General features: G+C 43.5%; 2 protein-coding genes across 6 annotated transcripts in view; both read left to right on the forward strand.

The window, feature by feature from the left end:
* PHB1 (prohibitin 1) overlaps window positions 1-2,690 on the forward strand; it is a 10,648-nt gene extending 7,958 nt beyond the window's left edge. For all 3 annotated transcript variants that reach the window (XM_061391443.1, XM_061391444.1, XM_061391445.1), the window contains 2 exons: window positions 911-1,006; window positions 2,344-2,690. In XM_061391443.1, the coding sequence (XP_061247427.1) occupies window positions 911-1,006; window positions 2,344-2,556 (309 nt within the window). In that variant the 3' untranslated portion in view covers window positions 2,557-2,690. The remainder of the gene's footprint in view (window positions 1-910; window positions 1,007-2,343) is intronic.
* Window positions 2,691-35,795: 33,105 nt separating this feature from the next.
* Window positions 35,796-102,117, forward strand: ZNF652 (zinc finger protein 652). 3 transcript variants are annotated; one of them, XM_061391449.1, is made up of 7 exons: window positions 35,862-35,981; window positions 76,635-76,729; window positions 80,148-81,314; window positions 84,475-84,622; window positions 84,966-85,081; window positions 85,558-85,702; window positions 93,041-102,117. In XM_061391449.1, exons 3-7 carry the CDS (start codon window positions 80,409-80,411, stop codon window positions 93,550-93,552), a joined length of 1,827 nt encoding a protein of 608 aa, XP_061247433.1. In that variant the 5' UTR covers window positions 35,862-35,981; window positions 76,635-76,729; window positions 80,148-80,408; the 3' UTR covers window positions 93,553-102,117. The 3 variants fall into 3 exon arrangements, with proteins under 3 accessions (XP_061247430.1, XP_061247433.1, XP_061247431.1); XM_061391446.1 differs by lacking the exon at window positions 76,635-76,729 and having other exon boundaries at window positions 35,796-35,981; XM_061391447.1 differs by lacking the exons at window positions 35,862-35,981; window positions 76,635-76,729 and adding an exon at window positions 36,033-36,928.
* Window positions 102,118-127,341: the final 25,224 nt, after the last annotated feature.

A 127,341-nucleotide genomic window follows, 5' to 3' on the forward strand; every position in this document is an offset into this window, starting at 1 on the left:
TAAGAGTTAGGAGTGTTGAAAGTCCTGAAAAGACAATGGACTGCAATTTACTCTCCAGAAGAGGGTTTGAGCTGCTTATTTTTTTTTAAAGCAGAGATTGGGAGTGTGGGGGTGGAATGAAACAAGTAGAATTTGATAGCAAAACTCATACTCTTCTCCCCTTTATTCTTCCCGTTTAATAAAAAGTTAGATAAATAAATTCGGCTTTAGGAGTGCTGAGCTCTGTTCCCATTATTTGCACTTGGTCACTTATGTTACTAGGGAAGACCTATGCATAATCAGAATTTTAAACCTTCACCCTAAGCAATAATCTTTACCTGCTTTCTCTTTCTTTTAAACCCTTTACCAGAAGGACTTGCTCATAAGGAATACTGTGATTTGCAAAATCATGATTTGGAAGTCTCACTCCTCTTCTTCCTGTTTTGTGATGGAGATGCTGTGAGAAAGCAGTGGACTGGTTAATCTATAAGCGGAGAGCTCACACTCTTGAATCCCTGAGAACCAGCTGTGTGGTTCTCACTCTCAGGGGCTCAGTTTTCCATCTGGTCTCTCTGGGGGCTTTGAGCAGGCATCAAAGGGCCTTGGAAGAGTACTTGTCGGTGCTGGGGGTCCTGGAAGCCACCGTTCTCCTCCCCTGGGGAGGTGGTCACTTGAGCACACACCTTCTGGTCCCCATGGCTGTTTCCTACCTGAGGACAGTGATGAACAGGAGCACTTGGGGCAGCTGAGGATTCTGGGCTGTGAACTCAGTTTGGACACGGATGTGGAGGTGGAAGGGTGTTCTGGCCTCATGTTATCTCCAGCTGTTAGAGCCATTCCTGGCCTCTTCCTCCAGCCACCATGGGGGCTCTGCAGCAGCCCTGTCAAAGCAATTACAATGCCTCATCTTGCTCTCACTCTCTCCCCTTAGACGCATCTGACCTTTGGGAAGGAGTTCACAGAAGCGGTGGAAGCCAAACAGGTGGCTCAGCAGGAAGCAGAGAGGGCCAGATTTGTGGTGGAAAAGGTGAGTGCTCAACCAGATGGCAGGAGCCTCTCTCCCCTTTCTCCTGTGCTCAGCCGCCCCGTTTGCTGGGTGGCCTGGAAATTCATCATCTGTCATCTCTTCTTCCGGGATCGTCGGAAGGGGATTGAAAAGACTGTACTCCTGCAATTGGTTCCAGAGTCTTTAGGGTCTAGTCAGAGACATGTGAGGTTATGTTCCTAAATCATTGAAGAGTAATTTCTTTTCCACGTCCCTAAGATCAAAACTCTCCCACAAATAAAAATGTTTCTTCTGGAATATTTTCAGCTTCACTGAGAAGTTGTTTTTAGCCTTGGTCACACAGTGAAAGCTGACAGCCTAAAGGATCAAACGTTGCACCAGATACACTATTGTCGCTGGATTGTTTTCAAGCACTAAATCCATCCAGATGTGTCAGTGTGCTGGCGTGCAGTGGATTTGCACAGGGCCTGGTCTTTCAGTCTTTGCGAAGGTGTATTTATTTCATGTATCTCCTTCTCCCCACCATTAACACACTTGGATTTTTATTCCTAATCAAGATGCCTTAGTCCTTAGAATCAAACAAAGAAAGATATATGGGTAGACGTTTAACTTTAGAGAATATAGACTCCAAGCGGGTGGAGTTGTTTTTTCTTTTTTCTTCCTCTCTCCAGCATCTAGAACATATCAAAACCATGCCTAAGGTAGATACTAGGTATCCGTAAACATTTGTTGAGTGAACAGCCCCAGAGCCTCAGTTGAGCAGCTGTGTGTTAACCTCAGGGAGGCCCTGCACCGCGCTCTCCTCCCACCTTTCTGCAGGTCATGCATTGTAGATAGACGTCTTCCTGTTGATACGAGCTGGGAGAGCCAGGAGGTCTTGTACTGTCTGCCCAAGTTCCTGGTTGGGAACCCCTTCAGCCCACAGTCCAAGGAGCATCCTGTGCCTGGTGCTCCTACTTGGCGGCACTGGTTTTGATGAAAGTCACTTTGACTTGGGCCTGGAGGGAAAGATGAAGGTTGAGTCTACCTTCCTTTCTCTCTTGCTTTCCTTGGCCTGGGATCCTCCAGGCTCAGAGTAGGTGGCTGGCCTCAGTTGCTGTTAATGTTATTGAGGACTTTGAAATAAGACAGCTGTCTATACAGCCAACAGAAATGTGTCTCTATAGTAGTGAGCAGTGGGCATGATGGGGGCAAGGAGGATTGAGTGAACAGTGTTTGTTGAGCCCTTTTGAAGGGAGCGGTGAAATCCCAGAGCTCATTCAGGACCCAGAGAGGGTGCCTAACACAGGGCTGTTGAGGCTGTAACCCGCCATCCACGCCCCAGAGTGTCATCTTGGTCTCTGCCTCCACCCTTGCAGGCTGAGCAGCAGAAGAAGGCAGCCATCATCTCCGCAGAGGGCGACTCCAAGGCGGCGGAGTTAATTGCCAACTCGCTCGCCACTGCAGGCGACGGCCTGATCGAGCTGCGCAAGCTGGAGGCCGCGGAAGACATCGCGTACCAGCTGTCGCGCTCACGGAACATCACCTACCTGCCCGCCGGGCAGTCGGTGCTCCTCCAGCTGCCCCAGTGAGGCCCACACCTCCTGGGCCAGCTGGACCACAGCCCCGAAGTTGCTCAGCACCACCTTCCTTCTCCTGCCCCAGAAATCACTGTGAAACTTCATGATTGGCTTAAAGTGAAGGAAATAAAAGTAAAATCACTTCAGATCTCTTATTTACTCAATCAGATGAAGCTCTTTGATTCTTCTCATTTCCATCCCCCTTTTTTTTAATTTACCTTCCTACCCAAAATTGCTAAGTGCCTACACAGACAGCTTGGCTCCTGTCTTTGGGGCTGGCTGGCACTCCTGCCCAGGCACTGACAATTGGCAGAAGAAAGGCCGGGCCTTGTGTGTAATGAGCTGGGAGTCAGTGGGAGGCCTGAGTAAACTTGTAGCCTCCAACCAACCCTTCATTCAGGATTTGAGGAAGATGGCACACGCAGATGAATGGTGAACACAGGCCTCGGGTTTCTCCAATGGTTTCTGCACAGACCCAGCTGAAGAGAGGTGCTGGGGTGGGTCAGAGGAAGTGATCCATCTCTTACCATAAAGCTGATGCTCTTTAACTGCGGGACCAGCAGAAGCAGGTGTGTACAAATGGCACGGATTGAAGAATCTGCCTCCGTGAAGGTGGGTGGGCCTGATTTGATTTGCTCTCCCCCCGCCCCAGAGTCCTGGAATGGATTTGAATAGAGAGAGCAGGCCTGGCCCGAGATGAGAGTCCTGTGGCCTTCCTCTCCGCCTCCCACCTTCGTGTCTCAAATACCCGGCGGATTTCCAGCTTGAAGGATTGCATCCGGCCAGAGCTGTACGGGCCTGCCAAAGACGTGTGCATCCAGTGTTCTGGCTCCCTGGTTCAGAGACTGCCCTTCTAGAGGGCTCTGTGCCTATGCCTTGAAGGAAATGACCATGGGAAGACAAATGTGTGTAAACTATTATCAATAAATAACACCCAGACCTTCCAGCTCAGTTGTGTGGGTTTGTTTTGTTTGTTTGTTTGTGGGAGCCATGGGCTCAGGACAGAACATTCCCGCAGTCTGTGTGCACATTTGTATCACCAGAGAGGACAGACTCTCCAGCAGAGCAGGAAATGCTTTGGTTTCAGAAAATGGTTGCCGTGTGCCAGATCCATCTCCAGCCTGAAATTCATCAGTGGTGTCAAGTGAGGGTTATCATGACATGGGTACTCAGGAGGTGAGGTTGGATGGAGCCTTGTTAACTTCCTTTGTTATCTTTGAGTTGGGAGTTGCAGGCGCATTCACCGAAAGAGGGATTGACATAAAATACAGTGTGCCAAGCCCTCGGTGCGCTCTGGTTGGACTGACACAGTAGGTGGCTTCAGGTGCCTTGCCTGGCATGGGACTGTATTGCTTATTCTGCTTTACTCTGCTGTGGAAAGGCCTTGGTCTTTGAAGGGCAGGGGGAGAGGGGACAGGATTGAGAAACGAGCTGTGCTGGTCACCCACCTCATCCTTTCGGGAACAGAATGGGAACAACAGTGCAGTCAGCACCCACACTGACTGTGCTTTAACCTCTGCTCTCGGTTTAATCCCAGGCTCACCACCTGGCCAAGGAGAGCGGCCTCTTAAGAGGACTCTGCAGGCTGGTCTGTGACCTGGATTCTGCATTTCCTCTCCCGGAGTGATAGGGCCAGCTGTCAGCTGGGAAAGGGGACAGATGCACCGATTCGGGGTGGGCTGGGGACTGAGTTCTCCCGGCACTACACCCCGCTCCCCTTCCAGGGCCCCTCCGTGGGGATCACATCCCTTCCCACCACTGTGAGCGTGCAGACAGGAGTGTGATGGGCCCGTGACCCTCAGCCGAACTTCCCACCAAAACTTCATTCTGATGCTGAGCGAGCCTCGTTCAGCCCATCACCTCACCACCTCCCTGGCATCAGTTATCTCGGAATAACTCTTCCTACTTGTGTTTTTTTTGCCGTAAGAGTAGCGAGGCCTGCAAGTGGTGAGGTGCCTGAACTCAAAACACGTGGAAGACTGGAGCAGAAAGAGCTTGACTGCTAAATAGGTTCCAGACCTGCTTCCACTCAGCGGCCTTCCTCCTTTCCTGCTGTTTATTGCTCCGACACCCTTGGGGGGGGGGCGGTGCAGGAGGCGCCTCTCTTCCCCAGGCCCTTTTTAAAAGAGCAGCTTGTTTCTTGCATTTGGCAGGAGATTGGATTTCCCACCCAGGTGTGTGAGGGGAGCCCTCCCCAGCTTCTGGGTTCTTTCTGCCTCCAGGTCAGCCCTTCAGCAGCAGGCAGGCCAGTTCCTGCTGATTTTGTCTGTAGCCTCCCTGCCATGGACGGTGCCAGTGGTAACCCGGGGCCTCATTCTGCCTTGACTTCCGCCAAGTAATTCTTTTCACAAATGTTCAAGGGCTGTTAACTGACTGCTTAGCCCCAGCATCCCCTGAAGGCCTCCGGGTTTCTCCAGACACTGCCACAATGGGCTTTTATCAGCTCGGGATTCTCTTGGCCTTGGATCAAAAGCCTTGTCCTGTCCTGTCCAGGGAGGGGGCCAAGCAGGGAGTGTCTTCATCCCTGTCTCCTTTGGTCAGGCTGAATAGTTCCCTTGTTTGGGCCCTGAACTGGGGGAACCAGGAAAGAAGACCCTCAAAGGTTGCTGCATTTTATACAAGTTCTGCTGGTGTAGACCAAAGTGGGAGGAGCTGTGCTGCGCCTCCCATCCCCAGGTGGGTCAATTTGAAAGAGAGACAATAGAATATTGTCCAAGCCTGGTGTAGCAAATGCTCTTCTAATGAGCCAGTGGTCCAGCCATCAGCAGGGAAGAGTGTTTAGGCCCTCCCTGGACCTTTGCCATCTGCTAATACTGTGGGCAAAGCAGCCCGTCGTGACTGAAAATAACCTGGGTGAGACAGTCACAGGAAGCTGTAATTGATGTCCCTGCCTTTCCTGGGCCTCCTGTTCATCCTGCACACTGTTCCAAGCTTCATTTCTCGTTACTAATTTTTATTGGAGTGTAGTCGCTTTACAGTGTTGTAGTCGTTTCTGCTGTATAGCAAAATGAATCAGCTCTATGTGTGCACATCCCAGGTGGCGCTAGTGGTCAAGAACCCTCCTGCAAGGCAGGAGACATAATGAGACAGGGGTTCAATCCCTGGGTTGGGAAGATCCCTGGAGGAGGGCCTGGCAACCCACTCCAGTATTCTTGCTTGGAGAATCCTATGGACAGAGGAACCTGGTGGGCTACAGTCCATACGGTCACAAACAGTCGAACATGACTGAAATGACTTAGCATGCATACATATATATATATATATGTCCTTTCTTTTTTGGATTTCCTTCCCGTTTTGGTCACCACAGAGCATTGAATAGAGTTCCCTGTGCTATACTGTAGGTTCTCATCAGTTTTCTATTTTATGTGCAGTAATGAGTATATGTCAACAAACTTCATTTTTCTAAGTAGGTCTCGTCCCCTTTCTCCTGAAAAACCTTCAGCAGCTACTCCTCCCTTGATTGAAGTGAAGTGAAAGTTGCTCAGTCGTGTCCGACTCTTTGCAACCCATGGACTACACAGTCCATGGAATTCTCTAGGCCAGAATACTGAAATGGGTAGCCTTTCCCTTCTCCAGGGGATCTTCCCAACCCAGGGATCGAACCTAGGTCTCCCACATTGCAGGCAGATTCTTTACCAGCTGAGCCACAAGGGAAGCCCAAGAATACTGGAGTGGGTAGCCTATCCCTTCTCCAGTGGATCTTCCTGACCCAGGAATCAAACCAGATCTCCTGCATTGCAGGTGGATTCTTTTACCAGAAGAGCTACGAGGGAAGCCTCCCTTGGTTAATAAAGTGCAAATACCTTGTTCTGGCATTCAAGGCCCTTGCTGCCTTTCTAGTCCAACATACTTGACTGCTTACTGTCGCATGCCCACCTAGTGGCTCCCATGGGATGGGGAGTGCTGTTTGAAATTGCAAGTGGAGAGGGGCAGCTGCTACTAGCTTTAGGTGGTGGCGAGTGGAGGTGGCGGGGACACTATGAGGCCTACCTCGTATGGGACAGACTCACACGACAAAAGTCCCAAATGTAATGCCAGTGAAACCCCTCTTTGAAAACACACCAAACTGAGTTCCTTGCTCCTGTCTGCATACCCCCCACTTTCACTGCACCCCTCTGCTCACAGCGTCACTTCCTCCAGTCAGCCCTTCCCCCACATTTCACAAGTCCAGATGTCCCCCATCTGTTGTAGCCACGTGTTTGGGAAACAAACTCACTCCAAAGGACAATGCAGATAGTGGAGTGCAGTTTATTATACCGGCGGGCTCAAGGCAGTCTCCTCTTAGCCAAGGACCCTGACCACTTTTTGTGAAAACCTTATATACCCTAAGTGTACATGCCCAAACCCACCTCCCCAGATTCCCTGAAACTGGCCTGAACAAAGGAAAAGAAAGATACAATCAAAGTTAACCTGTGATTCATATGCCTTAAGCCTAGGTAGTTAACAGTGGACAATTATTAATAGGCCTATGGTCATACCCCAATGAGCACAAGATAATTTATGATTCTATTCGGTTACACAGATAATTAGGGTATTCTTTCAGGCTATGGAGAGTCTAGGTACAAACCCTGGGGCTCTTCCATCCGGGGGGGTCTGGTTTTCCAGTTGGTATGTCGTTTCCATAGATGCTGGGCATATAGCTCCAAGCCCAGAGTCCGGCCCAAGATGGAATCCTGCTTTCAAGATGGAGCCTGTTCTGTTTCCTCCTTCACATCCTCTGAGTGCTAGCTCAGCTTCTTTCTCTAACACACACAAAACTTACCCGATCCACAGTCCCGGGAGGCACTCGTGCTCATTTGGGCTGCAGGTGCGTGTGCGTTTAAGGAGGGCAGGCCCCTTATGTGAGTCAACATTTCCCCTTCCTCTTCTTTCCCCCAACCCCCGTGACCTTTTCCCCCCAAGTTAAACATTCCTGGCTCTTGGTGGGAGTTCCTGAATGTCAGTCAGATGAGATGAAGAATAGACATACAGGACTGAAGTTAGAGGTGAGGTGAGGGTTTTTCCCTAGGTCGCCTCAGGCTGCTCTGAAGCAGGGCTCACAGTCCTGCAGACGGACCCACCCACAAAGGTCCCACCACCCTCTCACTTCCTGCGGCCTGCGTGTGCGGACTCTGCTCTTGCTCTCCTCTGCCCTCCGTTGCTTCTCTCTGGAGCACCTCTTTTCTCTCACCTCCCTCTTTCAATCCCGGTCCCTTTTTGTCTCAAGCCCAATTTAAAATCCTTCTTCTCCAGGAATTTGCCTGTGGCTGACCTCTTCCCACCTTTCTTTACACAGAAGGTCTCTTTTTATTCAAAAGACTTTAGCTCTGGAACTCTGGCAACAGAGGGGTTGAGGATTGAACAAAAAAAGGAGTGAAGAGGCCTGTCCCAGCCGGTAGAGGCTGGGATGCTTTGGCAAGGCCCAGACGCACATGGCTGGAAGAGAGAATGGAAATGTACCGGCCTGGGGAAGCTAGTTTAGATTTGAAAGAGGACGATTTTGCCCAGGACGCTGTGTGGAGGAGGAGGAGGGTATATTTCCAGCGTCCTCCAATCAAGCTACTTTGGAAGAGAGAGTACAGCTAACAGGGCAAGGCTACTTTGAAGGAACTGGAAGCTGTTGTCATCCAGGGAAGATCAGACAAACCACCTGGATTAGTCAGAAAAGCCTTTTATTGATGACAGGCTTGGACCATCTAAATTTGCCTGAATGAGCTGCAAACATTTGGGTCAGGGGCTGGCAAAGTCTGGCATGCAGGCCACATGCAGCCCACTGCTTGTTTTTGTACAGCTCCTGAGCTAACAGTGGTTTTCACTGGTTTTCAATGGTTGGAAAAAATCAAAAGAATACTATTTTGTGAAACACGAAAAAGATATGAAAATCAAGCTTCAGTGTTCATAAGTAGAGTTTCATTGGGAAATAACTATGCACGTTTGCACTAGAGCAGCAGACTTGAATACTTATAACCGAGATTATATGGCCTGCAAAGCCTGAAGTATTTACTGTCTGTCCCTTTATAGGAAATGTTTGCTGACCTCTGACTTAAGGAGATTAAATAGCCTTAAAGATGGGGTGAAGCCTGAAATTTGGAAGTCTCAGGCCTGAGGGCTTTATGTCAGATACAATGTGATTGTCACCCGAGTCCTCGACTGTGTCCGAGGCTACAGTGAACTGGGAAGCAAAGTAACACGGAGGCCCTAGCACACAGACTTGCAACACCAGCGTCTCCGTGGCTGCACGTGGTTCTGGAATAGGCAGAATGGGAATGGGGAAGGAGACAGATGGGAATTAGGTGACCTCATAGTCACCGAGGGGTCTGAGGATCTCCAGGCCTGGGGTAAAACCACTTCTTTTCCATTTGTCTACCCTCCAGGAGGGTTTGCTGCTGGACTGTCCTTTCCAAGCCAGGCGAGGCCACAGCCAAGGAAGGGAGCCTGGTGCAGCAATGACTTCAGAGATGCGGCCTCTGGGACATTTAGCCGCTGGGTGGGAGAGTCTCTTGGTTAAGATGGTGTCTATCCTGGACAATCAGAGACCCCAAAAGAACCCACAGATGTTCCTCACTGTAGATTGTGCCAACCCTGTTCTCCACCAAACATTCAAGAGCAGAGGAGCTTGCCGTCTCTGGCTAATGGCTTCTTTATCTTACTTGCCTCCGCCGGCCTCTCAGTGGGAAATGCTATTTCCCTCTCCCACGTCCACAACCCTCCAGCTCACTTACCTCCTTCGGGAATTTCCACTGCAGTCACAACAGCACAGAATTGAGCAGAAGGTTTTCAGGGCCTCAGGAACAACCCTTCATTTGGGGGAGGAGGGGAGGAGACTTGCCCAGCATCCCACAGGATGCAGGTGGTAAGGCCAAGGGTGGAATCTGGCGTCCACCCTCCATTTAGTACTGTTTCCATCCCATCTCTCAGCTTCCAGGATTCTATACCGAGGAGCCCCTGTCCTATAAATCCCTGGCACTCATGGGTGTGCAAGTGCGTGTGGGGTCCTCTTTCCCTTTGTGGCCGCACTCCCATCCCCAGCTAGACCACAGCACTTAGGAGGCAGAGACAGCACTTACGCCTTCTAAGGCCCTCATGCCAGGGCACTATATTCAGCCTTGCTGACACTGAAACTCTGAGCTGGCCTGGAAGTCCCAGGTTTCTCACCCCAGAAGACAGCTAAGTTTGTAAAAGAATATGGGTTCTAGAATCAGAAAGATTCGTGTTGGGATTCTGACTCTGCCACTTGCTAGTATGGGAGACCTTGGGTAAATTACTCAACAACTTTAACCATCCTTTTTGTCTCATTAAAACTAAGGACACAAATATCCACATTGCAGGGTTATTGAAGAATAAGTGAGATGACAGATGTGAAAATGCTCAGCACAGGGCTCAGCACACAGGAGATGCCCCAAATCTCCTCGTTCCTATCCCCATTTGTATTCGAAAGTGCTGCCTGCCTCTCCCTAACATCAGATATCAAAAAACTTTTTTGGGCATCTACAGGCCCCTGATTCAAGGCCAGTTATTGAAGAGAGGGCATAGGGACCATCATGGGTCTGCCCCTGGATTGATTCAAACAAGAAGATGTTGGAGGAGTTGAGTTCCAGGCTCCTCCTCCCCAGAGCCCAGATGTCTTGAGGTAGGAGGCTTGATCTAGCACTCAGAAAGCTGCATTCAGACCTTCCTTTTTTGAGATTGGGGGTACAAGTTGGCTGCACATATTCCAAAATGTGTTTCATACAAAGGATTTGCACAAATCTCGTTATATCTCCAAGTCTCCATTTTCCCATCCTTGCAATGAGTGAGTAAACAGCTGTTTGCCCACTGAGCTCAGGGGAGTGTGGAACGTGTTCCCTGGGGCTCCGAGTCCCTCCTTCCCCTGCTACAGCCACAGCAGTGTTGAGTTCAGCAGTCTTACAGGAAGGCCTCAGTCACTTAGTGGTCTTAAAGGAAGAGATCCATGGCTACAAAATTTTGAAATCCACTGTCCTGTGGAAGCTGTTTGAAATGGCAACCCACTCCAGTACTCTTGCCTAGAAAATCCAATGGACGGAGGAGCCTGGTGTCCATGGGGTCGCAAAGAGTCGGACTGAGCAACATCACTCACTTCCATCTCTCAAGTCTGTTTCAGGCCCAGCCTGGCAAGGCTGTGGCCTCTCTTCTCCACCAGGTGGCAGCAACCTGCCTGCTGCTGCAGGTGCCAGGCTGTGTTGACAAGTACAAGATGTTCAGAAAAAGAGCCCAGGGAAAGGACCAGGAGGATGTTAGCACCAGCTAACATTACCCTTAACTAGAGGGTAAGTAAATAGATAGAGGTGACCCTCTGCAGTCAACTTCCTGATATAGAACCCCCTGGGCAACTGTGACTGTAAATATACCAAATGTTCTGCCCAAACCACCAGCCAAACTGGTGCTACCCCTCTCTTTGCCAGGTGGGAGATCGCCACTCGTTCAGCTTTAACTCTTTCTAAAACCAGACAGGCTCTTACTGTGTTGGATACTCAGGCTTTGGCAGCCTGAGGTCAGTTTGGGGGAATTAACCAGTTTTTAATGAATTAGTGAGACACAGAGGAGACATCACATTCTCCTTCTGAGACCCCAAGAGTTTCCTTCCAACTCCCCAAACACTCATGAGGAAAAGCAAAATCAAATCTGATAGTCTTAGGGGTAGTTTGGACTTCCACTGCGTGGATGCTCTGTGAATGAATAGACCTGAAAAGGATAAGTGTCATATGCACAAGCTGGTCCATTTACTCATCCAACGATGATTACTGAGTGCCTACTGGGTGCAGTCCTGGGCTAGATGCTTCGGGGGACCAGAAGATGAGTCAAACACAGATCTTTTGTAAAGAAGTGAGTACAACTTAAGTCAAATGACAGGTGATCGGGTTGTGTGTATTGAAGTCATATTGTGTATCTTCTTCTCCCTTCAGATTTCTGTTTCTTATTGTTTGGTTCAGGTCAAAAGTTAAATGATGAGGGCATGAAATGGGAGGAGAAACAGGGAAATGGAATGGTTAAAAGGAAAACAGAGACAGTTCAAACATTTGCCATAGGAATCCATAAAGTGGAACATTGAATTGGCTCCACTCTTACCAATGTGTACAGATCTTAAAGCAAAGCATTCTCCCCATCTCCTCTGGTCAATTTTTCTGAAGAATATGTGATCCTAGCTCTACCCTGTTTAATCTTGCAAATGCACGCTGCCTGACTCCTTAAATTGGCTTAAAAATAATACTTATTGCTTTGATATTTTAATTTCATTTGTTTATTTTTTTGGCTACACAGAATGTGGGATCTTCCCCCATCAGGGGTCAAACAGCAGGTGCCCCGTAGTGGAATCACAGAGTCCTAACCACTGGGCTACCAGGGAAGCCTAATATTTTTTATTGTAAATGATACAGAGAAGTACAAAGAATTAAACAGAGTAAACCACAATCCCAGTGCCTATGGTAGTGTTTTTTAAATATTATATTTAATATCGTATATATATCACTTAAAAATGAAAAAAGCACAGGAAAATAAATAGTGAACAGTGAATACCTTTCCACCACTTTTCTCCCACGGTTGCTTTTCCCAAAATAATCACTGTTAGGTCACTTAAATTTCCTTTCAGAAAACAAAAAGTCAAGCATTCAGGAGCACATCCATCTCTAAGCCTATATGAACATGTCCTCTGTGGTTATTTACAGAAAAGGGATCATGCTCTTCCGTATCTGACTGCTTTCATTTACTGAACTTATCTTGGACATCTCACCGCAGTAGCACAAACAAATCCACCCCATTCTTTTGAATGGCTGCAGCATTTCCCCTGAATCTATCATATTTTGTTGCCACCAATTGGCTTTTGTATGACTTGGTGGTGGTTTTTCATGTATTTTGGTGTTGCAAACAAAACCACAATGCACACATCTCCATTTTTCAAAGGGTCCAATGATTTCTGCACAAGGTTTCCCCCTAGGGCAAAAGAGATGTGCCCAGGGTCCTAGGAAATAATCTTTGGGGTGGGGGGATAGTATTACTTGAGCCCTTTGAGCTGCCCAGAAGCTTCATTTTGTGAGTGTGTGACTCTAACTTCTTTGGAGAAGTCATTACTCCACCTCCTGTCCCTGCCAAGCTGGCATGGCTGCTACCAGGCTGGCCATCCAAGCACGGCTGCCCTGGACAGGTCCCTGCTCTTGAGTCCCAGCTGGCTGAGGGCTTGCTGGATTGGTTGGCGAGCTCCCCAGAGCTCTTGGCTCAGGCTGGGGTTGCTCTGCTTGCTGAGGTTCATGGCTCCATGGTGCTGCTCTGAGATTTACAAACAAACAGGAAGCCAGGCCACTTCCTCCTTGCTGGGGCTGGTCCCCCGTCCTTATCACCCAGTTGGCCCAGGGGGGAAGGGGCAGCCCAGGATTCACAAGGCAGCTGCTGGGCAGAGGTGGTGGGGAATTTTGGTTCCACTCCCAGATGAGCTCCGCAGCCCTGTGCATCTACTCGCCCAGCTGGGACGGCCCTACTGAGAACCAAAGTTAGACTCCAGCCTCTCCCTTTCAAGAAGACTTTTCTGATAAAGCCTTCCCCGTTTGACGCCCCCTTCTTCTTTGATTGTGAGACAGAGTTCTTGTGAACTTCAGTAAGCAGCTCTCTGGGTGTTTGTGGTGGCAGAGCTTTCCCCTTGAAGGCGGCACCAACCTCTTCTGTCTCTTCCCAGCACCTACCCAGCATGGCACTCTGCTCATGGGGGATGCCCGATAAGTGTCTGTAGACTGAATGACTGACCAAGTCCAAAAGGGGTGCCAGGGAGCAGGGGAGGCAGGACAGGGTTGTAGTCCCAGCTCACGGTGGAGCCTGAAGGCATCGCTGCTTCAGAGCAGACCGTGGGGCAGCTGACCAGCGGGAGTGGTGGGTCAATTAAGAGAATGCGAAGCAGAGAGGTGGTTGGGGCCGAGGCCAGGGATGAGGGCTGCACTCTGTCAGGTTTACAAGGCCCAAAAGCCTATTTCCAATCAGTAGTCAGCCAGTTACTATATAGGTTATACGGGGGGAGGGGAGCTGGAGTGCCTGTTTTTTAAGGAATTCAACTTTTTAAAGCACAGTCAACATAAAAACAGGCTTCCCAAGTGGTGCTAGTGGTAAAAAAAGAAAATCCGCCTGCCAATGCAGGAGACATAAAGAGACGCAGATTTGATCCCTGGGTCAGGAAGGGCCCCTGGAGGAGGGCATGGCAACCCACTCCAGTATTCTGGCCTGGAGAATGCCATAGACAGAAGAGCCTGCCGGGCTACAGTCTATAGTGTTGCAAAGAGTCGGACACAACTAAAAGCGACTCAGCACGCACACACGCACAACATAAAAACAATGCTGAATATACTTTTAATCCTTCGTGGTGACTCAGAGGGCGCAGTGGGATACTGCGCTGCCCGGGGCGGTCCTTACGCCTATCAATTATTTAGAGAACATTAGCCGTGGGCCCAGCAGCCTGCAGTGAGTCACCGTCAGTTGCTTAAAAGAGAATCTCAGCTATCAACTCATTTAGTTGCCACTATTCTCTTATTTAAGAAAGCAGAAACCAAACTTAAAAATAAACAATAACTGGGAAACTCTGAAAGCCCAGTTATCTTCCCTTTGCAGTTGTTTGGTTTTCAAATAAAAGTTTCTCTTTTAAGCACTGGCAGGGCTGGGAAGCCTGAGCAGGGGGTTGGTTGGAGGCTGGTGAGGACAGAGCGATGGGGGACCAGCCTGGGGCTGAGGCGGAAGGTGAAGCAGGAAGCGTTGCCAGGAGGCAGAGACGTCGGCGGACAGCATGGGAGGGGAGAGAGGGGGTCAGAGCCGCCTCTCCGAAAATGCAAAAATGCGCAGACAACACAGACCAGGGACCAGCAGCCCCCGACGCTTCCTAATGAGGGTCACACAGGTGGACCGAGAGCTGAACTTGGAGGCCTGGTGAGGCTCCAATGTGAGTGATCCTCACCTGGTTCCACAGCAGCCTCCCAGCATTGCAGGAGGTGGGGGGAGTCAGCTCCCTACCTTACCTGCACAATTTCCAAAGCTTCAGTGAACAGCCCATTTAGGGTGTTTCCTCTATAAGTGGAAAAGGGAGAGCTTAGGGAGATGGCTAAGGGTGAGGGCTGAAGCTGGGCTCAGCAGGGAGGCCACAGACTGTAACCCCCATGGTTGGCAAACCATGCCAGCAGCCCCACCTAGTCCCAACCGGACAGTAAGAGGTGAGTGGAAACCTCAGGTTAAAAATACCCAGTCTTCTTGTAAAGAGAAAGAAGAACAGGAAGGAAGTGTGGGGAAGCAAGGCATAATAGAAAAAAAAGCCCCAGAGAAGGAGAATGAGATGTTAGTAATGCCAGAAGTTGATCAGGTAAAAGAGGTAGGGAAAGCCCCCCAGGTGCCCAAGGGGCCCGTGGGCAGGGTTCAGGCAGACATTCCCAGAGAAATGATTTGGATCCACTGAGACCAGGGCTCTAATCCCCTGCAAAGAGCCTTGGCCCAGGAAATCAGTGCCCCCAGGGACAGTGGGGCAGGGGTGACCAGCGGGAGACTGTCGTGTCTGTCCTTTCCTCTGGGGGGAGAGAGCCAGCTGAGCCACCAGACCCTCAGTCTCTCCCCTGGACAGGGTGGAAGGGGGTTCAACTGGCCTTGGGAACAGCACCCACTCTTCTGGAGGGAAGGGAGAAGAGTGAGAGGGCTGAGTGAGGTGGCACGGCACTGACCAGAGGTGACCATCAGCCCCTGTACCTGGGATCCTGAGTCTGACTCCTGACTCAGCCGCCTACTAGCCCCACCATGTGGGACTGACAAATAACTTTTCTGTGCTTCAGCTTCCTTGTCGGTAAATGGAGATGCCAAAAAGGACAACCTCATGGTGTTGGGGGGAGGATTAAGTGAGCTAGTTTGCCCAAGGCTTCTAGAACAGTACCTGGTACCAAGTATTGCTTTTCAGCATTAGCCACTGGGGCCTGCAGTAGGAGACAGTGCGGGTGATGGGTGGGAAGGAGTTCCCAATGCCCCATGTCCAGGGGACAGCGCTTTGCAGAGAGCCTGCACCACCCCAGGCTAGGCAGGAAGAGGAGGAAGGAGGGGATAGAACTAAGATAGATGTTGCCTAAGCATTCAGGAACCAAGAGGATACAGACAGCCAATCACATTTCAGCATTAAACAAAAGCATTTCGTACCAAGTGCTAGAGTGCATGAAGATGGAGTAACTTCCCTGCTTTCAGTGTTTGGAAGGTGCTGGGTACACTGGTCTTAGAGGTCAAGTAGAGTAAGTCAGCAGGCTGAGAAGGGAGCGTGGTATTCAAGCTGTGGCTCCTGGGTGAATGCCTGGGGGTCGGGAGCAGAGAGAGTAGCTGGGACTGACCAGCTTAGAAGGGTCAGCGGGGCCCAGCCATACAATCCTTTGCTGAGAGGTAGAACTTCATCCTTTAAGTCTGAGGCATGTGCAGAGGCTAGGAAGGGAGAGACCCAAATCAGACTCATGTATTTGAAAGAATTCTCTGGCAGAAATGTGGAGGGGAAATTAGAGGGACCAGAACAGTGGCAGGGAGGCCAATTGGTTTATTGGCCCAGCAATGGTAAGGGCCAGAGACACCAAAAAGAGGACCCTTACAAAGTGGACTAATGCAGGGAGGGATAAATTAGGAGTTTGGGATTAACACATACACACTACTATACACAAAATAAAGAAACAACAAGGACCTACTGTAGAGCACAGGGAACTCTACTCAATACTCTGTAATATATGGGAAAAGAATATGGAAAAGAATGGATATATGCATATATATAACTGAATCACATTGCTGTACACCTGAAACTAACACATTGTAAATCAACTATATTCCAATATAAAATAATAAATGTAAAAAAATTGGAAAATAAAAAATAATACAGCATGGGGAATACAGCCAATATTTTATAATAACTATGAATGGAGTATAGCCTTTAGAAACTGCAACTCACTATATTGTACACCTATAACATACAAGGAGGTCAAACCAGTCAATCCTAAAGGAAATCAATCCTAAATATTCATTGGAAGGACTGATGTTGAAGCTGAAGCTCCAATACTTTGGCCACCTGATGTAGAGCTGACTCATTAGAAAAGACCTTGATGCTGGGAAAGATTGAAGGCAGGAGGAGAAGGGGACGACAGAGGATGAAATGGTTGGATCATCATCGACTCAGCGGATGTGAATTTGAGCAAGCTCCAGGAGATGGTAAAGGACAGGGAATCCTGGCGTGCTACAGTCCATGGAGTCGCAGAGAGTCAGACATGATTAACTAATTAAACAGCAACATACTAGGTAATATGTTATGGAAAGACCTGAACAAACTTTTGGGCCAACCCAATATAATATTGTACAGCAACTATACAATTAAAATAATACTAAAAATACTGCTCAAGAAAACAAAAGAAAGTGGACTAGTTTGGAAGGATGGCAAGGAGGAAAGAGAAGAAATGCCCGTGTAGTTTCTAGTCTGAGTGTTTAGTGGTGTCCTTATCAGAGATGGGGAAGAAAGTTAACACAGTAGGCTTGACAGAGGAGGTTTAGGAAGGGTGAGCTTCAGGGAATTGCCTGGCAGCCCAAGGGTTAGGACTCAGCGCTTTCACTGCAGAGGCCCCAGGTTCAATCCTTGTTCTGGGAACTAAGATCCTGAAAGCTCCATGGGACGGTCAAAAAAAAGAAAGAGAGAGAGAAAGAGTGAGCCTTCCCTGGTGGTCCAGTGATTAAGAATCTTCCTGCCAATGCAGAGGACACAGGTTCAATTCCTAGTCTGTGCAGATGCCACAAACTGTGGAGCAGCTAAGACTGTGTGCCGCAACTACTGAGCCCACAAGCTACAAGTAGAAAGTGTCCGCCTGAAGCAATAAAGACCGAGGGCAGCCAAAAATAAATAACTAAAATTTTTTTAAAAAGGAAAAGAAAAGGGTGAGCGTGAGGTGCCTGAGATAGCCAGGAGGGGCTTGGAGATGGAAGAAATGGTAGTTCAGTGATGGAAATGAGGTGCAGTTGCAGAAGACTCGCTTTAGACTGAATCAAGCAAGTTGGGACATGAAGCCAGAGGCCATGGTAGACACCAGGGGGCTGCTGGGAGAGGCATGGAGGCATGTCAGAGGGACTGACACCAGAGGGGTTGACACCAGAGGGGCTGACACCAGAGGGGTTGACACCAGAGAGGCTGATACCAGAAGGCTGATACCAGAGGGATCTACACCAGAGGGGTTGACACCAGAGAAGCTGATACCAGAGGGGCTGATACCAGAGGGGTCTACACCAGAGGGGTGATACCAGAGGAGCTGACACCAGAGGGGCTGATATCAGAGGGGCTGATACCAGAGGGGTTTACACCAGAGGGCTGATACCAGAGGGGTTTATACCAGAGGCGCTGATACCAGAGGGGTCTACACCAGAGGGGTGATACCAGAGGAGCTAATACCAGACGGGCTGATATCAGAGGGGTTGACACCAGAGGGGATGATACCAGAGGGGTTGACACAGAGGGGCTGATACCAGAGGGCTGACACCAGGGGGGTCTACACCAGACGGGTGATACCAGAGGGGTTTACACCAGAGGGGCTGATACCAGAGGAGCCCATACCAGAGGGGCTGATACCGGAGGGACTGACACCAGTGGGCTGACACCAGAGGGGCTGATACTAGAGGGTCTGACACCAGAGGACCTGACACCAGAGGGGTGATACCAGAGGAGCTGATACCGGAGGGGCTGATATCAGAGGGGCTGGTACCAGAGGGGATGACACCAGCGGGCTGACACCAGAGGGGTTGACACCAGAAGAGCTAATACCAGAGGGGGTGACAAAAGAGGGGCTGACAGGGCTCCCCGAATCCTTAGCTCATAGCTCAGTTCAGTTCAGTTCAATTGCTCAGTCGTGTCCAACTCTTTGTGACCCATGAATCGCAGCACTCCAGGTCTCCCTGTCCATCACCAACTCCTGGAGTTCACTCAAACTCATGTCCATCGAGTTGGTGATGCCATCCAGCCATCTCATCCTCTGTCGTCCCCTTCTTCTCCTGCCCCCAATCCCTTCCAGCATCAGAGTCTTTTCCAATGAGTCAGCTCTTCGCATGAGGTGGCCAAAGTATCGGAGCTTCAGCTTCAACATCAGTCCTTCCAATGAACACCCAGGACTGATCTCCTTCAGAATGGACTGCTTGGATCTCCTTGCAGTCCAAGGGACTCTCAAGAGTCTTCTCCAACACCACAGTTCAAAAGCATCAATTCTTCAGCACTCAGCTTTCTTCACAGTCCAACTCTCACATCCATACATGACCACTGGAAAAACCATAGCCTTGACTAGACAGACCTTTGTTGGCAAAGTAATGTCTCTGCTTTTGAATATGCTATCTAGGTTGGTCATAACTTTCCTTCCAAGGAGTAAGCGTCTTTTAATTTCATGGCTGCAGTCACCATCTGCAGTGATTTTGGAGCCCCCAGAAATAAAGTCTGACACTGTCTCCACTGTTTCCCCATCTATTTGCCATGAAGTGATGGGACCAGATGCCATGATCTTAGTTTTCTGAAAGTTGAGCTTTAAGCCAACTTTTTCACTCTCCTCTTTCACTTTCATCAAGAGGCTAGAAAACCACAGAGTATTAATATCACAGTTTCCATTGCCTGGTTAAATGATGTTATGGATTATATTATCCAACTTGAACTAAATCAACTTCACAAAGTGGACATGGGAATTAAAATAATTCCCGCAAGGGAGCTGCAGGTTAAAGATCTCTGTAACTCAGCAGCGCTAGCACAACAGAAAGCAGCAGCACGGGTGCTCCTCACAGGAGCTCCTGGTCAGCCCCATCGGGAAGGTAACACAGGGACAAGCTGATCAGGTCTAACACAATGACGGCCAGCGAACTTGCTTTATAATTTGTCATTATCAAGGTCACTGTTTGAAATGTGAATTACACTTCCTACCATTGTTAAAAACAGACCTCACCCAAGTGTATTTTGTGTGTTGAAATAGAATGATAGTGGGTCATGTGTATGATTTGTCAGTGACTGAACTTATGTCAAGCGTGCATTCTCAGACTTTATTACTGATGAGATGCACCTTCTCAGTGTGAGAGCTGTCATCTCACACAGGCTTTGATTTGGGGGGAAATTCTTAAGTCATAAGTTCCAGGTCCCAGGACATGAGCAGGTTTCCTACTTTACCAGTTCCACACATCTGCAATGCTACGTATTGCATTTACCTCTTAGAACAAAGGATGCTTGTACTCAAAGTGTGGCCCCAATGGTTCACTTTTTCATTGTCTTGGTCCTTCTCTTCCTTCTGGAGATGAGGGAAAGATTAGTTGAGCTCCCTAGAGAAAAGCATTAAGTAAATACAAGGCGTTGCCGAAGTTACGTTACTGTTAATACTATTCGCAACACTAAACAGGCAGCAGCAGTGAACGCTGCTCCAAGGTGTTCTCATAAGGATCCAGCTGAGAGGGTTCTAAACACATCCAACCACTCATCTCTTTACAACACTTGCATCTAGAGGTCCTGCTGGTGTGAGTCCCATGGGGCATGGAGGCTGCTAGGGTTTAGAAGCCCCAAAGGGATGGGACTGCTATTCTCTGAGGAAGGAAGCGCTCATCTCCTTTGAGCCGGAATCCAAGACCAGACTGGACCAGACTGGCTGAGGAAAGCCTTCCACCTAGTAGCCCAACGCCAGGGAGCTAATGCCGTCCCCTGCCGCTTGAGTACCTGCATCCCACTGCCCCCGAGGAAACTGGGGAGAACACACATGCATACAATTTTATGTTAAAATAACTACTTTTACTTTTTCAAAGCACGTTTGTGTGGGGAAATTAATAGGATGGGGATGATTATTTCCCACAATTTATGCCCAACACACTCATCGAGCATGTGCTGTATATGCAGGGTGCTATACGAGGCACCAGGAGGACCCAGAGATGGAGACTCCAGCGCACTGATGATTCAGTGAGCGACCTGAGATCTGCACATACCATGGTACAGGCCAGACCCAGGGGCTTGAGGCTCAGACAAAGAGGAACAAGCGTTCTAAGGTGGGTGGGGAGTCACGGAGGTGATGACCCTGGCTTGGACCTCAAAGGCTAGGAAGGTCTGACAAGGTAGAAACAGAGCAAATGACATTCACAAAGAAGGACAAAAGTTCTGGAATGGGAAGGCATGGGATATGCATGGCCAGCAGTGAGGAGTCACTTTCGGCTGGCATCTAGAGAATGAACAGTGGGGTTGGAAAAGTGATTTAAAACCAGATTCAACAGCCACATGCTGGACTACAAGATTCAGAGTTTATCTGCAGTGAGCAAGGGGCAGGTGAGGTAGTAGACACAAAATGTCGAAATCAAAACAAAAGTCACCCAGGGTCCTATGGTGAGTTAATCTGTGGCCCAGCCAGGACTTGAATGCAGATTTATATTGACACAGGCAAAGCTCCTAGACCTGACGCTAACCCAACAGAAATGGGTCTGTGGGAAAGTGCTTCAGGCCAGGGATGGCCAGATGCTTCTCTGGGAAACCCAGGAGCCTGAGTCTCCAAGGAGCCGGGCGTCCTACCTTGGACAAATGGGTCTTGTCGAGCTCACTCTTCCCATGGGGCTTGAGTGAGCAGGTAGCTGGACTGCAGTCGTTGGGAACCCAAATAGGTTGGGCTGGGAATGGCTGAGTGTGGGATCACTGCAATAAAATGGAGAGGAGCCCTCGGAGTGTCTCGGGGTGTGGGGAGCACAGGGCGTGGGCCTCACATTCCCGGGTGGTTGAGACGCCACAGCTGATGATTATCATTATTATTCCTGCTCTGGCTTCTCTGAGCTTTCATCCTGCAGGACCCTGCCTTGCTGGCCGGGAGTCACCAACTAGCAAGGCGTCACTAACTAGCAAAGCCTCCTGGGGCAGGGCGGGGCGGGCAGGTCTTGGCTGCAAGGAAACACAACACTAGTTTGGGTTTCTTCCCCAGTGAGACCAGGGAATTAACTTCCTAACCCTGGAACCAGGAGCCGACTTTCTCAGGGGGGAAACTGAGGCACGGAGCCAGGGAATGATTTGACCAAGATCCTGGGGGTCCTCACTATCCTGGCCCTGCTCACCAGACCAGGCTTATCCTTCCCCAGACGGGGCAGGTCCTGTCGGCCTGGAGGGGAGCCAGGGAAGGTGAAGGTGTGGATGCTAGAAGAGAGAACTGGGTCTGGGCCAGGACAGCAGAGCTGGCACCCTCCTTGCCAGGTGCTGCGGGCGTCATGAGGTCAGACTCCTGGTTTGGCGTCTCTCTGGAAGGTCCCTCCTTATGGGTGGATCGACCCAAGCCCCTGAGGGAGGCCAAGGCCACAGATGCAGACCTGCGAAATGCCCTGTTCTCTCGAATCAGACACTACATTCAGCACCTGGAGAGGAAGAGCCAGAGTCTCATAAAGACGGGCCAGGCCAGGGGCGGAGGGCCAGACGAGGCCCTGAGACAGGGAGGGGGGCGTGTGTGCATGCACACACGCGTTCGCTAAGGCCAGGCTTCTAGCAGTGGCATGTCCCTGCCTGCCCAGAGGAGATCGAAGAGCAGAAGATGTGAACACCAATCTGATGGCTGGGTGGGGGGCTGAGGGGGATCTTATCGGCAGTGGGAACCCCCAGGAGAAGGGAGGGAATGGCCTGATCAGCTGAGGCTGAGACCCAGCTGGTGCTGTCCACCGAGAGAGCAGTGAGCTTTGGGAACGTCTTCTGGCTTAATGCAGAGGTGGGACCACGGAGGGCAGGCCGAGAAGGATGAAGAGAGAGGATAGTAGACACAGCTGCGGAGGCCTCCACAAGCTCTCGCGTTCTCAGCGAGTCCCAGAGCCAGCCAACTACCCAATCATTCATTGCGTGCTCGGTCTCGTCTGCCTCTTTGCGGGGCTTCTCTGTCCAAGGGATTCTCCAAGCAAGGTACTGGTATGGGTTGCCATGCCCTTCTTCAGGGGACCTTCCCGACCTGGGGATTGAACCCGCGTCTCCTGTGGGTTGGCATGCAGATTCTTTACCACTTGAGCCACCTAGGAAGCCCGATTCATTCACTACCAAGCATGTGTTAAGCAGCTATGATATGTCAGGTGCTCTGCTCTGAGCCGTGGCTTTGATTCTTAAGACATGGCCTCTGTCTTCAGAATAAAGACAAATCTTCCTACTTGGTTTCGTCCCCCCTCCTCCATGTAGTGCAATACCAGGATCCTGGGCTGAGTCCCGAGGCATCTTCCTCTTTGGCCATTTTTGACCATGACTGCACTTGCTTGCTTCTGTTCCCACCGCCAGCTCTGAGTTCACTTAGGAGCAAGGCTCACTAGAATTCCTACCACTTTCTTGACACTTACCTAGCTAAAATAGTCACCCTTCAGTCACAAAAGTCATCTCTGTAGCTTGCAACTGTGATTAGACTTCTTCAAGAAGATGTACTTGTTCTTCAGGTGATCCTACCCTCTTCCAGATCAAATACAGCTTGCAAAGTCCCCACTCCCAGGGGTCACCTACGGTTGGGCAAGATTGAGGGCAGAAGAAGAAGAGGGTGTCAGAGGATGAGATGGCTGGATGGCATCACTGATGCAATGGACATGAACTTGGGTAAACTTCAGGAGATGGTAAGGGACAGGGAGGCTTGGCGTGCTACAGTCCATGGGGCTGCAAAGAGTCAGGCACGACTGGGCGACTGAACAACAACAATAACACAGCCCCCACCGGCTCGCCATCTCCTGTTGGTGACCTAAAGAAGTCGCAGAGGTTCCCTGTTGCTTAGTAGATACAACTGGAACACTTAGGAGCCCTCCCACACATTTCTAACTCCTTTTATTATAACCCAAAGGTGTCCCTTCTCACCACCAGCACACTCGTCTTGTAACTCAGTAGCTGAGAAAGAGCAAAGAGCTCTTTAAGAGAACCACTTCCACATTCATAGTTGATTTATTCAACAAATATTTACTAACAGCCACTCTGTACCAGGCACTGTGACGTATTAAGATGGCTCTGATGGTGACTAGGGCAGATATGCCTCCTGTCCTGGGGGAGCCCATGAACAGACAGGACGGACACTAATAATGAAAACAGAATGGGATGTGTGATCAGACTGGATGGCCATCTGGGGTTCCTGAGAGGCCGGGCATTTCCACTGTGGCTGCACAGATCTCTTTTACTTCCTGCCTGGATTCTTCACAGAGCAGAGCATGCTTTGCTGGGGAGGAGTGGAGAATGTGCCAACAGGATGTCTACATGGTAAGAGCCCAAAGGCATCAGTCCCCATTCTGTTCTCCCCCCGCCCCTGGGGAGGAGGTCCCGCCCTCCTTGAATTCAGTCTCCTAGGGAAGTGACACAGGAAGCAGGGACGGAATTAAGAGCTTAAGAATTCCATGTCCAAACAAACCATGAAAGTGAGAAGGGCTGCAAAAGGCACTTCCCAATTTCACCGTGCTGGGAAATACCAGATCCTGCCACTTCTCCAGAAAGCAGCCACTTTGTTAAAGGTGAAATTCACTCTCTTCTGTTCTCTGACTACATCGCCCATGAGAGGTGGTGACGCTGTTTCATTTTGAAACTTGTCCATGAACGAAGGCTCTAAGAAGCTCTTATGCAGTTGTTGGATGTTGAGTCAGTGCTTAACCACTATAATTTGCAGAAAAGTCCTCCAACAATCTAACCAAGACGAGACACTACATATTCCACTCGACTTGCTTGTCCACTGCTCTCTGTGGAATGGGGAAAATAAGGAAAAGTTATGAAGTATCCCCTACTCCTAATGTTTTCAGAAAACATCTATAAAACTGACAAAAATAAAAGGGTTTCAAAGCTGACGACCCTTTCTCTGTAAGGGTCAGGATCCTGTGCAGAAACTTTTTTAGAGGACGTGATGGTGGGGTAAGAGGGTGGGGGCAGAGAGCTCCCATATTCTTGAATGTAAGCCTGCTGGGTGCTTCCCCGGGGCCTTCTCGTGGGTGGGGGTCTCTCCCCATTTGGGGCCTCTATCATCTGGTTGTGGAACTGGAGTGGGCCTAAGAATGTTGTGGAGGTGGTGGGTGGGGTGGGGCTGGCCTGCGCAAGGCAGCAAGGCAGCAGTCGAGTGTTCCTTTTTAGATGCTCCTGGCAGAAGTGAAAGTGGCGTGAGCGCTAAAACAAGAAAAGCATCAGAAGAAAACTTTCAAAGGCCACTGCCCTAAGTCGCTGGGGGTTTCCTAAACCAACAGGCAAATCCCTACACTAGAAAGTTTCTTTCCCTCCATCTTTCCTGTCTCCCCCTGCTTCTTTATTTCCATCCTTCCTTTTGTTTCTCTTTCAATGGAAACACCTTCTTCCTCTCTTCCAGCCTCAATTCTACCATCTTTCCAGGTCAAGCTAAAGGCTAACCTCTTTCACACACCTTTCCCATCTAATCAATCTCCGGCTGTCCACTCCTTTCTCTGAATCGCTTGGTATGACTACACAGTGTCTGATGCTCCCCAGCTGTTTTGTGTACAAGTCTTCTTTCTCCAACTAGGTTGAAAACGTTTAGAGGGCAGGGGCCATTCCTTACATTTTAGAGTCCCTCAGCCCAGAGCTGGGTATCTAATAGGCCTTTATTGAGACCTCCACTTGCCCTTTACTTCTCATTAAACATCAGAGAATTCACACAGGAAAATAAAAATAATAAAAGTGAATAAGCCTTCCTTTGGGTGGAGTTGTCAACCATTTTATACATCAGAGAATTCCTACTGGAGAGAAGCCCCATATCTGATGTGTCTGTGGGAGAGCCCTCGGGTGAGTCTGGAGGCTTGGAAGGCTCATCTGACTCAGTGTTCTGGAACTCAGTTACATAGAACTTGATGTGGGGAAACCTTCGCTTAAGAGACCCAACACTGGCGTGCACATTAGAGAGAAGTGATGAATCCGAAGAATGTGGACAAACCTCCCTCGGGACCTTTACCAACCAACATCAGAGGATTCACCCGAGTCAAGAGCAGGGGAGATGCGGGGAATACAATAGGATGCAAAGGGGCCACAGCTCCTGTCTCTGTACAGCTCGTCTCTGATCCATTTCTCAGCTGAAAAAATTGAGACTTGGACAGGAAGCATTTTCTACCGTAGGTACAGCTGGAATATCACAAAACTTTGATTAGTGCTATTAAAAAACAAAACAAAACAAAAAAAACTTGAAACACTTCCATGTCTGATTTTCTTTGTCATTATTTCTCAACAGGGAAGGGAAGGGATGATGTCCTGGAACGCTTGTTACTGATGGTGAAATGGGGTTAGAGGGCCTGCATCACAGGTCAGGATAAGAGTTCTGTTCTCTGGGGACCTTTCTTTGATGTGCTGGGGGCCATGCTAGGTGCTAAAGGAGATCAGAGCTGAAAAGAGAGGTCCTTGCCCTCAAACAACTCATAACCCAGGAAGGGAACAGACAGGTTCTTACAATCTGCTTTAACGGGAGTGAACATGAAAAACAGCAGAGGCATGAGATACAGGAAAGGAGTCCCACGTTCCTTTGGGGGAAGTAGGATAAGCCTCACAGAGGAGGTATTGTTTTATAATAGCTGAGACATAAAGGATGAGGAGTTTGCCAGACAAACAAGTGAGGAGAGGGTGTTCCAGGCAAAGGCACTGACATGAGAAAGGGTATGGCTGTTGAGGATCGTGAAGCAATTCAATCTGTAAAGAACGGTGAGGGTGGCACAGGGGTGGGGTGGGCATAAGCTAGCCAGGCAGTTAGACGAGGGGAAGATAACACGAGGCCCCTGAATGTCCTGCAAAGCAGTTCAGATTTCCCTTTAAGCAATGGAAGCTGAATTAGTTTCCTACTGCTGCTGTAACAAATTGCCACAAACGTGGTAGCATAAAACCACACAGATTTATTATCTAACAGTTCTGGAGGTCAAGAGCTTCACTGGGCCAAAGTCAAGGTGTCAGCAGACTGTGTTCTTCTGGGGGCTCCAGGAGAGAGTCAGCTCTTTGCTTATTCCAGTTTCTAGAAGCTGCCGACATTCCTTGGCACCTGTCCCTCTCCCATCTTCAAAGCTAGCAGTCACACCATTCTGACCTCCGCTTCCTGGTCACTTCTCCTCTGACCCTAATGTTCTTGCCTCTCTCTTCTAAGGATCTTTGTGATTAGATTGGATCCACTGGATAATGGGGCTTCCCTGGCAGACTAATGAGTCTACCTGCAATGCGGGAGCCCAGGTTCAACCCCTGGGTCGGGAAGATCCCCTGGAGAAGGAAATGGCAACCCACTCGAGTATTCTTGCCTGGGAAATCCCATGGGGTCACAGAGTCAGACACAACTGGGTGACTTCACTTTCTTTCTTTCTTTCACTGGATTATCCAAGTTAAGGTCCGCATTTCAAGATCCTTAACTTAATCCCATCTGCAAAATCCCTTTCACCAACATAAGGTAATATATTCACAGCTTCCGGGTTTAGGATGTGGACATATTTAGAAGGCTATTATTCGGCTTATCACAGGAGCCGTGCCAGAATTCTGAGCAGGAGCGTGGGGGCAATTGGAGTATTGGGTAGTACAGCATCGTGGTTCAAAGAGCAGCTGTAGGAGTCTGACCTCCTGGATCCAATCCTGACTCCATCATGTAAGACTTATGTGACCTTCTATCACTTCCTACTTCACTTCTCTCTGTTTCCTCATCTGTGAAATGAGAATATCTACCTCAAAAGACAGTCGGAAGGATTCTGCAGACTAACAGAGGTGCAACACTTAGGAGAGTGGAAAGGACTCAAGCTGGGGACATCTTGGTGCTCAGTACATGCTAAGAACAGCAATCTGGCCAGGAAAAAGACTGCAGTCAACGCCATGCAGAGCAGAACATAGCTTCTAGGGGACCCATTTCCACAGGACCATCAACACGATAGGAAGGAGGTCTCCAAGCGGCAGGGGATTCTATGGCACAGAGGAATCATGCAGGCCCTCTGACTGGCACCACGTTGCTCAGCGGAGCTCTCACCTTCTTCCTTTCTGCTGGCAAAATGAAATGAGAGAAAGAATTTGCACCAATCTGTTCCTATCCTCAGGTGGGGTTCTGTCTGTGTTGGATAATATTAGAGTGTTCAGTTCAGTTCAGTCGCTCAGCCGTGTCCGACTCTTTGAGACCCCATGAATCACAGCACGCCAGGCCTCCCTGTCCATCACAAACTCCCGGAGTTCACCCAGACTCACGTCCATCGAGTCAGTGATGCCATCCAGCCATCTCATCCTCTGTCATCCCCTTCTCCTCCTGCCCCCAACGGCCCCCAGCATCAGAGTCTTTTCCAATGAGTCAGCTCTTCACATGAGGTGGCCAAAGTATTGGAGTTTCAGCTTTAGCATCATTCCTTCCAAAGAAATCCCAGGGCTGATCTCCTTCAGAATGGACTGGTTGGATCTCCTTGCAGTCCAAGGGACTCTCAAGAGTCTTCTCCAACACCACAGTTCAAAAGCATTAATTCTTTGGCGCTCAGCCTTCTTCACAGTACGACTCTGACATCGATACATGACCACAGGAAAAACCATAGCCTTGACTAGACGGACCTTTGTTGGCAAAGTAATGTCTCTGCTTTTGAATATGCTATCTAGGTTGGTCATAACTTTCCTTCCAAGGAGTAAGCGTCTTTTAATTTCATGGCTGCAGTAGGTGATGCTTTGTCTTAAGCTCTTCCCTGAGATCCCTGGAACAAGTGTTTGCTTTGACACAGGGCCAGTGAAAGACCTGGCAACATCTCAGCCACATACCCAGTGTGACCATGAGTGTGCTTCTGAGTTGATGGACAACTGGTTTGGGGCCTCTTCTTCCCTATCTTCTCTGTCCCTATTTTCTGGTACCAATGAACCTGAAGCTATCAAAGAAAATCTCTTCTTTCTGTTGTTTTTTTTCTCTGCTTCTGCTGCTGCTAAGTCACTTCAGTCGTGTCCACTCTGTGGGACCCCGTAGACGGCCTCCCACCAAGGCTCCCCCATCCCTGGGATTCTCCAGGCAAGAACATTGGAGTGGGTTGCCATTTCCTTCTCCAATGCATGAGACTGAAAAGTGAAAGTGAAGTTGCTCAGTCATGTCTGACTCTTAGCGACCTCATGGACTGCAGCCCACCAGGCTCCTCCGTCCATGGGATTTTCCAGGCAAGAGTGCTGGAGTTGGGTGCCATTGCCTTCTCCGTTATTTTTCTCTACAGAACTCTAAAGGAGCAGTTTTGGATTACCTAGAAGTTTACCTGCAAATGGATAAAATACAGGACACCCAGTTAAACCTGAATTTTCAGATAAACAATGAATGATTTTAGTATGTCTCAAATGTTACTATATGTTTAAAGTGAAGTGAAGTTCCTCAGTTGTGTCCGACTCTTAGCAACTCCATGGACTGCAGCCTACCAAGCTCCTCCACCCATGGGATTTCCCAGGCAAGAGTACTGGAGTGGGTTGTCATTGCCTTATGTTTAGTAATACTTTAAAAACCAGATTATTTGATTAACCAGAATACTCTGTTCCCTAAATTCACCATATAATACTTTATGTTCTTTGATGTAATCTACAAGTGAGATTGGTATTCAAGCCCTGAAAGTTCTCGCACCTTCTGCGGGTAGACATTCTCTGTACTAACACAGGGAAAGGAGGGAAGACTGTTTCCAGAGGGATGGTAAGGGTCCAAATAGTGAGGTCTGGTCCCTCTATTTCTCTGATATGAGTGGTGATAGCTGTGATACAATTTCTTCTTCTGCCCAACTCAGAGATTCAGAAAAGCTCAGTTCCTGCTCTGTATCGCGTCTGCCCTCCACATTAATGGGGAGGATCATCGCTGCTGCTCCAGGACCCAAGGATGACCAGGACACCCATTCTGCTTAAGTATATTGAGATTATTTTGTCTACATGGCTGCCTTTGATCTGGACTAGGATAATGATGATGACTCTCACCATCTATGGGATGTAAGTGAAAGTCTGTCTCTGGATTGGGTGTGTATAATTTGCAGTCACTGTTATACGGAACACATAAACAAAAGAACAGCTGAAATCTGCAAGCCTAGTCACTGTTGGCACTAGGTTTGCTCAAGGTTTGGCTCTCAGGCTCCATTCCATGTAACTCCTCCAATCTAGAATGACCCTCCTTTTTTATTCAACTTGAGCCCTCTAAACTTCGGTCCGTGGCGGGGAGTGGGGGGTAAACACCTGAAATCTTCCAACTTGTTTGCAGGCTGAGGCTCAGCCCTGCCGCCAGTTAGGGTTTCAAGCAGATGATCACTTCCAGGTCACTCCCTGGTCATCTGCAGCCACTCTCCACTGCAGCATATTGTTCAGCCTGGTGCTGTTAGGTAGGACTTGAGTTTTCACATCCAAGTTATTTAGACATGTTGTGATGGCTGGTTTCTACATTTCTGTACTCACCCCCATTTCAGCATCATTTCAGAAACTCTAAGTAAATGCAAACGATTATAACAGTTTGTGAAACAGGAAGGAATTTTACCCCCTCTGGATGTGAACTGACCCACCCAGCTGAAGGCAGGAGGCCTAACCACACAGGATTAACTGTGTTCTCTAGCACCTCCATTACTTCTAGAAAAAGTGACCCTGAGGGGCCAGGGGAATTAATGACTTAATGCCTACAAAGCTCTAGGAACAACTTGCTGCAGATAAGGTCTCATTATCGTTAATTGTTGTTATTATTTTTGTTATTGTTGTTCTTAACCCAAGTCCTGTGAAAAGCTGCCACAGCTCTGTTAGTGACCTCAGGTCAGGGGTTTAATGAATACCTCTTCTGAAGCGAGAGGCCCCAGGCACTATGTTCCCGCCCCCACATCCAGGCTCCACCTCCTTGGAGCTCCGTCTTCAGGGTCCTAGCAACCTGGCAGATCTTCCCAGGCCCTGTCTGAGGGACTCCATCGTTCTTCAGTCCTGCAAACACTCCAGCTCCCACTGCTCCCAGCTCCAGAGACCCGCATCCCCTTTGCCACCTCTCCCCCGTGGAATCTCACACACCTCTCTTGACCTTGTCTCCCCTTTTCTGCAGTTTTCTAGCACTCCCAACACATTTCTTTTGACTCCCAAACTGCTCTCCAGAGCCAAGGCTTTTGAGGATCACGAAAGCTAAGAGGGGGTTCCCTGAGCCCTGTCCTTCACCCTTGCATTCCCCATATCCTCCACTGCATCCCAGGTCTCGCATCCCACCTTCGTGAGACCTTCAGGATTGTTCCTCAGGTGGCAAGGCCGGTTGGGTGGGTTTGGTTTAGGGTTACGGAGTTTGGCACTAACTCACAGCCCCGTGCAGCTGCCTTCTTTAATTAATTACTTCCAATTTTTGAAAAATCATCTCTTCATTTGGACCTCAGTGCATGCCTCTGGGGCACATGTCACATCAATTACACACAACAATTAAGTCTGCTGCCTAAAGAAGCTGTGAGCCTCTTAAACAACTCAAACACAGTTCGAGCCTAACTGCCTTAGATCACTCAGCTGTACATGGACCTTGAGGCCGAACCCCCAGGGGAAGAATCGAGCTGCAGCAATCCACTTAGGAATGGAAGATGTTCTCTTGCTGTGGGTGCCTGCCCTGGGCCACCCATGCTCCCTAACCCCAGGGTTCCTCTTGGCCTTTGCTTAAATAGTCAGAAAGCTCAGGTGGTTTCTCTAGGGTAGTAACAATGTCTCTCAAATTCCAAAGCCCGCCTCTCTACTGTCCTAATTGGCCATCTTGCCTGGATAAAGATGAATCTGAGGCCCTCACACAACAGGATGGGGACTAAATTAATCTGTCCTTCCATCCATAGAGATGGTAGACACAGGCTTAACTAATGCTTTCACAGTGGTTTGAATTAGGAAAACAGTCACAGATGTCGCTTGAGGGTAGAGATAATTTCTTAATGGTCCTTGATTCCCACCTTGCATGACAGACACTTGGTAGATATTTCAGGAAGGTTCAGAGAATGCTAAAGACAGAAAGGGGTAAGAGCATGCAGTACATCTACAGTTCTCCACGTGCAAAGCAAGTAGACATATGGGATTGGTTTAAAACCTCAGCCTCATTAACATTGTCCTTTCTACCCAACTGGAATTAAAAAAGCAAACAAACAAACACATTAGTAGGCCACGTAAACATGGCTTTCCTTATCTATTTAACTCATTTCTTTATTGGCATACGTGAGTCACCTGTGAATCTTTTTGTCCGTTTATCTTTGCCAGAATCGTGGCTGGCCATTTGAGTCCAAACTTCCAGACAGCAGAGACCACATGTGTTCCATTTGCTTTGTATGGTGTCCAGCAAAGGGCTGCAGTAGAGTATTACAGACAAGTCCTGGACTTGGACCCTAGAGACCCAGGATTTCATTCTGGTCATGTTACCCTTAAAATCTGAACCTTGTTTTTAATATATTGTTCTAAAAAAATTAGCAGAAACAAACATTTTCTGCCCTTCCTACCTTCCAGTGTTGAAGGAAGAATTAAGTGAAATATTGTAAAAGAAAGATTTGTACAAGTTGTCACATAGAGTGCGTTTTTTAAAAAAATTATATGGAGAAAGAAATGGCAGCCCACTCCAGTATTCTTGCCTGGAAAAGTCCATGGACAGAGGAGCCTGACAGGCTGCAGTTCATGGGATTACATGACTGAGCATGCGTGCATGAGGGTGGAGGGAGATGGGTTGATAGCAATAAACTGGTAGAACTAAAAATAAAAAATTATAAAATGCATTTTGATGATAAGGACACCAGAGTAATTATGACCTAAACTCTGAGATGTTTCAGTTGGAGAAGCTGATGTATAGAGACCACAGCTATATGGAGTTCTGAACCAGATGATGGTCCCAGGCCATGCGGCAGCTAAATCAGCTGAGATCAAAGTGGCCAAGAGCCTCAAGAGCCTCCCTCATCTTTGTCCCCAAAGCAAAAGAGCTCCACTCACATACCTGACCTTTTAGTGCATTCTGGCATTTGTTTTAACTTTTCATTGGAATTTTAGTGGGGGTGGTGCAAGTTGAGATGGTATAGAATGAAAGCGCCCATGGACCACATACACACAAGTGCACACACACAAGCCCCCTGGCAGACAAGCCAAAAGTCCAGCTTTCTGGGTTGTCTCTAAACATTATCACTTGAGAAAAAAGTGGCTACCAAAGGGAAGTCCAGGACAACTTTATCCATTCTGTAAAAGGGGCAGTTTCTTATAGCAAGGGCTTCGAGATGAGAAATTAGATAGTAACTCTTAGGAAAGGAATGGAATTACAAGGTATTAAGGAACACAGTCAACTTTCTAAAGGAGAATCCTAGGTATTACATCTGAAAGGCTCTAAAAGCCATATAATCCCCTCTTCTTACAAAACCTCAAAGGTGGAGTGATTGAACAAAGGTCACAGCACTACAAGTATGAGGGCCTAGGAAACCCCGAACAGAACTCTGGCCCCAAGTCTGGTGCAATACATGGGGTAACATTAGTCAATGGGTAGGCAGGGAGCCACAGCCACTGCCCCTCCACGTGGAAAGAACTAGTATCGACTAGGGCTGCATCCCTGGGAACTTGGGGAGCAAAGAAATGCAGTGAATCGGGAGCTTGTACTAGGCTGTCCAGCTCACCTTATAGGAACCAGATAGCTCTGCTGCTGTTTAAATTAAATCGGTAAGATTTTCAGAGCTGTCAAAATATACAGAACTTTTTACTAAAATTTTTAAATTAAAAAAAAAATGGTGGGAGTTCCCTGGTGGCTCAATGGTTAGGGTTCTGGGCTCTCACTGCCATGGCCCAGGTTCAATCCCTGGGGAACCAAGATTCCACGAGCTACATGGCATGGCCAATAAGAGGGTGGGGGTAAGGGAGTTTTGCTGGTTTTGGCTGATGGCCTTAATGAGATGGTGAAGAATTATCCAGGACCAGGAAACCAGGATGACAGAAGTCTCATTTTCCAGTAAGGCCAGATGTGGGTGCTAAATATTGCCTGTAATGACTGCCAAGCAGAAGAAGGGAGGCACTGAAACTAGCCAAATGATGACAGCACTTCTTCTGGTAGGTTCTCAAGGGGGAAGAGTTAAGGGGGAGCAGAGGAACTAGGATCACCATGCCAGGCCCAAGGCCTTCCAAAGTACCTGTCACCAACACTTCAAATACACTGGTCAAGTCCCAAGTGCCTGGAGAGAGCGAAGAGGAAAAAAACATGAAATAAAGGAGATATGTAAAACTGAATATTAGAACTATTATCCCTCACATGGTGAGGCTACTTGTTTTCACTCCACAGGAAAATGCAGCCATTTTTCCAAGAAGCCCTTTGAGAGGACAGCATGTTGGGAGTCAGAAGACTGAGTCCTGCCCTGCCTCCATTGTTGACTGGGCTGGGTGATTTAGGCTGAGCCAGTAGACACACCTTGGCTTGAATTGCCTTCATTGGGAATAATACCTGTTCTGTTTGCATCATGGGGTTGTTGGAAAATCTGATAATGGATATAACCTGTCTGCAAAAACCGTAAAGCACTCTTCAAGTGGAAGGTGATACTACTACTATTCCAAAGACTAGGAGCCCTTCAGAGGTTTGGCCCATGGGTAGAAACTCCTAGAGACTTGGTTCTTCAGCCCTCACTCTGCATACCCCTCTTCCAAGAGGCAGAGTGGGAGAAGGGATGGAACAAATGTCCAAGAAGGCAAAGTTAGACATCTCAGTGAGATATTCTAGGCTCACTAGCCTCCATGGATGCCAAGGTTTTTCTCACATCGAATCTAGGTTTTTCCTTTTACTACTTATGCTTGTTTCCTCCTGTTTTTCTTGAAGATTTTCTCTCACCTGCTTCAATATGACATTATTTTTAGTGTTTATCCACTGAAGACATTCACTATTGAAGAACTTGACCCAAAGTTGCTAAATTATGATCCCTGGAGTCCAAGTGTAATAAAAACGAAGCATCTGTTTTGAGAAGTAGCCAAGGATAGAGTCAGCCCTGGAACCCTTTAATTTATAAAGTTTCAATCTCTTCCCTTTTCCCAGACTCAGGTCATTTTATTCCCCACAGGAATTTTTGGGGGTGCAATTTTTGGAGAAGTAGCTGCATACGTATTAAAAATGTTGAAAGCTCAGATTTAGTGCAAGAACATTTATTAAGTGTAGTGTAAGAATAATAAAGAATTCCAATTAAGATAAAATTTGGAAAACATCAGAGAACTTTGGTTTATGGTGGGAAAGGTCATGACTTGGTTCTACTCCACTGGAGGCCTTTACTTTGCCTGGTTCATTTCCCCTCCCTGTACTCCAAGCGCTTTCAATTATGGACAGCTTCTCTTGGCGATGAACTTGGATAAATGCTACCTTGTTAGCTAATAGTACCATTAATTATATTAATGATTAATAGCTAATTAGTCATGATGCTGTAATGCTTAAATGGAGGCTTCCTTTCTTTCGGCAGCTCCATATCTCAAGCACAATAGCGCACACGCGCCTGCACACACACACACACACACACACACACACACAAAATCCCCTTCCCTATTTCTGGCCGCAGAACAAGCAGGGTTCTAAATTTGTTTTTCTGACAAGTCTGGGCGATCTCTAAATTTCTCGTTTTTATTAGCTGTCTCATTCATCAGACAAATAACCCACTACTGCTTACATTCCGTCTTTTTTATTTCTGTCTTCTGTCACCCACACAGCCCTTCAGTAACAAGGGGGCCAGAGTCAAGTTGTTTTTTGTTTATTTACCTTATAAACCAAAAAACCTCCTTGACTTCTACTAAATCTCGCTTGGACCTACTTTTCTACTTTGGCCCCCTTTCTGAACTTCACTTTCCCTAATCTTAACCCGCTCTCTACTTCGTGGAACGCTCCCACTCTCCAGCCCAAAGCTCCCTCCGACTCTACATTTTGGCTTCCTTTCAGCAGCCACGCCCCCAGACCCAAGGGGAGCGGTGCGCACGCGCACTCCACGCCTTTACCTGGGCGCTCGGCAGTGGGCGGAGTAGGGGAGGCGGGGGTGGAGCGGGAGTCGGCGGTTGTGTGGGAGGCGAAGCGCTCACAATGTGGCAGCGGGGAGAAAAGGTGCGCCAGGGCCGGCCCCGAGGGCTGCGCATGCGCGCCGCCGCGCCCAGCGGCCGGGATGCCAGGGGGGCGGGCGGAGGGAGGTGTCGGGCTCCCTGTTGGGCGGGCGGGGGGGGGGCCGGCAAGGGAAGGGGCCGCGGGCGCGCGCGCGCTCTCGCCGCTGCTCGCCCTCCCTCTCTCCCTGCCCCCCTCTCTGCACACACAACCACACACGCACACCCCCCCCTCCCCTGCCTCCCTCCCCGCGCACCGCCCGCCCCGCCAGCCCCGCTCGCCCTCGCGCGCTCGGAAGGGAGTCGCGAGACGTCGGAGCGGCGGCCACGTAGCGCTGCGGCGGCGGCGGCGGCGGCGGCCGAGGCCGGGTCTGCGGAGCGGCCCTGAGGACAGACGTTGGGCAGGGGGGAGGGGCCGGCCCGGCCGGCGGTTGTTACTCGAGCGCCGCGGCTACAGGCCCCCCGCCGCAGGGATGGACCGCCGAGGCGGCGGTCGGGGCGGCGGAGGCGGAGGCGGCCGGCCCGGGTGAGTAGGAGCCCCTGCCCCCCACGTACACGCCACAGTCGCGGCTGCGCCCCTGGCAGCAGCCCTTCCTCTCCGCCGCGCTCCGAGCCGACAGGGGCTCTGGGCGCCGGGTTAACCCTTCGCCGAGGCAGCTGCGTGCACTAGGCCGGAGCAGCCCCCATCCGGAGGGGAGGCCCCGGGCGTTGAGCTCTTCTGGCCCGGAGCCTGGTTGGAGGCGCCGGCTTCTGTTCCTTCGCCCCCTCTTTCTCGGACCCGGGCTGGGCTCCAGTTTTGCAGAGTGCGCTCGCCCGAAGGCCCGAGGGGAAGCTGGGGTTGCACGGGGTAGCGGGCCGAGGGGAGGTTTGCACCGGTCCTCCTTCGAGCATTCTCCTGCCCAGCAGCTGGTGGCTTGCACCCACTGCCTCCCCTGCCCTGCGGCTGCGCCCAAACCACCAACCCCCGGGAGTATTGTGCCGCCTGAGATAAAAATGCATCTAAGTGTACACCCGCCCAATACTCACCCAGAGGGTAATGCAGACCTTTCTCCACCCCCACCACAGGCTCCCCTCCAATCAGGCTCTGCTTAAGATTCTTAGATGGGAGCCACTAAAGGTAGTGACACCCCCGTTACATCTGCACAGAACATGTTCATTGTCGAGGAATGTCTCTGCCAGAAATGAAAAATACCCCTGCTTCACCCTGGAACACTGTCTTCACGATTTAAGATCCCGTCTGCTCTTCTTGAAGAGGGCCAGTCTTTGATCCCATCTAGCACATCCCTCCCCCACAACACGCGCCCGCGCGTGCACACACACACACACGTACACACACACACACACTTCCTGATTGCTGAACAGTCCCTGTCATCGCGGATCCATTGTCAGGAATGGCTTGTGCCAATCAAAGGAATGTGCTTTTGCCTTTGGAGAAGGGCGCTTTCCACAACCATGCTCTCAGGATACTGCTGTGTGAGTCTTGTCTTTGATTGTCCTCAGGTTGCCTCTGTGTTCAAGTATCATCTTTCCAGCGTTTCCCCTATATACATTACATCTCCCGTGGATCCCCAGTAATACCTGAGTGATGGAGTTTTTTCCCCCAGTTAATTACGTATGGTGTGTGGGAATTTCATTTTTTTAAAAAATTCGTTTTTTCTGTTGTAATGTTTAACATCTGTGGTCAAGGCATAGTAAATATATAGGGTAATATTTGGGGACGAATTTTTTTTTTTTTTCCTTTCCCAGAGATGGCCTGGTCCGTATTGTTCTGGGAATGGCAAATAGCACATGCTTTGTTGACATGTGTGTGCTTAGGGAATGAAGAGCTGCTGTGGTTGGCGTGTGAGAGTGTGTGCACTGAATGCTGGTTGTGTTCCCATGTAGGGCTGATTTGAGAGTGGTGAGCTGTACCGTGACAGGGCTGGCAGGCATCTGGGATGTTTGTATCAGGACTGTGCACATATATTCAGATAGATACTGCCTTTAGTATAATTTTGTTGAAAATGTACACTGCTGCATTTTCGGGATTCTGAAAATGTCTATTTTAGTGGTTCCTAACCTCTCTTTGGATTCATGGAAGCCTTTAGGACCCTCTTCCAGGGGAAATAGACACTCATAATTTTGTATGCAATTACAGTCATCTTGAGCCTGGTCCTGGGCCCTGAGGTTAAAATCTGTATTGAAAGGACTTTGAGTTTTGTGTTTTGCTTTTTTTCTTGAGGATTGGCATTACTTTGGTCCGGAGCAGTAAGCAACAAACTAGATGAAATATGTATCCTCATGTTTTGTTCTTTGATTACAGTGAGTTAGGTATTTGTAAGGTATCATTTCCCTGTCTTGCAGTAAAGAAATGTATGTGAGAATTTCAGAAAAAGTTAAAACTGGAGTCAGGATAACTTGTTTAAATGTGTCTAAATGTGCCTGGCACTATCTTCTAAGTATAGCAGATTTCAACAGCAGAATCAGTGGTCTGTTTTCTAATGCCTATCTGGAATCAATTTGTGTTGTTTGAGGTTGATCTAATCTCTTAAAAGAAGGCCTTATCTTTCCCCTGGTAGAGTACCTGCTCTGTGAAGATTTTTCAGCTTTATTAAGTGTGATTTCATGTCTTTTTTTCAGAGTGATATTACCAGCAGAATCATCCATTTTTAAATTTCATTTTAATGGAAGGATTTTAATTATAATAAGGAAATAATTCAGTCTCTGTGTTTAAAATCTAGAACTAGGTATGAATGTTGCACCATTCTACAATAAGCAGGGGATAAATATCAACTATTCTTGTTTAAATCACCCTGCCCTCAGTTTTTGCCTTTTGACCATATCTCAGTCAGGAGACAGTGTGTGATAGTGTTATGATGGGCGGTGAGATAAAAGAAACAGGTCCCCAGCGCTCCAGGAGCTTGTAATTCTGATAATGTTTTTCGCTTACAAAATCCTTTAGGACGTTCATATTTTTGATATTTTGGAGTTTCTGAGAGGCTAAGGAATTTATGGTATTAACTGCATTTTGGATGGCAAGGGAGCCTTGGAATCTTGCATAAAATCTGTTTCATTCACCTGAAGAATAGCATTTATTCTAATAATTACGCAGTATATCCTATGAAATTTGAAAGCATGCTGAGATTGCAAATATTGCATTTTTATTATCTAATAAACGTGATTGAGGTGGCTTATATTGCAGGTTATGTTTTCTTTCATGTTGTGCCTAAAGTTTTACTGTCAGAAATTATTTGCCTATCCTAAGCCCAAGGAATTTCAAAATTGCAAATATGTTGCTTTTCTTTCTCAGTGTAGTATATGACAAATCATTAAAATCTCAGGGGACAGTGTGCTTCCTTGATTTAACATCACAGAACCTCTTCTAACCAGTCACTTACCTAGGTAAACACCCACACACCACAAAGCAGCTGATCATATAACTCATATGGCTGTGAGAACAGCATTCTCTCTGCCAAATTCAGAGCTTGGAAGCTGGAAAACAATTGCATAGCAGTGAAACATGGAGTAGTGGTGCCGGCTACTCACTCTCATTAACACAAACAGCTTGCTGTAGTTTTTTCAACGCTCTTCTTCAGACACCCTTCCCTTAGGAGGTTTCAGATCAGCAGCTTCTACTCAAGGGAAACAGCACCTACTTTCTGCAACTGTGGCCTCAAGATCTGATGCGTGACACCCAGAGCTGTTTCCATTTCTGCTCTCAGTATGGGAAGTAATCTTGTAGTGTGGTAAGAAAATACTTTTCAAGTCTGTAGAAAAAAGTTGATTAGTAATGCTGCTGATGTGATTTTGTTTTTGAATGTCTGAAGCCTTTCGAAGAAGCAAACTTGTAAAAGTGAACTGTTTAAAAACAAGTCACCCTTTTCTCAAGAGTTTTGGAAAATTTCACCAAAATGTGAATATACTCTTGAGTTTCATTTCCCTTGTTCTAAAAAGTCAGTTGAGAGACAACCAAAAGCAAAAAAGAACTCAACTGGACTCTCTCGTATTTTGAATCATAGCCTTTGGAACTAAAGGAGGTGACTGCATTTCCTCGCCAGGAATTCCTGAGTCTTATGCTACCGTTTTAGGTATGATGTTTTTCTCATCTATTGTCATCATTTCAGACAGCATTTTGATAAAATGATTTTGATAAGCAGAATTTATTTTAATAAAAGTGAGTTGGTGTTGGAGTTAGTGACTTTAGCTGAGGGAGGATCAGGAAGATGGTTCTTTGGAGCCAGGCAGAACTAGGTTTGAATAAAGCTCCACTGCCTTTACAGCATTGGACTAATCACCTTGACCTCTCTATAGCCTCAGTTTCCTCATCGGAACAATGGGGTTTGTTATGATAGTAGAGATAATATATATGAACTTCTGGAACACAGGCACATATACACATTAAGGACTCAATGGTAGGACAGGAGTGATGGAGTGAAACTGCAGATCATTTTGGCTTACAGGATTTAGAAGTCTGGTGCTGCGATCTGCATACTTTAATTTGTGCTGATTTGAGATGAAAAAATTGCAAATATTTAACTTGGTGCATACCTAAGTCTTGCAGGTGCACTGTGCTTGTTGGAACTTTGATTTGTTGCTCTATGGCTGGCTGAACTTGGTGGAGACAATAAAACTTAGCTCCAAATTCAACAGTGTTACCCACAGGCTGTGCTTGTTTTAAGCCTTTTCAGAGCTTACGTGGTGAAAGGGGTGTTTTAGGACACTAATGTAGCTCAATGAGTTCTGTGTCCAGAGCTGAATCACGTGCAAAGCCTTGTGTAAATTTTCATGGTTAATGCAAGTCATAAAGTGCTTGGTGGAATCAGTGAAGACATCCAATGCTTATTTTAGTTAATCTGTTTGTTTATATAGCATTATCTTCAATATTTGAAAACACTTATGAACATTTTTTTCTTAAAAAATTCTCATTGCTCTTCTGAGGTTTTGATCATAAACTATTATTAGGGCTATAACTTTGAGTGCCTAAGGCATTTTTGCTTTGATGGGTGAAGGAAAGAAAAGTAAGGTCCCTTACCTGTCAAATTTGATCAGCTCTCCACTTTAGACCTATAACTTCAGGTTGTGTATATAGTTCCCAGCATTGTTTTTAGTCAAAAAGGCAAGTTTATGGTAAAATACATTATTTTTTTTTAATGGCAACCCACTCTAGTACTCTTGCCTGGAAAATCCCATGGATGGATGGAGGAGCCTGGTAGGCTACAGTCCATGGGGTCTCAAAGAGTCGGACATGACTGAGCGACTTCACATACATAAACATACTTTAAGAGTCTGATTACTTTGAAAAGTAGATTCAGGGCACATATACAGTTTTATTCAATACACAGAACTTTAAAAATAGGGTTTCTTGAGTTCTATAGAATTAAATTATTCTGTCATTTTTGCAGAATATCACTGTGATAAGTCCATAACCCAAGAGTTAGCTAGAGACTTTTCAGATAATGTAGGCATATCAGTAATGCATTAGGAAATAGCTCAAGGGAATCTGCTAAGCCTTATTTTCTTTTATTATTGAGCCACCTAGGGGCTTGCCCATGAGTGGAATCGGTCACTAGTATTGGATTGCTGATAAAGAAGAGTTGGCAAGTAATGGTCTTAGCCTCACCTTAGACTTTGCAGAACACTTGAAAAAAACTTAGTCTTGGCCAGAATGCATAACAGCAGCATTTATGCTGTGTGAGCCCACTGACTAAACAAGGTTTAGATGATTGAGTTAACGTAGTTTTTTCTCAACTATAATACATTTTGCCAAGTAAACTTTTTTTTGGAAGTGGTGCTATTTTTTTTTTTTTTTCTGTCTAGTTTACTGGAGTCAAATGGCTCAGTAGATGGCTTGTTGCTTTTGTCAGTTTCTTGATAGGCCAGTCAGTGTGTGGTGAGAAGGGATTACTGGAAGAGAATAAGAACGGAAATAATGCAAAGAATGGCTCCTGAGCATGATTTTTGGTCTTTACCATGGATGTAAAGACCATGGTATCAGAGAATTGTGACTCTACCTGGATTTCACCAAGATAGGCAGTGTGGGTGATTCCTTTTGACTTCAGTGCTAATGTAGAATATAATCTTCAACACATTTATACTTTTCAGCTTTGTGATTTAGATTCAGTTTGGGGGATTCAATGGAATATAACTTCTTTTTTTAAATAATCTTTTAAACATTTTTTGTGTATTTTTTGCTTGGTTGCTTGGTCTTGGTTGCTGCTCATGGGCTTTCTCTAGTTGCGTGGAGCAGGGACTGCCCTAGAGTTGTGGTGCGTGGGATTCTCATTGTGGTGATTTCTCTTGGGGAGCAAAGGCTGTAGGCGCAGGGGCTCCAGTAGTGACACACAGGCTTAGTTGCTCCACAACATGTGGGATCTTCCTGGACCAGGGATTAAACTTGTGTCCCCTGCATTGGCAGGCGAATTGTTAACCACTGGACTACCGGGGAAGTCCCAGCATATAACTTCTTAATTATACTGTGTGAGCTATAAAATGAGATTTATAACTAGGCCCTTATAAATTGTTTTTACCCTTTTGAATATATCATTTTAATATATCTAGAATAATATCAGTGGCCTATGAATATTGAAATGTAAAAAATAATACAGTAAAGTACTGTTTTGTTTCTTGAGGGGGTAGCAAGGAGAGCATTTGTGACTTCAGTTTTGTACATAAATCTGTTTTTTTCCCCTGGTTCCTCTTAAAACTATGTCCCAGCTGACCACGGACTTTTCCTATATTAATATACTAAGAGCTGAAGTTTGAACAAAAAAGATCTTAATGACCTGGATAACCACAATGGTGTGATCACTCACCTAGAGCCAGATATTCTGGAGTGTGAAGTCAAGTGGGCCTTTGGAAGCATCACTACAAAGATAGTGGAGGTGATGGAACTCCAGCTGAATTATTTCAAATCCTCAAAGATGATGCTCTTAAAGTGCTGCACTCAATATGCCAGCAAATTTGGAAAACTCAGCAGTGGCCACAGGACTGGAAACGGTCAGTTTTCATTCCAGTCCCAAAGAAGAGCAAGGGCAAAGAATGTTCAAACTACCACAGAATTGCACTCATTTCACATGCTAGAAAAATAATGCTCAAAATCCTTTAAGCTAGACTTCAGCAGTTTGTGAACCAAGAAATTCCAGATGTACAGGCTGGATTTAGAAAAGGCAGAAGAATCAGAGATCAAATTGCCAACATCCATTGGATCATAGAAAAAGCAAGAGAATTCCAGAAAAACATCTTACTTCTGCTTCCTTGACTACACTAAAGCGTTTGACTGTGTAGATCACAACAAACTGGAAAATTCTTAAAGAAATGGGAATACAAGACCACCTTTCTGCCTCCTGAGAAACCTATATGCAGGTCAAGAAGCAACAGTTAGAACCAGACATGGAAAAACAGATAGATTCAAAATTGGGAAAGGAGTATGTCAGGGTATATTACCAACCTGCTTATTTAACTTATATGCAGAGTCAGTTCAGTCAGTCAGTTCAGTCACTCAGTTGTGTCCGACTCTTTGCAACCCCATGAACTGCAGCATGCCAGGCCTCCCTGTCCATCACCAACTCCCAGAGTTCACCCAAACTCATGTCCATCGAGTTGGTGATGCCATCCAGCCATCTCATCCTCTGTCATCCCCTTCTCCTCCTGCTCCCAATCCCCCCCAGCATCAGAGTCTTTTCCAATGAGTCAACTCTTCGCATGAGGTGGCCAAAGTACTGGAATTTCAGCTTTAGCATCAGTCCTTCCAGTGAACACCCAGGACTGATCTCCTTTAGGATGGACTGGTTGGATCTCCTTTCAGTCCAAGGGACTCTCAAGAGTCTTCTCCAACACCACAGTTCAAAAGCATCAATTCTTCGGTGCTCAGCTTTCTTCACAGTCCAACTCTCACATCCATACATGACCACTGGAAAAACCATCGCCTTGACTAGATAGACCTTTGTTGGCAAAGTAATGTCTCTGCTTTTGAATGTGCTATCTAGGTTGCTCATAACTTTCCTTCCAAGGAGTAAACGTCTTTTAATTTCATGGCTGCAATCACCATCTGCAGTGATTTTGGAACCCCCAAAAATAAAGTCTGATACTGTTTCCACTGTTTCCCCATCTATTTCCCATTAAGTGATGGGACCAGATGCCATGATCTTCGTTTTCTGAAAGTTGAGCTTTAAGCCAACTTTTCACTCTCCTCTTTCACTTTTCTCAAGAGGCTTTTTAGTTCCTCTTCACTTTCTGCCATAAGGGTGGTGTCATCTGCATATCTGAGGTTATTAATATTTCTCCCGGCAGTCTTGATTCCAGCTTGTGCTTCTTCCAGCCCAGCGTTTCTCATGATGTACTCTGAATATAAGTTAAACAAGCAGATTGACAATATATAGCCTTGACGTACTCCTTTTCCTGTTTGGAACCAGTCTGTTGTTCCATGTCCAGATCTAACTGTTGCTTCCTGACCTGCATATAGGTTTCTCAAGAGGCAGGTCAGGTGGTCTGGTATTCCCATCTCTTGAAGAATTTTCCACAGTTTATTGTGATCTACACAGTCAAAGGCTTTGGCATAGTCAATAAAGCAGAAATAGATGTTTTTCTGGAACTCTCTTGCTTTTTCCATGATCCAGCAGATATTGACAATTTGATATATGGTTCCTCTGCCTTTTCTAAAACCAGCTTGAACATCTGGAAGTTCATGGCTCACAGACCATGTGAAATGCCTGGCTGAATGAATCATAAGCTGAAATCAGGTTGAGGGGAGAAATATCAATAAGCTCAGATATGCAGATGACGGCACCTTTATGGCAGAAAGAGAAGAGGAATTAAAGAGATTAAAGAGCCTCTTGATGAAGGTGAAAGAGGAGAGTGAAAAAGCTAGCTTAAAACTCAACATTCAAAAAATTAAGATCATGGCATCTGGTCCTATCACTTCATGGCAAATAGATGGGGAAGCAATGGAAACAGTGACAGACTTTATTTTCTGGGCTCCAAAATCACTGCAGATAGTGACTGTAGCCATAAAATTAAAAGCTTCTTGCTCCTTGGAAGAAAAACAGTGACAAACGTAGACAGCATTTACTTTGCCTCTAAAGATCTGTATAGTCAAAGCTATGGTTTTTCCAGTAGTTATGTATGAATGTGAGAGGTGGACCATAAGAAGGCTGAATGCCAAAGAATTTATGCCTTCGAACTGTGGTGTTGGAGAAGACTTTTGAGAGTCCCTTGGACAGCAAGGAGACCAAACCAGTCAATCCTAAAGGAAATCAACCCTGAATATTCATTGGAAGGACTGTTGCTGAAGCTGATGCTCCAGTATTTTGGCCTCTGATTCAAAGAGCCAACCCATTGGAAAAGACCCTAATGATGGGAAAGATTGAAGGTAGGCAGAGAAGGGGACAACAGAAGATGAGATGATTGATTGGCATCACCAACTCAATGGACTTGAGTTTGGGGAAACTCCAGGAGATGGCGAATGACAGGGAAGCCTGGTGTGCTGCAGTCCATGGGGTCGCAAAGAGTCAGACATGAATGAGTGACTGAACAAGAGTTTGAACTTAACCTTGCCTGAAGCATCCTGAGCTCTTCAGTTTTCTTCAGCATACCAGGCATACACACTAAGCATACAAAGTCATTTAAATTAACTCAGTAAGTGTTTAGGAAAATCCTAAATCCTTACAGTAAGAATTGGATAAATAAGTTAATGTATATTCATGCAATTGAGTAAATTTTATATGGCTACAAAAAAGAATGAAGAAGCTATATATTGTGAAAAATCTCTAAGCCATATTTAAGTGTAATACAGTATGTACTCTTTTGAGTATGGCTTATAAGATTCATTCATATTGTATGTAATCATGCTTCATTTATTCTCATATAATATTCATTGTATACATACATTATAATTTATTTCTCCATTCTACCATTAATTGGAGAAGGAAATGGCAACCCACTCCAGTATTCTTGCCTGGAAAATCCCATGGATGGAGGAGCCTGGTACGCTACAGTCCATGGGGTTGCAAAGAGTCAGACACGACTGAGTGACTTCACTGTCACTTTCTATCATTAATGGACATTTGGATTGTTTCTGGTGTAGCTGTCATGAGTAATGCTGCTGTATTCACTGTATTCTCTTCTGTACTTAAATTTTTTGATCCTTGCATATGTATACTAAATAATTTTTCTAATTTAAAAATTATATAGTTTCAAATGGCTAGTTTCCTCCTGTCAGATTGTGGTAAACAACGTACACACTTACGCATCCATTCCAACTCGTCAGGAATTAAAACTGCATCCAAAGGTAGTTTTTTCTGCCTTTCAGAAACTCCTCAACCTTTTCATCACCTCAAATGGAAAGTTAGATTTTTTTTCTTTAAAGATGTCTTGTGTCTCTAAGGTCAGGTGGTACAGAGAGTCCTAAAGACATTCCACAGGAGCTAGCTGTTGCAGGGTTGGACTCTTCTAAATCTAGAACTGGTGTTTATTTAATTCTCTGTAACACTGTTTCTCAAACTTTTGGACCATGATCCACAGAGAGAAGCAGTATATGCTGCCCACGTGTATTCCCTCACATGTGTTCCACCACCTACAATTGAAACAAAGCTCCAGAAACAGTACTTAGCCTTACCATCTGGGAGACAGGCTGTTGTTTTACACTGTTTCATTTGTAAAACTTGGGTTGGGACAGACAGTTTGAAAATCACTGCCCTAAATAGAACTTAACAAAAAGTATTTTCTTGAAGTTGATGCTAAACAAATGCTTACTGGAGTAAATGGGGATGGGGGTAGTGATAAAATGAAAAGCTGTGCTTAATGGTATGAGTTTGAAGTGTTAAGAAACGTGGCATGAAGGAAATCATCATATTTATGACCTAGTTATTGCATTATTGTTGTTTAGTCGCTAAGTTGTGTCTGACTCTTTTGAGACCTCATGGACTATAACCCACAGACAGGCTCCTCTGTCTGTGAGATTTCCCCAGCAAGAATACTGGAGCGGGTTGCCATTTCCTTCTCCAGGGGATCTTCCTGACTCAAGGATTGAACCTGCATCTCCTGCATTGGCAGGAGGATTCTTTACTGCTCAGTCTCACCAGGGAAGCCCAGTTATTGCATAAAGAGAATTAATTCTTAAAGATGAAACTCTGGAAAGGTTAAAATTGGATTCTCATTTTGCCTAACATTTAAACTATGTTCTTCTAAAAGATGGGACACTTACTCTTGCTTAATACACACACACATACAGTCAAACACTGGCTACCTGTTTATTCATTGTTAGGTAGAATTGAGTGGACTAAGAAATATATACAAATACATATAAACATGTACAAATGTAATAAATATATACAGCATAACCTTTAACACAAAATGTGGTTTAAATATCAATTTACTTGTGTAAAATGGTTACAGGATAAAAATACATCAAGGACTCAATAGTGAATTTTTACCTCTGTGTGAAAATCAGACTCTGGGCTTGGACTACCTTTCAGAGATATCTCTGTCAGAAAAGCAATCATCAGAACCTGGTTCAATGGAAGGACAAAACTTAAAAGTTACTTGGCTGGAGTTGTCTTTCATTTCCATACCCAAAGTTATGTATACTGTGACTTTGTCTGTATTTTTCTTTATTTAGCTACCATTTAATCCTCATATAACCCTTTGAGGTAGGTAGTATTATCCCCATTTTTCAACAGGGAAATTAAGACAAAGTGAGGTTATATAACTTGCCAAAGTGAATGTATTCTTAGTGTTGAGATTTTGTAGGAAAAGACCCATCAAATGATTTTATTTTGGTAATTGAAAAATTAGTTTTAAAATTAAATTTTAAAACCCATAAATATTTCTGGCTTTTCGAAGCCAGAGACTATGTAAGTAATTTTGTTAAATTGTTATTTAAAAAGAGAGATTTTGGCCATGCCGTGTAGTGTGCAGGATCCTAGTTCCCCGACCAGGGATCAAATCTGTGCCCCCTACAGTGGAAGCCTGAAGTCCTAACCAGTGGACCACCAGGGGAGTCCCTGTTTTATTTTTAAAATAATGTACAGCAAAATTGATGTTTTGGCATGTGTACAGTTCTCTGTATCAGTACCTGTATAGATTCGTGTGACCACCACCACGTCAGGATATAGAACAAGTCCGTCCCTCAAGACTCTTTCCTGTAATCCCTTTGCACTGGTACTCTCCCCCACCCTCCACTCTGGCAACCATTGATCTGTTGTCCGTCTCTATAGTGTCCTCTTTTGGAAAGTGCTACGTAAATAGGATCAGTCAGTATGTAGCCTTTTGAGACTGTCTTCCTCCACTTTAGCATGATGCTTATGAGATTCATCCAAGTTTTTTGGTTATCAACAGTTTGTTCCTTTTTATCACCAAGTAATATCCCATTGTGTGGGTACACCACAGACTGTTTATTCATTCTTAAAGGGCATTTGGATTGTTTCCAGTTTGGGGTGAATATAAATTCCCATTTCTCTAGAGTAAATACCTAGGAGTGGGATTGCTTGATGATAGGTGTGTGTGTTTAACTTTGTAACAAACTGCCAAACTGTTTTCCAGAGCGAGTGTGCCCTTTTGTATCTCCACCAGTAACGTATGAAAGTCTTGTTTGGTCTACGTCTTTGCTGACCCTTGAAATTGTATTTTTATCTTCACTGTCCTAATGGGCGTGTGTGTGAAAGTGTTAGTCACTCAGTCATGTCCAACTCTTTGTAAACCATGGTCTACAGCCCACCAGGCTCCTCTGTCCAGGGAATTCTCCAGGCAAGGATACTGGAGTGGGTATCCATTCCCTTCTCCAGGGGATCTTTCCAACCCAGTGATTGAACCCGGTTCTGCATTTCAGGCAGATTTTTTTTACTATCTGAGCTACCAAGGAAGCCTGAGTCCTAATGAGTATGTAGAAATAATTCATTTTGACCCTTAGGACCAGAATCTGGGTAATAGACCAAGCTGTGCCATCAACTAGCTGTTGACCTTACAGGAACCATTTAACATTTTAAAGCTTCATTTTTCTTCATCTCTCATATAATAAAGAATACTGAATATGTTGTAAGTTCTTTTGCAGCTCCCCGGTTCATTGGTGTGGAAGCATAAATCCTTGGCAACAGGACAGATCTGTGTTGCTTGTGCAAAAAAAATCTATTGACGGATCTAAGCTAAGGTATAAACACTATAAACAATACGTGTCTATTTGTAAGTAGAATCTATGTGAAATAACTTGATATTTATAACTGTAATTTAGCTCTCAGTTCAGTTCAGTCGCTCAGTCATGTTCGACTCTTGTGACCCCGTGAATCGCAGCGTTCCAGGCCTCCCTATCCATCACCATCTCCCGGAGTTCACTCAGACTCATGTCCATCGAGTCGGTGATGCCATCCAGCCATCTCATCCTCTGTCATCCCCTTTTCCTCCTGCTCCCGACCCCTTCCAGCATCAGAGTCTTTTCCAATGAGTCAACTCTTCGCACGAGGTGGCCAAAGTATTGGAGTTTCAGCTTTAGCATCATTCCTTCCAAAGAAATCCCAGGGCTGATCTCCTTGCAGTCCAAGAGACTGTCAAGAGTCTTCTCCAACACCACAGTTCAAAAGCATCAATTCTTCACGGGTGCTCAGCTTTCTTCACAGTCCAACTCTCACATCCATACATGACCACTGGAAAAACCATAGCCTTGACTAGACAGACCTTTGTTGGCAAAGTAATGTCTCTGCTTTTGAATATGCTATCTAGGTTGGTCATAACTTTCCTTCCAAGGAGTAAGCATCTTTTAATTTCATGGCTGCAGTCACCATCTGTAGTGATTTTGGAGCCCCAAAAAATAAAGTCTGATACTGTTTCCACTGTTTCCCCATCTATTTCCCATGAAGTGATGGGACCAGATGCCATGATCTTCGTTTTCTGAATGTTGAGCTTTAAGCCAACTTTTTCACTCTCCTCTTTCACTTTCCTCAAGAGGCTTTTTAGTTCCTCTTCACTTTCTGCCATAAGGGTGGTGTCATCTGCATATCTGAGGTTATTGATATTTCTCCCGGCAGTCTTGATTCCAGCTTGTGCTTCTTCCAGCCCAGCATTTCTCATGATATACTGTGCATAGAAGTTAAATAAGCAGGGTGACAATATACAGCCTTGATGTACTCCTTTTCCTATTTGGAACCAGTCTTTTGTTCCATGTCCAGATCTAACTGTTGCTTCCTGACCTGCATATAGGTTTCTCAAGAGGCAGGTCAGGTGATCTGGTATTCCCCTCTCTTTCATAATTTTCCACAGTTTATTGTGATCCACACAGTCAAAGGCTTTGGCATAGTCAATAAAGCAGAAATAATACTGAGACGTGTCTGTCATGTCTATAAGCTAAAATTATATAGCTAATGTTGCAGTTAACATTGACAATCAAGAGTCTTTGGCTAATGTTGGATGTTTTCATAATAGAACTATTTCTCAGCTTTCTAGAAAGGCTGTTGTTTACAGTAAGTTCTGTAACAAATATTTTACCATTTTCAGTCATGAAAAGGGGTCATTTTTTAAAAATTACGTATTTGGGTACTTAGTGTCTTACTTGAGCATGAAACGAATTGCTTCTATAATGTTATGAAGAATAGTTTATTATTTTTCTAAAGAATTATACAAGCTTATCCAAAATTATTTAAGGATTACAGAAAAATATGAAGGAACAAAGTATCTCCTTCATCTTTGCCCCTATCCTAGGTATCTCTCAGTATGAGCATACATATGCATAGTTGTATGTGCATAGTTTTATGTAGTGGGATTGCGTGATTCCACTCCCACATGTACTTTACTCTTATTTTTTCTCATGTGGACATATTTCTCTGTCAATTAGTATAAACCTACATCATCATTCGAATGACTGTGTAGTATGCCAGGATCTGTGTGTATCACTATTTATGTTTCAAGTTTTTGTTATATTAAGTAGTGCTATAAAATGAATACCCTTGTATACATATCTTTTTGTACTTGTGTTATTATCTACTAATGAGGAATTCTCGATAAGCTGGGTCCAAAAATATGCACACTTCACACTGAGGAAAATAGTGCTGAGTTGCTCTAATGAAGGTTATTCCATAGTCACATAGCATTCTGGTCTGTATTGGCCAAACCAGCTGATGTCAGAAGTCAGGTTATCTTGGCATTAGCCAGTTTGGGATTTAAGCCATAAAACATATCTATACATGTTTGTAGGTGGATCCTGCTGAAAAAACTCAGTCCATTTGGTAATTGATAGTCTTTACCAAGTAAACCTGAAACTGTTGAAAAATATCAAAGTTAAAGCAGTTTTTTAAGGAATTCCCTAGTGATCCAGTGGTTAGGACTCTGCACTTCCACTGCTGAAGGCCACAGTTCAGTCCCTGGTAGGGGAGCTGAAGTCCTGCAAGCCACGTGGCATGGGAAAAAAAATTTAAAAAGCCCTCACTTTTGAGAAAAACTAATAAAGCAGTTTGTTTTTTTAATTCAAAGAAAATCTTTTCATTGATGTGGTTATATCTCGATTTGTACTACCCCTGTAAGTTCTCTTTTTTAAAATTAAAATTAAATTTTGGAATAATTTTAGATTCACAAAAAAGAGCAAAACGGGTACTCTTTTTTCTTTTTTAATTTATTCTAATTGGAGGCTAATTACTTTACAATATTTTGGTGGTTTTTGCCATGCATTCACATGAATCAGCCATGGGTGTACATGTGTCCCCCATCCTGAACCCCCCTCCCACCTCCCTCCCCATCCCATCCCTCAGGGTCATCCCAGTGCACCAGCCCTAAGCACCCTGTCTCATGCATCGGACCTGGACTGGCAATCTGTTTCACATATGATAATATACATATTTCAATGCTCTTCTCTCAAATCATCCCACCCTTGCCTTCTCCCACAGAATCCAAAAGTCTGTTCTTTACATCTGTGTCTCTTTTGCTGTCTCGCATATAGGGTCATCATTACCATCTTTCTAAATTCCATATGTATGTGTTAATATACTATATTGATGTTTTTCTTTCTGACTTACTTTGCTCTGTATAATAGGCTCCAGTTTCATCCACCTCATTAGAACTGATTCAAATGCATTCTTTTTAATAGCTGAGTAATATTCCATTGTGTATATGTATCACAGCTTTCTTATCCATTCGTCTGCTGATGGACATCTAGGTTGCTTCCATGTCCTGGCTCTGGTAAACAGTGCTGTGATGAGCACTGGGATACACGTGTCTCTTTCAGTTCTGGTTTCCTTGGTGTGTATGCCCAGCAGTGGGATTGCTGGGTCGTATGGCAGCTCTGTTTCCAGTTTTTTAAGGAATCTCCACACTGTTCTCCATAGTGGCTGCACTGCTTTGCATTCCCACCAACAGTGTAAGAGGGCTCCCTTTTCTCCACACCCTCTCCAGCATTTATTGTTTGTAGACTAAAACAAGTACGTGTATATCACCTCATCTAGTTCTCTCTTTTTTCTTAAGATGACTGTATATGCATTTGTTTCTTGGTTATAAAAAGAAAGCCTTTGGTTAAAATATACACTTAAAAATGTTACAGTAACACAGTACAACTAACTCTATAGAAATATTATAAATGCTATTGATAATGTTCAATAACTTTATAGTCTTCTTGTGGTTTATGGAATAATGGTAGAGTTTAAGGTCCAGTACTTTTAAAGGTTTATTTTTGTTTTTTTCTATGGCCGTGTTTCCATTTCCTAACCTGATACTGAGAGTTTTACCTAACAGCCATTAAAATAATATAATTTAGTCTTTCACATTACTCTGAACCAAACCGAAAACAAATTATTACTTAAAAAGCAATTATATATCAGTATTTCTGAGCTTATTACGTATTCTACATAGATTTTAGAAGTTAAGTACTTTATATTAGAGAAATGAATCTGTAATTATTTTTAGCTAAATTCATTGTTCTCTTATAGTTGTTAGAACAGGTAAAATAAAATGGTAAGAACATTAAAGTTGGTATATTTTTATTGTATATTTGGCAAACTATGAAAATTAGCATTTGAAAATTACTTCATTGTGTTGACATTTTGTTCACGTTAAGTTATGATAAAGGTAGAATATGAAAATATTCCAGATGATTATATCTTATGAATAAAGTTGAAAATCATATAAACACAAAGCATAGTAATAATTATAACATTTGTGTAGGGTTTTGGACATGAATTTGAGCTATCTCCAGGAGACAGTGAAGGACAGCAGGGGAACCTGGAGTGCTACGGTCCATGGGGTTGCAAAGAGTCAGACAACTTAGTAACTGAACAACAACAACAAATAGGATTTTGAGATACTTTTCTCATATATTAATTCTTTTTTAAAAATTTTAATTTAACTTTATTTTTGTTGAAGTATAATTGATTTACAGTGTTGTGTTTCAGATATACAGCAAAGTGATTCAGATATTTATCTTTTTTTTCCAGATTATTTTCCCTTATACATTATTACAAAATATTGAGTATGTTTCTCTTCATCTAGTTCTGTTATTATTAAAGTCTTACATACACTAAGAAACCAGCGCTGGTACACTACTATCAGCTTAACTCCAGATTTAGTTCAGATTTCACTAGTTTTTCAACTAATATTCTTTTTCTATTTGGAAACATCCTAAATCAAGCTTTTAAACTCTGTGCTTAAATAAGCTTGAATATCTTTTCATAGATTAATTTTAGTCATACATTGTACATTTGTACCATGTATAATGTATCTGGATCTCTATATTTGTCTAGATAAGTTTAAAGTATCTTTGACGTTATTATCTTTGAAAGTTATCTTTTGATGTTCACAGATGTCTGCCCAAGGCCATATTAGGGTAGGTTTGGAGGTCTTTTTCCCCTACCCTTCTTGTGTCCATGCAGAAGCATAATTTATAATATGAGTAAGTATAGTTCTTGCACACTGATACCCTTTTCAGTCCAGTTATAAGTCTCTATCTCCAGGAGCACATAGCTACCTTTTGTTTTACTAAGAAATTATCTTGTGCTGGATGGTTGCACTGTCTGGCTCTGAGAGAATATAAATATTAAGCAGTTCTTGAAAGAGAAAATGGTGCTGGTTTTGCAGCAGAATACCATTATAGGTCAGTTTTCATTTCCAATCCCCAAAAAAGGCAATGCTAAAGAATGTTCAGACTACCACACAAATGCACTCATTTCACATGCTAGAAAAGTAATGCTCAAAATTCTCCAAGCTAGGCTTCAATAGTACGTGAACTTCCAGATGTTCAAGCTGGATTTAGAAAAGGCAGAGGAATCAGAGATCAAATTGCCAACATCTGTTGGATCATAGAAAAAGCAAGAGAATTCCAGAAAAACATCTGCTTCATTGACTACTCTAAAGCCTTTAACTATGTAAATCACAACAAACTGGAAAATTCTTAAAGAGATGGGAATACCAGACCACCTTACCTGCCTCCTGAGAAATCTGTATGCAGGTCAAGAAGCAACAGTTAGAACCGAACGTAGAACAATGGACTGGTTCCACATTGGGAAAGGAATACATCAAGTCTGTATAGTGTCATCCTGCTTATTTAACTTATGTGCAGAGTACATCATGAGAAATGCTGGACTGGATGAAGCACAAGCTGGAATCAGGATTGCCAGGAGAAATATCGATAAGCTCAGATATGCAGATGATACCACCCTTATGGCAGAAAGAGAAGAACAACTAAAGAGCCTCTTGATGAAAATGAGAGGAGAGTGAAAAAGCTGGCTTAAAACTCAACATTCAAAAAATGAAGATCATGGCATCTCGTCCCATCATTTCATGGCAAATAGATGGGGAAACAGTGGAAACAGTGACAGACATTATTTTCTTGGGATCCAAAGTCACTGGGGAACCGTGACTGCAGTCATCAAATTAAAAGCCACTTGCTTCTTGGAAGAAAAGCTATGACCAACCTAGACAGCATATTAAAAAGCAGAGACATTACTTTGCTGACCAAGGTCCATATAGTCAAAGCTGTGGTTTTTCCAGTGGTCATGTATGGATGTGAGAGTTGGACCATAAAGAAAGCTGAGCACTGAACTGATGCTTTTGAGCTGTGGTTGGAGAAGACTCTTGAGAGTCCCTTGGAGTGCAAGGAGATCAAACCAGTCAATCCTAAAGGAAATCAACCCTGAATATTCATTGGAAGAACTGATGCTGAAGCTGAAGCTCCAATACTTTGGCCACCTGATGCAAAGAACTGACTCATTGGAAAAGACCCTAATGCTGGGAAAGATTGAAGGCAGGAGGAGAAGGGGACAACAGAGGATGAGATGGTTGGATGGCATCACCAACTCTATGCACATGAGTTTGAGCCAGTTCCAGGAGTTGGTGATGGACAGGGAAGCCTGGCATGCTGCAGTCCATCAGGTCACAAAGAGTCAGACATGACTGAGTGACTGCACTGAACTGAACCATTATAGAGGGGGTACTTACTTGGCTATCTTTCACTCTTCACTTGCTAATGCAGAGAATCCCTCCTGCGGCAAACTGTGGCATCCAAACTCACTATATTTAAATGACTTATTGAAAGTTTACATTATGGAAGAGGCAGAAGAAATTGGCAACATCACATGGGTATGGATTTTTAAAAATCACTTTCCTCCCAGCTTAAACAAAACTGTTGAGTGTTCCATTCACTTACATGTCCTTTTAAAAGTAAATAAAAATCTTCCTAAGCATTCTTGGAAACAAAAGTGGTAGTCAGCAAAAGCTTCATGAAGGAGATAGGTACTTTTGAGCTAGGTCTGCAATGTGCCTAGAATTTTATAGTCATATAGGCCGTGGGGGTGGAGTGGTGGTGGTCCTAGGTAGAAGCAAAGAATGACATAACCAAAGGTTTAGAAGTGGAAAAAGTCAGGGTGCACTTTACAAATAGCATGATGACATTAGGTGGGAGAGAAGGATTTGGGGATCCAAGTCTGAAAAAGTCAGTTGGGTCAGATGGAGGAGAGCTTTGGAATGCTTTGCTAAGGTATTGAACTTTATTCCAAGGCTCTGGAAGCCAATAATCGTTTTGTAGCTAGGGAATGACATGATCCAAATTCTTTAGGAAAATGTAGTTTAGAAAATCTCTGTGTAAGGTGGTTTAAAAGAGGGAGGCAGAAAGACTATTGTAATGTGTGTATGAGATGATTAGGGCCTGAACTCAGAGGTTATGTTAGCAATTGGAATAGGGAGGATATGTCAGTTTTTAAAAACAGGACTTGTTGGTTCATTAGGTGTTGGGGTAAGGTAGAAGGAACAGCCCAGAATGAACCTGAGGTTTGGATCCTAAGTCAGAAACTACAGCTGCTTCGTTTGGATCTTCCACAAAATTGACCATAAAATAAGAACTTAAAAACAATAACATCCTAGAACTGAGGAAAATTATGTAGTCTCCTTGTTCCAGAAACCATAAAATGCAGCTTAGAACCGACTCAAGACAGAGGAAGCAAACTAGGGAAGGAAGAAGGTAGTTTTTCATTTAACAGTGGAGAACCATTGCTATGGCTTGTACTTGCATCTGATTTTTATATGGTGAAGTGGTGTAGGCCATTTTATTTACAGGCTTTCCTGGTGGCTCAAACAGTAAAGAATCCACCTGCAATGCAGGAAACCTGGTTTCAATATCTGGGTCAGGAAGATCTCTTGCAGAAGGGAATGGCAGCCCACTTCAGTATTCTTGCTTGGGCTTCCTAGGTGGCACCGTGGTAAAGAATCCAGAGGAGACTCAAGAGATGTGAGTTTGATCCCTGGGTCAGGAAGATCCCCTGGAGAAGGAAATGGGAACCCACTCCAGTATTCTTAACTGGAAAATTCCATGGACAGAGGGGGCTAGTAGGCTACACAGTTCATGGACTCACAAGAGTTGGACATGGCTGAGCAACTGAGCACATACTTTGCTTATGGCGATAGCAGCACCACAGCCCTGACTGAAGATGAGAATCCTGGTGGCCTCATAGTGCAGCAGATTGAGAAAATCGTCTAAAATGGTCTTCTGCTCACCCATAGGCCTCTCTTTATAAACATACACGTACTTTGTTTGGCTGATGGCTTCTTAGTTGGACCTGTGTATATGAAGGTGACAGAATGTATTGTGTAGTCCATCAGCTAGAGAACACATGTAAAGCAGCTTTAATGCTAGTTCTTACTAAAACATTGGCTAAGCATGTAAACAATATAGACCTAAAACCTTATCTATAGCCAGAGCTACATAGTGAGTTCCACATGAAGATAGAAGTTTGTAGTTCAGTTTTATTGTCCTTTCATTGACAAATTAAAAGTTGACTTAGTGTATAGGATACAGTAGTGTCTACTGTCTAACCAGTCTTGACTGAGTGATCTTACTAGGCAAATTGTTTTATTCAAACATATTTAACTTTTTTTATTATTCTCTGTTAGCATATTTGGGATTAAAGTTTTATTATATCAAACATATACCATGTTTGGTACATTTTATATTATAGTTTTTAGAGATGTGAAATTTAAGTTATGGAAAAGAAAATGTCATAATATGGGGGATTTTAAAACTATATTTTACCTCTGTAATTCCTTAGTTTCAGTTCAGTTCAGTCCCTCAGTCGTGTCTGACTCTTTGCGATCCCATGAATCGCAGCACACCGGGCCTCCCTGTCCATCACCAACTCCTGGAGTTCACTCAGACTCATGTCCTTCGAGTAAGTGATGCCATCCAGCTATCTGATCCTCTGTCGTCCCCTTCCCTCCTGCCCCCAATCCTTCCCAGCATCAGAGTCTTTTCCAATGAGTCAACTCTTCGCATGAGGTAGCCAAAGTACTGGAGTTTCAGCTTTAGCATCATTCCTTCCAAAGAAATCCCAGGGCTGATCTCCTTCAGAATGGACTGGTTGGATCTCCTTGCAGTCCAAGGGACTCTCAAGAGTCTTCTCCAACACCACACTTCAAAAGCATCAATTCTTCAGCATTCAGCTTTCTTCACAGTCCAACTCTCACATTCATACATGACCACTGGGAAAACCACAACCTTGACTAGACGAACCTTTGTTGGCAAAGTAATGTCTCTGCTTTTGAATATGCTATCTAGGTTGGTCATAACTTTCCCTCCAAGGAGTAAGCGTCTTTTAATTTCATGGCTGCAGTCACCATCTGCAGTGATTTTGGAGCCCCAAAAAATAAAGTCTGATACTGTTTCCACTGTTTCCCCATCTATTTGCCATGAAGTGGTGGGACCGGATGCCATGATCTTCGTTTTCTGAAAGTTGAGCTTTAAGCCAACTTTTTCACTCTTCTCTTTCACTTTCATCAAGAGGCTTTTTAGTTCCTCTTCACTTTCTGCCATAAGGGTGGTGTCATCTGCATATCTGAGGTTATTGATATTTCTCCCGGCAATCTTGATTCCAGCTTGTGCTTCTTCCAGTCCAGCGTTTCTCATGATGTACTGTGCATAGAAGTTAAATAAGCAGAGTGACAGTATACAGCCTTGATGTACTCCTTTCCCTGTTTGGAACCAGTCTGTTGTTCCATGTCCAGATCTAACTGTTGCTTCCTGACTTGCATATAGGTTTCTCAAGAAGCAGGTCAGGTAGTCTGGTATTCCCATCTCTTTCAGAATTTTCCACAGTTTATTGTGTCCACACAGTCAAAGGCTTTGGCATAGTCAATAAAGCAGAAATAGATGTTTTTCTGGAACTCTCTTGCTTTTTGCATGATCCAGCAGATGTTGGTAGTTTGATCTCTGGTTCCTCTGCCTTCTTTAAAACCAGCTTGAATATCTAGAAGTTCACGGGTCATGTACTGCTGAAGCCTGGCTTGGAGAATTTTGAGCATTACTTTAATAGTGTGTGAGATGAGTGCAATTGTGCAGTAGTTTCAGCATTCTTTGGCATTGCCTTTCTTTGGGATTGGAATGAAAACTGACCTTTTCCAGTCCTGTGGCCACTGCTGAGTTTTCCCAATTTGCTGGCATATTGAGTGCAGCACTTTCACAGCATCATCTTTCAGGATTTGAAATAGCTCAACTGGAACGCCATCACCTCTACTAGCTTTGTTAATATGTCTATTAAATAAAATATACAGGTTCTCCTTCCTTTCTTTTTCCTTTTCCTTGGAATTTTTGTTGGGGAATGCATGTCATTTATTGGATAATCTTCCGTAGTCTGGATTGTGCTGATTGTATCCATGTGACACCATTTAACATGTTCCTTGGTCCCTTTTTATTTCCTGTAAATTGGTTTTTAGATCTACGGACTCGATCCGATTAAGGTTCAGTTTTTCTTGTGGGTGTGGGGCAGGACTAACAGGCGGTGGTGTATAATGCTGCCAGGAGATGCACGGTGTTGGTTGTTTCTTCTTTGGTACTGTTACCAGCCACTGAGGATCTTTGTCTATATTTATTAATTCATTACGGGATGCAAAATGATACAAAAATAATTTCTTCTTCAATTATAATACTTCTATAGAAAGAAATTTCCCATCAACAAATATTTAATTTCCTTGAAGTACAGATCTGGTAGGAATGGCAAGTTCAATGCTTGATTCTTGTCCTTCACTAACCAGTTTTCAGAAGCATGAGCTTATTATTTTGTCATCCCCTACAGGTGACCAGTGGATTTAAGCATATTTGATGTGTTTGAATGCGCTCTGTTCCTCATCCTTGTTGATACCCAGTTGTCCTGTTTTTATCCATTAGGAGCTTATCAGGCTGGCTTCTGAGTCTTTTGACACCACCTTGGTAGTCTCTGATAGCTTCTTTGCTTTCCATTATTACAAGATGTTTCAGACTTAGATGTTTCCTGTCCTATTTCCTTTTAGTGGGAAATATCTGAACCTCAGTATGTTCTCAGTACTGAGCTAGACATAGGCTAGAATGCTGAAGTAGTATTTCAAAAAGAACTACCTGATCTCAAGTGGCTTATAGTCTTTAAAGTTTTTATTTTTTATTCATTTGGTTTATTTACTTTGCATACATTTTGATGTGGTAAAATCAGATTTCGATTTTCTCTTACTTGATTGAAGCAAATTTTGATTTTATTGTATGATAGGTATATATCCGAATGAGATGAAGGTCTAAAATAATTTTTTTAAATTTAATATGTAATAAAAATTCATAGAATGACTTTAAAAAGATAAAACCTGGAAATGATACACATTTTACAAACCTGTTGCCATGCAGGAACAATAGTATGTTTGTTTTTTTGCATAAATGTGTAACCATGTAATTTATTGTCCAGACTGGGAGAAATGTGAGAGGGGCATTATTAATAATTACTCCGGGAGAAACAGGTATAAATCAGGACTATACCACCACCCTGTTTATAAACTAATTGGCAATATTGTAAGCTTCCAGAGACCAGGGATCATATTAGCATGTTAGTAGTTATATCTGTGGTAACTCACGTGTGGTAGGTGCTCAGTAAATACTTGTTGAGTGTTACTGAAAATCTGCTGGTATTTTGAGGCTTGGTGTAGATTTAAGTGCTTTTTATGCTTTGTTAAATTATGTTTGCACTTTCTTCCAGCTTTCATCAACACTTGCGTCTAAGGGATCTTATATGTTGAACCTGAATAGATTTGATGAATTCATTTAATTTTTAAGTTTAGGATCTGTTGTTCTGTTTATTATAGAAATAATACATGTTCATTGTAAAAATATTAGAATATGTACATTTCCTCTTTACCAGCAACTCTCACCTCCGCTCCCCACCCTGCCAAAAGTCATCTATCCTTTGATTATGGGCTTCTCCAGTGGCTCAACGGTAGAAAATCTGCCTACAGTTCAGGAGACTCAGCAAGAGATGCCGGTTCAATCCCTGGGTGGGGAAGATTCCCTGGAGAAGAAATGGCAGCCCACTCTAGTATTCTTGTCTGGGAAATCCCATGGACAGAGGAGCCTGGCAGGTCACAAAAGAGTCAGACATGACTAGCAACTAAAGAATAACAACATCCTTTGATTGGATTTTAGTTTAAGGAAGAGAAGAGCATAGCAGTTATATACTCAACTAGTTCTTAACTCTCAGAATCCCTCTCACTCACCATTTAGCCAATGGACCTTAATTTCCTCTCTTTATAAAGGAGACTTATACGCATTTGACAGGAACTTTGTAATTCTTAGATTTATGTGGGGTTTTTGTTGGGGGAGGGAGGAGCTGGGGAAGAAGAAAGCAGTTACTTGAGCAAGAGTTATGTGATTAAAACTCTCAAGTATTGCCAAAAATAGTTGATAGAAATTTTGCGTTGATGTGAACCAGTGTGAAAACACTTTGATTTTGGTGAGGGAAGTATATTTAAAGATATTACAGTAAAAATCCACATTACTGTTTAAAATATTTTCTTCAGTGTTTAGGTGAAAGAGAATTTGTCTTGGTCACATGTCCATGAGGCTTTGACTGGGCAACCTGCTTGGTCATATTGGCTTGCTTATCTTGATCACCCATTGGATTTGGGTTATGACAAGTTATTTAAAAGGAAAAAAGTAGGCAAATAAATATTCAGGTTTTTGACTGGTTACATCTATTTATAGCACATATATTGTGAAGAGCTGTGGTTTTCTTTAGATTAAGGAAAGCATCATGTAAAAATCATCTCCACATAAACGTTTCCTCTACCCACTCATTTGTCTGCAAGCCAGGAGCCTGTCTGTTCATTTCCTCTTGGGCTCAGTGCCTTTGCTGTTCATAAGCTCATTTTCTAGACATTCCAGTGCATTTAAAATATAAGTGTTTAAAGTGTGTATTGTTACTAGTTAATTTATTTTATACCCTCAAAAGTAACCTCTCTGGGGCTTATAGGGAGATGGTGCCTTGGAACAGGTTGTTCGCTCAGAAATATGGATGTTTGGATTTTTTGTCTTACTGAAGTATGCACAGTCATTCTCAGCTCAATATAGAGAACCGTGTTTGGGGAAAAGTAATTAAAAATTCTGTGTGGAAAAACCTTTGTATATTTGAACATCTTCCATCAGCTTTCTCTGCTCAGGTTACCCCTGACCAATTATTGAACCACAGAGCAAATAGTGGAGAATAATTTTGTGTGATGCTGAGGGATTTTTGCTCCTCACAAACACATTGTTAAATTGCCACATGTTTTATGGGTTGGCCTTGAGTTAAAATTTTAGTGTTTAGTCACCAATAACTAGCATAAGTTTGTCAGTATGATACATGTGTATGTATGCATGTTTGTATATGTATGTGTTAGTAAGGAGTGTGCTTTTCTTTCCTTAAACTGAACTATTGAGATGTGTTTGACTTTTTTTTTCTCCACTGCTTTACCTGTTATATGGCATTTAGTGAAAAAAAATTTTTTTCTTGAAAGTTGCAGCTCCGTTGAGGGCAACAAACACTACACTCAAAGTGAAACTAGGTTACTGCTTCTGCAACATGCAGTGGTTTGTATCAAAAGCTGTTTTGGTCTTAACTTTGAAATTATCCCTTTTTCTTTGAAGTGGTCGTATTTTAATTTGGAGTGGTTTTAAATTTTAGAAGTTTCTGAAGGGAACATTAAAATGTTTTAGTATTTTTTATGTGGTTGTTGTACACAAGTTTATAGAAAGCTTATCTCTAGACAGCGTATTTCTTCAATAAGACCACAGGGAAAAAATACTTAAGATTTGAGACTGTTTATTAAAGACTGAAAGTGTTTCAGGAGCGTATTTCCAAAGGTTTTAGGTAGCTGTGTTATAGATTTCCTTAGCTTTTAAAATATCTGAACTTTTATGATTTAGTACCCAGTGTTTTAATATTGGAATTACTGTTTTAGTATAACCAAGAGAAGATTAGGTACTTTTCTGCTTTTCATTATTTACTGTTACTACTTATTGTGGTAGATAGATGGGGTTTTTTTTGGGGGGGGGGGTTGACATGTTCTGAAATGAGGTGGAGATTAAGTTTGTGACTTTATCATAGTTTTTCTTCTGTATATAATTTTTTAAAGCTTATTAAACTAACCTACTATGATGAAATTCTAAAATCTTTTCTTGTAGTGGGTTCTTTGTGGTAAAAGGTGTCCCTTCCCATCAGCAGTTAAACGCACTCAAATCTCTCCCATCCTTGAAAACCAAATCAAACTTTGTGTCTTTTTGGAGTCCTGTTTCTGTTTCCACTGCTTAGCTGCCATTCCCTCCTCCTCTCAGGCGGGGCTGGTTAGTTGAGTAGGCCCCACAGCTAGGAGTGGAAGCTCTAGAACTCAGCCCAAGCCTGAGCCCTCAAGCATTACACAGTAAGTCCTGCACATACGCACCTTCAAGTTGCAGACTTCCCAAGAGCAAACGTTTCGCATGTCCAGTCACGTAAGCTGGTTCACATGTCTGGTATGCATGTGGCTGTACCTTGTCATGTGCGTGCATTCTTTACAAGTGGTTGTGCTTTTGTGTGCTTTACTGTAGAGTACTGTGTGTAGGCTTGAAATATACCGTACTACATTTCAAGCCCAGGATGTCCTGAAGCAAACGTAAAAGCAGCAGTGATGTAGCTGGTACTACTGTGCTGTACTGTAGGATTTAAACTTCTTTCTTTATTTTTTTATGTTTTTTTTTTATGTATTATTAGTGTGAAAAGTATTATAAACCTATAACAGTATAGTACTACATAGCTGATTATGTTAGTTGGGTACCTAGGCTAACTTTGTTGGACTTAAAAGCATATTAGATTTCCAAATATGTTCTCAAAATGGAACTCACTCCTATGTAGGGGACGTATTGTACTAATTAACTCAACACCCCTGTTTTTCCAGGGAGAAGGAGGCTGTGGAAGGACAAAGGGCCCTTCACATTAAGGAATTATTCAGCCACTAAATTCGGCGGTCACTTTTCTCTGTCTTCAGTTCAGTGCAGTCACTCAGTTGTGTCCGACTCTTTACGACCCATGGACTGCAGCATGCCAGGCTTCCCTGTCCATCACCGACTCCCAGAGCTTACTCAAACTTAATCCATTGAGTTGGTGATGGCATCCAACCATCTCATCCTCTGTCGTCCCCTTCTCCTTCTGCCTTCACTCTTTCCCAGCATCAGGGTCTTTTCCAATGGGCCTGTGCTTCACATCAGGTCTCCGTCTTACTCAGTGTTTTCAACAGTATTTGATACAGCTGACCAGTTCTTTTTTCTTGGGAGGAAAAAAATTCTTTTTAATCTCTTGGCTTCTGTGTGTTGCAGTTTAGCATTTTCATTTTACCTCAGTGTTAATTTTTTCACTCTTCCTTGTTGGCTTTTTCTCCTCTGCTCTTAGAGTGCCCTAAAGCTTTCTTTTCTCTATCTATCCTGTCTTCCCAGTCCTTAAATTTAAATTCTTTCTGTATGCTGCTGTCTCCAAAATATGTAACTCCAGTCCTGACTTCACCCCTGATCTTCTATCCAATTGATTACTTGATGTCTTTGCTTGCATGGTTAGTTTGCATGTCAACACCGTATAAATTAGGATGCCTTAGATACGAAAATTCAAATTGTCTTAAGTCATCTTTGATGCTTTTCTTTCTTTCCTTTTTTGGTGGCACTGGGTCTACATTGCTGCACTCAGGCTTTCTTTAGTTGCCGTGAGCGGCAGCTACTCTGCATTGTGGTGTGCGAGCTCCTAGTTGTGGTGAATTCTCTTGTTGTGGACCACAGGCTCTAGGTGCATGGGTTTCAGTAGTTGTGGTGTGGGCTCTAGGGTACATGCTCAGTAGCTGTGGCACACGGGCTTAGCTGCTCTGCAGCACGTGGAACCTTTCCAGACCAGGGATTGAACCTACGCCTCCTGCATTGGCAGCGAATTCTTATCCACTGTACCACTAGGAGATCCAACCAGTCCATTGTGAAGGAGATCAGCCCTGGGATTTCTTTGGAAGGAATGATGCTAAAGCTGAAACTCCAGTACTTTGGCCACCTCATGCAGAGACTTGACTCATTGGAAAAAACTCAGATGCTGGAAGGGATTGGGGGCAGGAGGAGAAGGGACGACAGAGGATGAGATGGCTGGATGGCATCACTGACTCGATGGACGTGAGTCTGAGTGAACTCCGGGAGTTGGTGAATGACGGGGAGGCCTGGCGTGCTGCGATTCATGGGGTCGCAAAGAGTCGGACACGACTGAGCCACTGAACTGAACTGAACTGAACTGTACCACTAGGGAAGTCCATTACTTTTCTTTGTTTATCCTTCACATCTGATGAGAAAATCCTGTTGATTTCCCCTTTTTTTTTTTTTTGGCCCCCTGCCACTTTTAGTAATGCCCATATCTCTCAGCCCTGTAGTCAAACCCTTCCATTTTCTGTCCCTGCGCTAATCACATTTATAAGCTTATAACCCCTGGTAAGATCTCTTTGGCTGGGCCTGAGTATACTGTGCTTCTTCATGATGACAGCCTTACTCTCCTCAGCCTGTGTTTTCATTTCCTTTCTGCTTCTTGAGATCCCTCCATCCTCCAGGACCTCGCTCAGATCTCATGCTCTTCATGGGGACTCCCAAAGCTGCACATTCTCCATCTTTCTTGCCCTTTTAAATAGTATGTGGTGCCTTTAAAAAATACCATTTGTTTTATTGGGCAATTGTGACTTGTTTTTTGTTCTTGCTCTCCGAACAAATTTAAGCCTATGAAGGCTGGGGTCAATACAGTAATTATTTGAAGGAATAAATAAATATCTTCTCCTTATATTAGACTCTTGGTACTTTGTGTGTAGATGACAGATGTGAATGAAGAGTAGAGTTCTATAACTGGACAGAAAACACTTAGTGTATAAACCCATTTGACCTGTAAACTTTGCCTTTAATAATCAGAAAAAAAAGTTAAACATTTCTCTCCTTAGAGGAAGAAAGGATATCTGGGCATTCACAAATAAACCCTATGTTTGAGTAGCAGCAGTTTTGGTAGAGTCCTGCCACTTCCAAGACTGTGACTCACTGGATGTCTCGTGACAATTCTTTAACCATAACTCAGTGTGGTTTGGGTTACAACCCACATCCCAGTATCAACCAATTCTCTATATTCAGCTGTACTTCCCAAAAGAGAAGGAAGAGCCATTGGTTCAGTTTGCTACCACATGTCTCTACCTTTTTGACACAGTTGTGGCATTGCTACTTGGTTTTGTTTCACTCAACCTACAACTTATTTTTTTTAAGGACCATTAAAAATAAGGTAGCAAAGGATATGGCAGGTATCTGAGGCTTCATAGATTTCTTCTACATCCTATTTGGCATGTTGTCGTAAATGCCTTCTGATCAAGGCTGAGGATTGAATCGTCCAAGGAACGGTGTTAAGCATGGTCATATCTCTACTCTGAGAATGTGTGGTGGACCCAGTGTTGATTTTGGAATAAGTTACCTATACTGTGGTTCAGGCTATGAGCCAGTCCCATTTAGTCTCATACTTCCTTCAAGACTGTAGGTAATATATACCCTTAACTCAGGCATCCCTATCCTGAGATTAATAAACTAATTTTAGTGTTCAGAAAGTCAAATGGAAATTATGGTAAAAGCTGGAGAGCCTAACCGAAAAATTAAGGTAGGCTATGTTTTGATATTTGGTTAGTACAAAAAAATTTTTTAAAGTATGACCTAAATACAAATTCCTAAACACAACTTTCAAAAACAATGCTGCATGCACACATGGAAGGGGCATCATGAGAGTGGCAAGGGGAGTATAAATGATAGCCCTTCATGTTGAAGAGATTAGGGTTACTGTGCAGCATGATAGCCCTTCATGTTGAAGAGATTAGGGTTACTGTGCAGCAGTAGGTGACCAGATGAAATAGGCAAGAGAATGGAAAGAAAGAATAGTGCAAACAGTAAGTGTCACTGGTGGAAGCGATGCCCTTAAGTATGTAGAGGAGAAATCTGAGGGTTTGAAAGGTAAAGTAACCTGCCCAGTGGTATGGAAGAGCCCAAAATAGTGCCAGTTTAAATCCTGTGACCTTAGTACTGTGGGTGGTTTTAAATTTTCCACTCAGTCTCATTGCATCACTCCTGTTAAGAGTCCAGTTCATCACTTATGACCTATCCAGTAAATCAATAATGTCATTTTTATATAGAATACCTAATTTCATCTTTTCTTTTGGACCATCTTTGAAGTATTCGTGTCCAGATAGCCCATTTCATTTCATTTATTTAATTGTTTTCATTCCAGTCCCAAAGGGCAATGCCAAAAAATGTTCAGACTTCCATACAATTGCACTTATTTCACATGCTAGCAAGGTAATGCTCAAAATCTTTCAAGCTAGGCTTCAGCAGTATGTGAACTGAGAACTTCCAGATGTACAAGCTGGATTTAGAAAAGGCAAGAGGAACCAGATACCAAATTGCCAACATCTGTTAGATCATAGAGAAAGCAAGATAATTCCAAGAAAAACATCTACTTCTGCTTTATTGACTACACTAAAGCCTATGATTGTGTGGATCACAGTAAACTGTGCAAAATTCCTAAAGAGATGGGAATACCAGACCACCTTACCTGCCTCCTAAGAAACCTACATGCAGATCAAGAAGCAACAGTTAGAACTGGACATAGAACAACAGACTGGTTCAAAATTAGGAAAGGAGTACATCAAGGCTGTATATTGTCACCCTGCTTATTTAACTTATACATCATGCAAAATGCCGGGCTGGATGAATCACAAGCTAGAATCAATATTGCCAGGAGAAATATCAGTAACCTCAGATATGCAGATGACACCACCCTTATGGCAGAAAGGGAAGAAGAACTAAAGGGCCTCTTGAAAGAGAAGAGTGAAAAGGCTGGCTTAAAACTCAACATTCAAAAAATGAAGATCATGGCATCCAGTCCCATCACTTCATGGCAAATAGATGGGGAAACAGTGAAAACAGTGACAGATGTTATTTTCTTGGGCTCCAAAGTCACTGGGGAACGGTGACTGCAGCCATGAAATTAAAAACCACTTGATCCTTGGAAGAAAAGCTATGACCAACCTAGACAGCATATTAAAAAGCAGAGATATCACTTTACTGACAAAGATCCATATAGTCAAAGCTGTGGTTTTTCTCAGTAGTCATGTATGGATGTGAAACTTGGACCATAAAGAAGGCTGAGCGCCGAAGAATTGATGCCTTCAAACTGTGGTGCCAGAGAAGACTCTTGAGAGTCCCTTGGACTGCAAGAAGGTCGAACCAGTCAATCCTAAAGGAAATCAACCCTGAATATTTATTGAAAGGACTGATGCTAAACACCAAAACTTTGGCCATCTGATGCGAAGAGCTGACTCATTGGAAAAGACCCTGATGTTGGGAAAGATTGAGGGCAGGAGAGTGAGATGGTTGATTGGCATCAGTGACTCAATGGACACAAATTTGAGCAGGAGATAGTGAACGATAGGGAAGCCTGCTGTGCTGCAGTCCATGGGGTCACAAAGAATCCAACATGCTGAGCAACTGAACAGCAACAACAATGAGAAAACATAAACAGTCCTTTGTCTTTTGGTAGGTCAGATATGCCACCCCAAGGTGGCTCAGTGTAAAGAATCCACCTACCAGTGCAGGAGACTCAGGTTCGAGCCCTAGGTCAGGAAGATCCCCTGGAGGAGGAAATGGTAACCTCTCTAGTATTCTTGCTGAGAAAATCCCATGGACAGAGAAGCTTGGTGGGCTACAGTCTGTGGGGCCACAAAAAGTAGGGCGTGACTGAATGACTGAGCAGGCATGTATGCAGGTCAAATATATGAATTCTATAATTTCCTGGTGTTGGTCATGCATCTGAATACTGCAGTTTTTATTTTTGTAAAGTATCACGGATGAATGTAATGAGAGAATTTCCTGATTTTCGTTTTCTAAATGAGCTTTTAATTCAAGTTCACAGTGCTCTAATCAACATACATATAGGCCTCTAATGATGGCTTCCATATAGGTAGCCATGTATGAACATCTGTACCTGCTAATTAGGTCTCGGTTCTAACTTAACGTGTTACCTTTAGGAGTTTAAGAAATGTAAGATGCGCAAGGCCTTTCAAGTCTTAATTTTTCTCATTCTCATAGGCAGGATATCAACTAATAATGACCAAGATACTCACATTGATAGCAATTTTGAAAATAGGCTAGTACATTAAATGCAATAACTGTTCCATAAAACAATCTTTGGTCAAAGCTAGACTGAGAATTCAGAGAAGGCAATGGCACCTCACTCCAGTACTCTTGCCTGGAAAATCCCATAAATGGAGGAGCCTGGTAGGCTTCTTCAGTCCATGGGGTCGCTAAGAGTCGGACACGACTGAGCAACTTCACTTTCACTTTTTACTTTCATGCACTAGAGAAGAAATGGCAACCCACTCCAGTGTTCTTACCTGGAGAATCCCAAGGACCGGGGAGCCTGGTGGGCTGCCGTCTTTGGGGTTGCACAGAGTTGGACACGACTGAAGCGCCTTAGCAGTAGCAGCAGAGAGTTATTGGTGAAAGTTAAGGTCATGTATGGATGTGAGAGTTGGACTGTGAAGAAAGCTGAGTACCGAAGAATTGATGCTTTTGAACTGTGGTGTTGGAGAAGACTCTTGAGGGTCCCTTGGACTGCAAGGAGACCCAACCAGTCCATTCTAAAGGAGATCAGCCTTGGGTGTTCTTTGGAAGGAATGATGCTGAAGCTGAAACTCCAATACTTTGGCCACCTCATGCGAAGAGTTGACTCATTGGAAAAGACTCTGATGTTGTGGGGGATTGGGGGCAGGAGGAGAAGGGGATGACAGAGGATGAGATGGCTGGATGGCATCACCAACTCGATGGATGTGAGTCTGAGTGAACTCTGGGAGTTGGTGATGGACAGGGAGGCCTGGCGTGCTTTGATTCATGGGGTCGGAAAGAGTTGGACACAACTGAGCGACTGAATTGAACTGAACTGAAGGTTGCTTAAGCTGACAGTGTAATGAGTAATGCACTTTAGTTTTTATTGTCTTATATGGAAATGTGGAGACTGTTGATGCTTGAAGGTAATCAGGTAGTACCTAGGAAGAGTACCTCTCCCCTGTCCTCTTCCACTAGCTTCACTTGCATATTACCAAGGAACACAGTGACAGTCTCATTTAAATGCATATGTAAGAAACCACAGTGAAATTTTATTTTTACAGAAGGTTTGTTTAAAATTGAAGGTGACAGACATTTCTCAATTTCATCTTTAACAGTTGATGGATTAAATGGACTGCTTAAAAATAATTATTTGACATATTAAATTTTGTTAAATAAGACAGCATTAAAATTAGTTACATTTTTCAACTATATACAATATAGGCATGTGAGAACACTTTAGGACGTTTATCTAAAGTATGGTTCAGTGATATATATCATTTGAGGTTTTGTTTGTTGTAAAGTTGCCTTTAAGTTTGTTGTAAAGTGTTGGTGTTGGTAGCTTTTCTTGTGTAACCCAGATCAATTTTGCGAGCACTTTTAGAAAGTAGGCACTTAGTTAATGTTTAACAAATGTATGATAAATGTGCTTTATATAATATGTAAAGTATGTAAATGTGTATAATTATCTCGACTACCGTATATGTTTCATAGATCAGAGAATAGAATTTATCAAGTTTTGCAGTTTGTTTTCTTAACTCCCGTCTTCCAGATTAGCAGATTGAGACATAGATTAGTAAAATTTAAGGGTTGACAATACCAAAATTTAGGTTAAAAATGAACCCTGGTTATCAGTCCCATCATTAAGGCTGTTTGATCATGCATTCTTTACCATAATAATATGGCTTTGTTTTATATAAAAGAGCAAGGAGAGAGGGGTCTAAATGATTCTTACTAATTAAAATTATGTAGCAGTTTATCATCTTAAGTAGTTCAGACCTCTGGTGTATACCACAAGGTAAAGTCATCCTTCAGTATCCATGAGGGATTGATTCCAGAACTCCCATGATACCAACATCCAAGGATGCTTCCTTGTATGTAATGGTATATAGTATTTATATAGCCTGTGCACATCCTCCTGTAGGTATCTCTAAGTACTTATATTACTTGTACTAGGTATACAGTGTAAATGCTGTGTAATAGTTGCTTGGGTGCTGCAAGTTCAAGTTTTGCTTTTTGGAACTTTCTGCAATTAAAAAAATTTTTTTAATTAATTTATTTTAATTGGAGGCTGATTACAATATTGTAGTGGTTTTTGCCATACACTGACATGAATCAGCCATGGCTGTACATGTGTCCCCGATCCTGAACCCCTATCCCAGCTCCCTCCCCATCCCATCCCTCAGGGTCATCCCAGTGCACAGGCCCTGAGCGCCCTGTCTCATGCATCGAACCTGGACTGGTGATCTATTTCACATATGGTAATAAACATGTTTCAGCGCTATTTCTCAAATCATCCCACCCTCGCCTTCAAATATATATATTTTTAATGTGAGGTTGGTTGAGTCTCTGGATGTGGAACCCCTAGATAGGGGGCGCCAACTGTATACTGAAAGATTTCTAAAGATTTGTTTCCCCCCAGTTTTATAGACATGTAATTGACACACAGCACTGTATAAGTTTAAGGTGTGCAGCATAATGACTTGACATATATATATCATGAAATGATTACCATAAGTTTAGTGAATATCCATCATCTCGCATAAGCACAAAATGAAAGAAATAGAAAAAAATTCCTTGTGATGAGAGCTCTTAGGATTTACTCTCAGCAACTTTCGTGTATAATGTATGGAAGTGTTAATTATATTAATCATATTGTATGTTGCTTAACTGAGTTATAACTGGAAGTTTATGCTTTTTGACCACCTTATCCAGTTCCCCCTCCTCCCATGCCCTGCCTCTGGTAACCACAAATCTGATCCTATTTTCTGTGAGTGTGTTTGTTTGGTTTTGACCTATAATTGATCTAAAACATTATGTTAGTTCCTGGTACGCAACATAGTGATTCAGTACTTCTGTGAATTTCACCGGGATAAGTCTAGTTATAAATATGTCACCAAAGATATTACATAATTATTGACTATACTCCCTACACTATACATTGTATACTCATGATTCATTTATTTTGTAAGTGATAGTCTGTGCCTCTTAATCTTCCTCACCTTAATGGGGGGATAGTTTGTTCTCCCCCCATTCTCCACCCCTCTGGTAACCACCTTTTTGTTTTCTGTATCTGTGACTCTGATTCTGTTTTGCTATGTTTGTTCACTTGTTTTGTTTTTTAGATTCCACATATAAGGGAAGTCATAGTATCTGTCTGACTTATTTTACTTAGCATAGTATCCTCTAGATCCATCCATACTGTTGCAAATGGCGAGATCTCATTCTTTTTCATTGTTCTTGTTGTTTAGTTGCTAAGTCATGTCCAACTCTTTTGTGACCCCATAAACTGTAACCCGCCAGGCTCCTCTCTGTCCATGGGATTCCCCAGGCAAGAATACTGGAGTGGGTTGCTATTTCCTCCTCCAGAGCACCTTCCCAACCCAGGAATTGAACTCGCATCTCCTGCATTAGCAGGTAGATGCTTTACCACTGAGCCACCAGGGAAGCCCATTCTTTTTCATGGCTGAGTAATATTCCTGTGTGTGTGTGTATGTGTGTGTGTGTGTGTGTGCACACTGTATCTTCTTTATCCATTCATATATCGATGCCTTGGGTTGCTTCCTTTTCTTGACTATTGCAAATAATACTACAATGAACATAAGCATTTTCTTCAGATAATTACCCAGGAGTAGAATTGCTAGATCAAAGGTAGTTCTATTTTTAATTTAATTTGAGGAATCACCATACTGTTTTTCATAGTGGCTGCTTTCACAGATGATTTTTAAGGAAAAAACAGGACATGGTAAGATATCACTTATTTTAGGCCTACTGAAAGTAGAACCTACTGTATTTTATATATATATAATATATATATAAAGATTTTAGTGTGAACATGAGTCTTAAACTCAGTCACTAAGTAGGGAGTTAATTATTTGATAAAGAATGCATTCTTGTAAAGAACTCTTTAAAGTTGCCATTTGGATATTGTAAATTTTAGTCTGTATTAATATAGTATTTAGAATAAAATTGTGTTTTCATTTTGTTTTTATCCTAATTCCTGGTATTTTCTTATTTTCCTACTTTAGTTTTTTTCTACTTCAATTTACTTACATATTTTAAATTTATTCTATTTTGCTTAATTGTATATTTGTTTTACCATGTATATGTTGGGCTTCCCGGTTAGCTCAGCTGATAAAGAATCCTCCTACAATGCAGGAAGCTCTGGTTTGATTCCTGGGTTGGGAAGTTTCCCTGGAGAAGGGATAGGGCTTCCCACTCCAGTATTCTTGGGCTTCCCTGGTGGCTCAGATGGTAAAGAATCCACCTGCAATGTGGGAGACCTGGGTTCGATCCCTGGATTGGAAAGATCCTCTGGAGGAGGCCATGGCAACCTACTCCAGTACTTTTGCCTGGAGAATGCCCATGGACAGAGGAGCCTGGCAGGCTGCAGTCCATGGCGTCTCAAAGAGTCAGACACAACTGAGCAACTAAGCACAGCACATATATATATATAAGACATACTTAAATATAGGTCTACAATTGTTTGTTATGATATAATTTGACCCCTAAAACATGTCTCTAATTATATTAGTTCCTTCTTGGAAAACCTTTGCTCTATCTTGTCATCCATATTAACTACAAACTCTTCAGCCCAGGGTTTAAGGTTTGTCACTATATGGTAGTAACTCACCTATCTTGCCATCTCTCTGTTGCTCAAGCTCTGTATTCTAATAAAACTAAACAACTTATACTGTCTCTTGTTCAGGAGTGTACCTCACTGTTAGCCCATTCTTATTTCCCTGTGCTACAAATTATTACTTCTGCCTTCATTTCTGCCATTCTGAAACCTGCCCGCCTTTCAGGTTTTCCTGAAATGTACTATCCTTCACAGAACTTTCCTGATTTTAGCACCTGAAAGCAATTTATCTTCCAAACTTTCAGATTTCTACTTTTTAAATTCATATTAAACATATAGTTAGTGGTTTTAAATAATTACTTGACCATCCAAAGACTTTGAGATTAATTGTTATTTGATAAAGTGTCCCTAACATACTTTCCCAGTAAGAAAGAAATGAATAGCCTTAAGCAAAAGCAAGAAAGCTTTGACTAAAACATCAGACCCTTGCTATCACAAACCCATCTTATCCATTCTTCCTAATGGATTATTTTTCGAAAGAACTTTGCTGATACCTATTTATCTCTCCCTCCTTTTTCCTTTCCATTTCTTGATGGTTTTAGTTTTGGCCTGAGCCTTGTAGGTAGTTGTATGCTTTAGAAACCTCTCCGTTTGGCAGGACCAGGATCTGGCAGCACATGGGTGGTTTGAGCTTTGGAAACAGGTCAGGGGCCACGGCTCTGAAGGAAGTAGAGTAAACAGAAGTACCAGATTGATATACCTTACAAGATTGCCTTTTCAACTTGAAAAGACTCATCCCAAATAGAATCTTTTTAACATACAAGGGGAATGCACAGGTACATATTTTAGTAGGAAAAAAAAAAGTTAAATTTGTTGAAATTAACTTAAAATTCTCAGGGAACAAAATTAATTGTTTTCCTTTTAAAACTAAATTCAAATAAACACCCTTGAGGACTGCATAAACTTATTTTGTAGTCCACTTGGGGGGAAATGGCATTGAAAAAAGCACATTCTGGAGGCTGTACTTTACTATCTATATATATGCTGACATATTTTCTAACTTTTTTTAAAAAATTGTATTTTCTTGCCAATAGCTGGTCCAACTTATAGAGTACCAGGACTGACTGCTTCTCAGCTTGTGTACCCCTGACATACATACTACATTTCCCCCCAAGTTATATACATTAATTATAACAGAACACTAAAGAATGACTGACTTTATTTTGGAATTTATTTTAATGACACTTGAGAAAATTATCTTTAAGAACTGATGGACTTATGTTGTTTTAATACTATAGAACAGCTTTAAATATCAGTGAAAGTTACTTCTCATTTGCCTCTTCTGTCTGTCTTTAGTTTCTTAGAGCTCAATATATTCACTTAGTTTTCTTAAAAACTAAGTTAAGATGATTTGTAATAGGTAAGTTAGAGCTCTTACTCTATAAGTAAGGATAGAACTATATCCTCAGTTACACATGAAGAGTTGGATAATGGAACATGGAAGGTTTTAATTTCCCTAATGTGGTTTTGGTTTTTTAAAAGTTACTCAGTTGTGCCCTTAAGAGATATTTTTAAGTTTTCTGGAAAGAAAATACAGGAAGATTATCATCAAAACTCAGACAAGGGAAAAGGTGCCAAAATCAAATGAAGAAAGTAAAATGTTAGCAGAAAGCTGGAGTGGGTTGCCATTTCCTTCTCCAGGGCATCTTCCTGACCCAGGGATCTAACCTGTATCTCTTGTACTGCAGCCACCAGAGAAGGTCCCATATATGCGTATGTCGTTAAAAATAGAATAAAGCAAAAAAACAGGAGGGGAGAGGTATTCCCTGGTGTCCAGTGGTTAAGATTTGGTGCTTTTACTTCCAGGGCCCAGGTTCAATCCCTGCTCAGGAAGCTACGATTCCACAAGCCATGCAGCATCACCCCCACAAAAAAATAGAATAAAGCCCTTTAAGTCTAATTTTTTTTAAAAAAGGAAAAGTCTTATTTTCTAACTTATTAAGTAGAAAATTGATCTCATTATCTTTCTGATTTTTTAACTTTCACCTAGCAATTCTGTTTAGCTTAAGACTGAAACCATTGATGTATGTATATATATTCATAAAAAACTGCATTAGCTGTTGTGTTCCAGTAACAAACCATGTCCCAATCTGGTTCACTAAAACAATGAAGGAATTTTTTTTCTCACTTCGTGGCCATGATAGATCAGCAGGGGAGCTCTGCTTGTGTCACTCAGTGATCCAGGCTGATGGAACAACCAGCCACCTTTTTGTACTCTACTGGTCATCATGCTAAGAGGGAAATGAAGTCCAGAGGGTCTCTCATTAGCTCAGAAGTGACTCACATTGCTTATTTCACAACATGATGGTCCCATGTAACTAGGTGAGGCCAGGAAACATATCATACCTATGCCAGGCAGACAGCTGAAAATATTTGATTAATAGTTGATCTACTCTCTCACACAGGAAAAATATACTCACTTCATCCCCAGGTAGAAAACCCTAAGTTCCTATCCAATCATGGCATTAAGCTTGAAGTCCAGGATCTCTGAGCAGATATGCAAGGATGTGATCCTGGTGGTCTGTTTGTGAGGAGATGATGGGCCCAAATGTTGCTCTTTTTGATCCATAGACTTAAGGAAAAAATTGACAAATGATTGGCTGCCCTCACAAACAATGTACAGTGGTGACTAGTGGCAGGATGATAAAAAAAAAAAAAAAAAAAACCTCCCATTTGAAAAGGGGAAGGACAGGAGACATACAGCAAATACGGCAGTCCCTCTGAGCAGTCATTGAAGGGACCCCTCCAGGGATGGTGAATGTTCTTGACAAGATCCCGAGTTTGCTCCTTAACTCAATTGTCTGCTCTTTCTTTGCTCCCTGGCTTAATCTCCTTGAGCCTCCTCCTTTTTTCCTGTTGTGTTCCTTGGCTGTATTCCAAATGGACAATGAGGAATATTCCCCCTAAAGGGGATGAACAGCTTTTTTAATCCACTTCCTGCCATGGATGCTTGGGAACCCAAAGATCATTTTTTGGAAGTCTTGAGTACTTCCCTGGTGGTCCAGTGGTTAAGATTCCACTTCCACTGAGGAGGGCATGGGTTTGATCCCCTGGTCAGGGAAATTCTACATGCCACATGGTGTGGCCAAAAAGAAAAAGTCTTGAATAGTCACAGCCTCCCAAGTGTAGGCTGGTGGTTCTTTTAGCAGTATAACCCTCAAAAACTTAGTTGGCTTTTTACTTATTTGTTTCCAGTCAGCTCCATGTGCCCTAGCCACATCCATAATTTTTCTAACCATACTTCATAGATTTGTTGTGTGGCTCTGCCTTATTGGTCTCATACTTCTTTCTTGACTGAATTTTGAGTACAGGTATTTCTGCTATAATGCCATATATGCTTTCCTGAATTCTGCAAAATTGCGCACTAAAATAAACAGGGCTTATAGGAAAAAATAGGATTGTGCAGACTCAAAATCTGTGGACCACTGTAGCCAGTGCACTAATAAAAACAAAATAATTAAAAACAATAGCATATTAAATCTCCACTGGCATATGCAGTCAGCATCAGATGGCTGAAGCTTTACAGACTCAGTCTCCGGAATGCTTGTTTCTTCCTCTGAGACTTTGGGGTCTTCAAGACATTCACTTATAATAGAAACTAATTTCATTATAGTAAAAATTTGATCTGTGGTGTGGTATATGATTCAGCAGTCAAAAACTTTCCTCTTTAAACACAGGAGGAGAAACATATATCCTCAGCTTCACCAGATATAAAGTGGAAAATGCAGGTTCATGAAGCAACTGAATCAGCCACGACTTGCATTAAAGAAAGGTACATAAGTGGGATGTTTAGCTTTTTTCTTATTGTTTTCATATATTGTTAAGGCTTTCTTTTAAATTTGGGAAAGCTTTTGCCTGGTTACTACCAACAAGAGAAAAATGCATATAAACCAACTTAACTTCTGTGTTATATTGACATCATTTCCTTATTTACTAATAGCATTTGAACTAATTCACATCAAAGCAACATGCTTAGTAACAAAACAGACTAAGAGGCTGTTTTGATGAGAGAACCCCTCTTTAGTATTTTTTTAGAAAAGCTGTTTTATTCAGCAGTACCTTAAGCAATTGGGAAGTTTTATCAGTGGTTGTAAAGGCCAAATCTTTGATTTGATTTTTGCCTCAAGACTGAACTCTGATCAGCATTTGTAGCTCAGAGACCTTCTCAGTTTTGGGTTAAGCACTTGACTCTTCTGACCCCACAAATCGCTGGAAACTGATTCTTTTCTGAATTCATCCAATTATTTGTTAAATACAGCCAGCAGTAACCAACACAATCTCTTAATGGTCCATTTTCCCACTAGAGCTATAAATTCTCAAGGCATATTAGCTCTCTTCACCACTGTACACTATGAGCTGCTATCCTTTTAGCCTCTGATAAGTTTTTCCTTACCTCCTTCTCCCTAACTCCTTAGCCTTCACCATATACTTTAGGTTTTTTGATGAGACAGTACCACACTTGTGGATTCCACCTGTATCAGCTAGGAGAGACCCAGGTTATGCTGCAGTAATATACAACACAAGATCTCAGTGGCTTTGAAAACATGTTCTCCCTCAAGTTAAATAAAATACAAAAGAATTCTAATGATTGCTGCATTGTGCATATCCTGTGGGTCATTGTGTTACTCAGGGTCCTAGGTTGACAGCAGCCAAGCAGTCGTCACTTTGAGGGTTGCTGGTCGCTGTCACAGTGGAGGAGAGGCCTGGAGGGTCTCACATTGCTCTTCACGTGTCACTGCCACTCGACTGTACTGGCCGAAAGTAGCCCTGCGGCCCCACCCGACTCCTGGGGAGGGGCAGAGGCAGAAAGTGCAGGCCTGTCGTGCATCCAGAAGGCTGAGGGCCAGGATATTTGGGAAGAGCACATGAATGACTGACTGCCATAGAGGATATCCTTTCATTTATTTTCCTTCATGATTTTGTTCCGTTCCTATTTTTTGCTGGTTAATTGAATTTTACTGTCTCTCTTCCCTTGCTTAATTTGAGATAATTAATGTGGGTCCGTTTTATTTACTGGTCCTTGTAGTAGTTTACATTATTTCAGAAGTTTGGGCAATACAAAATAAAGCTACTGTGATTTTCCTACTTAAAATACAAAGTATAAAACTGATTAAAAAGCAATATGGTTACAGGAAGAGTTGAGTTTAAATTATTTTGGAATGTCATCTGTTATAGTAGAAATAAAGCTTTGGAGTCAGGCCTGGGGTCAAATATTGCTTCTGTCATTTAACAGATTTGTGATCTTAGACAAATTATTTAACCTCTCATAGGCATAATTTCCTCTTTTATAAATACAAAGAAATATATATATATATATATATATATATATATATATATATAAAGATGTCAAGTAAAGCACAGTGGCATTTATCACTGCTCCTTTCTGAAATTTTACTAAAATGAAAGTAAAATACATTTTTTTAAGTTAATTAATTAATTTATTTGGCCATGCCACACGGCTGTGGAATCTTAGTTCCCCAACCAGGGATTGAATCCGGGCCCTTGACAGTGAAAGCACAGCCTCCTAACCACTGGACCACCAGCGAATTCCCTAAAATAATTGTTTAGAAAATGGAAGAGAGACAGTAGCAGAGGAATGATAGAAATAGTTGTGAATTACTTATTATGGTCATAATAATGTAAGCAATAAATACCTTACAAAAAAGTGACACAGCTATATTAGGAGGATGAAAGGAGAGTTGAGAGCAATAAGGTAAGAAAACTATAGTGGAAGATAAGTGGTAGTGTCAAATTGGGGGGAAAAAAGTCAAGAAATAGAAATATCATCACAGGGATTTCCCTGGTGGTCTGATAGTTAAGACTCTACGCTTCTACTGTCAGGGGCCCGGTCTCAACCCCTGATGGGAGATCTGAGACTCTACATGCCATGTGGCACAGCCAAAAAAAAGAAAAAGAAAAGAAATATAACCACATTGTTTAGAAATATAAAAGTAAATACAAGGGGAAAGGGAAGAGGAGCAGCTAAAAGAAACACTTTTGTCTCAGGTAAAGGACTCAGATGGGATGGCAGAGGATGGCTGCTTTTATTATAAGCCTTGCAGTATATTTGATTTGTAAAACTGCGGATGCTTTTTTTATTAGTGATTACTTTGATGAAAGATTTAAAATAAGTTTAAAACTCAACCGCAAAGTTTCATAGTGGGTATTAAATAGAAATAACAAATAATGAGCACCTTTACCATGTCTGTGCACATAGCAGCTATTCAGTAAGGACTAGTTTCCTTCCTTTTGTTAGACGGGGTATTTGCCTGTAGTAATAGTTATGTGACTCAGAAGTTTAAGTGGTTGGCTAAACAGCAATGTGAAGTATGTCACAAAGCAAATTATGCACCCTTCTCATCTTTTTTTTTTTTTTAATGGATGATTTTATTTTTCCTGGAACCATATCAGCTTTATGGCTACTGTTTCTTAGAATTTAGACTTCTGTGCAGCTGACACATGAAAATAATCTGGTTATTGAGTGAATCTAGAGAGCTATGCATAGAACAAACTTAAAAATACCTAGCAACTTTGAAATTATTCTAATAAACCTGAAAACAATGATATGTATAACTAGATTATAAATTATTTAAGGCCAGGGATCTCTCTCTCTCTCTCTTCTATTGTTATGTCAGTTAGCTGCTTTATTTTTTGGGTCCACAGTGCCTAGACCACTACTTCATTTGTTCCTTAAGCTCTCACTGTGGTGGATGGTGGTGTCTGATGTTGAAAAGAGAGCCAGCCAACGTGAGGTTCTTGTGTGTTTCATGGACCTCACATACTGTGTATCTAGACTGTAAACTCCTTGTGGACATGGACCATATATTCTGCCATGTCAGTATGTCTAGGAGAATGACTGCTATCCAAAAACAGATGTTCACTAAGCATCATTAAGTATGTAATGAATACCAGCTAAGTGCTGGTAGTCACTGTACTAAGCTCTAAGGATATCTCAGTGAATGGGACAGATAATGACTCCTGCTGTCTTAGAATTTACATTCTAACACATGTTTGTTGAATTCATGTAATGCAGTAAAATGATGGCCCACACTGAACCATTTGAGCGGATAAAGAATTGTATATATAAAGAGTTTAATCATTTAAGATATGTTTGTTGTATGATGTCAGTGCCTGCTATAAGAAGGAAATAAGAGATATCTGATCTTTTTTCTCTTTGCTTTTCTTTGCAGATAGGATGCTCCAAGTCACTTGCAGCTCTCTGCAAAAGGAAAATCACTAGTGCTCTGCTCTTGCCATAATACCAAACCTTTTGACTTATGCATTGGTGCTGCAACACACTGGAAGAATTGCACAGAGGTTCCAGGAATACCTTTTTCCCCCCCGTTTGAGTGATTCTTCATGGATGGAAAAAGATTTGAGTCTTAATGATTATCCTGTTTTAAACCTATTCTCTATAGTCTGAACTGCTTAATAAATTAGGCCACTTACTAATGAGCCACACAGCCAGCTCTTGTCAGGAGCTGGCTGAAAACCGTGCTGTGCACGGAGCAGGAATGGCACAAGAAGATAGCCGCCGCGGTCAAGTGCCATCTTCCTTTTATCATGGTGCCAACCAAGAACTCGACCTGTCCACCAAAGTGTACAAAAGGGAATCAGGAAGTCCTTATTCTGTGTTAGTGGACACCAAGATGAGCAAGCCACATCTCCATGAAACAGAGGAGCAGCCGTATTTCAGGGAGACAAGAGCAGTGTCTGACGTGCACGGTGTTAAAGAAGACCGAGAGAATTCTGATGACACAGAAGAGGAAGAGGAGGAGGAGGAAGTCTCCTACAAAAGGGAGCAGATCATAGTGGAGGTAAACCTTAATAATCAAACGTTAAATGTGTCTAAAGGGGAAAAGGGTGTCTCTTCTCAGTCCAAAGAGACTCCTGTTCTTAAGACAAGCAGTGAGGAGGAAGAGGAAGAGAGTGAGGAAGAGGCCACGGATGACAGCAATGACTATGGAGAGAACGAAAGGCAGAAGAAAAAGGAGAAGACGGTGGAGAAGGTCAGCGTCACACAGAGGAGAACGAGGAGAGCTGCCTCTGTTGCCGCAGCTGCCACTTCCCCTACTCCCAGAGCTACAAGAGGTCGTAGGAAGAGTGTAGAGCCACCTAAGCGTAAGAAGCGGGCCACAAAGGAGCCCAAAGCAGCAGTCCAGAAAGCTAAGTGTGAAGAGAAAGAGACTCTGACCTGTGAGAAGTGCCCCAGGGTGTTTAATACTCGCTGGTACCTGGAGAAGCACATGAACGTTACTCATAGGCGCATGCAGATTTGTGATAAGTGTGGCAAGAAGTTTGTCCTGGAAAGTGAGCTGTCCCTTCACCAGCAAACAGACTGTGAAAAAAATATTCAGGTAGGTCTTATCACCAAGAGGGCAAACTTTCCAGGATAGAACCTGGCTGTTTCAGACTCACCTGGTATCTGCCCAAGAAAATAAATACAGTAGAGGCTGAAGGGACAGTTTTCACCAATGTATCTTTTTTTTTTTTTAAGCCCCTGCTTTGGTATTTTCAAAACCAGGCTTAACATTTTCTTTCAAAAGCATAAATTTAACTGACGCTGGACTAGTGGGAACCCAGGTCCATTGGAAAAGGGAATCTATTATAGGTGATTGACAAGGAGGTATAGTCAACACTGACTTGGCACTGAGATTTACTCTTGTAAGACATGTAATATAGTTCATTCTCGTGTCTTCGCTGTCAAGGTGGGAGATACCAAGTAAAAGTCAGGAGTAGAGAGAGGTCCTTTTCTAAGGTTTGAAAGGATGCCAGGTTCTAGTACAGCTGTTGGGGACAAAAACCATAATGACTCAGACTGGTGGAAATGGAAGATCTCCAGGAGTGAGTTTGCTTCTAAACCAGTGGAGAGATGACAGCACTAAATGTGTCAAGAGGCTAAGCTCATGGGAATATACAAACTTTAAAGGAGGCTGAGCTAATTGAAAATATTGCCTACCTGGTGGTAGGCTTATATAATGCTACTGTGTAGTACTAAAGTAACAAAACACGGTATTCAAACCAGGTTGGTGTCTTGAAAGGACTACATTGTGATAGGTTAAGAGGTGTGCTAATTATGTTGTGTAAACTATATTATGTTGAGCTGTGTTGGTTTGCACATGTAAGTGCATATTTATGAATGTGAATTTTCATTCATAAAAGGTAAGTCTATTAATGTCTCTAAAAGATATGTAAAATAGAAATGTCTTGTACCATACTTAAGCTGAACTGCTTGTAGAAGATGAAACCGTTTGGTTTCAGTGTGTTTCTTGGAGTAGTCCTGATTTGGAATGTTCCTTATTTTTCATTTTTATTTCTTGTTTTTAATCAACAACTGAAATCATTACTTTAAAGAGATTTTTTAAAAATATAAATTAGGGGCTTCCCCACTGGCTCAGTAGTAGAGAATCTGCCTGCCAATGCAGGAGACATGGGTTTGATCCCTGATCCAGGAAGATCCCACATGCCAGAGCTAATCCTGTGTGCCACAACAATTGAGCCTGTGCTCTAGAGCCCCAGAGTCACAACTCTTAAGCCCATGTGCTGCAACTGCTGAAACCCTTGTGCCCGAGAGCCCGTGCTTTGCAACAAGAGAAGCCACCATAGTGAGAAGCCTGAGCACTGACTGCGACTAGAGAGCAGCCCCTGTTCTCCACAGCTAGAGAAAAGCCCACGCAGCAACAAAGACCGGCACTGCCAAAAATAAATAAATAAAATTAAAAATAAATATATATATAAATTACATTTGCTAGAAATTCACTGCGTTTTGATCCATCAGTTGTGACTTGACCTCTGATGTGCTTGGTAAATAAAAGAAGACTGAATCGTGGCGCCTGTCACTCAGTAACTGCTGGTGCCGGGCTTGGTTCTCAATTGGTTGTGGCAGTTCAGGCCAGAGGGAGTGCGATGCGGTGCTGCACCCTAGGGGTCAGACTTAGCTCTGTAATGATCCGTTGCTGAAAAGGTGTCTCTTGATCTTGATCTTTGTGTAGTTGCTTTTTTTTTTTTTTTTTTCTTTTAAATTTACTTCATTAAGTACAGAAGGGGCTTTCTTGGTAGCTCTGCTGGTTAAAAATTGGCATGCCAGTGCCTGCCAGTGCAGGAGATGCGGATTCAATCCCCGGGTCAGGAAGGTCCTCTAGAGGAGGAAGTGGCAATCCACTCCAGTACTCTTGCCTGGAAAATCCCACGGACAGAGGAGCCTGGCAGGCTGCAGTCCATGGGGTCCCAAAGAGTCAGACACAACTTAGCGACTAAACAAGAAGAAGAAATGCAGAAAAGAAAACATTTAATAAATCCTTTTTTTGTGTGACTGTATTCACTGTTCCTCACCGTGATTTCATTTAAACTTATAATTTAAGTTTTGTGGATTCTGCTGAATGAACTCTTTTTGCATTTCTAATCCTGATGACCTAATAACAAGTAAAAATTAAAACTGCTCTACAGAATGAATGGCTTGTAGGGTTTGTCTATCCTTTCCTCCAGCAGTATCCAGCCAGATATCTTTGTGACTCTTCTTGGTCCTCATTTCCTGAAGTGACAGTGTGTTCAGAGATCTTTATTAAATTTTTCAGCAAGTAACAAGTTTTTCCCTTATGTATTACAGAGTCTGATGGTTACCTAGAACATCATAATACTGTTTTTAACCAGAAGTATTTTATGTTGATACATGTTATGATATCCTAGACTAGTAATGATGCATAATAGAGGGCAGTAGGTGGATTGCCTGTGTCTCCTACAGATGCCTCCGCGAGATCTGGATCTGAGCTCCTCAGGAAAAGGGAGGATACCAGCAGCTGAGGGGTTATGTTAAATTCTGCCAGAGGGAAATGTTTAATAGAGAAAATTAGGAAAATATAGTAAAATATAAGTAGTTTGTATTAATGAAGACTCTGAATATGTTCGCTAAGCTACAAAAATATTGTTATTCTTCTGTAGATCTATAACCATTCACGTATGCTTTATCTTGCTTTTATGTTAATTTAAAATTAGATTGTATTCTCTGGTAAACACATATTAACTACATAGTAACCCATGTGTAGGAAACAGCTGCTTACGGTAATCCATATTTAAAAAAAAAATGTGAAGGTTCTTTTCAAAGGTACAATACTAATTTGATAAAAGCAGTCAATTCTTTGATATTAGTGGAACTTTGTATTTCTTTTTGTCTTACTTTTTGCCATTGTTTTCATACTCCCAAAGTGTCTCTAAAAAAATTCATCTTAGGAAATGGAACATAAAGATGTTGGCTTTGAAATCTGGACTTCATGAAAGAATAGCATTTGTTTGGATTCTGGTCTGTGCCACAAATCTAAAACACACCCACTTCATGAGACTTCCCTGGCAGTCCAGTGGTTAGGACTCTGGACTTTTACGCTATGTCCTGGGTTCAGTCCTTGGTCGAGGGAACTAAGATACTGCAACCCATTCAACTTGGCCAATTTCAGCTGCTGGTCCACAGGTGAGGCTTTCTGGAAATCCCTATAAATAAAGATTATTTCTGTTTATCCTGCTCAGTGTGTTTCCTGTAATAAATCGTTCAAGAAACTCTGGTCCCTTCATGAACATATCAAGATTGTCCATGGATATGCAGAAAAGAAATTTTCCTGTGAAATTTGTGAGAAGAAATTCTATACCATGGCTCATGTACGGAAACATATGGTTGGTAAGTTGCTTTTCTCTAACACCTATAATTTTCCCTTGTTCTTTGGTGTGTCTTATGCTTCGAAGTGGGCAGCATATGAGACATGGCCTTATTTGAATCAGTTTTGACTTGTTGAAACCGAATGCAACATGTCTTCAGTAAGCATCACCAGACTGGATGGTAGTCTTCCACACCCAGGGAAGCGCGCTTTCTTTTCAACATTGTTATTCTTTCACCTTTGCTGTTACAGCCTCACAGATTAGAGTGCAGTAAATTAAGATGTCCTTACAGTAGAACGTATCTCTTTTCCAGTTTGAGCCTTTTGGTGAACTGATTCTGAGTGTAAGTGCATTCTGTGTTGCAGCACACACAAAAGATATGCCATTTACCTGTGAAACCTGTGGAAAGTCATTCAAACGCAGCATGTCACTCAAGGTGCACTCCCTGCAGCACTCTGGAGAGAAGCCCTTCAGATGCGAGGTAAGGCCTGGCTGCCCCCGGGCCCAGGTGTGGGGGCTGGCTTGTGTGTGTGTACGTGGTGAGCAGGGGAAGAGAGGCATGCATTGTGCAAGGCGCAGACTGCGTTTCCACAGAAGCATCAGACCCATGTGCTGAGCACTGCGTGTTGTTAGCTCACTGCTGGGTAAAGAGCAGTCATTTTTAACATAGCGTTGACTTTCTTAGATTAGGTTAAAGTTGGGACTAACACGTGGTGACTTATTTTACTTTTCTCACTAATTCAGAGAAGTTGGATGTACTTCAGTGATAATTATTTAAGAAATGTTCCCTTTTATTAATAACTCAGCTGGGGAAATACAGCAGACAGAGCCAAACAGTTGACACAAGCAGGTTCTATTTTGAGTGTGAAAAATAAAGCTAATCTCAGACTATATAGGGTGGGTGCAAGTAAAGCTGCTCTGCCTGGCATTCAGAAGTCTCCACTGTGTCCAATGCAGAACTGTGACGAAAGGTTTCAGTACAAGTACCAGCTCCGCTCCCACATGAGCATCCACATCGGGCACAAGCAGTTCATGTGCCAGTGGTGCGGCAAGGACTTCAACATGAAGCAGTACTTCGACGAGCACATGAAAACACACACTGGTAAGGAGTTCTTGAGAAAGGTACAGATGTGTCTCAGGCGCTTATTGATGATCACCTGTGAATCTGTTTACTTAAAATTCTAAACCACAAGCCTGCATCCTAAGTGCAAATGCCGCTTTACATAAATCTGATATTGAACAGTGCAAATTTATAATATTGAAAAATTAAGCTTTTATCAATTTATTTTATTTCAAAAAGTATTGTTAGTGCCTTTTAACTGTGAGTTCCTTCAAGGTGATGGACTCTTTATTTGGGGCACAGGATCTCCTGAAATTGTATGAAACTTATTTTGTGTATGTGTATATGTTATTTTTCTGAGGAAAGGATTCTAGGTCTTTAAAAAATGGAGGATATTGACTGCTTTTAGCAGAAAACCCTCTCAGTATTCTTAAAGTTTGATTGGAATTGATTTACCAAAATTCACTACTTTTCATGAACATAACCATCAACTGAGGTTAAATAATGTTTTAACTGCTTTATGTTTTCAGGGGTATATGCTTCATAGCATAGAATTGTCTTGTAAGCATTTGATCACCCAGCCTTCAGAGAGCTGGTTAGAATAACAGCCCAGTGTAAACACTGGGGCATTGTATCTCCATCTCATCTTGATGCTCTGGAATTAGATGTCTTTGCACAAACTGAACAGTATGAAACATTTTTCAAGCTTTTAAATAAAATCTAATCACAGAATTCTAGGTTTTATTAGTCTGCAAAGTAGCAGAGCTAGAAAGAACCACAAGAGATTATCTAGCTTAGCCTGCTTACGAGCGGTGAGGAAATTCTGCCCATGTCTGGGTCTCTCTAGTTCCCATTTCTATATTTAAAGCCCAAGGAAGAACGCCTGCCTGATGGGCTTCTTTCCCCTTCAGAGCAGAGCACCTCAGATTTTAAGGAATAAGCTAGAGGAAGAGAAGAGCTAGAGCTAGAGCATGAGAGAAGTTTAAGTAAATTACATTTCAAAAGGTAATGCTAACTTTGAAGCCTAAGCAGATAGCAGTATATATCAGAGTATTTAATAGATTCTCCCCTTAAAGTCTGGTGGTTCTTGGATAGACTCTCAGTTCTGAGTCAGTTTTAGGGCACAGTTTTTGTTAATTCAGCAGGAAACTATTCAGCAGAAAGTAAGTCTTTTGATGGCAGAAGCTGCTTCACACTCACAAACAGCGCCTGGCACATGGTAGACGCCCAGTCAGTGTCTGCTGCAAGCCTGGAAGGGTCCACCGTGTGAGCCGCTGCCTCTGCGCCCACCTCTTCCCTGCCTGTCTCCCTGTGCTGCTTCCTCCCTGGACTTTCTCCCCCGCTTCTCCTCCTGTGTTTCTCCCTCTTTCTTCTTTCTCCTTTGTCCTTCTTTCTGTTTTCAGGCCCTTAAATGTCCAGAGTATGAAACTGAAGTGTACATTTCATGATTAATGTATTTGTTGAATAAAAACAAAGTTTTATATATTTAGCATATTCTTCTTTGACCAAATAGGCAACCTGAATGAACATTTCCTGTTTCTTCTAAAGGAATATAGCCACTTATATTCACTTAAATGTTTATTCTTCTCATTAAAAGTAGTAGTACATACTTATGAAAGTATATTAGAAAAAATGAAAAATGCAGTGCTCTATAATCTTTATCAGTGAGATCACTACTGTTAACATTTTAGCATATGTATTTTTTAAATTCTGTGATTTTTTAATATATATACAGATACTGTGAAAAACTTTATATATATATATATATATATATATATATATATAGTAATAAAACCAAAGTTGGGTCTTTATGCTCTATTATAACCTTTTATTTTACTGTATTATGTCATTAACAGTAATATCATTTTAATGGTTGTGTAATAGCCCTTATAAATTTGTTGTAATAATAGCCATTATTTATTATGCACATATATGCCAAGTATTATCTTAAGCACTTTGCATACATTATCTCATTTAATCAATATAACCTTCACCATGGTCCTGTTAAGGACATTATCTCCATTTTATTTAACTAGTCCCCCATTGGACATTTAGGTTTTTCCAAGTTTTTTTACTGTTATAAGTATTAATAGTACTATGACAAACAACTTTCTGGCTAACACATCCATGATTATTTTCTTAGATAAATTCCTGGAAATGGGATTATTAGGGCAAAGGTATGTGTGTATTTTTAAGAATTGGTGGTATGTATTGCCAAATAGCTGTCCATATACACTCTTAGCGGCCGTGCCTGAAAGCACTCATTTTCCCAACCCTGTCCAATGTAAATAAAATAATTTTTGAATTAATAGGTGAAAAATGGCTTCTTTTTGTGTTAATTTGTACTTAATTGCTAAGTAAGATGGAACATTTCTTTCAGTACACTTGTTGGGTATCAGTGTATTTTCTTTTCTGAATTGCTTGTGCCTTATTTGTATTCATCCTTTCATTGCAGTGTTTGGCTTTTTCTTATTGTTTGTGGTAGCTCTTTATATCATAGCTCTTTGTATATATTTATGTCCCCTGGATCTTGTTTAACAGCAGTATTAAAATACTTCCCCCGGTTGGTCATCTGCCTTTTAATATTGTTTATGATGCTCACACTGGGAAGGCACTGCCACTCACTAGCAGTGTGGCCTTACCTGAATTATGCAACCCCTGTAGGCCTCTGGTTCCGTTGGTATCAGTATTAAATAAGGATGGCAGTAGTACCTTGGAGAGGACCCAAGAAGGGTTAGCTTTTACAGAAGAAAAAATATAGCTCTTTTACGGCTGGTTGGAACCACTTGTAGAGTGTGTTTTGGTGGGGATTAAGGCCATTGCAGGAACTGACATTGATTGGGCTATTTCTTTGCAGTTAAACAGAAGTGAGGCAGATCTTATCTAGGGAGGCGACCAGCCCTCAGGCAGGGTTTCCTGGGATGGTGTGGACACGGGGTGAGTTCAACATAGAATAATTGCTAATTCTCCTTGTACCAGGCATAGTGCTAAGTACCTAGAGATACAGAATGAATTAAGGCCTGGTTTTTGCCCTTAAAAAGCTTATAGTCCAGTGATAGTAATGGTAATAATAATATAGTAGTAGCAATAAAATGCATTGAATGTTTACTGTGTATCAAATACTGTTGAATTTGATCAAATACTCCTCGAATTTTTAACTTATCACAGTAACCTATTATTATCTTCATTTTTCAGATGAGGCTTAGAGAGTAAAGAACTTGTCCAAGGCAATCTGATTCCAGAAACACATACTTAAGTTATTCTGATACAAATTTAAGGAAGCAAGTAATAAAATGGAAGGATACACAGGACATCATGAGGGCAAAAAGCACCATCCCAGAGTCTGTTCTCAACTTCCAGAATTTGTCAGCGTACCCAGTCAGGATCAGAGGGATTGATCTGTGCTAAATAGTCTTTGTGTGTGTGTGTGCTAAATAGTCTTTTTGTGTGTGTATGCTAAATAGTCTTAATGATATATTAATAAAATTGCTAATTTACAATGAAAAGCCTGAATGATAGGTGGTTCAGAACTCTTATGTTCTTTGGTCAGAATATACTTTGCCTAAAATAAAATTTATATTAGTTGCTAAATTATAATCACAAGATTGTCAGGGACAGGAAATTATAGGCAAGGAAGGTAATTGAATGATCTTAATGGTGAGTCCCAACCTTCATTGAATTCAAGAAGTCATCAGTTCCATGACAAAGCTAAGTTTATATATCACTAAGAAAATGCTGCAAATTAAAGAATGAAATGCCATCGATTGTTATGGTATATATCAGTTTCACAGATGTCAGTATGGGGGGAATGCATGTCTTAGAATTAACTAATATTTATTTATTGATGTTAAGAATCTACTCAGTGGGGTTACTGTAATGAACAAGGTTAAAATAGTCCCTAGGTTCACAGACCTTATTGTCAGATTAGGGTGATAGTGATAGACAATTAAAGCCTAACAGTGGTTTGGTGATGAGAGCATAGTAAGTACAACTAAATGAAACTGGCTAGAATTTGATGAATTAGGGGAGGAGAAGAGGCAGGGAATATGATAAGACATGATACCTGAGAGCAATAAGCAAGTATTGGATCACAGGATAAGCCACGTAGAAAAGTTTGAGCTTTATTCTGAGGACAGTCAGAAGTCCTTAAATGGTTTTAAGCAGAGTGTGACACAACTGTCTGGAAGTTCACTCTGGCTTCACAGTGTGAAGAGTGGACTGATTGGAGGGTAGGCGCAAGAATAGATAAGCTGAAACCAGTCAGATGGCTGTTGCAGTAATCCACGTGAAGGACTGTAATCTTATGGTAGGCCAGATATATAGATACACAGATTTCTGATGCTGCTCACGGATACTCATAAGCAGACTAGAGTGGTTATGTTTATTGGCCAGATCAGTTTTTCCTTTGAACAGTGCAGAAGACAGCTAACTAGCCAAATTCTTGCTCTCTTTAATCTTCCCTGCAGATTCTCTCTTCGTTTATATTGTGTGTTCTTCAGATTCACTATAATACTATTTCTTACAATTAGGTTAGCTTTATCTGTATGTAACAGGTCACATCATAAGGTGTATTGATATATGTGTTTCTAGTTACCCTGATGGACTTAGATGTTAGTACCTCCTCCAGCCACCCATTTACTAGCATTTCCTTAAAATGGGACATTGTACAGGTGGTTGATTTCAAGTATTATATTTTTATTTTTCCTTGTTTCAGCCTCATTGTAATCTTGCCTTGAGGTTTCAGGGAAACTTTATCATCAGTCATTAGCACAGTTAAAAGATTGGGCCTAATAAATAATGAGAGTTAGAGTTAGTTGAAATTGTGGGTGTATGTCTCGAACAGCAAATGTGGAAAATTTGGTAGGACCTCAAGAAATGGATAAAAGATTAGTAAGTAGTAAAAAGGACTCATTTAAATTTGAATACATGGATTTGTGGTAGACCAATTCTAATAGTTTTTGATCTATCTGTAGCAAATCATTATAGCCTGGAAGACTACAAATGAGAGATGATTAGAGCAATCCAGTTTTGGAGCCAGGTTTGAACACATAACAGGAAGTCCATATATTTAGTAAACTTTCAGTCAGTAAAATGTATAGTGAACCAACAAAGTGATTAGTGAAATGGAGAGTGTTTGCATGTATTAGATTAATAATCAAAGATTAGGTCCTTTGGCTCTGGTTCCATATGGCTGTTGGGAATGAAGAATGTTAACTCTGGAGAGTCAAGGAGGAAAGGGTCAAGGGGATTAATAGGTTATCAAATAGGTGTGCTTTTAAAACATTTTATTATACAAATGAATCATGTTTATCTTAGAAAACAGGAAGTACATATAGGCATAAAAAAGAATAAAAATCACTCATAAACCCATTATCTAAAGATAATCACTTGTAACATTTGTTGTATTTTTTTCCATATTTTCCTATATGCATTTTTCATTAAAAGTGGATAACACATACATACATTTTCATAACTTGCTTGTTTTATTTAATAGACTATAGATAATAGATTATAGGTTTTCATGTTAACAATTACATTTCTATACTTTTTAAAATATTGTTTTTAATGACACCCTCCATTAGATAAGTGTATCACAATTGATCAGTTCCATTTAACATAGAATTTTAAGTTTTTAATTGGAGGAAATGGATTAAAAAGAAGGAAAGCAAATGGGTACAGAATGTATCTAGAAAGATGAATGTGAATCACAGTGAAGAGTGGCAGTGATTGAATAATGAAAGGTAGGAAGATAAAAGAAATATTCTAGTCAGCAGATAGTACTGGTAACAGTGGAGAAGACTGGTCTGTCCTGACAGTTCAATTCAGGCTTCAGGAAGTGAGGGCAATTCTGGCTTCCATTGAAGGGGAGGGCACCAGGAGATTTCCGTTTTCAAAGGCAGAGAGAAGTAAAGACTGCAATATGGATAAAGAGGTGTTTGCCAAAGGGTTAGAAGTCTCAAAGTGGAGGAAAACAGTAAGAAAATAACATTCCTTTGTGTGTGCAGGAATGCACAAAGCATTGGGGTATAAAGTGCTGTGGTTTTTGTGTCTGGAGCCATTCTGCAGAATTTTAAATCCTGCCTCTCCGCTAGCCATAGAATCTAGCAAGTTTCTTAATTTCCTCATCAGTAAAACAGGGATAACAACATACCTCCCTCATAAGGCTGTCAGGATCACCAAAGGTTAATGAGATGTTAAGTGATTAGAACATAGTAAGTAAGTAATACTGCATATTAGAACAATATGCAGTATCTTATTTATACTGAATAGAATAAGGACATCTGTTAGAAAGAAAGGGAGCAGTGATTGAAGTGAGAGCAAACTCTTGTAGCAGGAGCTACAGTAAAGATAGAAGCTACATACACTGAGCATTGGTGAAGGAATTGACAAATACAAGCACATGGTCACTGAAGCACATGTGTACAGGTACTGCCCACCGTACCACAGCATTCTGGGTGAAGTGATCACAGACACGTATTTTTGTTTCTCCCCTATGACCTGGGGAGAGGGGCAGGCAAACAGCATAGAATAAGCAGTAAGTCCACTATGCAGTAAGTCCAAAGGAAAGCTTAAAAATTAATCCCTTAGAACCCAAACCCAAGTTCCTCCCTAGGTGCACTTAGAATTATGGGGTTTTGTTTCCTTTTTGGCTCCCTATCCCAAATGTTCTCCACCAAGAACGGCAGCCTGCCTGTCAATCCTCCCCACACCCATGGGCATTTGGAAATGGTATGGGGACATTTTTGATGGTCAGAATTTCTTGGGGGCATTTAGTAAACTGGAGCCAGGACCACTGAGTGCTCTTCAGATGTGCAGACAGTCCCATGTGATGGAAAACTGCCTGCAGAGAAACACTGCATTGTGAAATCCATGTTGTAGGGTGAGTCAGTCCAGTATTTCCCCAAATACCAAAAAGTAAGCCACATGCGAAGCCTTAGCAACGAGGAGACATAAGGAGACTCATTTACTCCATGGGACATTTTCAGCAAAGTCCTGCGTTGTGTTGGAATGCCAGAAATTGCTTACAGATCAGCTGGCCTAGCTTAAAGGCAGAGATTCATCTGTGGGCTTGGTCCTCTTGAGCACAGGAAAGCCATCCGACCACTTCTTCCTGTAGGATGTGGGAGATCACTTTTGTAGATGCCTTTTTTTTTTTTTTTTAATCTTTTACCCAAGCCCCGATGGTAGGTTGTATATAAGTTTTAGTTGTGTCTGCTGTTTTTTGTGAAGTCCCAACTTTGGGGGACTCTTTCATGACTATCCGAATATAATATGCAGTAAGGGAGAGGAGTGGTAACCTTATTTAATATGAGGGGTAGCTGGAGCACATACTTACCGCCTAGTGTGTTAATCATGTCTTTGTGTCTGTGTTCATCTCAGGAGAGAAACCCTTTATCTGTGAAATCTGTGGCAAAAGCTTCACCAGCCGCCCCAACATGAAGAGGCACCGTAGGACTCACACAGGCGAGAAGCCCTACCCGTGTGACGTGTGCGGCCAGCGGTTCCGCTTCTCCAACATGCTTAAGGCCCACAAGGAGAAGTGCTTCCGGGTGACCAGCCCCGTGAACGTGCCGCCTGCTGTCCAGATCCCACTCACAACCTCCCCAGCCACCCCAGTTCCTTCTGCGGTGAACACCCCCACGACCCCCGCCCCTCCCGTCAGTATGAACCCTGTCGGCACTCTGCCCCCTCGGCCCATCCCCCACCCCTTCTCACACCTTCACATCCACGCTCACCCTCACCACCCACACCACCTTCCCATTCCCCCCGTCCCTCACCTGCCCCCACCTCCAGCTCTCTTTAAGAGTGAGCCTTTAAATAACAGAGGCCAGGGTGAGGACACGTTTCTGCGGCACCTGGCAGAGAAGAACAGTGCAGCACAGCATCACTAACATCCATCTCCTTAAGTGTGTTCTCCACGAGTTACGTGCCCCTGTTTGAGTTTGCAGAGAGGGGGTTGGTGAGCATTTCTGTAGCTGTCAGCCTCTCAGCCTCCACCAAGAGCTTTGTCATTGTCTTGGTGAATCAGCACATCCGAGGGAGTGAACAAGAAGACCTTGAGCTCACGGAGGGAACTGTCATCTAAACCAGGGAACCACCGAAGTAAAGCCCAATTTGCTTGCATTTTCTGGTGACTTTATAAATTTCAAATACTCAGACTTGTGGAATTTTATAATTTCATATCAGCTGATGAGGTATGCTTGCTTTTATATCCTGGACTTCTCCTCAAAGAGGGGACAGGCCTGGTTTCCTTTGTACTAATCGGGAAGGCTGTGAGATTAATCCAGAGCATTAATTGTATCACTGTGTATCGTAACAAATTATTTTCAGCTTTTGGTGCTGGCTTCAGAGTTGAGCTAGCTGTGTTTCACAGTATATCAAGCATTATAGAGAAAGACAGAAAATTTCTTCTTTGTGTAGCTCTCCTAATGCACTCTTTATTTTACTACAGAAATTATTTTAGAGTTTTTGTATAGACTTCTTTAGTAGTCTGTTTCTAAAACGAAATGTATTTCAATAAGCGGTGTAATTTTTTCAGTGTAGCTGGACCTATGTTGTAAAATAGAAAAAATTTTTATAATCATCAAAATGTGATTCTTAAAGATGCATATAACTTCTATAGTTCAAAGTTATTCTTACATCCGTACAACTCAAAGGTGCTTCAGAAAGTAGATGTATCTCAGAGGGTCTCCAGACCAAGTTACTGCAAAAAATGAGGTTTAGCTTTCAGAACTTGACCTAAGTCCTTGGTAGTTTTTTAATCTCTGCTTAACACTTGGGGGGTCTGTTAGGCTTACGGACATGCTCTATCCTCCATGTTCCGTTTGGTTCAGTTTAGTGTGTTAAATGGAATGATTTGCAGGGGGTTGAGCCTTTTCCAGGGAAGTCACCTGAAGCTGGCCTGTTTTGAAAATCTGAGTCAAGCTGTTCACCATCAAGAGGAGGAAGTTGGGGAGGCTGTTTCATCTCAGCCACGTCTCACTTCCCTCAGAACTGTGTTCAGGTTCAACCTTTGTGGGATGATAGATTGAAGTCTCTTGCTACTCTGCTTATTTTGAGGTTGCTTGTTTTTCTAGAATTGTTGTGGAAAGATAAAACAGTACATTAAAATCAAAACATGATGTTGCTAATAGTGGCTGAGAAATTTGGATAAGAACACAAATGGGTTATGACTTCTAAAATGTCTCTTGTATCAATGGATATAGTCACAACTTCAAGCTGTTCAACACAGTTAAAATTGTAGTGAGGGGAAGAAAGTGACATTTTGCTGCCCTGTCCTCTGCAAGTAATTACCTGGTAGCAGTCTTCTTGGTGATAAGAAGAGCCAGTCTCTCATTTGGGGCAGGTTTGGAAGAGTTTGGGCAACTTCTAAAGAGCATGGTCAGTCAGGGGTTCATTATAGAAAAGGCTGAGCAGAAGGGCTACCAGATTACTTTTAACTGATCACATTTATCCAGACTCAGTATAGCTAAAAGTTTTGTAATTTTTCATGTCAGTGAACTGAGTTCCAGCACAAAGTCTACTCTCTCTCTCTCTCCCTTCCTCAGTTTTTTTTAATCTTGAAATTTCTTCATTTTTCTTTCCTCGGGTTTTTAAATCTTTGCGTGACTCAGAACCCTGACTTTTATTTATTTTTATTTTTAACATTAAGTGTGCAGAAATATTTGCAGCACTTTTCTGGCTTATTAGCTCTGTGGTAGGAAAAACTGGAACTCTCCATTGAGGTTAAGTCCCTATTTTTAAAATGCTGTATTCTCTGCTAGCTTTTTGGTTTAATACTTCCAGATTTTTTTCTTTCTGATTATCGCCTTTATCTTCTATGGTGAGCATAGGAAAATTTGGAAGTGAGGCAGAAAAGTATCTTCAGTATCATATTTTTCTCCCTATTTTTGGATGTAACTTCTAAAGAATGCTGTTTTAAATGTTTGTATACATTCTTTGACCACTCAAGTACCCAAACCAATAAGAAAAGTTAATTTATGACTGTTCTATCTTTGGTGGCTGCCTCCCTTTACTTCCACAATTTCCTTGGCATTCCATGACAATTTGTGGGTATACACCTTTGTGTGGACATAACCATTTTTTCATGTCCAAGCTTACAATATTAAAATGATTTTTAAGATGTAAATTGAGCTTAATTAATTGGTTATTTTATTCTAAATAAATTTACAGTATTGGGCTGCAGTTCTGAATTCTAACTGGAGACTTACAGAATCAACCATTTTATGAGGTGTACTATAAATTACACACTGGAAAATCCAGTTAGTCATATTTCTTTTTTCATTCAAGTGAATATAGCCATAAAACATCTGCTACGTAGGAAAACCAATACTAAGCAGAAAATCACTACCACCCTTAATAGAAGCAAAAAAAAAAAGGATTATCTTCTTTAAAAAATGAGCATTGTCACACAATACAGTTTCTTAGTGAAATATATTATGGAACAATCTGGAAACTCAAATTTTTCCCCTAGTTAAGTATACCTTCCCTGATTTGGGGTTTGTGGTCTTCAGGAAAACTGCTCAGAATATATTGGCTGCTCATCAGTGTCAGATTACATATGCCTAATGAAATGCATTAAGAATATTCATAACAATGTTTCTGAATAGAAGAACTGCAGGATGAAGCCTTAAACATATATGTGCATCAGGTTTAACATGCTTAAGACTCGAACTCAGGGTTAAACATTTGATGGGATCCTTTACTAAGATAACAGTTGTGTGGCGTGTTCCCTCTCACCTATGGTACAGCACCCTGTGACTTCTTCAGAAATTATTACCTATTTGTTACCTGTTTATGAAAAAAAGAACTCTGGAGGAGTTTGAGTTCTCAGCCCTTCTCTGTACTTAAATTTTAAAGACAACAAAGGCCACATTTCAGCATCATATAGATATCAAATTGAGGCTGCTTTTCATGACTTAAATTTTCCTGTCTTCAAAGGCTTGTACCATTGCTAGAATTAAGACTTACTTAGAAATCCCAGCTTGAGTTGATACTGCTTTTTAATTTTCTTTTTACATTTTTCTATTCTTTCACGTAGATTTGTCATTCAAATATAAACTCTTCCTTAGCCTTAGTGAAAGGCTGCTTGCTGCTTTCTCAAATCGAGAGGGGCAGGCTTACACAGAGTTAGACTTTTACATTTGAATGAAGAAAATCAGATGAACAGTTTAAAGCATGTGGCTTCCTTTCCATGTATATTTGTGATTTGATTCCTATTTTTAGCAGGCAGGGAAGTCTCCACATAAAACTTTCCTACATAGGTCACAGTAGCCTTTACAGATCAGTTACATATACTTTTACAGTCTACCATTTACATTTTCTGTTCTAAATTAATGACTGAGCATGGACATTGCCATAGTCATACCATCTTTCTTAAACCAACATTGATTGGAAGGAAATTTTCATTGTGGTTAGAATGTTCCCTATATACACTCTCTATATATGGTTGATTGTCCCTTGTATTCTAAAGGCAAAATACTCTGAAGAGATGCTTGTAAACTTTTGATTTTCTATTTCTTGACTTTTTTTTTCAGTTTTTATGTTTGTTGAATGGATATGCTTGTTTAGCTTAATTTTTATTTCACTGGAAATTTTAAATTTTAAGAAAATCAAGCAGACATAGAAATTCATTACAGATGTGTGTGTATATATATATGTATGTGTGTGTGTATTTACCACATCTTAAAGATTTCAGTTAGTGAAATACAGAATGGTGGGTGGGATTTTAATGTTTGAAAAAAAGAGAGAAAAACTAAAGTTAGAGAAATCCTTCTGTTTGAGCTACTGTATAGAAGAGACAACTTTTATTATTATTATGTTGCTGACCAACATGATGAACATTTTGATGCTGTTCCAGACTGTATGAGAAGTATTTGATGAAAAAGGGATAAATTACATTTAGGGATAAATTACATTTTATGAACTATGTCCCATTAGAAAAATCAACCCACTTGGATTCCTTCAGACTATTACAATTGAGCAAGTAAATATTGGGTTTTAATTTTCCTTTGCCTGAACCAAGATAGGAAATTTCCCAAAAGATCTTTTTTTTTTTTTTTCCTTTTCAGGAATGAAAGGTCATTAGCCATTAAGAGATACTGGCATTATTATGTACTAGCAACACCCTAGCTAACGTGCTTCTGTCATCTGTAGCATTTGTGACAAATGACAATGACCTTCCAACCCTGGACACTACCTCGATAAAGCAAACCAGAGATCCTCTCTAGACTTTCTATGGAAGCCATAAAAGTTGCCATCAAGATATCTACTTTCATAGTTCTGTACTTTTATACTCTCTGGACTTTTTATAGACTTTGTGATCAGATCTTTTTGTCTTAGAGGATAGGTTTTGCAATATTCAAAGGAAAATCACACTCCTTGATTGTCCCAGCTTTGAAGCTGTAACTCGGTACTTTTGTTTAAAGAATTAGATAATATACCATTTATCATTTGCAGAATCGCATATCCAGAAAACAAACTTCTCTTCCTTATCCCCTAGGTAGAAGCTATACTGTTGTCAGAAACTACTTACAAAGTGGATTTCTACCTTGTTAAACTCTGTGTATAACTTGATAATATATGTATTGTCACAATGTTTCCGGAGTTGTTTTTAATTTTCTTATGACAGGTTAGTGAGTGTACATCTCTCTAATCTCTCTCGCTGCAGCTTCAGTCTCTCTCACTCTGTTCTTGAGTGCCTTCAAAAAGCCAGCATCCTGGAACATTCTTTTCCTGATCTGAATCCTACCTCTGATTATTTCATCCTCCATGACTGTTGGAACTCACCTATATTCCAGTTGATTTGTCTCTACCAGCTCGCTGAAACCTTGGGTGTGAATTTTTTATGCATTTCTGTTTTGTTCCCCCATTTAGATTACACTTTAAACTTTTATTTATATCTTGTTTCTTCATGTATTACATCTCTAATGATGAAATATTTTATCCTTATCTTACTCCTCATGTGTTTTTCTTTCACCAGAAACCAGATGGTCCTTTCAAATTAAAGGTCACTAAGTATCTCTTCCAAACATCTTTTTCTCATCTTAGTCTTCCTGAATGCCTCCCCTTTCTGAGTAAGGGATCGTGAATGCTGCTGTTGCTATACCCTCTTTCTATGTGCTCTCTCTCTCTTCTAGAAACATTTTGCAAGGTTGTACTCATAATTTTATTTTAGTCTAATTTCAAATTGCTCTCTGGGTTTATCAGAAGTCCCTTACTGATTTTTGATCGGCCTCTTTTATCCTATCCCTCAAAAACTTCCAGTTAGTTTCTCTTCTGCTTGTTCTCATCTAATTAATTTTTAAAATATTGTGGATACGTAATATATGAAGGATGTAATAAAAAGGAGGTTTCCTTGTATTCTCCATGTGATATGAGCACCTTACTGATAAAAACATTTTCGTCATTGGCTCACCTTTCACGGTCAGCACTGTGGTTTGTGCTGTGTACAGGTCTCTTGCTCCCTTTCAGTTCTCCTCTAAAACTGAAAACAAATTCAGTTCTTTCAAATGAGGAAATCAGAGTAAAAGAAGGCTGTTGAGTTGAGTATGTTGGCCTTAGTCAAAATCTTTCCTTTCTGACTTGAAATGTCATGTCTCTTTCCTTAAAGTTAATAGTTCTAATACTCAGGTTTTCAAGACTAACTAATAACCACAGGAAGTGGGAGTCTAAGAAGGCAGCTGTTAATAAATTCTTACTGCTTTTTATCTGGTGACAGTATGTTATTGATGGGATAGTGCAAAATTGTGAGAATGCTTAGGTTTGATAATGAATACATTCTAGACATTAGAAGATTTCCATGGGTATTTGGAATGGGAATACTAGTTTACAAAATGCAAAAAGTTGATTTCTACAGAAATAAGTAACAACAGTTTCTTGTTGTTTTAAATCTTTTTACTTTAATATATGCCTTGGTAGTCCCCATTATTGCCCTAGAAGTTTGCCTCTTTTATGTGGTAACTTTCTACTGAAAGCAACCGCTTTGTATTTCTGGCTTTTCTCCTGGGACTCTCAGGCAGTACAGCAGTGGGAGTGATGGGGGGCTCACACTGAGAAGCCGCATCCCTGAGACAGACTGTTGACCTGTTTCATGTCCATGTCTGTATGAGACATTTGGCACAGGTATCAAAGGGTCTTTGCCCCGGAGAAGTGTCGCCTCCACTTTCTGGTTTCACACTATCTGAGCTTCCCTGGTGAGATCAGGGATGTTACAAATTACTTGAAAATGATTTGGGGGACAGGGCAAGAAGGGGTAGGAGCTGAGTTTTCCTTCCAAAGTTGGAAGGAAGTCTGGTACTTGTGTTGTTGGGTTTGGTCAACCAAAGAGCCTGTCTCTGTAGTGGATGTGCCAGAGAGTCCAGGTGTTTCTAAATATCCAGCTCCCTTGACAAACACAGCTTCCTTCTTACCTGCCTTTTACGGGTGGAAAGGGACCGTGTGATTGCAAGGCCAGAGACTCCAACTCACATTCTGCATAGGACTAGAGGCTATGTTTAACTGCATTTGAAAGCTCATGGGGAAATACTTTATTCTCTTAGAATCTCTAACCTGACCTGGAAATACATTTTCTATGCTTGGTCATTCAACTCCTGAGACTTTTTCCAAAAGTGAAAAAGGAAGAAAGTAGGTGGCATAATTTTGGTGTTTCCTGCTAGAATTGTATCCCCAACCATACGTATGCAGCCTCAGAGGAATTCTCAATCTTCTGCAAGTTTTGAGTATGCCTTTCCCTCTTTTCTTGACATGGGCAGCGTGCTTCTGCTCCACCAGCAGTACTGGCTTTGTCCACAAGGGAGCAACAAAACACTTGAGCTTCTCTATTCTCACCTTCTAAAGCAACATCCCACTTTTAAGTCTCTTACAGAATATTCTTTCTTGGCTCCATATTTGTTTTCAGATCTTGGTTTTTAAGACGTTTCCCCATATTACTAAGTGCTCAGCCTTATGGAAACAAAGGTTGATGTGTGGGTCAGGTGTCCTTGGGGGTCAGGCATCTGAACTAAAAGCCAGAACCTTCCCTTGAGGGATCTGTCTTGTGCTAAATGCAAAGTAGGAAGGTCACCCTCCTTACTTCTTCCTCCCAAATCCCACCACCAGTATAGAGCCATCATGTCTCTGAGAAGAAGAGCGGCAGGGATAACGAGTAGGAATGAGGAAAGGCTTCTTACCTTCTCTGCTCCAAGCACATGTCCATTATAGCAGAGAGCAAGTCACTGGGGTCAGCTCTGCATCCTGACCTGTGGGAGGTCTGCTATGGCATCCACTCCACCCAGTTAGAGTTCAGCTCATGTTTCCTCTGTGTCAGTTATTTGTCTTCGGGCTCCTAATCCTCATCAGCTCTCTGATCACAAGGTTTGTTTGTGCTTATAGTGGTGTCTTCCTCACAAGAAGCAGGTCAGTTATCAACCAAGAGCAAACCCCAGACCCTAACTATTTAGCCTGTAGAACTGGGAGGCATTTGCATCTGAAATGGCCTTCCAAACAGGTGTCTGCCTGGCCCTTCTTCCCCAGCCAAATCTGACCCTGAGCAATATAGGTAGACAGAGGCGTCTGCTTGTAACTCCATTTGATGAAAAAGAGAACTGAAGCTGTGATCGGTTTAGGTAACGGGGCCAGGGGTAACTTGTTTGTCTTTATTTTTGTTTTCCCTGACAGTACTGAAATCACTTGCACTTTTCCTCATTTCTTAAAGAAAAAATCCAGTTTGCTTGCCAGGAATTGTTCAGCGTTAGGTTTACAGAGCTTGTTGTTGAATGTTGAACATTTGTCCAAAGGAGTTTGACGAAACAGAAGCTGCTTGGTCCCTGTTCTGCCTGCTAGGTCATAAGGATTAAGGCCATGTGGCTGGGGTACTTGTGTCAAGTCCAGAAGAGGGCAGTGTCCCTCTCCTACCTCTGTGAGGGTGCAGTTGAAGGTCAAGTTGGACTCATATAGGGCAGGTACCTCTCATGCTGCAAAGAAGTTTAGAGGAGTCTTCAGTTGGGGAGGTGACAGGTAATGGGACAGGGTCTCGTAAGATGGGAAAGACACTGGGGAGGGAGAGCTGCTCGGCCCCAGGGAACCATGGTGAGGGGGAGCCACGCTTCCCTCCCGCATCTCCAAACGTGCCCAGCTTCCCGGAGTCCTCTGTATTCCAGCATCCTGTCAGATCCCTCAATGTACTGATTATCCCCCTTGTGTTAACTGTACCAATATTATTTTTTTAGCAATTGAAATGCACTTTTTTTTTTTATTTCAACTCAATCATGATTTTAAGTATAAAAATTTATAGACTGTTAAAACTACTTTTTTGTGTATTTTTAACCACTTGATGTAGCATTGTCTATTTTATTCTTGTGAGACTCTGGTACAAGATGTGCCATTTCATGATATTTCCAAGATGCTGGGCCTTTGGATGTGTACGGTAACCAATTTAATGCTAATGTTCACAGTAAAAAAAAAAAAAAGTAGCCATATCCACTGTGTGTCTTCCTTCAGTTCATTTCTTCCGTATGCTCAGTTGACAGTCTTCATAACACTCTGGCAGCCCACGAATCCTGCTGACCTCTGTATGAAAAGTAGCATGTTTTCACGGCTGCTGGCCAAAGTTAGAGTGATTAGTTCTCTCTTTTCTCTGCTGCCTGGCTCAGTGCTGATTGGTTTCAGTAACACTACTCTGTCTACTGAGCAATAATCTGAACCTGTCCTAGAAAACAGTGTTTGAAAAAAGGGTTCATGATTGGGTTCTGATCAGTCTGAAGAAAAAGAAGCCAGATGGAAAGCGCTTACAAAGCACATTCAGTGAAAAGCAATGATTATAAATGTGGTACTTGGATGAGGTACTTCGCCATTCATTCATGCACTCGTTTGTCTGCTCCACAAATGTTTATGGAGTGCTCAACACGTATTGGGCACTGATCTGCCCACTGGGGGTTCCACCGTAAACAAGACAGTCTCTGCTCTCGTGGAGCCTGTGTTCCAGGGGAGGAAACCCGACAACAAGCAAGTAAATAATTCTCCAACACATGAGCTGTTACTGTAGCCACTGGAGGAGCAACCATTTTCTGCCAGGAGCCTTTCAGCTCAGGATGCACCCTGTTTGATTCAGATTAAGAATTCCACTGTGGGAGTTAACCATACAGAAAGGAAACCTTGTTCAATGTTCCTTTTGTTTAAAACCTTTTAGAATGGAACATAACTGCCCAAATCAGAGAATTGACATTCTTATTTTCTATCATTTTGTAACTCTAAATACTGATGTTAACATACTTTTTTCATGAATATAAAGTAGATAGCCCCTGACCCCAGTATATACCAAATCAGTGACTTTCAAACTTTGCCTGCGGCCCATAGTAAGAAATGTATTCTCTCATTAGTTGGCTGTTTCTCATCAATATATATATTGATGAGTTTGTATAAGTGAATTAAAAATTCAAGAAAAATATCCACTTTGATATTTTCTATTTTTTAAATGCTGACCTTGAACTACAAAATTAATTTTAAGACCCACTAAGTTCTGCCTGCAGTTTGAAGAATCCTAAAGCAGGGTTTATGTGTATGTGTATTATTTTATCCCAACAGCAGCCTGAATTCAATGTCATGTAGAATCTGGTTATTTTAACTGGGTCTTCCAACATCTTAAGTCTTAACATGTTTCTATTTCTGATCGGGTCCAGACTCTGAAGCTCCTGGCACAGATTAGCCATTGCTTATTCCAGTGCCCTGCAGTGAAGACAGGTCAGTCTTGGGCACACTGCGGTCCTATCTTATGGGGCCTCTAACCTGCTGCCTGTACCCAGGTAGCTAGAACTACTTTATTGCAGTGTCAAGGTCTCCATGGTAAATGGTAATACTAGTGATCCTTGATGAGCCATGCCTCCTGTGTCCATACCTTTCTGTAGTCTTGGCCTTGCCCCTCTCTCCACCAAGCTCCCAGTAGGAACTTAGTGGCCATTCTCAACTGCCTTGAACCTGGGCTGGTCTCATGACTTCTTTGAGCAATAGAACGTGAGGAAGTGATATTGTGGTTCTGGAGCCTAGTGCAGCCGCCGCCTTTGTTCCTTGGGACGTGACTGAAGTAACTCAGGTAAGACCACTGACTGACAGGAACTGCTGGAGACAGACGTCCCAGGTGTCCCTGTCAAGATTCCAGGCCTGTGGGTGAGGGCATCACAGACCCTTCAGCTCAGCTAACACTAACTAAACACCTGCTTAAGAGCCCAGGTGATGCCAGCAGAATAACTGCCCAGCCCACTCAGAGAATCACTAGAAATTATTTTTGTTAGAAACCACTAAAATTCGGGGTGGTTTGTTATACAGCAATAAGATAACTTGGAAAAGCCCTAAGATTTAAGTCTAACAGTTAAAACTTAAGTCTAACAATTAAAAGCTTATAACTTTGCACAGTCCATTATGTAAGAACTCTGGGGGGCATGACTGAGTGATAGTTGTAGCTCACTTGTAACCCTGCTACTTCTATCTCTAGTCCCTACTCAGCAACTATAAACTTGCAAAGGAAGGAGGGATTTCCTCATGTCCATAGCTGATTTCATCAAGAACATAACCAGTTCAAAATTCCCCTCTACCCAGACTTCTGGCCTGCCTCCTCTGTCCTCAGCCTTTTTCCTGAGCTTCCTGAGTTAGGAATTGCCTGGGTTTAGACCCCTCTGATTGGTACCTCTCACTCCCAGCCCCTGTACCTAAAGCTGGTAGCCCCCAATCTAGCTTTGATCTTTGCGACAATTTTGACTTTCCTGAGTTGTTATTAATGGAGACTATAAGAATTAGAAACACATAGACTTGTGTGTGTCTGCAAAACTGGACTCTTTTTTCTCTCCTCTGACAGTCTCTTGTATGGCTTTGGGCAAGTTATCTAACCACTCTGTGCCTATTTCCACATCTGCAAAGGAAGATATTAATAGCAGCTCCCTTAAGTTCACTGTGAGGATTAAATAAAACCAGGCAGGTAAAATGCTCACTCAATGTTTGCCAGGCAGTATTTGTGCCAGGCGGCCCCAGTGACCCTCACCTCCTGATATTTCCACCCCATGCAATCCTCTCCCCTTTAGTTGGGCTGGATTCAGAAACTTGCTTCTAAGGAATTGAATATGACAGAAGTGATGCAGCTTCACTTCCAAGATTAGTTACAAGAAGACTTGGGAGCAAAGAAAAAAGACTCCTGGTCGTAGTCTCTCCCTCTTTAATCACCAGCTGCTGTGTCGTGAAAACGCTTAAGGCAGCCTATGGATGACTTGCCCAGGAACGGAAGCCTGCCAACAACCACGTGAGTGAACTTGGAAGTGATCTTCTGAGGCCTGCCAACAGCCACATCAGTGAGCTTGGAAGTGGGCTGTCCAGCACAGTACAGTCTGGAATTGACTTAGCCCAGGCCAGTAGCTTGGTGATCCTGAGCCAGAGACACCTGTCTAGGCTGAGCTCAGATTCATGACCAAGAAATGATGATATGTTTCTTGTTTTAAGTTTGGGAGTAATTTGTGCAACAATAAAGAATTAATACAAAGTATAAATGTTACCTATTAGCAGATACAGAAAGCAATAATTGCAGTAGATGTTGTGGTGTGCTTTTCCAAAATCTACCCCTGAAGCACCCTCTGCCACCCCACTGCCACCGCTTCAAGGTCCAGGCACTCATTCTCCCAGTCACTCCAAAGCCTTTGTGCCTCAGCTTCTGAGTCTCTCTCCAGGATTGCTCTCAGCTGAAGACAGCCACCTCCCCCAAAGTCACACCTCCTCCCTTCCCCAAGGGCAGCCCACTTCCAGTGACTGGTTGGTGCAGAGGTATAAAGACCCGGACTTACTGCCTCAGGGGGCAGGAGTTTTAAAGAGCTGCCCTCTCCTGACCTCCTGTGAGATCAGCTGAGGTCTTTGCAGTGAATGCATCACAGTTCAACTCTGCCCAACTTGACCTCTGTCCAGTCCTTCTTCCTTGAAGACTTTCCAAGTTTTATCGGGACCTGACCTAATACAGTTGGTACTAGGATTGGCTCAGGGAAGCAGAGTCAAAAATGGGATTTTGGCCCCTTGCTGGGCAGCTGGTAATGAAGACACGATCACTAGTGATAGGTGGGACAACTGTTCAAACTGTCACTAGTGATGACCCTGCAGAAGGGGATGCACTGGGCATGGCGGTTGAGGGGTGCGGTTGTTGATGGCACAGGCTTTTAGAGGTGGAATAAGTACTAACTCTAAAGACGGGAATCTGAAGGCTACTGGCGAATGCCATTGACGCATTGGAGTAAGATAATGAATGGCTGAGGGTGCTTAATGACCAACTGAAGACAAGTGTGAAAGCCAAGGGCCTTGTGTTGTTTCAAGCACCGCCCCCCACCCCAGTTTGTGATATTCAGCAATAGAAGGTTAAAACATGTGGTACCTGGAAGCAGGGTACCAAAACAAATACCTAAAAAGGTAGAAATGGCTTTGGAACTGGGCAGCGGGTAGAGGCCAGGAGAATTTTGAGGGACATGACAGAAAAGACCTAGATTGCCTTGAACCCACTCTTAGTAGAAATATGTACATTCAAGATGCTGCAGGTCAAAAGAACATGAGGAAAATTTAGAGATCCTAAACTGCCTTAGAGAAAGCCTCAATCTCCATGAACAAATCATTAATAGAAACATAAACAAGATGCTGGCAGGGCACAGACAGAAGTGAGGAATATGTTATTGGAACTGGAGAGAGGATAATTCTTGTTATGTAGTGGCAGAAAACTTAGCAGAACTGTGTCCGGCAGTTATGTGGAAAACAGAACTTACAAGCAAGGAATGTAGATACATAGCCGAAATTCTCTAGGCAAAGCCTGGTTTCTTTTTGCTAATGATAGTAAAATACAAGAGGAGAGAAAGAAATTAAGGGAAGAATTGTTGAAAGAGAATGGAGACAATGATTTGGCAAATTCTCAGCCTATCGAGATTGCAAAAGATAGTAAAATACAGAAAGTGAAAGTTGCTCAGTCGTGTCCAACTCTTTGGGACCCCATGGACTGTACAGTCCATGGAATTCTCCAGGCCAGAATACTGGAGTCGGTAACTTTTCCCTTCTCCAGGGGGTCTTCCCAACCCAGGGATGGAACCCAGGTCTCCCACATTGCAGGCAGATTCTTTACCATCTGAGCCACCAAGGAAGCCAAATGGCTGCCAAAAACTGGCCTAAAGAAAAGCCCTGATATGTGGCTGTAAAACTTTTTGCTGAAACTTCAGAAAGATTCACGAGCCAGTCACCAGAGATCAGGGGTTGTACTAGTTTGCTGGGGTGCTGCAGTGAAGTACCACAAACTTGGTAGCTTAAATGACAATAATGTATTGTCTCACAGTTCCTGAGATTGAGGTACCAGCAGGGTTGGTTCCTTCTGAAGACTGACCGTCTATTCTATGCCTCTCTCTAGCTTCTCGGAGGTTGCTAGCAATCTCTGGAGTTCATGGCTTGTAGAAGCATCATCCTGATCTCTGCTTCCATCTTCTCATTGCATCTCCGTGTGTGTGTGTGTGTGTGTGTATTTCCCCTTTTTATAAGGATACCAGTCATATTGGATTAAGGGTCCACCTATTCCAGGTTGACCTCATCTTAACTAGTTACCTCGGCAGTAACCCTATTTCCAGATAAAATCACATTCTAAGGTACTGGGAGGTAGGATTTCAAGGATGAGTTTTGGGAGGACACAGTTCAGTCTCTGTCATTGTCATAGATCTCAAGCAAACCAGGGGTCCTGTAGGAAGCTTAGGGGTTATTGCTCCTTAGCCTTCTCAGCAGAAGCCAAATGTAGAGAAGGGATTATTCCAGAAAGATGTATGGGAGAGACTTTTGTCTCATTAGATGTTTGGTTAATCCCTGTGCAATCAATGCATAGCCCACAAGGTTCTCAAGAAATTTATACCCACAGGGAAAGAGAGTGGAAAATGAAAGAAGGTTTTTGGGTCCCCCAAATTTCACTGGCAAGAAGCAGGCTGATAAAACATCTCAGCTGAAAACATGTGCTATCTTTCATGAAAAATGAAGAATAGGGGATCCAAGAGCCCCAACGGCAGAGTCAAGAGCCAGTTGTTCCAAACCTTGAAATCTAAGAGCTTGCTTGATTAGATTTAATGACTGCTTTGGACTGATGACATTTCCTGCTTTTCGAACCAGAGCCTGTTATTTCTTTAGTTTCATGGGTCAATAGATGGAGAATTGTGCCCAGGAGCTGTACTTAGTGGGTTACACTCAGTAGATTCATCTGCACCTGATTTAGATGATAAAACTTTGTACTTTTGAGATGATGTTATTTAGATGAGATTTTAGACTTTGAATTGATGCTGTAATAGGATGAGACCCTTGGGAACTTTGGAAGGAGTTGAGTATATTTTGCATTTAGGAGGAATGTGAATCTTTGGGGACCACAGGATAGACTATAGAAGGCAGAATTCTAAAAATGGCCTCCCAAGATTCTATGCCCTAATCCTTGGAACCTGTTAATATGATGAGATTCTACCCCCATATTTATGTTATATACTATGGCACAGCTGACCTGACACCCTGAGCAGAACCTAGTCCAGTCTGCCCAGACGCCTAAACCACATAACTGCATGACACTAAGTGGATGTTTTTTAAAGCAACTCTTTGCGGTCTTCTGTTACACAGCAATAGAAAACTAACTGCCTTGGCAGCATATAAGGACAGATCCTCATCTTCTGCAGTCAGAAAGGAGAAGAGATGAAGATCAGGTCCAGTTTGTAAATGTAAGAGTAGCAGAATTCCAGGTCAAGTTGAATTCTCATCCATTGCATTCTCATCCAATGAATTCTCATCCATTGTCTACTATGACAAGTCCAGGGGTCTGGTTGGGAAGAGATGTAATGGGGACATCTGGGCCGAGGAATCCCAGGTCTCCCTGAACCCTCTAGCACTGCAGAAACACCTCATCCCTTCCTGGAAGAAACTAATATCCCCCTCTTGCTTAAAAAGGATGCAGAGACCTCTGCCTTGCTATAATGCACACCTCTCTGGGTCTATTCCATCTCTCCTCCTGGCTACCAGACCAATAACTAGGATCAAGTCACAACATAACCTAACCAGGGAAATGCTGGCCTTGCCAAAGGAAGAGAAGAGTTGTGCCAGTTGTCAATTTTTGCCTCTTAGTTCCGGAAATACCCTTCACTGCCTGCTCTGTAGGAGTGGATCTGAGCCCTTTAAATGTTTCTTCTTTGGCAGCTGGCATGATGCTAAGCTTCAGCACTAGAGGGCTATGGAGAACCTTTGCAGGAGCAAGGGGCTTTCCTTCCTAGGTCTCGTGTGCCACTTCTGGCAGGTTCCTGCAGCTTCTCCAGCTCCCAGCTTCTGCAGCACGGGCAGCTTCCATGTCCAGTCTTGGTGCAGGACAGTCAGCAGCACCCAGCGGCCAGCAGCCTTTCCCACACTCCCATCAGAAAGTTTCATAGTGGACTGAGCCAGGCAGCCTGGAGGATGGATTTGGTGAGTCTGCAGGGCCAATTTCCTGCTCCACTTGCTCAGCACCACAGTGACTTCTCTGCCATCCTGAGAGTCATGACTATATCCTCTAAACAAGATCTGGATCTCAGCCCTGGGCTGGCCTCTTCCTGACTGCTCCATCCCAACAGCAACATATAAAGTTTGCTGCTTTATACTCTTCTCAGTTCTCTTTGTTTTTTTTTACTAGCCAATCATTTATCATTCCTGTTCCCTATTATACTTCATTATTCTACATATTAAAGTTTCCATGTCCAAATTACAATGTGGTTTCTGACTCCTGATTGGACTCTGACTGATTCAGACTCTATATTCAGAAGTTGTAGGACCTAGCCAGCATGTACTGACAGAACCCAGGACAGTATTATGATCAAGATCAAGAGATATAGAGTGGTGTAAGGTTGAATAAATGACAGTTTATTGATATGGGAGCATTCTGCAAATGGACCCTAGCAAAGATTCCACAGGAGATGGTGCTAATATACTGCTGCTAGGATGGCTGTTGGAAATGCGGAGAGAAAACGGCCTACACCGAGAGAAGTAGATAAGCTGAAATTGCTGTGGGAGGCTCAAAGAAGTAGGCATGCTTGAGTGGAACATACAATGAAGAGCTAGAACATTCAACAGATAACTGTATTCCACAGGAGGACCTGGAGCTCATGCCTTTTACCAGAGGAATTAGAAATCTCTGGTGAGAGGGAGACCATGGCTGAGAAGCTCCATGTGTCTGTCCTCTGCTGACTAGAGCTGATGGTGCAGAACTAGACTTCCTAATAGCAATGGGGATGCTAGGATCCTTACATAATGGAAGCAGATGGTAGCACTTAAACATCAGAGGCAAGGTGGATTCAATTATAATGAGTGGCCGTGTCAGATTTGGGGGGCAGGGTAGCTGATCTGCAAAGAGTTACAGAGATGATTAATAGAACATGGCAGGAATGACAATCTCCATTATATCCTCGCTAAATTCACCAGTCTGGCCTTTGCAAAAAAACAGACTGGGCTTCAGGGATTAAAACAGGCTTCACTGCAAACTCAACAAATGGTAGCTCCATTGAAACTGCTGTGCCAGACTTGGTATCTTTCCTAAAGGTAATTAATACAGCCTCAAGTGTTAATACATGGTTTATGGCCATTGACCTAGTGAATGGCTATGCCGGTCAAAGAGAAGCAGAAAAAAATTTACATCCACTTTAGATGGATAAAAGTATATTTTATAGCCTTTTATAGCCTTATTCCCTCCATCTGTGTCCTCTCTCCTGCCTCTGATATAATATAGTCCAAAGGGACACGACTGGACATCCTGAAAAGCATCACATTGATACATTACATTGATACATTACATTGATGACATTATTAATCAGACTGCAGGGCCAAGAAGTGGCAAGTATTTTGTAGGCTTTGCTAAGACACGTGTGCTCTAGAGAGTAGAAAATTATCCTTAAAATTCCAGGGCCTGCCACATCAGTGAAATGTTTAGGGGTCCAGTGATCTAGGTCATTCATGCGTGCATGCTAAGTAGCTTCAGTCGTGTCTGACTCTTTTCGACCCCATGGACTATAGCCCATCAGGCTCCTCTGTCCATGGGATTCTCCAGGCAAAGATACTGGAGTGGGTTGCCATGCCCCCTCCAGGGGATCTTCCCTGACCCAAGGATCAAACCTGTGTCTCTTACGTCTCCTCCATTGGCAGGTGGGTTCTTTATCACTAGCACCACTTGGGAAGCCCCCTAGGGCATCCATAATAAAGGACAAATCGTTTCATCCTGCACCTTCCAACTTAAAGAAGTATAATGCCTGGTAGGCTTCAGTGGGTTCTGGAGGCATCTTTCCATACTTGGCTTCAATTCATATAAATGGTGGCACAAAAGGATGCCAACTTGAGTGGGGTCCAGAGTTTAAAAGAGTTCTTCAGCAGGTCCAGGCCATGGTGCAAGCGGGCCTACCACTTCACACCTTAGGGCCATACAACTGTGGCGTTAGAGGTATCTGTGAAATTATGTGGCGTTTATAGCAAGCCCAAATAGGAGAATTACATAGACATGGGGTCTTCTTGCCTGGAAAAATCCCATGGACAGAGAAGCCTGGCGGGCTACAGTCCATGAGGTCGCAAAGAGTTGGACACAACTGAATGACTAACACTTTGCTTATGGGATCTGGAGCAGATCTATTTGCATAAGGTCATTAAACATTTTTTGCAAAACAGCTACCTGGAATGCCACTGAACCCTGGTATACACAGAACACCTGGGCTCAGCTATCAGTGTTCGTGCAGCCAGAACTTCCCATCATGAGCTCAAGTCTGTCAGGTTCACCAGCGCACAAGGTCAGTGGGCTGAGCAGCACTTTAAGACATAAGGAATATATTCAGGGTTGAACTTGAGCAAAGACAGAGGGCACAAGTAAAACACACCAATAAGCCACACAAGCGCGGCCCAAACCCCCATGTCTCCCACCACATGGGCGCTTCTCCTCCAGTTATCCATGTGTGGTGGATACACGGAGTGGGGGGTGAGGGTCCTCTAGGATCATCTGAAGGAAAAGCTTGGTTCACAGAGGGTTTGGCTTGCTGGACACACTCTGGGATAGATTACTGTTACATTGCCACCCTCTCTGGGTCATCCTGAGGAAGAGCAATGAAGGAGAATCCTCCATGGGCAGAGCTTTGGCCACGCATGCCAACATCCATTGCATGTGGAAAAAGGAGCAGCCTGCGGTAAGAATATGCCAGAGACACGCATAGGCGAAAATGGTCTGACTAGTTGTTCAGGGGCTTGAGAAATAAAGTTTGGATGATCAGGAACAAAGAAGCATGGTAAAGAGATATGCAGATGGACCTAAGAGAATGGGTGGGAAGTGTGAAGATCTTCACAATACACATTAAGGACTATCCCAGACATCCACCATGTCTACACTCTACATGCCAAGTAGAACGAATGGTTGGGCCAGTTGACATTAACCATTAACACTGATCAATCCAGTGCTCACCCAGTGGGTACATGAATGGAGATCCATGAGAGCAGGGAATAGAAATTGTAACTGGTCCAACTAGCATGGACTCCCACTCACCAAGATTCTTCTGGTTACTGCCAACCAACCTACTTCTAAGAGGCCAATGCCGTGGTACAGATCCAGCACTGCCATTCCTCAAAGAAATCAACTAGCCGTTTGATAACAGGTTGGCCACCCTGGATCCCTTCTACTCTGGATGCAGCAGCAATTAATCTTGACTGGAATCAACACATATTCTGGTTATGTGTTTGCCTTTCCTGCCACAGGGAAGTTAACAGGGACTGCATCAACTAGACTAGGCTATTGCACCCTTATTCAGTGAAACACCAATTCAATCTAGGTTTTGCTGTTATGATAGTTAACATCTATTGACTCTAGGGAGAGTCTTTTCAATAATTTGAATGGGCCTCATCTAATCACGGAGAAGGCAATGGCACCCCACTCCAGTACTCTTGCCTGGAAAATCCCATGGACAGAGGAGCCTGGTGGGCTGCGGTCCATGGGGTCGCTAGGAGTCAGACACAACTGAGTGACTTCACTTTCACTTTTCGCTTTCATGCATTGGAGAAGGAAATGGCAACCCACTCCAGTGTTCTTGCCTGGAGAGTCCCGGGGACGGTGGAGCCAGGTGGGCTGCCATCTCTGGGGTCGCAGAGAGTCAAACACGACTGAAGTGACTTAGCAGTAGCAGTAGCAGTAGCATCTAATCAAGGCTTCCTTGATGACTCAGTCAGTAAAGAATCTGCCTGCACTACAGGAGACCCAGGTTCGATCCCTGGTTCAGAAAGGTCACCTGGAGAAAGGAAAGGCAACCCACTCCAGTATTCTTGCCTGGGAAATCCCATGGACAGAGGGCTACAGTCCACGGGGTCACAAGAGTCAGACACAGCTTAGCGACTAAACCACTACCATGCCTTAAGAGCAACAGTGAGGTTTCCCTAAGGAAGAAGATATTCCGTTGTGGACTGCAGCATCAGCCCCTGCCTAAGAGTTCTAGACTGCTGATCTGTCTAATAAATCATGGACATGTCTAGCTAGCCCCACAATTGTATAAGCCAGTTCCTTGCAATAAGTCTCTAAAGCCATAGGTAGACACAGATATATCTCCTACTGGTTCTGTCTCTCTGGTAGAGCCCTGGCTGATTTAAGGCCTGTACCAGCATCACTATCTGAGGGCTTACTTGAAAAAAAAAAAAGCATGCGAGTGGACAGAAAGCCTCTGGCTCCCAAATCACCAGTTTCCAGGGAACTCATAAGTCCACAGCTCACCTGTCCCAAGCACCTGCTGTGGTATCCATTAATACAGATTTGATGTTAAAGACAAGACCAAGGAAGAAGAAAACTATTCAGGATCATAACTCTCCAGGCTAATAATCACAGATGGTGGCAAATCGCATTTGGCAATGTTATCAGTGGATGATAGAAACGGTAACCAGAGAGTGTGGCCAGTCTGAGGGGGTGCAGGCACATTCATCCAAAGAAGACTTTCATTGAAAAGTCTCCCCCTTGAGGAAATGGGCAGGTGCTGAAGTTGGGGTGAAGACAGGTGACCCCGCAGGATGAATGCATGACCCCCCACAGCCCCTCATGTGTGAAGTGACCAGATCAAGCCCTGAAAGGGGTCAGAAGCAGAGGAATGAGAAGTTGACCAGTCAGAGTAATGAGAGATGCTCCTCTGGAGTCAGGAATATTGAACCAAAAAATGAGAACAGTCAGGATTCAGCATTTGAAAATTACTTTTCTTGCTTTCCGATTGTGACTTTGTAAAAATCAGTTTAGGAAGCCACTGATCTGCCTTGACTGATGCTCTGATTTCACAACTGGGTTTGTCTTCATCTCATGCTGGGCCCATGAAAGGACATTCATTACCGTAGGCCAACCCAGTGGAGGGTTAAAATCAGGGAACTCACTGGGAAAACGCCAGCCCAGTGCGGGCATGGAGCAGCAGAACTTTTAAAGAACAGGAATGCATGCAGGCTTAGGCAAATGACGGTGGCTTGGGTTAGCAAATAATATTCCAGACAATCTCAGACCACAAAATAGTGCTCACCCTGGAAAGCTATAAAGTTAGAACTTCAGACATTAGCTAGTTACCAAATTAAGACCCTTTTATTTACCTTCCTCGCCCTCAGGGAGCCACATGTTTCTGTCCAGGTCTGCACCACAAGCAGAATGAATAGAATGATGTCCTTGGGGGTGATGTGACATGTTTGGGTTGGGCCTATGAAGACCATACTGGCTGTCTTCAGTGAAAGAACAGAGCCCTTGTCAAAGGATTTGTTTTTTTCCATCTCTTTATGATCCAAGTTACCAGACCCTACGGAAGGGTCAAGGAGAGAGCTGGGGACTTCAGCTCAGGAGACCAACGGTGGAGCATCTGAAAACTCCACCATATTCGAGGACCCATTCTAGAGAATCCTGAGAGCTGCCCCATCAGTTGAATCACGTGTTGTGAGAATGACAGGAGAGCAGGATCCATCAAGGCCTCCTAACAAGCAACGGGCCGAACCATCTCCAGCCCCTCTGCCTCCACCTCTACCTCCCTTCAGACCAGCCCTCTTACGGTCACATGGGCCCCTCTGCCTGGCCCTGAGCTCCCCTGCTGTGTGCTCACCCAGGCCTGGGCCCCAGACTCAGACTCTCACCCTCCACTTTTACTCTTGTGTTCTAGACTGATGCGCAGGACAGTCACCAGGAGACATTTCCATGTGATGGGGGATAAAGTCAGACAGGTTTCAGTTTCAGGAGTCTGAGCTTTCTAGGACTAAACTCCATGTTTCATAGTCCCTGGAGTATCTGCCCCCATTCTATAGGTGAGGAAACTGACTTCTGGAGAGAAGTGACCAATCAAGGCCACATTGCAAGTTCATGGCAGAACTGATCCTTGGAAGGTCAGTTCCAGAACCACAATGGAGCACTCCTTTCTCATCCTTCCACTTGCATGTTAATGTTACCAAACAATGCAGGTGAGTGTGCCCAATGCACAGTAAGGCCAAATAATGCTAAAATGTTGGAGTTTGGATCACAGAAAGGTTTATTATAGGGCCATGCAAGGAGATGGGTGGCTCATGCCTTAACAACCCCAAAGTTATTGAAAGCTTTCATCATAGCCCTTTTAAAAGCAAAAAGTGAGGGAGGGGTGTAATTAATTGTTGCAAATTTCTTGGTATCAGATCCTTTGTTCCTGAAGTCAGGTCATGGTCAAATAACGATGTAAATCTCTACCAAATCAAGTACCTGTAAATCTCTACCAAATGAATATTATTCTCTGTCCTGACAAGAAAGGGCCAGGTCCCAAGGCACAACTTTTACCCTCCGAGATCCCCATCCTGGTTAAGAGGAGGCAGCTCTCAGCTGGCAGCTTCCTCGGGGCCAGGTCCCCAGACCCTACCCAGTTGTCATTGCTGAAGGAGGCAGGCGCCCAACCCAACTGGCCCTCAGGCTCCTCATGCCGCCCAAAGGCGGGGAGACAAGGTCCCACAGACTGCAACCCAGGCAGACTGCCACTGCTATTAGGTTGTAGAGACAAGGATGGGGGAGAGGTTCACTGCTGCCTCAAGGCCTGGGCCAAGGCTAGTAGGTGGCCTTGGTGAGGGCTCTGGACACAGAGCCCTGTGTCCCTGTAGGACACAGTCCCAAGCTTGTTCTCTGGGCCCCCCAGCTCAGCCACTGGCCCAGGTGAGCAGGAGGGCCTTGGCAGAAGGCCGGGATCTGCCTCTTACTTTACTTTCCACCTCACAACCACCACTCTACTGTTATCTGAATCTCCTCACTGTCATTTCTTGACTGTTGATTGCCAGTGGGTGGGGCCCATTTGAGGCACTGACCAATGACTGAGCAGGACCAGTTGCCTAGTAACAGGGTGAGTGATGATGCTCAGGAATGGCTGTGAGCTATGGCCTGCATGCACCGTGCTCTGTTACCTTGGTATTTCTCTCATTTCAGTTTTTCAAAATAATATGAAAATTCTAATTCATTCATATTTTAAAGGAGAGGAAGGAATATAGAGACTAATCCAAAACAGCAACAGGTTCCAACTTCATTTTTATTAGATATTCATTCTATAAGCATGTGTTTAATGAGGCATGTTGCCATTCTGAGTTGGGTTTGTCTTATGCTAAGATATTTGCATCCTTTGAACACCCATGCCAGAAGGCAGGGACCCAGGGGTCTAGGAAATAGCTTCTTTACTAGTGGATAAGCCACAGTCAGATAATCAAGAATCAAATGCTCAGATTCAGCAGGTTATCCTTGTGGTGCCTATGAGTGGAAAGAGAAATGGAAACTACCTCTCCTTTCTTTGCCTAGGAAAAATGGAACAACCTGACCATGGTTTCCCTCTAAGAGATGCCAAGGTTTTGAAGGCTTCAAATCTCCACTGCTGCTGCCTAGCACAGTGAATCTGTGAGGCTGTCTCTTATTTCCTCCCTCTACTGCCCAGACACCTCTGGTCTTCTGATGGATACTGGATCAAGGCTGAACATAAGAAGGGCCTTTCCCAGACTGCTGCATGGGTGTCCCTTTTCAGGCTGCTAGGAATTGAGGTCTCCAGCTTCCCTAGCAAGTCATCTCAAGATGATAGAAACAAAGACTTCCCTGATGGCCCAATAGCTAAGACTCCACACTCTCATTGCAGGAGGCCTTCTGGGAACTAGATCCCACAGGCCACAACTAAGAGTTCGAATACTGCAACTAAAGATTCCACATGCTGCAACTAAAAGAAAAGAAGAACCTTCATGGTGGTCCAGTGGTTCAGATTCTACCTGCCAGTGCAGGGCACACTGGCTTAGTTCCTGGTCTGGGAAGATTCCACAGCCACGGGACAATTAAGCCCATGCACCACAACTAGAGCCCACGAGCCGCAGCTAGTGAGCCTGCACACTACAACCACTGAAGCCTGTAGGCCTAGCGCCTCTGAGCCACAACAAGAGAAGCCAGGGCAACGAGAAGCCCATGCACCGCAATGAAGAGTGGCCCCCCTCGCTGCAACTAGAGAAAGCCCGTGTGCAGCAACGAAGACCCAGTGCCGCCCAAACTAATAACTAAATGAATAAATAAAAATTACGAATAAAAGAAGATCCCATATGCTGCAACAAAGATAGAAAATCCTGCATGCCTCAGCTAAGACTCAGTGCAGCCAAATAAATAATGAAATAAATCAATTAAAATATTTTTAAATAATTTGTTTAAATGATGACAGAAGCAGTGACCATATATATAAAGAGCGCCAGCCTAGAAAACAGGTCCTAACTCCAGCCTCTATCACAACCTGCCTTTCTGGGCCAACTGTCCATCCTTCAAAACCCAGTTCAAGCACCACTTCCTCTGTGTATGGGCCTACTGTGAGCTTTTGAAGGAAGAGAATTGTCTTGATCATCTCATGTTTCTAGGTACTCGATAACAAATAAATAATTATGGAATTGCCCCAATGTAATCTTGAAGATAGCTTCCTTATTGTCAGAGTCTATGATGACCCCAACCTCACTTCAGAGGTTGGGCCCCAATGCCTGAGAGGCACAGAGAGGTGGAAGACCCAGGATCCTTAAACCCTCAGAGCAAGCACGCTCGATCCAAGTGCTCCAACCCAGCTGGTCTCCGACAAGTTACCTCTCTGAGAGGTAACCCCAGAAGTCACCTCTGGGACACCGATGCAGCAGTCTGGGAAAATACATGTATATATCATGTACACCGGCATGACAGAGATCTGGAGATTAGACATGCCTCTTCCCGCTCCCCTCACCCCCGCTGTGGGCATAGATTAGTCATCTGAAAGCATTTTGAGGTCTGTCATCACAGTGTGAGATGAGATGGTGTTTCTTTAATAGGTGAGAAGATGGAGCATTTCCCCAGGGGGATGGAAGGAGGAGAATCTAGAGGAGTTGAGTGATGTGCTGAGCCACACACATGTTGAGGGGTGATCCAGATTCTCAGCTGACACTCTCAATTTCTACTCTGGGTTTTCCTGACCAAAGAAAATCTTGACCAGGTTAAGGTTTCAATCTACTGCAGCAGACACAGCTGGCCATTTCCTCTCTGAACTCTTTGGGGGCAGGGCAGGGACCTAGGGAGAGCTACTCAATACTTTTGATGTGGGACTCACATACAAAAGGTCCTCCTTGATGCGGTTTGAAACGCTGCCATGGTGTGCTTGGATAATAGCTAAATTAGCCCTTCATAAAGACTGGGAATGAAGGGACATCTAAATATAACTCTGGGACACAGTTTGAGAACTGCCCGTGGGTAGAATGCAAAAACCCCATCAAGAGGTACAAGATAGGAGAAAAATCAAACCCACCCCCCCACTCCCACTTTCCCAGTTCTAGGATTTTTTAAAGTTAGAGAAAAAACAGGCAGTAAGAGGTCAAATCAGGTCTCTGGACATCTCCACTCCTTCCAAGTGCCAGAGAAGAAAATGCTATTGTGTCTGTGAGTCCGGAGCAGGGGAGGGGGTTGGGAGGGAGGTGTTGGACTGTCTGCTGTTGCCAGGTGGCAAACATCCAGCAAGGCTGTGCAGGTGATTTGTGGAGTCAGTGGGTGAGACCTTCTAACACTCTGGGCCCCTGGAGACAGCTTTTATTAGAAACCTTCCATTTTTCTAGCATTTCACTAATTTACCCAAGCCACTCTTGGCAAAAAGTCTGACTGTCCTTAGCCCCAGGGTGGGTGTGATTTAATTTAATGTAGGTAGGAGAGTGTTGGAGAAAGAGCCCTGGGCTAGGCATAGAAAACAGAGGTCCCAATTCCGGCTGGGTAGTAACTTACCTTGGGACCTTGACCTTGAACAAATCAACCCCCTTCTCTGGGTGGGCCTCTGTTTCCCCAGCAGTAAAACACACAGGTGTGCCCTTAGGCTCTCTCCACCGTGCTCCACCAGGCAATGCTATCCTGCAGTCAGTTCTACGACTGGTCCATCTGAGCAGGCAAAGTGTTACCCTTGGGGCAGACGGAGTGTCACACAAGCGCGAAGCAACTGCTTCTGCTCGGGAACCCCACCCGGGGCAGCAGAGGCGGGGGGCCCAGCGGAAGTCCTTTGAGCCCCTTCCCCTTTGGTTTCGGCCCCCAAGAGGCCAACTCAAGTTGAGCAAGTGTCCGGCGCTGACAAAGCGGCCAGTGACGGACGTGCGCCCTGCAACCGCGAGCTGCCGCCCGGCGCCCCAGGAGCGCCACGTGTGGCTGGGAGGCGCGCGGGCACCCCGGCCCGAGAAGCGACTCTCCTGGCGGCCGCACCCGACCCAGAATGTGGCGCCGCCGGAGGCGTGGCCGGAGCCAAAGGGCCGCTGCCAGCCGGAGCCTGATGCCGGCCCCGTCGCGGGCCAACTCGTCCTTCCTGGACGTGACACGCTGCGCTCTCCAGCGACCGCGAACCGGGAAAAGCCGGGGACGCCCGGCGAGGTGGGGTGGGGTCGGCCATGGCAACGGGTGGGGCCGGGAGGGGACGCGTGTGCAACACTGTTCCCTCCACGTGTCACTGCGCGGCCCCCGCTCACCGCCCCCGCCGTCTGAATAGCAGTTCTGTCTCTGCAGATCCCCGCGTCGGCTGCCGATTGTTTAACTCCCAGACTCGCTGGCTCTGTTGAATTTCCAGACGCCTCTTTGGGACAGGTCCTGGGGGAGGGGGGCGGAATCTGTTTTCAGGAAAAGCCGGGTACAAATAACCTTGCCTCTGGTCTCTTTTGATTCTCTTGCCATCTGCGTCTGCGACTTGGTGGGGACCATAACTCCCTTTAACAGATGGCAAAACTGAGGAGCGAAGCCACTTGGCCAAAAACGCATTGCGAGATACAACTAACAGAAAAGAAAGAATTCCTATCCCTCCATTGTCAGTCTCTGGAGTGAAGTTCTGGAAAACCCTCCTTGGCAGGGCTCAGAATCGAACAGGCCAATCTCCCTCGTTTCCTGCCTGCATCCCCTGGTGAGGGAATGGCAGGCTTCAAGGATCTAAGCTGGGAGGGAAGGAGGACCTGGGTCCTGGACCTTGCTTTATGTTCCCTGGCTTCCTTTTACAGGATGACTCCACTTTCCCCCTCTTGTCTCCACCTTTCCTGGCTTCACTCCATCAGGGTGGAAGGCTAAGGACCACTCCTATTTTCTCATTAATAAATCTGATTAAAGACCACATAAGCATTCTAACTCGTGGTACTTAGGGTAAGCTCCTTCTCCATCATGAACCTCAGTTTTCCCACCCATATAAGAAGGATTATATAAACCCCTAAGAAATTTTGCAGCACTAATATTCCAAGATTCTAATTCACATACTTTCTCTGATGTAAAGAGTTAAATTTTCTCCCTTTTCTCCACATCATAATTATACTTATCTCCCTAGCACCCGTGCACACAGTAGCACTCAATAAAAGCCTATAAATAAGTATAAAGGGAGGCTTCCTTGGGGGCTCATTGGTAAAAGAATCTGCCTGTCAATGCAGGAGACGGGGGTTTGATCCCTGATGGAGGTCCCACGTGCCCTGGAGCAACTAAGGCCATACACCAGGCTCTAGAGCCTGGGAGCTAACTCCTGAGCCCATGTGCCACAACCACTGAAGCCCACACACCCTAAAGCCCATACTTCACAAGAAGAGAAGCCACCACAATGAGAAGCCCATGCACCGCCACTGGAGAATAGCCCCCACTCACCACAACTAGAGAAAAGCCCACACGGAAATGAAAAACTACATACATCTTTTTTTACGTATAAAGGTACATCTTTAAAATTTGTATTTATTTATGTATTTTGGTTGTGCTGGGTCTTCATTGCTGCACAGGCTTTTTTCTAGTTTCGGGGAATGGGTCCTACTCTCTAGCTGTACACAGACTTCTCATTGTGGTGACTTCTTTTGCTGCAGAGCACAGGCTCTAGGACTCCAGGGCTGCAGTAGTTCGTGGGTCCTGGGCTCGAGAGCGCAGGTTCCATAATCTTGGCCCACAAGCTTAGTTGCTCTGTGGGATGTGAGATCTTCCTAGATCAGGGATCGAACCCATGTCTCCTGCATTCCAGGCAGATTCTTCACCACTGAGCCAACAGGGAAGCCCCATTTTTCATATAGTAGTATGTGTATATATATATATATATATATATATATATATATATATATACACACACACACACACAGACTTAATTAATTAATACAGACTTAATAAATTCAGATTTAAATTGAAGAAAGTAGGGAAAACCACTAGACCATTCAGGTATGACCTAAATCAAATCCCTTATGATTATACAGTGGAAGTGAGAAATAGTTTAAGGGACTAGATCTGATAGAGTGCCTAATGATCTATGGACGGAGGTTCGTGACACTGTACAGGAGACAGGGATCAAGACCATCCTCATGGAAAAGAAATGCAAGAAAGCAAAATGGCTGTCTGGAGAGGCCTTACAAATAGCTGTGAAAAGAAGAGACGTGAAAAGCAAAGGAGAAAAGGAAAGATATAAGCATCTGAATGCAGAGTTTCAAAGAATATCAGGGAGAGATAAGAAAGCCTTCCCCAGTGATCAATGCAAAGATATAGAGGAAAACAACAGAATGGGAAAGACTAGAGATCTCTTCAAGAAAATTAGAGATACCAAGGGAACATTTCATGCAAAGATGGGCTCGATAAAGGACAGAAATGGTATGGACCTAACTGAAGCAAAAGATATTAAGAAGAGGTGACAAGAATACACAGAAGAATTGTACAAAAAAGATCTTCATGATCAAGATAATCACGATGGTGTGATCACTCACCTAGAGCCAGACATCCTGGAATGTGAAGTCAAGTGAGCCTTAGAAAGCATCACTATGAACAAAGCTAGTGGAGGTGATGGAATTCCAGTTGAGCTATTTCAAATCCTGGAAGATGATGCTGTGAAAGTGCTGCACTCAATATGCCAGCAAATTTGGAAAACTCAGCAGTGGCCACAGGACTGGAAAAGGTCAGTTTTCATTCCAATCCCAAAGAAAGGCAATGCCAAAGAATGCTCAAACTACCACACAATTGCACTCGTCTCACATACTAGTAAAGTAATGCTCAAAATTCTCCAAGCCAGGCTTCAGCAATACGTGTACTGTGAACTTCCAGATGTTCAAGCTGGTTTTAGAAAAGGCAGAGGAACCTTAGATTAAATTGCCAACATCCACTGGATCATGGAGAAAGCAAGAAAGTTCCAGAAAAACATCTATTTCTGCTTTATTGACTATGCCAAAGCCTTTGACTGTGTGGATCACAATAAACTGTGGAAAATTATGAAAGAGATGAGAATACCAGGCCACCTGACCTGCCTCTTGAGAAACCTATATGCAGGTCAGGAAGCAACAATTAGAACTGGACATGGAACAACAGACTGGTTCCAAATAGGAAAAGGAGTACATCAAGGCTGTCTATTGTCACCCTGCTTATTTAACTTCTATGCAGAGTACATCATGAGAAACGCTGGACTGGAAGAAGCACAGGCTGGAATCAAGATTGCCGGGAGAAATATCAATAACTTCAGATATGCAGATGACACCACCCTTATGGCAGAAAGTGAAGAGGAACTAAAAAGCCTCTTGATGAAAGTGAAAGAGGAGAGTGAAAAAGCTGGCTTAAAGCTCAACATTCAGAAAACTAAGATCGTGGCATCTGGTGCCATCACTTCCCGGGAAATAGATGGGGAAACAGTGGAAACAGTGTCAGACTTTATTTTTTGGGCTCCAAAATCACTGCAGATGGTGACTGCAGCCATGAAATTAAAAGACGCTTACTCCTTGGAAGGAAAGTTATGACCAACCTAGATAGCACATTCAAAAGCAGAGACATTACTTTGCCAACAAAGGTCCGTCTGGTCAAGGGCTATGGTTTTTCCTGTGGTCATGTATGGATGTGAGAGTTGGACTGTGAAGAAAGCTGAGTGGGTAGAATTGATGCTTTTGAACTGTGGTGTTGGAGAAGACTCTTGAGAGTCCCTTGGACTGCAAGGAGATCCAACCAGTCCATCCTAAAGGAGATCAGTCCTGGGTGTTCTTTGGAAGGACTGATGCTAAAGCTGAAACTCCAATACTTTGGCCACCTCATGCGAAGAGTTGACTCATTGGAAAAGACTCTGATGCTGGGAGGGATTGGGGGCAGGAGGAGAAGGGGACGACAGAGGATGAGATGGCTGGATGGCATCACCGACTCGATGGATGAGAGTGTGAGTGAACTCCGGGATATGGTGATGGACAGGGAGGCCTGGTGTGCTGTGATTCATGGAGTCGCAAAGAGTCAGACACGACTGAGTGACTGAACTGAACTGAACTGAGTATGTATATGTTAATCCTAATTATCTCTCCTACCCATTTAGGAATTTTTCAAAGCCGTGTTTGTCAAGACATGCTCTATAGATCACCTGAGTCAGAATCTCAGAGTGTCTGCTCCTTGGGCCACAATCATTAGAGCTGGAGAACATTGATTTGAAGAATTTGACATTTATCATCCTGTGGTTGGAAAGGTATTTCCATATGTTAGTATTTCTAAATGAGGAGACTGTGGCCAAACCTGGTCAGCTTCATATAAGATCTAGAACCAGAGTTTCCAACACTTTCAGCTACACCAGTGTTTTACAGACTCTGAGTGTGTGTGTGTGATTAGAAGCAAATCTTTTTTCAAAAAGAAATCATACCTGGAAGCATATATGTAAAGAAAAGCAGAGCTCCTCCTCCTGGTGAAGTGGGGTGGGTAGGGGGTGTTTAGCGAGCTTCCTCTGCCTTATTGCAACCCCTACAGCACCTTCTTGGAGCCCAAGGATTGAGAGACCACAGTCTCATCTTAGGTGACATCCTAGAGGTGACAAGAACTTGGTGTTTAGATGTTTAGATCCAAGGTGGGAAAACCCTGGAAACCCCTGGTGTCTGGTAAACCCCACCAGGCTTCCTCACATCCCTCAAACCCATGAAGGCAGTTTAGAGAGAAGGCTGCTTGGAGCCCCATTGTCCCCAAGATGAGAGATAGCCTCCTTTGAGCATCTACATCTTGATCAATTCAATTATATTTATAGAGACATCTCTGTTAAGTCCAGCGCAATAAATTCCAAGCTGTTTAAAACTAGTTCTTGCCCTCCCATTGTTTTCAATGTAGCTGGAGAGAAAAGACATAAATAGAAGTGATGACATTAAGCAGGTATGTGCCAGGTCGGGACTTAAGGGAGGTGAGCAGGCAGGTAAGTCATCTCCTCTGTGGATCTGGGGGAGCTGGAGGAGGCATGGGGTGGAGGTGGGAGAGACAGCAGGATACTCTGCCAGACAGGGGAGCTAGATCACTTTCCCTGCAGACACGGTCAGAGTCGAGGAAGCGGCAAATCAGGACGTGAACCCTTAACCCCAGCTGATTTAAACTAATTGGCTTGAGGGACTTGGGTTAGAGTTTAGGGCTTTACAGCCAAAATGTCCATCTTTCAAACCTGCTTCTCCTTAAACAACAACTCTATTCTTCCAGTGCCCCCCCCCGCCACCGCCGGCCCCCACCACGCCGCACTGACTCTCTGGACTCTCTCACAAGCTCTGGCCTCCTGCTGCTTGTTCCCTCTGCCTGAAGGCTTGTCCCCAAACATCTGCACAGCTGGATCCCTCATCCTGCCCCACACCTTACCAGCTGGGTTTCTTCCAGCTGGTAAGCTGTCTTTGAATAAATATCACCCTTCCCCCCACTCTCAATACCCTTCCCTGCTTTGTATTCTCCATGGCGTATCTAGCTGGCTAGCATTCTGTATACTTAGGTATCAGTTGCCTCTCGCATTAGATGTGAGCTCCATGAGGGCAAAATGTTTTGTGTCCCTGGTGACCAGAATAGCACCATAGACACAGTAGGTAGGCAATAAGCATTCGTTGAATGGATGAGCGGGTGAATGATGGTGAATGGTTTCCCCTTAAGGATTCTCCATAGAATCCTCCCTAGGATGGAGAGAGCTGCTCACATTAATAGGTCCTGGGGCAGTTTTGGAGAAGGCAATGGCACCCCACTCCAGTACTCTTGCCTGGAAAATCCCATGGACGGAGGAGCCTGGTGGGCTGCTGTCTATAGGGTCGCACAGAGTCAGACACGACTGAGCGACTTCACTTTCACTATTCACTTCCATGCATTGGAGAAGGAAATGGCAACCCACTCCAGTGTTCTTGCCTGGAGAACCCCAGGGACAGGGGAGCCTGGTGGGCTGCCAGCAGCAGCAGCAGGGGCAGTTTCACCAGGAGTAGTCATTGAGCTAAGCTAAGTCACTTCAGTCGTTTCCAACTCTGTGCGACCCCATAGACGGCAGCCCTAACAGGCTCCTCCGTCCATGGGATTTTCCAAGCAAGAGTACTGGAGTGGGGTGCCATTGCCTTCTCCGAAACTAAACGTTGCCCCCTCTGAGGTCATTGAGAGTGCGACATAAATCTCAGCAGAAGGTGTAGGAGCCCAGTTGAACCAGTTCCTCACAGTGAATGACAAGGATCCTGGGGGGAGGAGGAAGACCTGGCCTTGGGAAAGACTACCACTGGGCTTGGGAGAAACAGGGGTAAAGCTAGGTCACCAAAGACCCTGAGCCAGAGACCAAGGGAGAGGAGGCAGTCATGTGTGCAGGGAGCTCGGTGAGGCTGGTGGCCAGGTGTCCCTGCTTATTCCTCCTTCACCTGCCCTTGACTCCTGGATGAGTCAGCAAGTTCCAGCTTCTGGGGCTTGTTGCCCCACTTCCCCCTGGGGCTGGACTGGAGGATCTTGCACAACATTAAGTAACACACCTGGGAGGGCAGGGTAGAAGGCTCAGGAAGCCGACAGGAGCCTGGGGACAAGGGTCACCCGGAGCCAAGTCTGGGTCTCCGTATGGAGAGCCCAGCCCCAAACACAGCTGGTGCTGAGAACTCAGGGGTGGGGAGGGACCCCCATCTCAGCTGAAAATCAGCACTGGAGGAGAAGCAGTTGAAGAAATGCAGTTTCAGAGCAGCAAATCCTCATGGAAAATGGATGTGAGTGTGCCTTGCTTTAAGCCACCGCTTACAGGAAAACTAAATCGCTACCAAGGATAAACCAAGGGGCAAGTCCATATTGAAGGACTCTTGGACTTCCCTGGTGGTCCAGTGGTTAAGAATCTACCCTTGAGCAGCAGCTACTGAAGCCCAGTGCTCTGGAGCCCATGATCTAATAAGGGAAGCTAGCGTAATAAGAAGCCCACATACTGCAACTAGAGAATAGGCCCTGCTAGTTGCAACTAGAGAAAGCCTGTGTGCAGCCATTAGTAAATAATTTTTTAAAGAAAAAAGAAGGATGCTCCTTGGGGATGGTGTGCGTGGGTGAGCTCCCCTAGTGAACTGGAATTGTCACCTTTATGACAATTCAACTTCCCAATAATAATCATTTGAAATGTGGCATTCTCTTTATAACCTGCCTTCAAAGCTCTGAATACTTTTCCACATATATATTCTCATCTGATTATCAGAGGGCCCTAGGAAATCCCCATTTTACAGATGAGAACAGAAAGGCCTACAGTGGGTAAGCCATACAGTTTGGCCAGGTTTTCAGAGTTGAAGATCTTCCCAGCCCAGCATGCTGTCTGCATGTGATTCCTACAATAGTTCTGGGAGGCTGATACAAAGCAGGAAGCTGTGATCCACATAAAAGAAGAAAAAACCCAAACCCAGTGGGTAAAGGCTCCAACCAGACTCCTGACTGAGCCCAGGCTTTGGTGTCAAATAAAGTTTCCCACTCACTGGCTTTACTTAGCACCTACTCGACCTCTGTGGGCCTCGGCTTTCTCGGCTGTAAAATGGGGGTGATAATACCCACATCACTTAAGCTATGAGGGTGAACTAAAGTGATGTATGTCATTGCTTAGAGCCATGCCTGACACGTAGCTGCTATTTTTATGCCTGTCATTCTTGTTATTTTCACAGTATCTCACACTTCTTATGTGAAATATCCAGAGAGACGTGTGATGGAGTCTCCTCCAGGGGCGAGCAAGATGTCAGTGCCCCCCACCCCCATTCCCGGGTTTTCCCTCGTCTCGTGCTCTCACCCCTTGAGGAGGTCACACCGGGCTGATTCTCTCCCAAGCCCCAGAAGCCTCCCTGCCACTGCCCAGCCCACCCCAGAGCTGCCCGCTGCCTTGGCTAGGGATGAATGGCATCCCCCAGGGCCTGGCTGGCGTGTGGTCACCCCGCCTCTGCCTGCAGCAGGGCCCGGAGCCCAGACGTGCCTGGCAGGCAGCCAGTGCTTTCTTGGTAGGATGCCCCACCACTCCCTCCGGGTC

Source organism: Bos javanicus, chromosome 19, assembly GCF_032452875.1.
Source record: "Bos javanicus breed banteng chromosome 19, ARS-OSU_banteng_1.0, whole genome shotgun sequence".
Taxonomy (NCBI): Eukaryota; Metazoa; Chordata; class Mammalia; order Artiodactyla; family Bovidae; genus Bos; species Bos javanicus.

What these genes read in the sequence shown, in the direction of transcription:
- ZNF652 (XM_061391446.1), top strand. Translation starts at nt 80,409, where the DNA reads ATGAGCCACACAGCCAGCTCTTGTCAGGAGCTGGCTGAAAACCGTGCT. An exon ending in AGAAGCCCTTCAGATGCGAG is followed by an intron (nt 85,082 to 85,557) that starts GTAAGGCCTGGC and finishes TGTCCAATGCAG; the next exon opens with AACTGTGACGAAAGGTTTCA. An exon ending in GCACATGAAAACACACACTG is followed by an intron (nt 85,703 to 93,040) that starts GTAAGGAGTTCT and finishes TGTTCATCTCAG; the next exon opens with GAGAGAAACCCTTTATCTGT.